The sequence below is a fragment of the Carassius gibelio genome, chromosome A4, assembly GCF_023724105.1.
Source record: "Carassius gibelio isolate Cgi1373 ecotype wild population from Czech Republic chromosome A4, carGib1.2-hapl.c, whole genome shotgun sequence".
NCBI classification, from domain to species: domain Eukaryota; kingdom Metazoa; phylum Chordata; class Actinopteri; order Cypriniformes; family Cyprinidae; genus Carassius; species Carassius gibelio.
Window position 1 is genome coordinate 9,066,559 of NC_068374.1, and position 144,179 is coordinate 9,210,737.

The window sequence follows — 144,179 nt, forward strand, 5'->3', positions numbered from 1 at the left end:
GACTTCAATACAGTTTTGTGAAATAAAAGGCTATACTAAACAAATGCATTGGTGTTATATTCCACAACTCAGAATGTGCCAACAACATCATCCCCTGAAGGTACTCAAAATATTTTGAAACAGAGCCACCTAGTGGTCAAAAGTTATAACTCAATTTACATAAAGGCTAATAACTTTTGAAAAGATCTGGCTATTGACATGACGCTGATAGTAATAGATTCCTTGGGTCAAGCCGAGAACATAGATATCAAGTTTTCCTTATTTGGCTGAACTTCCTGTCCGCCATTTTGATTAATGTTGAAAACCTACTTTTTCGAACTCCTCCTAGACCGTTAATCAGATTTTCACCAAATTGGACGTGGATCATCTTCAGACCATGCTGGCAAAATGTTATGGATTTCATGTCGATATACGAAACGGTTCTCATTTAGCGCATCAACGAATTTGCTGGAATGATGCCAACATTCATTTGAGGCTGTATCTCTGCAAAGCTTTGACATATTTGCACCAAACTTTGTATGTGTCATCGTCACCTCACACTGACCATTCCAAACTAATTTGGTAACAGCGCCACCTATTGGTTACATGTGATAAGCCAATAAATCCTATTACTAGTTGTTGTGTTCATTGTTTTTAAGCCATTTTGCCTAAAATAATCTTAAAACTGTCTTAATTACTCATTCCTGCCATTCGTCTGAAGCTTGCTTCTGTAGTGCTTGGCCCCGTGATTGCTGCTTGCAGCTATATTTAGGGGCCAAGCACCGAAGGTGCGTAGGCACCTATTGTTTTCGTTGGCGTTATTATTATTCTTCTTCTTCTTCTTCTTCCGCCGCAAGTCTATGGCAGCCCATAGAACCGTTTGCGGGAAAGTTGTATAATTTGGCACACTGATAGAGGACAGTCCCAACATTAACTATAGCAAATTTGAAGCCTCTAACTCCTACTCTCTAGCGCCACCACTTGTCCAAACTTTCAATGTTTGTATGCTAATAACTTTTGAACCGTAAGCCAGAAAATGGAAATTCTTTTTTCCTCTGAATCCTTGGCTCAGGCCAAGTCGAATGAACCCTAAAATTCAAAAATCGCAAGGTTTCGTTTTTTCGCTATTTTCAATTATTCGAAAAACCTACTTTTTCGAACTCGTCCTAGACGGTTAGTCCGATTGCCACGAAAATTGGCTCAGATCATCTTCAGACCATGCTGGCAAAAAGTTATGGAATTCAAGTTGATTCGTCCAACTGTTGTCGAATGACACGTAAACAAATTTGACGAAAAGCACGCAAACATGCACGTGAGGCTATATCCCGGCAACGGTTTGTCATATTGAGACCAAACTTGGCGTGTGTTATAACAAGCATGAACTGAGACTACCTGCTGTGTTTCGACACAGCGCCACCTAGTGGTCAGGAGATATGAAAAATGCATATTTTGGCTTATAACTACTGAATGGTTTGGCCAAAAATCACACAACTGGTCTCTTTAGATTCAGTGAGTCATGTCGAGTCGAATGATATCCAATTTTCCTGTGTCGGCCATTTTAGGCGTCGGCCATTTTGAATTATGTTTCAAAATGCTGTATTTTTTGAACGCAGCATCGTATCGTTTCGCAAATAATTACAAAAATATTTGGCTCCATGCCCTGAAGGTACTCAAAAAGTTTGGTGGCAGCGCCACCTTGTGGCCAATAGTTATAATGAAATATCACATAAATGCTAATAACTTTTGAATAAATTAGTCTATTAAAATTAAAATGGTCTCGCTATATTCTGTGGGTCATGCCGAGAGTATTGATACCAATAATGTGAAAATTGGCCTTACTTCCTGTCCGCCATTTTGCTTAATGTTGAAAACCTACTTTTTCGAACTCCTCCTAGACCGTTAGCCCAATTTTCACCAAATTTGACGTGCATCATCTTCAGACCATGCTGGCAAAAAGTTATGGATTTTGTGTCGATATACGTAACGGTTCTCATTTAGCGCATCAACGAATTTGCTGGAAGGGTGCCAAAATGCATTTGAGGCTGTATCTCTGCAACACTTTGACATATTTGCACCAAACTTTGTATGTGTCATCGCCACCTCACACTGACCATGCCACATAAATTTGGTAACAGCGCCATCTATTGGTCAAGAGTAATAAACCATTCATTAACCATGAGTAATTACACTTTTTAAAATGCTAATAACTTTTTAATGCATTAGCCTATTTGAAGGAAACTGGGCTCAAAATATTCCCTGGCTTATGCCGATAACATAGATACCAAATATACCACGGTAAGCTGAACTTCCGGTCCGCCATTTTGATTTATGTTGAAAACATACTTTTTCGAACTCCTGATCAACCGTATGTCCGATTTTCACCAAATTCGAATCAAATGATCTTCAGGCTATACTGATTCAAAGTTATGGATTTTGAGTCGATAGACAAAACCGTTTTCGCATACCACATCGACGAATTTGAGGCACAATGAGAAAATGACACTTGAGGCTGTATCCCTGGAATGCTTTGGCATATTGACACAAAACTTTGTGTGTGTCATTGAAAAGACACACAGAGTACACCAAATTGATTTTATAACAGTGTCACCTATTGGTCAAGCTTGATAAACCAAGTAATCATGCTACTAGAGGTGGTATTGGTGTTTTTTTTTTGCCATTTCAAATACAATAATTCCAAAATTGCTGTTATTGCTCATTAATGTATTTGGTGTGATGCTTTATGCGATGCTTAGCTACTACATTTGCCGTTGGAGTGCTTGGCCCCGTAATTGCTGCTTGCAGCTATATTTAGGGGCCAAGCACCGAAGGTGCGTAGGCACCTATTGTTTTCGTTGGCGTTATTATTATTATTCTTCTTCTTCTTCCGCCGCAAGTCTATGGCAGCCCATAGAACCGTTTGCGGGAAAGTTGTATAATTTGGCACACTGATAGAGGACAGTCCCAACATTAACTATAGCAAATTTGAAGCCTCTAACTCCTACTCTCTAGCGCCACCACTTGTCCAAACTTTCAATATTTGTATGCTAATAACTTTTGAACCGTAAGCCAGAAAATGGAAATTCTTTTTTCCTCTGAATCCTTGGCTCAGGCCAAGTCGAATGAACCCTAAAATTCAAAAATCGCAAGGTTTAGTTTTTTCGCTATTTTCAATTATTCGAAAAACCTACTTTTTCGAACTCGACCTAGACGGTTAGTCCGATTGCCACGAAAATTGGCTCAGATCATCTTCAGACCATGCTGGCAAAAAGTTATGGAATTCAAGTTGATTCGTCCAACTGTTGTCGAATGACACGTAAACAAATTTGACGAAAAGCACGCAAACATGCACGTGAGGCTATATCCCGGCAACGGTTTGTCATATTGAGACCAAACTTGGCGTGTGTTATAACAAGCATGAACTGAGACTACCTGCTGTGTTTCGACACAGCGCCACCTAGTGGTCAGGAGATATGAAAAATGCATATTTTGGCTTATAACTACTGAATGGTTTGGCCAAAAATCACACAACTGGTCTCTTTAGATTCAGTGAGTCATGTCGAGTCGAATGATATCCAATTTTCCTGTGTCGGCCATTTTAGGCGTCGGCCATTTTGAATTATGTTTCAAAATGCTGTATTTTTTTAACGCAGCATCGTATCGTTTCGCAAATAATTACAAAAATATTCGGCTCCATGCCCTGAAGGTACTCAAAAAGTTTGGTGGCAGCGCCACCTTGTGGCCAATAGTTATAATGAAATATCACATAAACGCTAATAACTTTTGAATAAATTAGTCTATTAAAATTAAAATGGTCTCGCTATATTCTGTGGGTCATGCCGAGAGTATTGATACCAATAATGTGAAAATTGGCCTTACTTCCTGTCCGCCATTTTGCTTAATGTTGAAAACCTACTTTTTCGAACTCCTCCTAGACCGTTAGCCCAATTTTCACCAAATTTGACGTGCATCATCTTCAGACCATGCTGGCAAAAAGTTATGGATTTTGTGTCGATATACGTAACGGTTCTCATTTAGCGCATCAACGAATTTGCTGGAAGGGTGCCAAAATGCATTTGAGGCTGTATCTCTGCAACACTTTGACATATTTGCACCAAACTTTGTATGTGTCATCGCCACCTCACACTGACCATGCCACATAAATTTGGTAACAGCGCCACCTATTGGTCAAGAGTAATAAACCATTCATTAACCATGAGTAATTACACTTTTTAAAATGCTAATAACTTTTTAGTCCATTAGCCTATTGCAACGAAACTGGGCTCAAAATATTCCCTGGCTTATGCCGATAACATAGATACCAAATATGCCAGTGTTTACTGAAGTTCCGGTCCACCATTTTGATTTATGTGGAAAACCTACTTTTTCGAACTCCTCATGAACCGTATGTCCAATTTACACCAAATTCGAATCAGATGATCTTCAGACTATGTTGACACAAAGTTATGGATTTTGTGTCGATAGACAAAACCGTTTTCGCATACCAAAGCGACGAAGTTGAAACACAATGACAAAATGACACTTGAGGCTGCATCTCTGGAATGCTGTGGCATATTAACACCAAACTTTGTGTGTGTCATTGAAAAGTCAAACAGAGTACACCAAATTGATTTCATAACAGTGCCACCTATTGGTCAAACTTTATAAGCCAAGTAATCATGCTACTAGAGGTGGTATTATGATTTTTTTTTTGCCATTTCAATTACAATAATTCCAAAATTACTGTTATTGCTCATTAATGTATTTGGTGTGATGCTTCATGCCATGCTTAGCTCCTACATTTGCCGTTGGAGTGCTTGGCCCCGTAATTGCTGCTTGCAGCTATATTTATTATTATTCTTCTTCTTCCACCCCAAGTCTATGGTAGCCCATAGAACCGATTGCGGGAAAGTTGTATAATTTGGCACACTAATAGAGGACTGTCTGAACATTAACCGTAGCAAATTTGAAGTCTCTAACTCAAACTCTCTAGCGCCACCAATTGTCTAAACTTTCAAAAACTTGATGCTAATAACTCTTGAACCGTAAGCCACAAAATGAAAATTCTTTTTTCCTGTGATTCCTTGGCTCATGCCGAGTCGAATGGACACCGAAATTCAAAAATCGCAAGGCTTAGTTTTTTCGCTATCGTCAATTGTTCATAAAACCTACTTTTTCGAACTCGTCCTAGGCCGTTGCACCGATTGTCACGAAAATTGAATCAGATAATCTTCAGACCATGCTGGCAAAAAGTTATGGAATTCAAGTTGATTTCTCAAACCGTTTCCGAATAGCTCATGAACGAATTCTTCGAAAAGCACGCAAACGTGAACGTGAGGCTATATCTCCGCAACGGTTTGGCCTATTGAGACCAATCTTGGTGGGTCTTATAATAACCATTCCCTGGGACTACCTGCAGTGTTTCGGCGCTGTGCCCCCTAGTGGTCAGGAGATATGAAAAATGCATGTTTTTGCTCATAACTTCTGAACGGTTTTGCCAAAAATCACAAAAGTGGTGTCTTTAGATTCAGTGCATCATTTCGAGTCGAATGATACCGAATTTTCCCAATTCGGCCATTTTGGGCGTCGGCCATTTTGGATTTAGTTGTAAATTGCTGTATCTTAAGAATGAAGTTCCGTATCGTTTCGCAAATAATTACAAAAATGTCCGGCTCCATGCCCTGAATGTACACAAAAAAATTGGGGGCAGCGCCACCTTGTGGTGAATAGTTATAACGATTTTTTCGAAAAATGCTAATAACTTTTGCATACATTAGCCTATTGTAACAAAGCTGATGTTGATAGATTCCTTGGGTCATGCCGAGAACACCGATACCCCATTTGTCAATTTTGGCAAAATTTCCTGTCCGCCATTTTGATTCATGTTGAAAACCTACTTTTTCGAACTCCTCCTAGACCGTTGCTCAGATTTTCACCAAATTTGATTTGGATCATCTTCAGACCATGCTGGCAAAAAGTTATGGAATTTGTGTCGATACACGTAACCGTTTTCAATTAGCGTACCAACGAATTTGCTGGAAAGATGCCAAACTGCATCTGAGGCTGTATCTCTGCAAAGGTTGGAGATATTTACACAAAACTTAATATGTGACATTGTCACATCACATTGACCACGCCACATCATTTTGGTCACAGCGCCACCTATTGGTCAAGAGTAATAAACCAATCAATAACCGCTAATTATTACATTTCCAATAATGCTAATAACTTTTGATTGCATTAGCCTATTATCATGAAACATGTCTCAAAATGTTCCTTGGGACATGCCGACAACATACATACCAATTATGTCATATTAAGCAAAACTTCCTGTCCGCCATTTTGATTCATGTTGAAAACCTTTTTTTTTAAACTCATCCTCAACCGTTTGTCTGATTTTCACCAAAATTGAATCAGATCATCTTCAGACCGTGCTGACAAAAAGTTATGGATTTCGTGTCAATAGACGAAACCGTTTTTGTACAGCGCTGCTTCAGATGTCAGGCATCTTCACAAAATGAGTCTGAGGCTATATCTCTGCAAAGCCCATTAGTGGTCTTCCAGTGACATCTAGTGGTCGTAAATGCAATTTATCATACAACACTGTCTCTTTAACCTTTATAACTGTTATATGTTGTCTTAATTTCATTCCAAAGAAGCATACGCAATTTATGTATAATTTCACAGTCTAGATAATAGTACTGCACTGATTTTAAATAACCTAGATATGGCTGACAGTAAAAGAATAGAACAGAATTACAGACACACTCAAACATGAAATGTTTAAACTAGTATATTAATACTCAATAAGCATGCTTAAACCCACACACAGATGCACACATTTTGTTATATATATATAGATAATTAAAATAAATGATGGGTGATAAAACCTATTGCAAGTCTTCTGTTTTTATGGGCTTCTATGTCATTTTTCAGGTTTCATTGCAATCATAATCTGGCATAATTATAAACATTAGATATATCTGTATGAATAAATTGGTAAACTTTGACTCAATGTGATCTGAAATGCTTGAACAGTAATATTAAATAATAGTAATATACATTTTTTCTAGATGAATCCCTCAACAAGCCCATAAACTGTAATGTTTTAGTCTTTACTGAGCTCATTAGTGGTCTTCCGGTGACATCTAGTGGTTATAATTGCAATTTTTTTATTCAACACTGGGTTTTGAAGCTTTATAAATATTACAGTGTTCTTTTTTACCTAATCTCTGTTAAATTTTGCATGATTGTTTAGAAAAAATACAGATCTAATGCATGTGTGATTATATTACCCCTTTTTTTTTGCAGTTTAATGCCATTCACAACAAAAATCTTTTGTTTTTTAGGCCTGTTTAAATGTTATCTAACCAAAGGACAAAATACAACATATTTTTTCAAAGTTATTGATCTAGAGAGTCCTGAGAATATTACTGCAGTGGTTTGATCAAGACTGAACAAAAAACCAGGTGACCCAAACATTCAAATTCGTGGACCAATTTTATGAAAAAGGCTATAACTCGGGAACAAAATGAGATATCTTCACCAAACTCAGAACTCATATGCATGAACAAAAACTTTAGTCAAATTATTTTTTTTTCCATATCTGCCACTTGGTGGCGCTACAGGATGAAAAAAAAAACTAAAATGGCTATAACTAAGCAACCGCTGATCCAATCAACTTGAAAATTGATATGGCCCAATGTGGCACAAGTGCTCTATGAGGAATTTCACTTATCTTAAAAAACATGGCCGCCATTGGCCAAACAACTTTAAGCACCTATTTGACAAGGTTAATAGAAGTCGATCGGAACGAAACTCGGTGGGCATGTTCGACTCATTGCCCTAAAGGTCTGTAAGTATTTTGAAAGAAATTGCCCACAACATTGTCACCTCCCACAGAACACAACAAAGCAATTTGATTACAGCGCCAACTATTTTCCAAAAATGATAATGCATCATTTTACTGGAGTTTTACTGGCTGTTTCAATTACACTCTTCCAATAATTGCTTTTCTTACTCGTTGCATTTGGTCTGATGCTCCATGCCATGCTTAGCTCCTCGCTGTGGAACTTTTATTAACGATTTTCAGCCATTTCAATTACAATCATGCAATTATTAATTTCATTATTCATTGTTGCATTTGGTCTGATGCTACATATGCTTAGCTCCTGATGTTGCCGCTGGAATGCTTGGCCCCGTGATTGCTGCTTGCAGCTATATTTATTAGGGGCCAAGCACCGAAGGTGCGTAGGCACCTATTGTAATCGTTGGCGTTATTATTATTCTTCTTCTTCCGCCGCAAGTCTATGGCAGCCCATAGAACCGATTGCGGGAAAGTTGTATAATTTGGCACACTGATAGAGGACAGTCCCAACATTAACTATAGCAAATTTGAAGTCTCTATCTCCTACTCTCTAGCGCCACCACTTGTCCAAACTTTCAATGTTTGTATGCTAATAACTTTTGAACCGTAAGCCAGAAAATGGAAATTCTTTTTTCCTCTGAATCCTTGGCTCATGCCAAGTCGAATGAACCCCAAAATTCAAAAATCGCAAGGTTTAGTTTTTTCGCTATTTTCAATTATTCGAAAAACCTACTTTTTCGAACTCGTCCTAGACGGTTAGTCCGATTGCCACGAAAATTGGCTCAGATCGTCTTCAGACCATGCTGGCAAAAAGTTATGGAATTCAAGTTGATTCGTCCAACTGTTGTCGAATGACACGTAAACAAATTTGACGAAAAGCATGCAAACATGCACGTGAGGCTATATCCCGGCAACGGTTTGTCATATTGAGACCAAACTTGGCGTGTGTTATAACAAGCATGAACTGAGACTACCTGCAGTGTTTCGACACAGCGCCACCTAGTGGTCAGGAGATATGAAAAATGCATATTTTGGCTTATAACTACTGAATGGTTTGGCCAAAAATCACACAACTGGTCTCTTTAGATTCAGTGAGTCATGTCGAGTCAAATGATATCCAATTTTCCTGTGTCGGCCATTTTAGGCGTCGGCCATTTTGAATTATGATTTAAAATGCTGTATTTTTTGAACGCAGCATCGTATCGTTTCGCAAATAATTACAAAAATATTCGGCTCCATGCCCTGAAGGTACTCAAAAAGTTTGGTGGCAGCGCCACCTTGTGGCCAATAGTTATAATGAAATATCACATAAATGCTAATAACTTTTGAATAAATTAGTCTATTAAAATTAAAATGGTCTCGCTATATTCTGTGGGTCATGCCGAGAGTATTGATACCAATAATGTGAAATTGGCCTTACTTCCTGTCCGCCATTTTGCTTAATGTTGAAAACCTACTTTTTCGAACTCCTCCTAGACCGTTAGCCCAATTTTCACCAAATTTGACGTGCATCATCTTCAGACCATGCTGGCAAAAAGTTATGGATTTTGTGTCGATATACGTAACGGTTCTCATTTAGCGCATCAACGAATTTGCTGGAAGGGTGCCAAAATGCATTTGAGGCTGTATCTCTGCAACACTTTGACATATTTGCACCAAACTTTGTATGTGTCATCGCCACCTCACACTGACCATGCCACATAAATTTGGTAACAGCGCCACCTATTGGTCAAGAGTAATAAACCATTCATTAACCATGAGTAATTACACTTTTTAAAATGCTAATAACTTTTTAATGCATTAGCCTATTTGAAGGAAACTGGGCTCAAAATATTCCCTGGCTTATGCCGATAACATAGATACCAAATATACCACGGTAAGCTGAACTTCCGGTCCGCCATTTTGATTTATGTTGAAAACATACTTTTTCGAACTCCTGATCAACCGTATGTCCGATTTTCACCAAATTCGAATCAAATGATCTTCAGGCTATACTGATTCAAAGTTATGGATTTTGAGTCGATAGACAAAACCGTTTTCGCATACCACATCGACGAATTTGAGGCACAATGAGAAAATGACACTTGAGGCTGTATCCCTGGAATGCTTTGGCATATTGACACCAAACTTTGTGTGTGTCATAGAAAAGTCACACAGAGTACACCAAATAGATTTCATAACAGTGTCACCTATTGGTCAAGCTTGATAAACCAAGTAATCATGCTACTAGAGGTGGTATTGGTGTTTTTTTTTTTTGCCATTTCAAATACAATAATTCCAAAATTGCTGTTATTGCTCATTAATGTATTTGGTGTGATGCTTTATGCGATGCTTAGCTACTACATTTGCCGTTGGAGTGCTTGGCCCCGTAATTGCTGCTTGCAGCTATATTTCTTCTTCTTCTTCTTCTTCTTCCGCCGCAAGTCTATGGCAGCCCATAGAACCGATTGCGGGAAAGTTGTATAATTTGGCACACTGATAGAGGACAGTCCCAACATTAACTATAGCAAATTTGAAGTCTCTATCTCCTACTCTCTAGCGCCACCACTTGTCCAAACTTTCAATGTTTGTATGCTAATAACTTTTGAACCGTAAGCCAGAAAATGGAAATTCTTTTTTCCTCTGAATCCTTGGCTCATGCCAAGTCGAATGAACCCCAAAATTCAAAAATCGCAAGGTTTAGTTTTTTCGCTATTTTCAATTATTCGAAAAACCTACTTTTTCGAACTCGTCCTAGACGGTTAGTCCGATTGCCACGAAAATTGGCTCAGATCATCTTCAGACCATGCTGGCAAAAAGTTATGGAATTCAAGTTGATTGGTCCAACTGTTGTCGAATGACACGTAAACAAATTTGACGAAAAGCACGCAAACATGCACGTGAGGCTATATCCCGGCAACGGTTTGTCATATTGAGACCAAACTTGGCGTGTGTTATAACAAGCATGAACTGAGACTACCTGCTGTGTTTCGACACAGCGCCACCTAGTGGTCAGGAGATATGAAAAATGCATATTTTGGCTTATAACTACTGAATGGTTTGGCCAAAAATCACACAACTGGTCTCTTTAGATTCAGTGAGTCATGTCGAGTCAAATGATATCCAATTTTCCTGTGTCGGCCATTTTAGGCGTCGGCCATTTTGAATTATGATTTAAAATGCTGTATTTTTTGAACGCAGCATCGTATCGTTTCGCAAATAATTACAAAAATATTCGGCTCCATGCCCTGAAGGTACTCAAAAAGTTTGGTGGCAGCGCCACCTTGTGGCCAATAGTTATAATGAAATATCACATAAATGCTAATAACTTTTGAATAAATTAGTCTATTAAAATTAAAATGGTCTCGCTATATTCTGTGGGTCATGCCGAGAGTATTGATACCAATAATGTGAAATTGGCCTTACTTCCTGTCCGCCATTTTGCTTAATGTTGAAAACCTACTTTTTCGAACTCCTCCTAGACCGTTAGCCCAATTTTCACCAAATTTGACGTGCATCATCTTCAGACCATGCTGGCAAAAAGTTATGGATTTTGTGTCGATATACGTAACGGTTCTCATTTAGCGCATCAACGAATTTGCTGGAAGGGTGCCAAAATGCATTTGAGGCTGTATCTCTGCAACACTTTGACATATTTGCACCAAACTTTGTATGTGTCATCGCCACCTCACACTGACCATGCCACATAAATTTGGTAACAGCGCCACCTATTGGTCAAGAGTAATAAACCATTCATTAACCATGAGTAATTACACTTTTTAAAATGCTAATAACTTTTTAATGCATTAGCCTATTTGAAGGAAACTGGGCTCAAAATATTCCCTGGCTTATGCCGATAACATAGATACCAAATATACCACGGTAAGCTGAACTTCCGGTCCGCCATTTTGATTTATGTTGAAAACATACTTTTTCGAACTCCTGATCAACCGTATGTCCGATTTTCACCAAATTCGAATCAAATGATCTTCAGGCTATACTGATTCAAAGTTATGGATTTTGAGTCGATAGACAAAACCGTTTTCGCATACCACATCGACGAATTTGAGGCACAATGAGAAAATGACACTTGAGGCTGTATCCCTGGAATGCTTTGGCATATTGACACCAAACTTTGTGTGTGTCATTGAAAAGTCACACAGAGTACACCAAATAGATTTCATAACAGTGTCACCTATTGGTCAAGCTTGATAAACCAAGTAATCATGCTACTAGAGGTGGTATTGGTGTTTTTTTTTTTTGCCATTTCAAATACAATAATTCCAAAATTGCTGTTATTGCTCATTAATGTATTTGGTGTGATGCTTTATGCGATGCTTAGCTACTACATTTGCCGTTGGAGTGCTTGGCCCCGTAATTGCTGCTTGCAGCTATATTTCTTCTTCTTCTTCTTCTTCTTCCGCCGCAAGTCTATGGCAGCCCATAGAACCGATTGCGGGAAAGTTGTATAATTTGGCACACTGATAGAGGACAGTCCCAACATTAACTATAGCAAATTTGAAGTCTCTATCTCCTACTCTCTAGCGCCACCACTTGTCCAAACTTTCAATGTTTGTATGCTAATAACTTTTGAACCGTAAGCCAGAAAATGGAAATTCTTTTTTCCTCTGAATCCTTGGCTCATGCCAAGTCGAATGAACCCCAAAATTCAAAAATCGCAAGGTTTAGTTTTTTCGCTATTTTCAATTATTCGAAAAACCTACTTTTTCGAACTCGTCCTAGACGGTTAGTCCGATTGCCACGAAAATTGGCTCAGATCATCTTCAGACCATGCTGGCAAAAAGTTATGGAATTCAAGTTGATTGGTCCAACTGTTGTCGAATGACACGTAAACAAATTTGACGAAAAGCACGCAAACATGCACGTGAGGCTATATCCCGGCAACGGTTTGTCATATTGAGACCAAACTTGGCGTGTGTTATAACAAGCATGAACTGAGACTACCTGCTGTGTTTCGACACAGCGCCACCTAGTGGTCAGGAGATATGAAAAATGCATATTTTGGCTTATAACTACTGAATGGTTTGGCCAAAAATCACACAACTGGTCTCTTTAGATTCAGTGAGTCATGTCGAGTCAAATGATATCCAATTTTCCTGTGTCGGCCATTTTAGGCGTCGGCCATTTTGAATAATGATTTAAAATGCTGTATTTTTTGAACGCAGCATCGTATCGTTTCGCAAATAATTACAAAAATATTCGGCTCCATGCCCTGAAGGTACTCAAAAAGTTTGGTGGCAGCGCCACCTTGTGGCCAATAGTTATAATGAAATATCACATAAATGCTAATAACTTTTGAATAAATTAGTCTATTAAAATTAAAATGGTCTCGCTATATTCTGTGGGTCATGCCGAGAGTATTGATACCAATAATGTGAAAATTGGCCTTACTTCCTGTCCGCCATTTTGCTTAATGTTGAAAACCTACTTTTTCGAACTCCTCCTAGACCGTTAGCCCAATTTTCACCAAATTTGACGTGCATCATCTTCAGACCATGCTGGCAAAAAGTTATGGATTTTGTGTCGATATACGTAACGGTTCTCATTTAGCGCATCAACGAATTTGCTGGAAGGGTGCCAAAATGCATTTGAGGCTGTATCTCTGCAAAACTTTGACATATTTGCACCAAACTTTGTATGTGTTATCGCCACCTCACACTGACCATGCCACATAAATTTGGTAACAGCGCCACCTATTGGTCAAGAGTAATAAACCATTCATTAACCATGAGTAATTACACTTTTTAAAATGCTAATAACTTTTTAGTCCATTAGCCTATTGCAACGGAACTGGGCTCAAAATATTCCCTGGCTTATGCCGATAACATAGATACCAAATATGCCAGTGTTTACTGAAGTTCCGGTCCACCATTTTGATTTATGTGGAAAACCTACTTTTTCGAACTCCTCATGAACCGTATGTCCAATTTTCACCAAATTCGAATCAGATGATCTTCAGACTATGTTGACACAAAGTTATGGATTTTGTGTCGATAGACAAAACCGTTTTCGCATACCAAAGCGACGAAGTTGAAACACAATGACAAAATGACACTTGAGGCTGCATCTCTGGAATGCTGTGGCATATTAACACCAAACTTTGTGTGTGTCATTGAAAAGTCAAACAGAGTACACCAAATTGATTTCATAACAGTGCCACCTATTGGTCAAACTTTATAAGCCAAGTAATCATGCTACTAGAGGTGGTATTATGATTTTTTTTTGCCATTTCAATTACAATAATTCCAAAATTACTGTTATTGCTCATTAATGTATTTGGTGTGATGCTTCATGCCATGCTTAGCTCCTACATTTGCCGTTGGAGTGCTTGGCCCCGTAATTGCTGCTTGCAGCTATATTTAGGGGCCAAGCACCGAAGGTGCGTAGGCACCTATTGTTTTCGTTGGCGTTATTAGGGGCCAAGCACCGAAGGTGCGTAGGCACCTATTGTAATCGTTGGCGTTATTATTATTCTGCTTCTTCTTCTTCTTCTTCTTCTTCCGCCGCAAGTCTATGGCAGCCCATAGAACCGATTGCGGGAAAGTTGTATAATTTGGCACACTGATAGAGGACAGTCCCAACATTAACTATAGCTAATTTGAAGTCTCTAACTCCTACTCTCTAGCGCCACCACTTGTCCAAACTTTCAATGTTTGTATGCTAATAACTTTTGAACCGTAAGCCAGAAAATGGAAATTCTTTTTTCCTCTGAATCCTTGGCTCATGCCAAGTCGAATGAACCCCAAAATTCAAAAATCGCAAGGTTTAGTTTTTTCGCTATTTTCAATTTTTCGAAAAACCTACTTTTTCGAACTCGTGCTAGACGGTTAGTCCGATTGCCACGAAAATTGGCTCAGATCATCTTCAGACCATGCTGGCAAAAAGTTATGGAATTCAAGTTGATTCGTCCAACCATTGTCGAATGACACGTAAACAAATTTGACGAAAAGCACGCAAAAATGCACTTGAGGCTATATCTCAGCAACGGTTTGGCATATTGAGACCAAACTTGGTGTGTGTTATAATAAGCAAGACCTGAGACTACCTGCAGTGTTTCGACACAGCGCCACCTAGTGGTCAGGAGATATGAAAAATGCATATTTTGTCTTATATCTTCTGAATGGTTTGGCCAAAAATCACACAACTGGTCTCTTTAGATTCAGTGAGTCATGTCGAGTCGTATGATATGCAAATTTCCCGTGTCAGCCATTTTAGGCGTCGGCCATTTTGAATTATGTTTTAAAATGCTGTATTTTTTCAACGCAGCATCGTATCGTTTCGCAAATAATTACAAAAATATTCGGCTCCATGCCCTGAATGTACTCAAAAAGCTTGGTGGCAGCGCCACCTTGTGGTCAAGAGTTATAATGAATTATCACAAAAATGCTAATAACTTTTGAGTAAATTAGACAATTGAAATGCAAATGGTCTCGCCGTATTCTTTGGGTCATGCCGAGAACATAGATACCAATTATGCCAAAATTGGCCATACTTCCTGTCCGCCATTTTGATTAATGTTGAAAACCTACTTTTTCGAACTCCTCCTAGACCGTTAGTCCGATTTTCACCAAATTTGACGTGAATCATCTTCAGACCATGCTGGCAAAAAGTTATGGATTTCGTGTCGATATACAAAACGGTTCTGATTTAGCGCATCAACGAATTTGCTGGAAGGGTGCCAAAATGCATTTGAGGCTGTATCTCTGCAACGCTTTGACATTTTTGCACCAAACTTTGTATGTGTCATCGCCACCTGACACTGACCATGCCACATAAATTTGGTAACAGCGCCACCTATTGGTCTAGAGTAATGAACCATTCATTAACTATGAATAATTACACTTATAAAAATGCTAGTAACTTTTTAATGCATTAGCCTATTGTAATGACACTGGCCTCAAAATATTCCCTGGCTTATGCCGACAACATAGATACCATATATGCCAGAGTAAGCCGAACTTCCTGTCCGCCATTTTGATTTATGTTGAAAACCTACTTTTTCGAACTCCTCATCAACCGTAGGTCCGATTTTCACCAAATTCGAATCAAATGATCTTCAGACTATGCTGACTCAAAGTTATGGCTTTTGAGTCGATAGACAAAACCGTTTTCGCATACCACATCGACGAATTTGAGGCACAATGAGAAAATGACACTTGAGGCTGTATCCCTGGAATGCTTTGGCATATTGACACCAAACTTTGTGTGTGTCATTGAAAAGTCACACAGAGTACACCAAATTGATTTTATAACAGTGCCACCTATTGGTCAAGCTTGATAAGCCAAGTAATCATGCTACTAGAGGTGGTATTATGATTTTTTTTTGCCATTTCAATTACAATAATTCCAAAATTGCTGTTATTGCTCATTAATGAATTTGGTGTGATGCTTCATGCGATGCTTAGCTCCTACATTTGCCGTTGGAGTGCTTGGCCCCGTAATTGCTGCTTGCAGCTATATTAGGGGCCAAGCACCGAAGGTGCGTAGGCACCTATTGTTTTCGTTGGCGTTATTATTCTTCTTCTTCTTCTTCCGCCGCAAGTCTATGGCAGCCCATAGAACCGATTGCGGGAAAGTTGTATAATTTGGCACACTGATAGAGGACAGTCCCAACATTAACTATAGCTAATTTGAAGTCTCTAACTCCTACTCTCTAGCGCCACCACTTGTCCAAACTTTCAATGTTTGTATGCTAATAACTTTTGAACCGTAAGCCAGAAAATGGAAATTCTTTTTTCCTCTGAATCCTTGGCTCATGCCAAGTCGAATGAACCCCAAAATTCAAAAATCGCAAGGTTTAGTTTTTCCGCTATTTTCGATTGTTCGAAAAACATACTTTTTCGAACTCGTCCTAGACGGTTTGTCCGATTTTCACGAAAATTGGCTCAGATCATCTTCAGACCATGTTGGCTAAAAGTTATGGAATTCAAGTTGATTCCTCCAACCGTTCTCGAATGACACGTGAAAAAATATGATGAAAAGCACGCAAAAATACACGTGAGGCTATATCTCAGCAACGGTTTGGCATATTGAGACCAAACTTGGTGTGTGTTATAATAAGCATGACCTGAGACTACCTGCAGTGTTTCAACACAGCGCCACCTAGTGGTCAGGAGATATGAAAAATGCATATTTTGGCTTATAACTTCTGATTGGTTTGGCAAAAAATCACACAACTGGTCTCTTTAGATTCAGTGAGTCATGGCGAGTCGAATGATATCCAATTTTCCTGTGTCGGCCATTTTAAGCGTCGGCCATTTTGAATTATGTTTTAAAATGCTGTATTTTTTGAACGCAGCATCATATCGTTTCGCAAATAATTACAAAAATATTCGGCTCCATGCCCTGAAGGTACTCAAAAAGTTTGGTGGCAGCGCCACCTTGTGGCCAATAGTTATAATGAAATATCACATAAATGCTAATAACTTTTGAATAAATTAGACTATTAAAATTAAAATGATCTCGCTATATTCTGTGGGTCATGCCGAGAGCATTGATAGCAATTATGTGAAAATTGGCCTTACTTCCTGTCCGCCATTTTGCTTAATGTTGAAAACCTACTTTTTCAAACTCCTCCTAGACCGTTAGTCCAATTTTCACCAAATTTGACGTGAATCATCATCAGACCATGCTGGCAAAAAGTTATGGATTTCGTGTTGATATACGTAACGGTTCTCATTTAGCGCATCAACGAATTTGCTGGAAGGGTGCCAAAATGCATTTGAGGCTGTATCTCTGCAACACTTTGACATATTTGCACCAAATTTTGTATGTGTCATCGCCACCTCACACTGACCATGCCACATAAATTTGGTAACAGCGCCACCTATTGGTCAAGAGTAATAAACCATTCATTAACCATGAGTAATTACACTTTTTAAAATGCTAATAACTTTTTATTGCATTAGCCTATTTGAATGAAACTGGGCTCAAAATATTCCCTGGCTTATGCCGATAACATAGATACCAAATATACCATAGTAAGCTGAACTTCCGGTCCGCCATTTTGATTTATGTTGAAAACATACTTTTTCAAACTCCTCATCAACCGTATGTCCGATTTTCACCAAATTCGAATCAAATGATCTTCTGACTATGCTGACTCAAAGTTATGGATTTTGTGTCGATAGACAAAACCGTTTTCGCATACCACATCGACGAATTTGAGGCACAATGAGAAAATGACACTTGAGGCTTTATCCATGGAATGCTTTCGCATATTGACACCAAACTTTGTGTGTGTCATTGAAAAGTCACACAGAGTACACCAAATTGATTTTATAACAGTGCCACCTATTGGTCAAATTTGATAAGCCAAGTAATCATGCTACTAGAGGTGGTATTATGATTGTTTTGCCATTTCAATTACAATAATCCTATAATTGCTGTTATTGCTTATAAATGTATTTGGTGTGATGCTTCATGCCATGCTTATCTCCTACATTTGCCGTTGGAGTGCTTGGCCCCGTAATTGCTGCTTGCAGCTATATTTATTATTATTCTTCTTCTTCTTCTTCTTCCGCCGCAAGTCTATGGCAGCCCATAGAACCGATTGCGGGAAAGTTGTATAATTTGGCACACTGATAGAGGACAGTCCCACCATTAACTATAGCAAATTTGAAGTCTCTAACTCCAACTCTCTAGCGCCACCACTTGTCCAAACTTTCAATGTTTATATGCTAATAACTTTTGAACCGTAAGCCAGAAAATGGAAATTCTTTTTTCCTCTGAATCCTTGGCTCAAGCCAAGTCGAATGAATCCCGAAATTCAAAAATCGCAAGGTTTAGTTTTTTCGCTATTTTCAATTATTCGAAAAACCTACTTTTTCGAACTCGTCCTAGACGGTTAGTCCGATTGCCACGAAAATTGGCTCAGATCATCTTCAGACCATGCTGGCAAAAAGTTATGGAATTCAAGTTGATTCGTCCAACTGTTTTCGAATGACACGTAAACAAATTTGACGAAAAGCACGCAAACATGCACGTGAGGCTATATCCCGGCAACGGTTTGTCATATTGAGACCAAACTTGGCGTGTGTTATAACAACCATGAACTGAGACTACCTGCTGTGTTTCGACACAGCGCCACCTAGTGGTCAGGAGATATGAAAAATGCATATTTTGGCTTATAACTACTGAATGGTTTGGCCAAAAATCACACAACTGGTCTCTTTAGATTCAGTGAGTCATGTCGAGTCGAATGATATCCAATTTTCCTGTGTCGGCCATTTTAGGCGTCGGCCATTTTGAATTATGTTTCAAAATGCTGTATTTTTTGAACGCAGCATCGTATCGTTTCGCAAATAATTACAAAAATATTCGGCTCCATGCCCTGAAGGTACTCAAAAAGTTTGGTGGCAGCGCCACCTTGTGGCCAATAGTTATAATGAAATATCACATAAACGCTAATAACTTTTGAATAAATTAGTCTATTAAAATTAAAATGGTCTCGCTATATTCTATGGGTCATGCCGAGAGTATTGATACCAATAATGTGAAAATTGGCCTTACTTCCTGTCCGCCATTTTGCTTAATGTTGAAAACCTACTTTTTCGAACTCCTCCTAGACCGTTAGCCCGATTTTCACCAAATTTGACGTGAATCATCTTCAGACCATGCTGGCAAAAAGTTATGGATTTTGTGTCGATATACGTAACGGTTCTCATTTAGCGCATCAACGAATTTGCTGGAAGGGTGCCAAAATGCATTTGAGGCTGTATCTCTGCAACACTTTGACATATTTGCACCAAACTTTGTATGTGTCATCGCCACCTCACACTGACCATGCCACATAAATTTGGTAACAGCGCCACCTATTGGTCAAGAGTAATAAACCATTCATTAACCATGAGTAATTACACTTTTTAAAATGCTAATAACTTTTTAGTCCATTAGCCTATTGCAACGAAACTGGGCTCAAAATATTCCCTGGCTTATGCCGATAACATAGATACCAAATATGCCAGTGTTTACTGAAGTTCCGGTCCACCATTTTGATTTATGTGGAAAACCTACTTTTTCGAACTCCTCATGAACCGTATGTCCAATTTTCACCAAATTCGAATCAGATGATCTTCAGACTATGTTGACACAAAGTTATGGATTTTGTGTCGATAGACAAAACCGTTTTCGCATACCAAAGCGACGAAGTTGAAACACAATGACAAAATGACACTTGAGGCTGCATCTCTGGAATGCTGTGGCATATTAACACCAAACTTTGTGTGTGTCATTGAAAAGTCAAACAGAGTACACCAAATTGATTTCATAACAGTGCCACCTATTGGTCAAACTTTATAAGCCAAGTAATCATGCTACTAGAGGTGGTATTATGATTTTTTTTTTGCCATTTCAATTACAATAATTCCAAAATTACTGTTATTGCTCATTAATGTATTTGGTGTGATGCTTCATGCCATGCTTAGCTCCTACATTTGCCGTTGGAGTGCTTGGCCCCGTAATTGCTGCTTGCAGCTATATTTAGGGGCCAAGCACCGAAGGTGCGTAGGCACCTATTGTTTTCGTTGGCGTTATTAGGGGCCAAGCACCGAAGGTGCGAGGCACCTATTGTTTTTGTTGGCGTTCTTATTATTATTATTATTATTCTTCCGACTGGGAGTCTATGGCAGCCCATAGAACCGAATGCGGGAAAGTTGTTTTGGTTTGACATTCTGATAGAGGACAGTGCCAACATTAAGTACACCAATTTTGGTGTGTCTAAGACATTCCCTATAGCGCCACCAACTGTCCAAAGTTTCACTTTTATTTTGTTAATAACTTTTTGACCGTAAGGCCAATCAACAAAATTCTTTTTTCCTCTGATTTCTGAGCTCATGCCGATTCCATTGCACCCTACGAAGTCATTTTCTTCATAAAAATTTGGCCGCCATTTTGAATTTTTTTAAAAACCTACTTTTTCGAACTCGTCCTAGACGGTTTGTCCGATTCGCACAAAAATTGAACCATATCATCCTCAGGCAGTGTTGACAAAAAGTTATGCAAATCAAATTGATTCGTCAAACCGTTTTCGATAAACGCTCTAACAAATTTTACGTAGTGCTTACAAAAACAGTCGTAAGGCTGTATCTCGGCAATGACTTATCCTATTCAGACCAAACTTGGTTCATGTCATAACAAGCATGACCTGAGGCTACATGCTGCGTTTCGGCGCAGCGCCACCTACTGGTCCGGAGATATGAAAAACTGCTATTTTTGCTTATAACTTCTGAACAGTTTGTCCAAAAATCATAAAATTGGTCTTGTTAGATTCAGGGAAACATGCCGAGTCAACTGATATCCAATTTTACCATCTCGGCCATTTTGACTGTCGGCCATTTAGAATTTTGTGCTAAAATGCTGTATTTTAAGAACGCAGCAACGGATTGTTACGAAACTTGGTATGGGTAATCAGCACAATGTCCTGAAGGAGCGTGAGAAGTTTCGAAACAGCGCCACCTAGTGGTGATCATCTTTGTTTAAACGCTTATAACTCTGGGTGTGGTTGACTTATTTTCACGAGACTCATCAAATTAGACTCCTGAAACCTTACCGAGTCCTACAATACCAAACATGCTAGGTTTCGCCTTACGGTTTGTGTAGCGTTGTGATTTAGCGCTTAAAAAACATTTGGCTATATCTTCGAAACCGCTTGTCTGATCGAGACGAAACCACCGTCAGAAGTTCGGAAACATAGGTCGATAGCTATACGCCAATGCCCAAATGCAAAAATATTGATAGTAAGGGGTAGTAATATTCAATCAAAGTCAAGAGTCAGTCGTTTTTTACGTGTTTTTTCATGTAAATGTCTATAACTCTGAAGTGAATTGAGATATTTTCACCAAAATTGACACGCATATGTATGGGCTCACTCTGATGACACATTAAAAAAATGGTGGGACTGAGCCTCTTGGTGGCGCTATAATACAACAAAACATGGAATTCCCATTGACTTCAATACACTTATGTGAAATAAAAGGCTATACTAAACAAATGCATTGGTGTTATATTCCGAAACTCAGAATGTGCCAACAACACCATCCCCTGAAGGTACTCAAAATATTTCGAAACAGTGCCACCTAGTGGTCAAAAGTTATAACTGAATTTACATAAAGGCTAATACCTTTTGAAAAGATCTGGCTATTGACATGTCACTGATCTTAATAGATTCCTTGGGTCAAGCTGAGAACATGTATACCAAGTTTTCCTTATTTGGCTGAACTTCCTGTCCGCCATTTTGATTAATGTTGAAAACCTACTTTTTCGAACTCCTCCTAGACCGTTTGTCCGATTTTAACCAAATTTGACATGGACATTCTTCAGACCATGCTGGCACAATATTATGGATTTCATGTCGATATACGAAACGGTTCTCATTTAGCACATCAACGAAGCTGCTAGAAGGGTGCCAAAATACATTTGAGGATGTATCTCTGCAAAGCTTTGACATATTTGCACCAAACTTTGTATGTGTCATCGTCACCTCACACTGACCATTCAAAACTAATTTGGTAACAGCGCCACCTATTGGTTACACGTGAAAAGCAAATAAATCCTATTACTAGTTGTTGTGTTTATTGTTTTCAAGCCATTTTGCCTAAAATAATCTTAAAACTTTCTTAATTACTCATTCCTGCCATTCGTCTGAAGCTTGCTTCTGTAGTGCTTGGCCCCGTTATTGCTGCTTGCAGCTATATTTATTATTATTCTTCTTCTTCTTCCGCCGCAAGTCTATGGCAGCCCATAGAACCGATTGCGGGAAAGTTGTATAATTTGGCACACTGATAGAGGACAGTCCCAACATTAACTATAGCAAATTTGAAGCCTCTAACTCCTACTCTCTAGCGCCACCACTTGTCCAAACTTTAAATGTTTGTATGCTAATAACTTTTGAACCGTAAGCCAGAAAATGGAAATTCTTTTTTCCTCTGAATCCTTGGCTCAGGCCAAGTCGAATGAACCCTAAAATTCAAAAATCGCAAGGTTTAGTTTTTTCGCTATTTTCGATTATTCGAAAAACCTACTTTTTCGAACTCGTCCTAGACGGTTAGTCCGATTGCCACGAAAATTGGCTCAGATCATCTTCAGACCATGCTGGCAAAAAGTTATGGAATTCAAGTTGATTCGTCCAACTGTTGTCGAATGACACGTAAACAAATTTGACGAAAAGCACGCAAACATGCACGTGAGGCTATATCCCGGCAACGGTTTGTCATATTGAGACCAAACTTGGTGTGTGTTATAACAAGCATGAACTGAGACTACCTGCTGTGTTTCGACACAGCGCCACCTAGTGGTCAGGAGATATGAAAAATGCATATTTTGGCTTATAACTACTGAATGGTTTGGCCAAAAATCACACAACTGGTCTCTTTAGATTCAGTGAGTCATGTCGAGTCGAATGATATCCAATTTTCCTGTGTCGGCCATTTTAGGCGTCGGCCATTTTGAATTATGTTTCAAAATGCTGTATTTTTTGAACGCAGCATCGTATCGTTTCGCAAATAATTACAAAAATATTCGGCTCCATGCCCTGAAGGTACTCAAAAAGTTTGGTGGCAGCGCCACCTTGTGGCCAATAGTTATAATGAAATATCACATAAACGCTAATAACTTTTGAATAAATTAGTCTATTAAAATTAAAATGGTCTCGCTATATTCTGTGGGTCATGCCGAGAGTATTGATACCAATAATGTGAAAATTGGCCTTACTTCCTGTCCGCCATTTTGCTTAATGTTGAAAACCTACTTTTTCGAACTCCTCCTAGACCGTTAGCCCAATTTTCACCAAATTTGACGTGAATCATCTTCAGACCATGCTGGCAAAAAGTAATGGATTTTGTGTCGATATACGTAACGGTTCTCATTTAGCGCATCAACGAATTTGCTGGAAGGGTGCCAAAATGCATTTGAGGCTGTATCTCTGCAACACTTTGACATATTTGCACCAAACTTTGTATGTGTCATCGCCACCTCACACTGACCATGCCACATAAATTTGGTAACAGCGCCACCTATTGGTCAAGAGTAATAAACCATTCATTAACCATGAGTAATTACACTTTTTAAAATGCTAATAACTTTTTAGTCCATTAGCCTATTGCAACGAAACTTGGCTCAAAATATTCCCTGGCTTATGCCGATAACATAGATACCAAATATGCCAGTGTTTACTGAAGTTCCGGTCCACCATTTTGATTTATGTGGAAAACCTACTTTTTCGAACTCCTCATGAACCGTATGTCCAATTTTCACCAAATTCGAATCAGATGATCTTCAGACTATGTTGACACAAAGTTATGGATTTTGTGTCGATAGACAAAACCGTTTTCGCATACCAAAGCGACGAAGTTGAAACACAATGACAAAATGACACTTGAGGCTGCATCTCTGGAATGCTGTGGCATATTAACACCAAACTTTGTGTGTGTCATTGAAAAGTCAAACAGAGTACACCAAATTGATTTCATAACAGTGCCACCTATTGGTCAAACTTTATAAGCCAAGTAATCATGCTACTAGAGGTGGTATTATGATTTTTTTTTTGCCATTTCAATTACAATAATCCTAAAATTGCTGTTATTGCTCATTAATGCATTTGGTGTGATGCTCCATGCCATGCTTAGCTCCTACATTTGCCGTTGGAGTGCTTGGCCCCGTAATTGCTGCTTGCAGCTATATTTATTATTCTTCTTCTTCTTCTTCTTCTTCCGCCGCAAGTCTATGGCAGCCCATAGAACCGTTTGCGGGAAAGTTGTATAATTTGGCACACTGATAGAGGACAGTCCCAACATTAACTATAGCAAATTTGAAGCCTCTAACTCCTACTCTCTAGCGCCACCACTTGTCCAAACTTTCAATGTTTGTATGCTAATAACTTTTGAACCGTAAGCCAGAAAATGGAAATTCTTTTTTCCTCTGAATCCTTGGCTCAGGCCAAGTCGAATGAACCCTAAAATTCAAAAATCGCAAGGTTTAGTTTTTTCGCTATTTTCAATTATTCGAAAAACCTACTTTTTCGAACTCGTCCTAGACGGTTAGTCCGATTGCCACGAAAATTGGCTCAGATCATCTTCAGACCATGCTGGCAAAAAGTTATGGAATTCAAGTTGATTCGTCCAACTGTTGTCGAATGACACGTAAACAAATTTGAAGAAAAGCACGCAAACATGCACGTGAGGCTATATCCCGGCAACGGTTTGTCATATTGAGACCAAACTTGGCGTGTGTTATAACAAGCATGAACTGAGACTACCTGCAGTGTTTCGACACAGCGCCACCTAGTGGTCAGGAGATATGAAAAATGCATATTTTGGCTTATAACTACTGAATGGTTTGGCCAAAAATCACACAACTGGTCTCTTTAAATTCAGTGAGTCATGTCGAGTCGAATGATATCCAATTTTCCTGTGTCGGCCATTTTAGGCGTCGGCCATTTTGAATTATGTTTCAAAATGCTGTATTTTTTGAACGCAGCATCGTATCGTTTCGCAAATAATTACAAAAATATTCGGCTCCATGCCCTGAAGGTACTCAAAAAGTTTGGTGGCAGCGCCACCTTGTGGCCAATAGTTATAATGAAATATCACATAAACGCTAATAACTTTTGAATAAATTAGTCTATTAAAATTAAAATGGTCTCGCTATATTCTGTGGGTCATGCCGAGAGTATTGATACCAATAATGTGAAAATTGGCCTTACTACCTGTCCGCCATTTTGCTTAATGTTGAAAACCTACTTTTTCAAACTCCTCCTAGACCGTTAGCCCAATTTTCACCAAATTTGACGTGAATCATCTTCAGACCATGCTGGCAAAAAGTTATGGATTTTGTGTCGATATACGTAACGGTTCTCATTTAGCGCATCAACGAATTTGCTGGAAGGGTGCCAAAATGCATTTGAGGCTGTATCTCTGCAACACTTTGACATATTTGCACCAAACTTTGTATGTGTCATCGCCACCTCACACTGACCATGCCACATAAATTTGGTAACAGCGCCACCTATTGGTCAAGAGTAATAAACCATTCATTAACCATGAATAATTACACTTGTAAAAATGCTAATAACTTTTTATTGCATTAGCCCATTCGAATGGAACTGGGCTCAAAATATTCCCTGGTTTATGCCGATAACATAGATACCAAATATACCATAGTAAGCTGAACTTCCGGTCCGCCATTTTGATTTATGTTGAAAACCTACTTTGTCGAACTCCTCATCAACCGTAGGTCCGATTTTCACCAAATTCGAATCAAATGATCTTCAGACTATGCTGACTCAAAGTTATGGCTTTTGAGTCGATAGACAAAACCGTTTTCGCATACCACATCGACGAATTTGAGGCACAATGAGAAAATGACACTTGAGGCTGCATCCCTGGAATGCTTTGGCATATTGACACCAAACTTTGTGTGTGTCATTGAAAAGTCACACAGAGTACACCAAATTGATTTTATAACAGTGCCACCTATTGGTCAAGCTTGATAAGCCAAGTAATCATGCTACTAGAGGTGGTATTATAATTTTTTTTGCCATTTCAATTACAATAATTCCAAAATTGCTGTTATTGCTCATTAATGAATTTGGTGTGATGCTTCATGCGATGCTTAGCTCCTACATTTGCCGTTGGAGTGCTTGGCCCCGTAATTGCTGCTTGCAGCTATATTTCTTCTTCTTCTTCTTCCGCCGCAAGTCTATGGCAGCCCATAGAACCGATTGCGGGAAAGTTGTATAATTTGGCACACTGATAGAGGACAGTCCCAACATTAACTATAGCAAATTTGAAGTCTCTATCTCCTACTCTCTAGCGCCACCACTTGTCCAAACTTTCAATGTTTGTATGCTAATAACTTTTGAACCGTAAGCCAGAAAATGGAAATTCTTTTTTCCTCTGAATCCTTGGCTCATGCCAAGTCGAATGAACCCCAAAATTCAAAAATCGCAAGGTTTAGTTTTTTCGCTATTTTCAATTATTCGAAAAACCTACTTTTTCGAACTCGTCCTAGACGGTTAGTCCGATTGCCACGAAAATTGGCTCAGATCATCTTCAGACCATGCTGACAAAAAGTTATGGAATTCAAGTTGATTCGTCCAACTGTTGTCGAATGACACGTAAACAAATTTGACGAAAAGCACGCAAACATGCACGTGAGGCTATATCCCGGCAACGGTTTGTCATATTGAGACCAAACTTGGCGTGTGTTATAACAAGCATGAACTGAGACTACCTGCAGTGTTTCGACACAGCGCCACCTAGTGGTCAGGAGATATGAAAAATGCATATTTTGGCTTATAACTACTGAATGGTTTGGCCAAAAATCACACAACTGGTCTCTTTAGATTCAGTGAGTCATGTCGAGTCAAATGATATCCAATTTTCCTGTGTCGGCCATTTTAGGCGTCGGCCATTTTGAATTATGATTTAAAATGCTGTATTTTTTGAACGCAGCATCGTATCGTTTCGCAAATAATTAGAAAAATATTCGGCTCCATGCCCTGAAGGTACTCAAAAAGTTTGGTGGCAGCGCCACCTTGTGGCCAATAGTTATAATGAAATATCACATAAATGCTAATAACTTTTGAATAAATTAGTCTATTAAAATTAAAATGATCTCGCTATATTCTGTGGGTCATGCCGAGAGTATTGATACCAATAATGTGAAAATTGGCCTTACTTCCTGTCCGCCATTTTGCTTAATGTTGAAAACCTACTTTTTCGAACTCCTCCTAGACCGTTAGCCCAATTTTCACCAAATTTGACGTGCATCATCTTCAGACCATGCTGGCAAAAAGTTATGGATTTTGTGTCGATATACGTAACGGTTCTCATTTAGCGCATCAACGAATTTGCTGGAAGGGTGCCAAAATGCATTTGAGGCTGTATCTCTGCAACACTTTGACATATTTGCACCAAACTTTGTATGTGTCATCGCCACCTCACACTGACCATGCCACATAAATTTGGTAACAGCGCCACCTATTGGTCAAGAGTAATAAACCATTCATTAACCATGAGTAATTACACTTTTTATAATGCTAATAACTTTTTAATGCATTAGCCTATTTGAAGGTAACTGGGCTCAAAATATTCCCTGGCTTATGCCAATAACATAGATACCAAATATACCACAGTAAGCTGAACTTCCGGTCCGCCATTTTGATTTATGTTGAAAACATACTTTTTCGAACTCCTGATCAACCGTATGTCCGATTTTCACCAAATTCGAATCAAATGATCTTCAGGCTATACTGATTCAAAGTTATGGATTTTGAGTCGATAGACAAAACCGTTTTCGCATACCACATCGACGAATTTGAGGCACAATGAGAAAATGACACTTGAGGCTGTATCCCTGGAATGCTTTGGCATATTGACACCAAACTTTGTGTGTGTCATTGAAAAGTCACACAGAGTACACCAAATTGATTTTATAACAGTGTCACCTATTGGTCAAGCTTGATAAACCAAGTAATCATGCTACTAGAGGTGGTATTGGTGTTTTTTTTTTTTTTGCCATTTCAAATACAATAATTCCAAAATTGCTGTTATTGCTCATTAATGTATTTGGTGTGATGCTTTATGCAATGCTTAGCTACTACATTTGTCGTTGGAGTGCTTGGCCCCGTAATTGCTGCTTGCAGCTATATTTAGGGGCCAAGCACCGAAGGTGCGAGGCACCTATTGTTTCTGTTGGCGTTATTATTATTCTGCTTCTTCTTCTTCTTCTTCTTCCGCCGCAAGTCTATGGCAGCCCATAGAACCGATTGCGGGAAAGTTGTATAATTTGGCACACTAATAGAGGACAGTCCTAACATTAACTATAGCAAATTTGAAGTCTCTAACTCCAACTCTCTAGCGCCACCACTTGTCCAAACTTTCAATGTTTATATGCTAATAGCTTTTGAACCATAAGCCAGAAAATGGAAAAAAATTTTTCCTCTGAATCCTTGGCTCAAGCCAAGTCGAATGAATTCCGAAATTCAAAAATCGCAAGGTTTAGTTTTTTTGCTATTTTCAATTTTTCGAAAAACCTACTTTTTCGAACTCTTCCTAGACGGTTAGTTCGATTTTCACGAAAATTGGCTCAGATCATCTTCAGACCATGCTGCCAAAAAGTTATGGAATTCAAGTTGATTCGTCCAACCGTTGTCAAATGACACGTGTACAAATTTGATGAAAAGCACGCAAAAATACACGTGAGGTAATATCTCCGCAACGGTTTGGCATATTGAGACCAAACTTGGTGTGTGTTATAATAAGCATGACCTGATACTACCTGCAGTGTTTCGACACAGCGCCACCTAGTGGTCAGGAGATATGAAAAATGCATATTTTGGCTTATAACTTCTGAATGGTTTGGCCAAAAATTACAAAACTGGTCTCTGTAGATTCAGTGCGTCATGTCAAGTCGAATGATATCCAATTTTCCCGTGTCGGCATTTTAGGCGTCGGCCATTTTGAATTATGTTTCAAAATGCTGTATTTTTTGAACGGAGCATCGTATCGTTTCGCAAATAATTACAAAAATATTCGGCTCCATGCCCTGAAGGTACTCAAAAAGTTTGGTGGCAGCGCCACCTTGTGGCCAATAGTTATAACGAAATATAACATAAACGCTAATAACTTTTGAATAAATTAGACAATTAAAATTAAAATGATCTCACTCTATTCTGTCGGTCATGCCGAGAGCATTGATACCAATTATGCGAAAATTGGACCTACTTCCTGTCCGCCATTTTGCTTAATGTTGAAAACCTACTTTTTCGAACTCCTCCTAGACCGTTAGTACTATTTTCACCAAATTTGTCGTGAATCATCTTCAGACCATGCTGGCAAAAAGTTATGGATTTCATGTCGATATACGAAACGGTTCTCATTTAGCGCATCAACGAATTTGCTGGAAGTATGCCAAAATGCATCTGAGGCTGTATCTCTTCAACACTTTGACATATTTGCACCAAACTTTGTATGTGTCATCGCCACCTCACACTGACCATGCCACATAAATTTGGTAACAGCGCCCCCTATTGGTCAAGAGTAATAAACCATTCATTAACTATGAATAAATACACTTATTAAAATGCTAATAACTTTTTAATGCATTAGCCTATTTCAACGAAACTGGTCTCAAAATATTCCCTGGCTTATTCCGACAACATAGATACCAAATATGCCAGAGTAAGCTGAACTTCCGGTCCGCCATTTTTATTTATGTTGAAAACCTACTTTTTCGAACTCCTCATCAACTGTAGTTCTGATTTTGACCAAATTCGAATCAGATGATCTTCAGACTATGCTGACACAAACGTATGGATTTTGTGTCGATAGACAAAACCGTTTTCACATAACACAGCGACGAATTTGAGCCACTGTGACAAAATGACACTTGAGGCTGTATCTCTGGAATGCTTTGACATATTAACACCAAACTTTGTGTGTGTCATTGAAAAGTCACACAGAGTACACCAAATTGATTTTATAACAGTGCCACCTATTGGTCAAACGTGATAAGCCAAGTAATCATGCTACTAGAGGTGGTATTTATGATTTTTGTTAGCCATTTCAATTACAGTAATTCCAAAATTGCTGTTATTGCTATATAATGTATTTGGTGTAATGCTACATGCCATGCTTAGTTGCTACATTTGACGTTGGAGTGCTTGGCCCCGTAATTGCTGCTTGCAGCTATATTTAGAGGCCAAGCACCGAAGGTGCGAGGCACCTATTGTTTCTGTTGGCGTTATTATTATTCTGCTTCTTCTTCTTCTTCTTCTTCTTCTTCTTCTTCTTCTTCTTCTTCTTCTTCTTCCGCCGCAAGTCTATGGCAGCCCATAGAACCGATTGCGGGAAAGTTGTATAATTTGGCACACTGATAGAGGACAGTCCCAACATTAACTATAGCAAATTTGAAGTCTCTAACTCCAACTCTCTAGCGCCACCACTTGTCCAAACTTTCAATGTTTATATGCTAATAACTTTTGAACCGTAAGCCAGAAAATGGAAATTATTTTTTCCTCTGAATCCTTGGCTTAAGCCAAGTCGAATGAATCCCGAAATTCAAAAATCGCAAGGTTTAGTTTTTTCGTTATTTTCAATTATTCGAAAAACCTACTTTTTCAAACTCGTCCTAGACGGTTAGTCCGATTGCCACGAAAATTGTCTCAGATCATCTTCAGACCAGGCCGGCAAAAAGTTATGGAATTCAAGTTGATTCGTCCAACCGTTGTCGAATGACACGTAAACAAATTTGACGAAAAGCACGCAAAAATGCACGTGAGGCTATATCTCGGCAACGGTTTGGCATATTGAGGCCAAACTTGGTGTGTGTTATAACAAGCATGAACTGAGACGACCTGCAGTGTTTCGACACAGCGCCACCTAGTGGTCAGGAGATATGAAAAATGCATATTTTGGCTTATAACTTCTGAATGGTTTGGCCAAAAATCACACAACTGGTCTCTTTAGATTCAGTGAGTCATGTCGAGTCGAATGATATCCAATTTTCCTGTGTCGGCCATTTTAGGCGTCGGCCATTTTGAATTATATTTTAAAATGCTGTATTTTTTGAACGCAGCATCGTATCGTTTCACAAATAATTACAAAAATATTCGGCTCCATGCCCTGAAGGTACTCAAAAAGTTAGGTGGCAGCGCCACCTTGTGGCCAATAGTTATAACGAAATATCACATAAATGCTAATAACTTTTGAATAAATTAGACTATTAAAATTAAAATGGTCTCACTACATTCTGTTGTTCAAGCCGAGAGCGTTGATACAAATTATGCGAAAATTGGCCATACTTCCTGTCCGCCATTTTGCTTAATGTTGAAAACCTACTTTTTCGAACTCCTCCTAGACCGTTAGCCCAATTTTCACCAAATTTGACGTGAAACATCTTCAAACCATGCTGGCAAAAAGTTATGGATTTCGTGTCGATATACGTAACGGTTCTCATTTAGCGCATCAACGAATTTGCTGGAAGGGTGCCAAAGTGCATTTGAGGCTGTATCTCTGCAACACTTTGACATATTTGCACCAAACTTTGTATGTGTCATCGCCACCTCACACTGACCATGCCACATAAATTTGGTAACAGCGCCACCTATTGGTCAAGAGTAATAAACCATTCATTAACCATGAGTAATTACACTTTTTAAAATGCTAATAACTTTTTATTGCATTAGCCTATTTGAAGGAAACTGGGCTCAAAATATTCCCTGGCTTATGCCGATAACATAGATACCAAATATACCACGGTAAGCTGAACTTCCGGTCCGCCATTTTGATTTATGTTGAAAACATACTTTTTCGAACTCCTCATCAACCGTATGTCCGATTTTCACCAAATTCGAATCAAATGATCTTCAGACTATACTGATTCAAAGTTATGGATTTTGAGTCGATAGACAAAACCGTTTTCGCATACCACATCGACGAATTTGAGGCACAATGAGAAAATGACACTTGAGGCTGTATCCCTGGAATGCTTTGGCATATTGACACCAAACTTTGTGTGTGTCATTGAAAAGTCACACAGAGTACACCAAATTGATTTTATAACAGTGCCACCTATTGGTCAAGCTTGATAAGCCAAGTTATCATGCTACTAGAGGTGGTATTGTTTTTTTTGCCATTTCAAATACAATAATTCCAAAATTGCAGTTATTGCTCATTAATGTATTTGGTGTGATGCTTCATGCGATGCATAGCTCCTACATTTGCCGTTGGAATGCTTGGCCCCGTAATTGCTGCTTGCAGCTATATTTATTCTTCCTCTTCTTCTTCCACCCCAAGTCTATGGTAGCCCATAGAACCGATTGCGGGAAAGTTGTATAATTTGGCACACTAATAGAGGACTGTCTGAACATTAACCGTAGCAAATTTGAAGTCTCTAACTCAAACTCTCTAGCGCCACCAATTGTCTAAACTTTCAAAAACTTGATGCTAATAACTCTTGAACCGTAAGCCACAAAATGAAAATTCTTTTTTCCTGTGATTCCTTGGCTCATGCCGAGTCGAATGGACACCGAAATTCAAAAATCGCAAGGCTTAGTTTTTTCGCTATCGTCAATAGGAATTAATTACATTTTAAAGTATAGTAATATTATTTTACAATATTATTGCTTTTGCTGTTAAATGCAGTTAATGCAGGCTTGGTTAGCAGAAGATAATTATTTGAAAGTCATTAGCAATCTGTTGAAAACATTCTGAGTGATATACTATAGTATTATACTATTGCCATACACTTGCTTTTTAAATGAGAAACAGGTATGTCATCAGCTAGAGAGAAAAACACAGAAAAATCTGACTACACCCAAATGACACTCCGAAGCTCTTATTGTTAAAAATTAACACATTTAAATATGCATCTTATATTGTAATAATACTATTGTCCTGTTAAACTAATAGAATTGTGGTAATTAAAGTTCATGCTAAGTTTGAAAACATTAGTTATTAATGATGTTGATCTCTTTTGGTCATTAAGGCTGTATTTATTAGATCAAAATAAAGTAAAAGCTATAATATTATTACATATATTAAAGATATATATATATATATATATATATATATATATATATATATATATATTTATATATTAAAGTGTCATAAAATATATCACTTGATCTTACAGACATCATTACAATAATTTGATGCTCAAGAAACAATTCTGATTATTATAAATGTTGAAAAGAGTCGTGCTGCTTCATATTTTATTATTCAGAATTCTTTGATAAATAAAAAAGTTTAATAAACAGCATTTTTTTCCATTTACCAAATATATTTATTAAAATTGTTAAAGCATTTATTTAATAGAAATATTTGAAAAAAAAATGTCTTCATCTTTGTTTCAACAAAAATGTTAAGCAGTAAAAAAATGTTTTTAACATTGATAATAAATGGTAAATGTTAAGCAGTAAATCAGCCTATTAGAATGATTTCTGAAGCATCATGGATCACTGAAATTTCTTTTTGAAAACAAATGTTGCGTTTCCAAATGTAAATTAAAGCAACTGTGCCGCAGCTAGCATTTACAGTTAGTCGACTCTGAAAACATAGCACTATTATAGCAAACAAGAATCGCGTCAGACTATAGCCTGCATTTATATAATTACATTACAACCATTGTGTATTTCATTACAGTAGTAAGCAATCTCATATTCTCTGAAGTATTTATAAAAAAGTTACCTTCAGCGCTGATTCTGTCCTGTGGTGCTTTGAACCATTTCAACCTGCAGGTGGCGCCGCGAGCCGGTATAGTGCTCTCGGCACTCATTTCCCTCGTTTTATCCTTTTGACAGTTTCTTTAAAAGGCATTTGCGAGATTTCAATCATCATGCAGTAACCAATAACCAATTCCCAACCGTTTTACATTTAATTTCATTTAATACTTCTGTTGTTGTTACAACATTGTTTTACAACAAATTGATTTTGAAATCAAAAGATCAATGGCAAAACCACAGTAAATACAAACCTTTTTATAAATTATATAAAAAATAAATTTTTTGGAATTTATTGACATCAAGTAGTATTTTTTTATTAAAGAAATGTTAAAATAATTAAATCAGAATAATAAAGAACATACATACAATTTTATAATTAATCTGCAATGATTAATTTGGCATTAGGTAAAGTGTTTCTAAAAACAAAACAAATAAAAAAAGTTTTATATTTTTAAAACTTCACATTGTATAAACTGTAAGTTTATGTTTTAAAGTAAAATTATTAAATAATACAAAGTTTAAGGTACAAAACACCTGTATGCAGCCCTTCTTAAATGCTTTGCTCAAGCATATTGTAATATTTATGTCAGCTAGGGAAGCATAGGTTTGGTAAACACTTCTTTTATTAATCCAGTATATAGAAGATGAATGAAAGCCCAGGCAATAGAAACCAACCAACCAAACAAACAAAAAACCAACAAGAACTAAATAGCTTAGGAAAGCTAAGACACTAATATTGAACTGCAAAAAATAGTATAAATACACAGAAATAACCATAAATTAACCAAACACAGGTCAGCATAATGGATAACTGATTAAACAAATCTGAACACAGTATAAATACATATATAGGCACAAAAAAGAATCCAATAACAGTCCTACAGCAGAAACAGAACATTACAGTACCCTTCCAGAAGGCTATTACTGATGATTATGACTGATCTTTATTAACTATGATACTGCATTGTGGAACGTCAGACTGTGCAGACTCAGAAAGGCTGTATACCAAAATGAATGGAGGCAGGCGGATGAAGATCCACGGTGATGCAGCGGGACTGAAGGGCCAAGGTTGACGTAGATGATCTACAGACCAAGGTAGAGCCAGAGGGAGTGATGAAGATGCTGCAGCTGAAGACATGGAGTACAGCAGATCCAAATGATTGGAGAGTGCAGGCGAAGTCATTTGTTTTAAAGTAGAAGTTGTTGCATAATGTGTACTGCGCTATAGTCCAAAAACACAATACATATTTCTTTATTGCACATTTATACATTCTTAAGATAATTAAGAAATAATATGCATGTGCAAAACATTATTTTTCAGTAGCATACTTACAGCATATTTCTATAAAGATATCTTGCTTGGCAATACTGGAAGCTTCTTTGATCGAGCCGGAGAGATGGAGACCCACTGTAGAGCCTTAGATGATGCAAACCAGGACGTAGCTGGGTAGGTGGAAGACCAAGGCAAAATCAGGAAGGCTGAAGTTCAAGATATTGACAAAGTGCTTGAGAACCAGCGTAATGGTACTGGACTGTAGGGCCAAGGTGGAGAAGGAAAATCAGCAAACCGAGGTGTAGCCGGTGGGAATGATGAAAAAGCCGGAGCTGGTGGAATAGAGAACCTATGTGGAGCTGAAGAATTGGAGGGTGATATGATTTCATTTCCTCATAGTCTTAGTCAAAGTATTGTTGTTTATTGTATAGTTTTATGCAACAATTAAATCTATTCATGAATAATTTACATATAAATAACATTTATAAATAATATTTTAAAGTTTTTGTGAATAGTAAATATGCTTACATGCAGTCCTTGTGAAGATGTTTTTGTTGAGTAAGAAGGGAGGGATGTCTTCATGAAGCTAGATGACTGGAGATCTCTGTTGGAGTCTGGAGCAAAAAGAATGAATAATCAGGGTGATTCCATTGGACTTGAGGGACAAAGTGGAGATGGAAGATCTGTGGACAAAGTGGAGCCAGTGGGATTTTTAAATTATAAATAATAAAAACACACAGCAAGTCTTCATGAAGATGATATTTTTGTTCAGCAAGAGTTACCTTGATGGAGCCAAACAGATGAGGTGCCGTGGTGGAGCCAGAGAGACAGAAGACCAAGTCAGAGTCAGAAAGGCTGGGCACTAACATGGAGATAGAGGGCTAGAAAACAACAAGGATGCTGTTGAACCACAGGGCCAAGGTGGAGTCAGAAAATGTGCAGACCGATGTGGAGCCGATGGGAATGAGGATCATGGTGGAGCAAGAGAGATGAAGGATGTCAGTGGAACTGAAGGATCTGAGGCTGCAGTTATATCCATAGGCCTGGAAGTCTATTGTGAACCCAGTGGATGACAAACCAGGGTGGAGTCAGAAGGATGAGGGAGTCCGGTGAAACAGAGGCATGACTGGCCACAGTAGAGCCAGAGAAAGAAGAAGCCATGGTCGCCAATGACAATGAAACACAACTAAACATCTTAGCAAACTGAGACAATAGTAATAAACTAAAGAAACTAATGAGCTGGAATACACTGAGATAAAGATGAACTGAAATAAAGAATCTTGAACCACCAAGTTTTCAATCCAGCACTTGAACTTTGGTTATTATGCAAAACCACAACAATGGGAGTTGACATTATGTGGTTAGATATAACTGTAATGTACACATAAAAAACCAAATGGCATATACAATTGTAAATGCAATATCATTTTTTTTTTAAACAGGAGAAGATCACTTAAGCAGACAAAGGATCAGATGCTTAAATATTTTTTACAAAGATTGAGAAGTTCAGTTTTCCGTAAACTCCAGATTTTGGGGCTTGAGAAAGATTTCTGCTGGGAAATGTGAAAGTAAATCCACACTTTTTAGGCATCTTACATTTTGTTTTTAAAATTTACTGAAATGTATAAATAAAATCAGCACTACATAAAATTAATAAAGACATTACATCATAGATAAATAAAACAGTGCTGTAAGTAGAACTACATAGCTGCAAAGTATTAAGCATTAAATGTTCTGTACAATGGCAATTTTGAATAAAGAAACCAGACTTTAGCAAATTCAGGAAAATCAAAGTATAATGTTCCTACTTTACAATACATTTATTTTTTATGTAAATTCATCTAAGAAAACATTAATTTTAAAAGATGGTTCTACTTACACACTGACATAATTTTCACCAAATGCAACTACTTTACAGCATGAATTTAGCTTGTGGGTCACCATATATATAAATATACTATATATATATATATATATATATATATATATATATATATATATAGTAGACTGTTATTTAAAACTGTCAAGTAAATAAATGTATTCAATTTGACCTACCTAAACCTAGAATCTGACGACCCAATATAATAGTCTGGTACCATTCAAATGTCAAGCTATGGCCATGCTATAAAGTCATTGCACTAATGGGTGTGGTTTTGCATAATAACCAAAACTTGCAGATTCAAGCTTTAAAAAAAAAAAAAGAAACAAAAATGAGACCTGGGTTGGCTGATTCAAAAAAAAAAAAAAAACGTAATCACACAAAATAAATAAGTCAATAAATAAAAAATAACAGTCAAAAGATGGGGGAAAATAAATAACCTACAGCATTATGTTATCGTTTACTGGTAAGAATAGAATAGAAAAATTACCCATTGTTAGGGTTTAACAACAAAAGTCACAAAAATAAAAATTGTGAAATGGACAATAATTCATTGCAGTTTTGGAACATTGGAAGTGCTGGACAGTTTTGATAATTGCCTTTAAGTGCAGACTTATAATTCATAATTAATTAGCTTGGTAAAGTCTGTATATATCTATTTCTATAAATATTATTTGCACTTATTAACATGATGTCATTCATCAATTTCAGCAACATTGGCAGTGGCAGGCGGAATCTTCACACACATATCCTCATACATGACTTTGATTACAACAGTGAAATGAGTATTTCCTGACGAAAATTTTGCCAGAAAGTTTGCACAACATTGACACTTATACCTTCCTTATTATGTTCCCTTTTCTATGGTTTGATTTTCAACATCACAACAGTGAAACAAGTATTGCCTCATGAAAACTATAGTACGTTTGCACAACAATGACACTTATACCTTCCATATCTTTCGTATAAACATGGTCTATTAATGTTCCCTTCTCTGTGGTTGGACTTTGAACGTGTTGATTGTATCCATGTTCTTCCATGAATTTCAGAACTGTAGATGAAGTAAAAATGTCTTCGTTAAAGTCTCCCATGATTATTTTCTGTCCCGGATGCTTTTCCATCTCTTCAATAACATGTATTAGCTGCTGTCGAAACATGTCAGTTTTATATGAACTGGGCCTATACAAAAGCGCAGCAGTCAAATTGACATGTGGAACTATAAAGTATAAACATTCTAAGTTCCAGCGCTCAGGAGTGAAAACATTACACTCGACTTTCTCAGAACAATACATTCCAACTCCACCACCTTTCTGATGTTTTAATTGGGTAAAAAGAGCTGTACTGTTGTCATAACACTTAGCTCTTGGGTTGTGCTTGAACACAAATTCTGGTATTTGTGGTTCCTGTGCTTTCTCGTCAGCATTTAGCCATGTTTCTGTCAAACAAATACAGTCAGTGTTCATCAGAACTGTATGCGCAAGAACATCTTGAAAGTGAGCTTTCAGACTTTGTACATTAAGCAGGGCTATTTTGAATGTACCATGGGACTCAGTGGAACTGTCCTTTTCCAACAGAAATTTTGTCATATCTTTCATAGCCAACTCAATTTTGTCATTACAAAATATAGCAGACTCTTTAAAGTCCTCAATGATTAATCCACTAAGAGATCTTACTCGGCTCAAAGCAACATATGCTTGCCCTGCTGTAAAGATTTTCTTAAGTGACACAACTGCTCTGTCTACTGTGAGTCCTTGCACTTTGTGAACTGTACATGCCCAAGCCAATCTGAAAGGAAACTGACGTCTTATACCACCATCGTTTGTGACATGGTCTTCTTGTACTTCAATAACTGTTGAATTTTGGGAAAATCTCTTTCTTGTTTTAGATCTTTGAATTTTACCAACGTTTGCATTATCAAACTCCACATGTATAGCTGATGGGAAATCATCATTATCATTTTGACTTTCACTTACGTGGACAACTGTACCAAACGCTCCATTGACAAGACCATCAGCAACATCAATATTTTTTTTTAACATAACCCTTGCTCCAATACCCAGCGAAACAGATTTAGACAAACACGAGTTGAAAACTTTACTATGAAATCCAACTTTACGTTCCATTCGTCCAGTTTTTGAGTTTTTGACATAATCTTGAGCATGTATACTGATTGCCTCTGGGCAACATTCATGTAGTCTTTCGATGTTATATTTATCAACTTCAGCATTTGTAGCAAATATGTGAATATCATTACACTTCTTCCCTGTTTCACATTTTTTCAACATAGCAATGTCATTAGACAAAAGGGATTCCCCTTTCTTGTGTACTCTCAGTCGATTTAACATTTCAGCAAAACTCGGATCTTGTTGTCTAACAACTTTAGTTAATTCTGTAACTTGAAAGTTATTCTCCCAGAGGTTCACTCCTTTTGTATCAGCATACAGAGCAGTTCCTTTTACTGGAGGAAGTTGATAGAAATCCCCAACACAAAGAATACTGACTTTTCCAAAGAGAGAGTAGTCACCAGTTTGTTTTATCTGTCGTAGTCTTCCATGAATGTATGACAAAAGACGATGGTCAACCATAGACACTTCATCAATAATCAAAATATGCAACGAACCCAATTTTGTACGTAATGAGTTTATTTTATTATCGCTAAGAGGTTGATATGGCAGTCTGACATTTGCACCAATTGCGAAATTATTATGAACAGTTCCGCCTCCGATTCCAAAGCTGGCAACACCCGTCGATGCGGTCAAAAGTACAGTAATATCATCAGGATTCTCAGAAAGCTGAGACAACAGTCTAGTAGATTCATATTGTATTGCTTTAATTAGATGACTTTTTCCTGTGCCTGCTCCACCAGTAAGAAATAATCGAAATGGTTCAGGATTTTGTCCAAGTATTTTCTGTAGACACCACTTCTGCACTTTGTAGAACACAGCAGATTGTTCCTCGTTTAACGACCTTAGTAAATGCAACGCCTCATCTCTAGGCATTGTAGTGTGATTCGTTTCAATGGTGCACACAGTTTGAGGGTTTGCTGTAAGATCTGGAATAAGTTCTTGACTGTCATCTTCATCAAGCAGTAGTTTATCCTTCATCAGGTCTATGCATTCATCACGCTGTTTCTCAGTTTCAGGACATATCTCAGCCCAGGCATCTTCTAAATCAAGATTTTGCTCCAAAAGCTGTTTAGCTTCATCTATTTTGTCACTTTCCTTTTCAAATAATGCTCTGTTGCCATCAACAACTGATTTCACTTGTTTCACTTCACAACCACTTTTTATGACACCAGTGTTGTAGAATTCCTCATATGTGGTATAGGTGCTCGGCTTCAGATCAGAGTCATCGTAATATGGTAAGAAAAGCTGCAACAATGAATGATAATATGTTTCTGTATCTTTAGTGGGTGAAAACCTTGGGTACCTTACTATGGCAGGTTCAGTTCGTGTCCTTCGTTTGATATGGCCATTGTTGTTATTCAGTTTAATTATTTCATTTTCTGCTGTTTTTTTTTTTGTGAGGAAACTTCTGATTTTGCCAGAACTCTGTACTCAGAACAAAAACTGGCGAGACATAGATTTTCTAGTGGTTCTTTCTCTGGTCTGTTCTTATATCTGTCAGTGATACTTGTCATCCAAAAATTATTATACCTTTATTTAACCAGGAGGTCCCATTGAGATTCAGAATCTCTTTTACAAGAGAGACCTGGCCAAGGTAGCAGCCAAATCACAACAAATGCATACATAACAAACACTAAAGTACATTTTAACAATAAAAGAAGTACAAAATATTAAAAATAAAAATATAAAACACAATGAGACTCTTAAGAAAAACAAGAACATGTCTCCATCACAACACTCTTTATAGTAGTTTTAAATTCATTTAAGGACATAAGGGTTTCTAACTTTAGCTCTTTTTGTAGATTATTCCACCCCCAAGGTGCTAAATAAGAAAAGGCAGTTTTTCCCAATTCGGTTATAACTCGTGGCACATTAAAAAGCAACCACTTTGAGGAGCGTAGCTGATAGGTACCAGAGCAAACAGAGAGGAGGTTACAGAGGTACAGTGGAAATTTGCCAAGTATAGCTTTATAAATAAAGATATACCAGTGCTGTTGTCTACGAATTTTAAGTGATGTCCAACCAACTAAATCATAAAGAATGCAGTGATGGGTAAGGGACTTTGTATTTGTTATGAATCGTAGTGATGCATGGTAAACTGAATCTACATGACGCAGGATGGAAAATGCAGCATGCATGTACAATATATCTCCATAATCAATTACAGGCAGAAAAGTAGCTTCCACAAGTTTCTTCCTAGCACTAAAAGTAAAGCAAGATTTGTTTCTGTAATAGAAGCCAAGCTTGACTTTAAGTTTCTTAACTAAAGCAGTAATATGTTCATTGAAGGAAAGCTTATCATCTATCCATATCCCCAAGTACTTATATGAAGACACTCTTTCAATTGATTTCCCATCTAATGACAAAATGCCACAATTGTCGAGTAGCTGTGCTCGAGCTTTTGAGAAGACCATAAACTTTGTTTTCTGTGTATTTAAAACCAATTTTAGACTCAATAATGTGTATTGCAATGCCTGAAATGCAGTCTGAAGTTCCTGCACTGCTACTGAAATGGTGGAAGCCTGGGTGTAAACCACTGTATCATCAGCGTATAAATGTAATTTGGCTTGAACATCTCTATCCAAATCATTTATAAAAATTGAAAACAAAATGGGTCCTAAGATTGATCCTTGAGGGACACCTTTAGTTATCTCAAGAAAATCAGATTTATAACCCTCAGCATAAACACATTGAATACGATCTACCAAATAATTCTGGAACCATGCAACAGCCTTCTCACTTAAACCAATTGAACGTAGTTTGGTCAATAACAATCCATGATCAACCGAATCAAATGCCTTAGAAAGATCAACAAATAATGCAGCAGAATGTTGCTTCTTATCTAAGGCCCCAATAATATCATTTGTCACTAATGTAGCAGCAGTGATAGTGCTATGGCCACTTCTGAACCCTGACTGAAAATTATTTAAAATATTTTTGTCAGTCAAATACTGTTTTAACTGTACATTCACAAATGATTCCAAGATCTTTGACAAAACAGAAAGTTTTGATATTGGACGGTAATTATTCAATTCTGATGGGTCTCCACCTTTATGTAAAGGGAGAACATAGGCTGCCTTCCAACTTTTAGGAATGGAGTTAGAAAGAAGACTCAAATTAAAAATATGCGCTATGGGCTCAGCAATAATATCAGCTGCCACTTTTAACAGAAAGGGATCCAGATTATCTGTACCTGCTGACTTTTTGTGATCAATGTCTCTGAGGGCTTTATGAACTTCTGAAACTGAAATCGGTTTAAAATTAAACAATTCCCGATTTACATTTTCAGATGCTGACATGGCTGGACATGGGACAGATTTATTTACGGTTTGATTAAATATGAATCCAGCCTGAATAAAGTGTTTATTAAACTGATTGACTATGACTGCTTTATCTTTTATTTCATCTGAACCAATAAGAATCTGATCTGGGAGGTTTGAGGTCACACGTGCACCCGATAAAGATTTAATTGATTTCCAAAACTTTAAAGGATTGTTTAAGTTTTCTGTGGTTGACTTCAAAAAAAACTCAGATTTGGACTTTCTAATCATCAAAGTACACTTGTTTCTTACAGTTCTAAATGCAGTCCAATCAGCAGAAGAGTCGGAAAATCTGGCTTGTGCCCACATTTTATTTCTCAAACAGATTAGCTCTGATAGGCTGTCTGAAAACCAATGATTGTCCTTACCACTGATCCTAAACTTTTTGATTGGTACATATTTATTTACAATGGAAATAAAATTTGAATGAAAAAAATCCCATGCCATTTCAGCATCCGAAAACAAAGACACCCTGCTGAGTTCACTATGATACAGATCATGCAGAAAAGCTTGTTGTTCAAAACTTTTGAAATGTCTTTTTAGGATCATGCGTGGTTTTAACTTAGGGATTTTTGTATTTCTTACACAAGCGACTGCACAATGGTCACTGACATCATTACAAAATACGGCAGTTGAGGTGTATTTATGAACTGAGTTTGTTACGATTAGATCTAGGAGAGTAGATTTTATTTCTGCTTTGGGATTTATTCTTGTCGGTTCATTAATAAGTTGCACTAAATTTAAGTCATTACATAAGTCTTTAAAACAATCAGAGTTCCCAGACAGCCAGTCCCAATTCATATCACCCATAAGAATAAATTCAGAGTCATTAATTTTATGTAATATTTCGGATATAGATTGGAAAGCATCCTTTGAAGCAGATGGAGGTCTATAGCACCCAACTACTGTAATATCAGCGTCTTTTGAAATATTCACTTTCACTGTCAGAATTTCAAACTGTTTAGCTTTAGTTAGTGACAGGGTTACCGAGCTTAAAAACTTGGATTTCACATATATGGCAACCCCACCTCCTTTGCCAACCCGATCAGTTCTATAAACTTTAAAACCTTCAATAGAAATAAATTCATCAGATACAGATTTTTTAAGCCAGGTTTCAGAGATAATAATGATATCAGCATTGGTTGTATTAGCCCAGATCCTAATCATATCCATTTTAGGGACTAGGCTTCTAACGTTTAAATGTATAAACCCAAGGCCATGTCTGCTTTTGAAATCTGAAGGAGTGGCTAAGGATTGCAAAGTATTAAGAAGACCAAGAACAGGACCAGGATTGGGCTGAACATTACCAGATAACATCAATAAAAGCATAATCAAACAACGTAGTTTTTGTTTAGCTGGGTAATATTTATCATTACCACTGTCCTCTATGAACTGAGAAAAAGAGTAATCTGAGACAGTAAAATGATCATTTAACAACAATAAGTTCTGGAGATACAGGGTGTTATTAATTTGTGAACAATTATTTCGGTAACACAGGTTGATTTTCTGGCTGTACATCTCATAATAACTTGTAGATGAAATTGAGAAATGACCGTAATTTAACTGTATCAGTATACTACTCATTTTGGGCATATTAAATTCATCTAGTATAGGGCTGGACTGTAAAAGTATGAAGAGTATAAAAAAATGCATGATGTCAAGTTACCAGGTTTAGTTGAAGACAGCCTTAACAGGGGTGAACAGTAGCTTGGAGTCAAAAAGTCAGGGCTATAGGATGGAGGCTAGCAGGGAAGCTTCCAAGTGATAGCTCGCAAGCAAGGCTAATAGTAGCAGGCTAGGAGTAGGGTTATCAGCAACAAAGCTAGCAGCAGGGCATCCAGGTGGTGGCTAGCTAGTGGGGCCAGCAACAAGGCATCCGAAAGGTGGCTAGCAAGTGGAGCTAGTAGCAGAATCCTGGTGGTAGCTAGCAAGGGCAGCTAGCAGCAAGGCATCCAGGTGGTAGCTACCAGCAACAGGCTAACAACAGAGCATCCAGGTGATGGCTAGCAGACAAAGCCACCAGCAGCAGGCTATGAAGCAAGGCCACCAACAGCAGGCTAGCAGCAGAGCTACCAGTAGCAGGGTAGCAGCAGGGCATCCAAGAACCGGCTAGCAAGCAAGCAGCAGTAATTCCAGCAGCAAGGTAGCAATAGATCATGCAGGTGGTAACTAGCTGCAGGGCTAGTTGCAGCAGGCTAACAAGCAGGGCTACCTGTAGCAGGCTGCTAGCAGGGCATCCAGGTGGTGGCTAGCAAACAGGGCTACCAGGTGGTCAATGTCCAGGTTTTAAGTTCAAAATTCAGCCTTATCCGCTATTAAAATAATCCCAGTATGGAAGAGAATGTCCTGTTTCTCAAGAGTATACTCATTTGAGTTTAAAAGACATAAAAAAGACATAAAACATCACAAAAAAAACTAAAACCTTGAGATCTCAAACACTGAGGTCAACACATAGGTGTGGCTCGGCTGCCATCTTGGATGGTTGTTCTTGGAATGTGATGATGAAATTGCTTTCATCATCACACTGGTCATTTTCCACTTTATTTTGAAGCACATGCAAAGGCAAACTCATCTTTACAGGATTTTGTCCTATTGGAATAAACTGTACTTTGCGGGAACATTCCTTCAAATGCATGCCTGTCAGCCTGTACACCGCCTCTTGAGCAGAAATTTCTCTGTTGTGCAGATACATGCTTCCCAACTGTTTTAATGATGCTTTAGCTTCAAGATTTCCATTCATTGCTTCATTTTGTGCACGCTGAAGCAGAAGTCCCATTTCTTGTTCTGCTTTTGTGATATAACTAAGTATATAGACCACTACAGAAAAGGCATCTGTGACATACTGAATGTCCATATTTCCTTGCCAAGCACGCAGCAAATCTCTGTTATATTGATTTACCTAAACATCTTTTGGGTTTCTTTTCAAGACAATGCTTTTCTTTTTGGAACATTCGTTGTATGCTTTTTCAAACATAGTTTGATTAATCCCAATAGATGAAAAAAAGGCATCAACAGAATCAAAATTCACATCAGAATTTAAAGCAGCTTTGACTTTCTTTATAATTTCACTGGCTGTGGTATCTTCACCCTTGCCTTTCGAGTCATCTGCATTTCTTTCTCTTGTAATGAAGGTCCGACTAGTTGGCGGTCTTGGAAAATTAAATCTACAAACTGTATTTTTCTTCCGGCATGTTTTTGAATGTCTTGTACTGTGCTTCTGAACACTGTTCACTGTCTCATAAAGTACAGTGTCATTTTCTGGTGGTGTCTCACAAGTGATGTACGTGTCAATAAAGTCAGCAACCAGAGCATCATTGTCTGCATCATGATCATTGAGCTTCGGAGCATCTTCCACCCAAAACAGACAGTGAACATGAGGAGAACCACGTTGTTGGAATTCAACACGATAAAAGTAGTCTTTTATCTTGCCAATAGGCTTGGCTGGTGACATTATGACATCTTTTAGAAAACAATGCCATCTGTGATCAAACATCCTCTCAGCAGTGACAGGATTTCGTCTTATGAGTCCACATTTTTCAGACCAGTCGAGCTCATCAACATTTATTTGTTTACCCTCTTGTTTAATGATGGTGTTGAGCATTTCAGGCCATCTCATATCAGCAGAACTGAAAAAGATGCAAAAAATGTCGGTATGCCTAGTTGTCTAATAAGAGCAAACAGATCTTTTTGCGTAGACATCCAATAGGGAGGCGTCCCTCTTACTGGTCTTAAGAACTTATATCCTTCATCATAATTGAGTATTCTTTGCAAAGAGTCTGAGTTTGTTAGCATATCTGGTGTGATCTTTAGACAGTTTTTCTCTGAACCTTTCCTCAGTGCAATTGAGACATTTGATATAATTTGATCAACTTCTGATATATATTGAGCATAAAAAAGAAAGTCTGTGCTCTGTGCAAAACGTCCATCTGCATTTAGTATTCTTGCTTTTAAGTATCGTGTCAATGTGATTTTTTCCTGTCTTTCATCATGAAATGTTGGAGCACCAGTAGGGTAGAGAACAGGGAAACACTTTGCCTCATTGGATTTATCAGACAGCAGCCTAATAGGACTGTTACCTTCAGCTGGAGCTACGTTTAGTACATCTTGAAAATGTTGATCAATTATTTCTGAACCAATGTCAACAGGTTGCAGTGATGTGTCTGACAAAAGACCACTTTGTTCTTTAATATATGTTATATCTTCCTCTGGATCATCTGCAGCTTCTTCCTCATCTTCATTTTTATCTGTTAAATCTTGTTTCTCCATTTCAAAATCATCAGCCTCATTCTCTACTTCATCGTCTGCATTTAAAGAGTTTACCCACTGCTCATTAAACTCCACATCATTATACCACTTATTATGTCTCACCAAATAAGACAGCGCATGTCTGACACGATCAGTGCTGACACATTTATATTCATAGTGGCCCTTATACGTTAATTTTCGTTTCAGTTTTATTCTTATCATGTGGTCATCACATTCATTACGTGGAAGAATATTTGAGACATCTGCGATATTAACAGGGACCGAGACAACCGGGCCGTGGCAGCCTTTCTGATTTCCACGAGGAAGACAAAGCAGCTTCATAAAAGGAATATTGCGTGCGATAAGATGTTCCTCCAACGAGTTTAGACCTTTTAGCTCTTTGGGAATGTCCACCAAATGCATGTTGTTTGCGGCACTCTCTTCAGGCAATTTTCCACCAAGAATTTTACGATGGCATGTGTAGCAAATCCACAATTTACGAGCTTCATTACCTGATAAATGGCATCTATTCTCACATTCATTATTGCATGTGTGTAAATACTTTTCTGTGATGCATCTTTCAGCCAAATCTGTGATTTGTTGACCTCTGATTTTATAGCAATCCCTTTTACATTCAATAACCTGTTTTCTAAACAACAAACGATGACAAACAGAGCAAACAAATTCTGGACCTGTACTGACTTCTTGATGGAACTGATTAATAGTGAAATCGATATCTTTCTGTCTTTCCCTCTGTTTTGCAGAAATTTCAGATCTTTTTTGTATGACACTCATTCGAAAGTTTGCATTGCCGTGATATTTCGTTTTAGAGTATTCACATACATTTGCTTTAAAGGTTGGGTTTTTGCAATATTTATTCTTTGATTTTTCACGTTTTGACTGCTGTACATTAGTATTTTTCTTATATTTATCTCGAAGATTATAAATTTTTTTCTGCTTAAAATCACTATCTTCACAGTATTTCTTTCTAATGTTCTCATTCTTTTTCTGCCGGTAATCGCTGTCTTCACAGTATTTCTTTCTAATGTTCTCAATCTTTTTATTCCTGTAATGACTGTCTTCACAGTATTTTGATCTTAAGCTGCCTATTTTTTTCTGTCTGAAGTCGGAGTCGGTGTGGTATCGGTCCCGTTGTCTTTTACTCTTAGAATAGTCTGCAGTGTCATCTAATTTTCTTTTTCGCAAATTGCGACTTTTGCTCTGATCATCCACTTCAGTATTGCATGCTTCTGCACAGACATTTTCTTGATTTTTATGTTTAACACACGTAACAACTTCATAGTGATTTCCATCGCAGTGCTTCAAATAGATTGCGTTATCTGTAAATAACTGTTCGGTAGGTATGTGTGTATTCCATCTGTCATCATTAAAGGTCATTACATTTATTTTTAAAAGGTCAGCTGCACAAAATATTTCAACATGACTGCCCCACGTTCCAGAAAAATACATTTTAGACCGAGTCACATAATCTTTCACTGATCTGTATTCTTCTGATAGATATCTCACGAATCTAGAACTGTTAGCTTCCAGATGTTTGACAAACTGCGCGTCTAATTGTCAGGTGTTTCTCTTGGTTTCCGCAAACAGCTTCGGCTATTGACCTAAACAAGCAATTACCATCTCCTTTAATACACTTTGTTTTGCACGGTACTCCTAAAGAAGAAGAATGTGTATCTAGAACACCAACGCTTTCATTAGTCAGTCGTAAACGTGCACACAGAGCGTCCTTATCTGCTTTATTTAATGGTTTGAAACTGAATTCAGCATTCACTGTATCTCCGATGATGATGACATCATCCAATGATAAATTCGCTTCCTGATCTGCAGAGTTTAAACTCAACTCGGTATTCACTGGGTCTGCAATAATGACATCATTCAACGTGCTAACATTTGCAAGTTTTGACTCAGTTTGCACTCGTCTCTTTTTCTTACTTGAATCCAAGTATGTCTGATCCAGTTTGTGCGCACTTGCTTGCTTTTCTCCACGTCTGCGTTTACCGTTGTCTTTGATACACTTACAGTGCTCCGCTGTGCTTGTAGCTAAATCATGCGCGACACCTACTTTCTCTTTTTGTTTACCATGTTCTCGCACACACTCGTGATCCTCCACTGTGCTTCTGGGTGAAACATGACTGGCACTGGCTTCCTGATCAGACTCAGAACTTGTCTCAATAGTTGTGGTCTTACCAATTACCGTTGCTTTCACAGACGTCACTTCAAAATCTGTTCCCTGGGCATTCAGTGACATGGCAAGATTAGTAACATGATCAAACAACATGTATATGTCATCACAATAGACTACAATGCTTCTTCCATTACCTTCAGGCATACCTTTACCATTACGTGAATGGGGATCGACTACAGCAAATGTTGACCCTGCCTTTATCACTGCACAGATGTACTCTTTAATGTTTAACAAACATGCACCACACTGAAGCAGAGCCCTCTGTAGAGCTTCTTCTATAGTCATGGACACATCTCGCAATGATTCATCATAAAAATCAACACCAAAAACACCTGAGAAAGATTCTCCATGCTTTATTAAAAATGTTGTGTTATCAAGTGTGTGTAGTCGTGGCAGTTCTGCAACAGAAATATGACCTAGCCCTGTTCGATTGTTGATCTGCCCCTGCAGTCGCATTGATGTGTACAGCTCATCTCCATGGAACAGCACAGCATTCAGGTCCTCTGTTGTCCACGTCAGCACATCCTTCAGCACACTCACCATGACTGCTGTGATACTGTTCACTGCACACTGACGGTTTCTGTTCCAGCCAAACCGAGCATCACCCTGATGGAAGGAACCACGTACGACTTTCTGAGGGAAATAATCAGAGTTGGTCACAAGTGAAGCTCTAGTAACATCACTCCAGCGTTTCTTAGAAGATTTCTCAGAAGAATTTTCACAAGTTTTGGGAGCCTTACGGCAGTAATTTGGACAAGTATTTGCATCAGAGGAATTTTCACAAGTTTTCTCAGAGGAATTTTCACAAGTTTTCTCAGAGGAATTTTCACAAGTTTTCTCAGGGGAATTTTCACAAGTTTTCTCAGGGGAATTTTCACAAGTATTTGCATCAGAGTTTTCAGTAGGTGCCTTTTTTGGTAGAGGACAGATATCCTCTACCAAGTCTATGAAGGAGCTGAGCGTGTGACGCTCAGCATTCCTCTTCTTGGCTGCCTGGGAGCGACGGAAACCCTTTCCACGTGGCATCTGCAATGACATAAAAACACAACAGAGAATATTATTATATTATTACACACCATTACTCTGTGTGTTGCATTGATGGCTACTATGAGACATATTGCAATAAGCTAAATTGATATTAAAATATCACATTAAAAACTGTGAAATGTGCTAAATTACATGCAATTAATTTTGTAAATGCAATGCATGTTGGAGAACATATTATTGTTACTACAAGTAAACCTATTTCTGTTTATGCTATTTTAACCAGTTGGCAATACAGTCTCTGAAGCATGACACAAACCTATTACTCACCAAAAAAAACAAAAAACAAAACCTGACACTTTCGTCAGGTAAACATGTCTAAACACTTGCTCATATATCTAATACAACACATAGGCTTAATTTCACAGAGAAGCCTTACAGTTTGCATTAACTGAAGTAAGGCCTAATCTAATTTTTATGTAGCTCACCAGATATTACGGTCTAAACTGCTTTCACTTAAAACCACTCGCACATAAATTTTACTATAGTACCAACTTAGCCCTTATCTTTGAAACAAAGCATAGCATAAAATATCTGACATGTTTCTATGCATTCTACACCAGAGAAATCAAGGTATGACATGATTAACACACAATACAATAACAGTGGTTAAAATGCTGATTTATATGGATTTAAATATTCTGGGAAACATTTGGAATCATGTAATCATGTATGTTAAAATCTACTGATTTAGGATATTTTAATCTAAAAATGATACATTTGTTTTTATTAATTTTTATATTTAACAATGAGAGATAAATAAATACAAAATAAACTAATTTTAACACACAAAATTCCATCCTACAAAACATACATTTCAACTTTGTGACAAGTTGCATTGACACTAAACAGTACACCGCATGTCAGATTTCACTTACCTCAGCACTGCTCCATTCATTCCCCATTTCACATAAAAGACAACAAACATAAATTAGTCAATACTGCTGCATTCCATCATAAATTGCAATCCATTATGTTACTTTTCACACATTGCAATATGTTAGACTGATATCAGATTATCATATTAAGATATAACATTAGATTAAAAGCTGTGATTTCTGTTGCTAAATGACATTAAATTAATTTTTCAAACATTGTATGGTAAAGAAAATGTATTACAGTTACTACAAACAAACCTATTTCTGAATATGCTATGTTAGCCACTTGATATTGTAGTGTTATGTCTGAAGCATTGCGCAAACATGTTATGCACAATAAATCACGATAACTAGACAGTAAGACTAACCATGTTAAACTAACAATCATTTGTTTTCTGTCAATAAATGTATCTAAATAGTTTTCTACCTGTATAATATATAGTTGTTTTTTTAGAAAGCTTACATTTTACCTTAATCTAACTAAAGCCTAACTTTTAAAATTTTCTACACTACTGTGCAAATCTTTTAGTCATATTATATGAGACATTTCAACTCAATCTGACCAATATTGTACGTACTTAGTCTGTTGCATGTATAATTTAACTTACCTCAGAACTGCTCCATTCGTTCCCCATTGCACATAAAAAGACAACAAACATAAATTAGCCAACAGTGCTACATTCCATTAAATCATTCAATTAAATACATCTCATATTCCCTTAACCAATCTAATTTAACTTCTATAATCTTTAGCATTTATTTTATCAAGCACATTCATAGTCATTGTCCAAAATCAGCCTCGTTTAATTAACAGGGACATTGTAACATATATCTGTGACATATTGTTTGAATAAACAAATACAGAATTACAAATAATATTATAAACTTTGCCGTAATGCAATACAAATTAATTGTACTTAAATTAAAATGCAGCATTGGAACAACCGCGATTACTTTATACTTTACAAACATCAAAAGTATCACCCGCAATGTGATAAATACATACAAATTTGCACGTATTACAAATAGCTAAATCTCACCAGTCCTCTATTGGTTTACAGCAGTGAAAACGAACCGTCCGGAAACAACTGACTAAACTGAACTGACTGTTCCTATTCTCTATTAGTAAACACGATGACGTTTTTCTGGCGGCGGAAAGATTCCTCTGACCGCTTCTCTAACGCTAGCTATAATTACAGATGATTAACGTTATATTAATCGTCAGTTTGTTGTTTACACACATGCACATAGACATTTCATGCACGTCATAGTCGTGAGATGTATAAAAAAATAGATGCATAACACAAACCATAATTCATAACAAAAACAATACTTTATTTATGCAAACGCGAGCAGTTTTGACGATAATTTCTGTCTAGTCTGCGCATTGTATAGCGTTTATCCACAGCTGTCGTCGGGGTTTTTGTCTGCCAGTGGCAGCACGTGTTAAAATATCACATTTGAGCCTGCACTACGTAGATTCTGGCACACAGCAACACAATAAAATAATATTTTAAGCTCCTCATGCAGTCGCATCTGTGCTACTTTGAATATGGCCGCCTCCACTTTTTCATTAGTTTAGCTCGACATAGTCATAATCAGCCATCCATACAATTAAACTAGCACAGGATTACAAAAAACAAGATTAATACTTTCAGTTAGTAATAAAATACATAACATTAGTTTCTGTACTTCGCCGAATCCGATCGGATACTTTCACTACGTCTGAAGTACATAACACACGCCACATAGGATAATTTTACGATAACACGTTTTTAATACAACGAGGCCATACAGCGATAGCTGCCTCAGAAACTGTACATCTCTTATTCAATAAAAAAAGAATGCCTAATTAACAAAAATAACCATACAAACGGACAAACAAACATCAAATTACTTAAAACATTAGCATTAATATTATGGATGACCAAAAATAAAGAACTAATTAACCAGATTAAAATCAAACCACGAGAGCACATTTCTTACCTTCGAAGGTACAACACAAAATGGCGGCCCCTAAAAGCGACGTCACTTCCTTCTTCTTCTTCTTCGTCTATGTATTTTAATGGCGGATGGCATACAGCTTGGTGGTGCATTACCGCCACCTATTTATTATTCGTTAATCAATTAAACGAATCTGTAGCGTCAATTTTATTGAATAACAGTTCTTATCGGTTGGTGACTCTTGTAATATGCGGAGAAAATAAACCTAATACAATCTACAATCTGTTTAAATCTAAATATTTTCTCGGATTTTTATGCAAAAATTTAGTTTTAATATGACATAAATACTTATCTGTAAAGAAATTTGTGGAATGTTTTTAGCTTTAGCGTTTTGACTTTGTTCAGTACGCCGAGTATGAATGCAATTTCCACAGATATTGCATAAATTATGTTTACATTAAAGCATGTAAATTATAGTTTGATATGACTTAATTAATTAAACTAGCCTTGGCAATAAATGAGATACAAGTAAAAGTTAATAGTTGCTTTCACAGAACTCGTTATTTAAACGATGTGCTGCAGACATCACAGTAACTCAACTCCCTCTACTGACTTTTCAGAAAATGCACTGCAAACCCATTACAACACACTCAAGTAGTCTAAATAAAACACACACACACACACACACACACACACATATACATTATATATATATATATATATATATATATATATATATATATATATATATATAATTTTTTTTTTTTTTTTTTTCTGGACATGATTTAAACTTGGTCAATCATGCACATTCCTTGTGTATACTTCTATGAATCATCTACACCATTTAGTCCACATCAGTGATTTCAGAAACATATAGGTATTTTATAAACATTAAAAATAGACGTGAGAAAATGGCTGTTAAGTATTGATTTTTTTTTTATTATATTTGTACTGATTATAATAATCATGGTTCTACATTACAATATAATTTCAAAACTTGGTGTTAGGTTGTTTAATGACACAATCATATAACAGAATTATGTGGGAAAAAAGCTACTTTACCCTTTCAACTTCCATTCCAAAAAAACAAACAAAAAAAAAAACCTGTCTTCGACAATTTATATAGCAGCATTTCAAGAAAAAAAAAAATCAACTGCTCTCATCCAAATGTAAACTCTACCATATTTAGTTGCCAGACTACTGGAACCTCAAATGCAACTGGGTTCTACAGTCTACAGTCAGTAAAAAATCTAAACTTAAATGCTGTTAGAAATGTTATAACAGGCCAGTATTACCTCGTATATCAATGAACCAAAGCAAAAATCATAATCAATACACACACACACATACAAAAAAAAAAGGATAACTAAGCACAAAATAATGGATTTGCCATAGCCATTCCTGTCCACAGACCTGAACCCTATATGGAAAACATAAGAAGAGAGTTCATCAACATGAAGCTGGGAATCTGAAGTGTCTGCAGTGATTCTGTAAAAGGGAATGTCCTCAGGTCTCTAACTGTCCCTAGGCATCCATGCAAAAGAAGACAAGTCAGTGTGTTCTATTGGTCATAAAACTGTCCAGGCCAACATCCCAATGCACCAATGTCTTCAACTGGGGATCTCATAAAACCTGCAATAAAAATAGTACAATTTAAATTCCATGGTACATAACCAATATAACAAAGCTGCCCAATCCTGTTTCTAAAGATCTACCTCCCAGTAGAGCCTATGTCTAACTCTAATTCAACACACTCCTGTATAATTATCAGCTGCTCCTAAAAATGTTTATTACCTGCTTTGAGTATGGAGCTGAACTTTGCAAGAAGGTATACCTATAAGATTAGGATTGGTAACACCTGCATGATATACTATCTCAACTGGTATCTGTTATTACAAAGTATTATTCCAAGTTTAATTTCACTTCAGCTTAAAAGAAAACAAATACAACGATGGACAACTAAAATCCATGTTTGTTACATAGGAACACCTTTCACTAATGTGCTATGAACTAGATTTGTCCACAAATTCCTCTGTGATAGTAAAAGAAAACACATTAATAACAATAAAATGGTATATCCCCATGCGGTTTTTTAATAATCTGACTATAGTACTTTTTAAAACGTATCATCTTTAAATTGGCTTAATAATAATAGCCTTTGCTATCTGGCAAGACCTTACGAGAAAGGCATAAAAGTAGCTTTTTATGTTAATTTACAGTCATTTACTTTGCTTACAACTGCTTATTTATTGTTTGAAATTTGAATTAAAACTTACAGAAACTGAAAGCTTACACTTTGTTTCGTATCACAAGCAGAGTTGCCATTTTTGCGTGAAATTTACACGGGCAACGTCAAAGCCTGAGACACAGCGTCAAAGCTTTTCTCTGGCAACCCTGTTTGATCAGATGACCAAATACAGTGCACACCTTATTAATAAAACACACATACAGACAACAGCCCAAAATATGAACATATTGCTACCTTAAAAAGCATTCGGGTAAACAACTTCTGGTTTATGGTATGTTCCGAAATGCATGATCAACTTGGATCACATGTGCATTAATAACAAATCACATTACAGCTTTGACGTCATTGAACTGCCGTAAGCTGAATTTGACCTGTCGCAAAGGTCGCAGAGTACATTGCAAATGTTAGAAACGGCAGATATCTGAAAGCGTGCAAGATGTTCAGCGTAAGACCCACACCGTTCAATATTTTAACCTCCGCTATGTTTTAGTTAGTTCATGAAACATAAAATAAGTATAATGTATATCTGTATACACATAAACCCAATAGGCCTTACACCTTCATGCTACTACTAGCCATGTAGCCAATCTTGATTTCTTTTTTTTTAAAAAATAATACTTTAATATACCAATTTCATTTTCAATTTATATTTTAAATTACGTCTACTTTAAGCGCTGTACCATACTTATTAACATATTAACTTACTGCAACGCTTAACTAATTTTGTATTTAAATTATATCTACCTATTAAAGTTACTATTAATATTTTATTTATACAATTCATAAACAACTGTCAGATTAAACTGAAAACGTATAAATCCACAGAATACAGAAATAACGTTAGATGAAACCTCATTTATTACAAACTTAAAATGAGTACTTATTGGCAGTTCACATACAGCTTTGGCACATGGAACATTCAATGAAAACCATTAACATCAGTCCGGTAGCGTTTCAAACAAAACAAATACTGAGAACAAAGACTAACACTAACAGTGCACTATGAAATAATTTGTACTAGAAACAGTAATTTTTTGTGCATATTACCAGTTGCCTCGCTGAACGTGCTAAACAAGAGCGGCAGCTTCCCAATCTTCCACAACTTGCGCAGCTTCACCATCCGTCACTGTGCTGCCGTCGTTAGCAGCGACCAAGGATTAGTCCACACGATTTTGTGAAAGGGGCTGAATTAACGAGGTAATTAAGGAATTGTTATTAACGCAGATTTCTACCTCTGGCAAATTAAGGAAATGCTCCTCAATGGTTTCCACGTCATTTTCTGAATAGGCGACGCGGTATCTGGCCAGGTAAGCGTTGATGCAGGAATCGGTCACCGTCAGCGAATGTTCCTGCTGGTCAGCGGTGAGAACTATCGTTCCTCCGTATGTTAAGCCGTAGACCGATGACCGCTGCAGCAGGTTGCAGGCATCACACCTGTGAGTAATGAAGTTGGCAGAAATTTGATTTTGAAGACCGTGGCACCTCGGACAACGATGTCTGGCTCGGATTTGAACCCCGGAGACCACACCGCGCAAAGACGTAGAAGCAGCGCCGTCATCGGGATCATCCCTGCCCTCATCAGGTACGTCCAGTTGGGTTATCTCCACGACTCGAGTAGATGGAGTTGTGGTTAAACGAATAACCCCTTGCATCTCTCTCGTTGCCAGGTTGGAAAAGCAGTAGGATTTGGAGACGTCGACCTGGGATATTAGGCTATCCCACAAGGTAAGCTTGATTTCCCCCGTAGTGTCAGCGACCCATATCTCCTTCAGCTCACATTCCTCCCGGTTAACCAAGACGATTTTACTAAGTGCAGCACGGGACAGGACCTTAGCTTCCAGCTCGCCTACCTGTAAGCATAAAAATTATAATTTAGCTGCTGAGTAGATCTAATAGCCTAACGTAGACTTTTTTTTTAATATAAGATATGCTATAGTGTACTCACATTTTGTCTCGGTCCTAGCGCTTTGACGGCCGCTACATCCATCCTCCTGCTGCCCGAAGGTGCTATCCGGGAGAACGGTACGGTCACTACGTCAAGGCTTGTTGTTTTAGAACAGATCACGTCGAATCCGTCTGGATCGGAGAAACCTGCAGGACGAAATATCTGGTTAAGTTTATAATTAAATTGAATAACTTGAACATCCAAATTGAAAAGCACCATCATTTTTACTGTGCATTAGAGTCTACTTTTACACATTTTCGTAAAGTCTAAACTTTAACACTTTAACTGTACACAACAATTATAAAATAGATACGAAAAAATCCTTAATACAGTAGTCAATAATGTGTTTTTTTCTTTAGACATGTTCTAGGCTGTGACACTTACTGAGGCTGCGGCGAACATTCTTCAGCTTCACTGCCGTCCCGTTCTTAGAGGCTTGCGAAAACGCGGTTAATTTCTCCAATGAAAAACTAACAACTCTGTATCATAGCAGTAAAATACTTGCTGTTTTTTTTTGAGCTTTTTGCTGGAGACACGCTATGAAGATAGCCTTCTACGGCAGAATCCTCCACTTTGCGCACTTTTGCGGGGCTGGCCATGGTCAACTTGCTTCTCCGGCGTCCGTGGAGCAATGGTAAGAAATCCGGAGCCGACGACGTGTATATGACCATGTATTATTACTAAATTACTTTGAACTTGCATGATATCAAAGCAATGTTTTTATTTTACCTAAATAACAAAGCTCCGACCAAGACCCAAACATCGTCTTAGCTCTGACACCTGTGAATGTTGAAGTATTTGGCATTAAATGTAGGCTCTTATTGCAGAACGTGCAGACTTGTTATGTCTAGTTCCAGTCGCTTTGATGTCAGATTTTAAACCTATATAGCCTAACGTTAGATTTGAGGCCTGTGTTAAAGAAATAATCTGCCCTTTCAAAATTGCAAACTTTTATAGGCTAAGTGTCTAATAAATTGCAATTACAAATCTAATGCTTAAATGTGTAATAGGCTACGTACAAAATAAATAGCTTAAATTGCTTTGTCAAATGTCTATTTAGGCGACATGCTAAAATCATTCTCTGCAAGAAAATAGAAAATCAAATTTAATAATAATAATAATAATTAAAAAAAAATACATTTAGGGGTATAAAATTAACATTATTCGATAATCATAGCCTCCGTGTCTGCGCCGAATGACAAGTGTTTCCGCTGATTGATCTACCGAACATCAAAACGTGCCGGCATCAATTGTTTTTCATTACACGCAACACAATAGTTACCCGCTTTCAGCTGTTTACGGATTTTTAAATGTTAAACTGTCTGCTTCTCATGAACCAATCTCATAGTCGCCGTTGAAAACACGCGTGCAAAGCCAGTGATTTTCAATTCTGTTTCTCGAGTCCCACTGCTCTGCACATTTTGCATGTCTCCCTTATCTGAGGTAGGCGCTAAACATTTGAGTCCATGGAGCTCTTTCCTAGTTAGCTGATGATCTGAATCAGGTGTGTGAATTATTGACGCATACAAAATGTGCAGAGCTGTTGTTGTCCCCAGCAACAACTTTGAAAACCACTGTACAAATCCAAAACGCGCTTATTACATTTATTTACATTTTACATTAAATGCAATAGTCGTCCATTAATTCCAGTGAGTGTAGGAATTGCACAGAACTTAATCTTAACCCTTAAACTTTTTTTTCTTTTTTTATTAACGCTGTCAAATAACAAAAGTAATTAAAAGAGAAAATGAAATGAATTTGTTGTTTTTAATAAAGTGTTTTTTTATTTTTTTATTTATTTATTTTTTATTATTATTATTTGACGTCATAGTGCTTGACAGTAGGGTTCATTGAAATCTGCTTAAAACTGATAATCGGTGATCCCCGCGAAATTCATACTGGTTAGAAAAGTGTCCGAGTTATGTCCGTCTCGCTCTGATTTCATGCTGACAGTGACATGTGCCAAAACACTCTCGCAACCTCGAAGCGGCTGTGTCGGATTGTGCAGTCCAGCGCGGTTGCTCTCCACCGACTGCGCTGATCAAAACCGTAATGAGGAACAATTGACTGACAGCACAGTTTCATCTTTATTGGTTAAGACAACCATGACAGCGCGATCTCTTCTAAAATATTTAATGTATCTGATATTATGCTAATATACGCTATTTAATCTATGTATTTAAATTATGCAGAGATGTTCCCAGACAGTGTAGTCTTTATATAATTGATCTCTTATTTCTATACAAATCTAAAATACCCTACATATTTTTATTAAAGTAAAATGTATGATTAAATATGCATAAATCTGTAAGAATAATCAGCTTATGTTATAGTTCAAAATTAATTTACAAATAATAATGTAAATCTTATGAATTGATTGTGCAAATTGTATTAAAGACTAAACAACTAAAAAGTCTGTACCTTTTTTTTTGTACACTATTTCTAAAATACTTTTAGTAAGAAGAGATTGCACAGACATAAATTTAATATTTATAAAACTATTTTTTTAAAGACATCAAACCTTTTAAAATATAAAGTGTGTGTGTGTGTGTATATATATATATATATATATATATATATATATATATATATATATATATATATATTTCTTGCAGGCTGCGTTGTCAAATGAATCCTGTCAAACCTAAAACTTTTATAGTCAAGCTGCAAAAATGAAAAACAGTGTGTACACACACACACACACAAAATATATAATATATTGTCTTTGTTTTATAGATGCACCAATGAAGAGGACACACTGCTGCGAAGGCTCTGCTAATTTCTGAAATAGACTCTCACTGCAGACCACAACATCCAGGGGGCGTTGTTAGATCCAGATCCAACCAATCCCTCGTTATATTTACCTAAACCTACTCCTAATCCCTAAACTCACCCTTCACTCCTAAACCCACCCTTCTCCAGTCCCTTCTCCACTCCTAAACCCACCCATCTCCACTCCTAAACCCAACCATCTCCACTCCTAAACCCACCCATCTCCACTCCTAAACCCAACCATCTCCACTCCTAAACCCACCCATCTCCACTTCTAAACCCACCCTTCTCCAGTCCCTTCTCCACTCCTAAACCCACCCTTCTCCAGTCCCTTCTCCACTCCTAAACCCACCCATCTCCACTCCTAAACCCACCCTTCTCCAGTCCCTTCTCCACTCCTAAACCCACCCTTCTCCACTCCATACAACCACACCCCTTTTATGTTGTGGTCTGCAGCAAGTCTTACTTGGATATTTCAGAACTTATCAGAGCTGACTGCTGCAGAAAGTCTCTGACCGATGGGTGGTCTCACCATCTGTCTGTAAGTTACAACTTGCAAAATACTAAATATTATTTGCACCATTACATTACATAAGGTTATAATGAGAGACTGAATTTCATAACATTTAAACAACTTTTGGTATTGTATTTTAAGACCGCTACTGGATCATGTTATTCAACTTCCCTTTACTTCACAGACAGCTTATGTCCCACCAGCTATCTTCTGAACAAATGCTATCATTCAGCCATCAGATGGCACTTGCAATCATATGACATTCACAATATGTTTTTCTTTGCAGCATCTGCAGTCAAAGAAAAGAGTCCCATGGAGCCAGCTGTGGTTCAAAAACCATCCTTGAGGTATTTTTATATTTCAGTTTGACATCTAAATACCCACATCTTCAATATTAAGCATCTTGTATTCTGCCTTCTTTCCTGTATGTTTTTTTTTTACACTTCCAGGATTTGTGGAATATACAGTATTTTGTATTTGTATGTCAATGTGTTTGTAAATATCGTAAATATTTTAAATATATTGTAAATATCATTTATTATGTAAATTGTTTTAATTCTCAAAGTTGATATCATTTTAAAACCATTTTTGTACATCAAGCTGTTGTTGGTAAATCATTTTTCTCCCCACAAAACAGTCCTGCATACTATGTATGAATACAATAACAATATCCAAAATGTAATTGTTTTTATTTATTATTCTTATAAATTGTTGTGATATTAACACAATACATTTAACATCTATAAAATTACACTCTTCTCCTATAGTAATGCCTGCATAATATTCCGGTCCATACGTACAGTGTCTTAAACACAACTAAATTACAAATAAGTTTCATTATCACACAGATGAAGCTATCCCTCAATTTATGACAAGGCTCCTTATGATCCAGCACATATAAAATTAGGAAAGTAGATCTTACATGAAAATGTATTCCTATACAAAACAAAGAGTTAAACAATACTGTACATAAAATATAAGAACAACATATGGGCAAAATGTATACATTCACAGAATTTTTGAAGAAAATGTGAACAATTGTCCAAGGTGAGACAAACATGGTACAAATAGGGTGTCAATATCCAGTAAAACACTTCAGAAGAATGGAGCAAACATGTCACAAATTTCTTTGCAATTAATTATTTTACATTTTTTGATTAACTGATGTTTATTCAAATTATCACCAGCAGACATACCTAATAAATCAACCAGGGGGTGGGTGTGTGTGTGTGTGTGTGTGTGCGTGCGTGCATGCCCACACATTTTGTTTTATATAGATATTTAAAATAAATGATAGGTGATACACAACTTGCAACAAGACTTCTTTTCTTAAATTTCTATGTCATTTTTTTTTCAGGTTTCATTGCAATCATAATCTGGCATAATAGTAAACATTATATATGTATGAATAAATTGTTAAACTTCCACTCAATGTGATCTTAAATGCTTGAACAGTAATATTAAATAATAGTAATATACATTTTTGTAGATGAATCCATCATCGAGACAATGAACTGTAATGTTTTAGTCTTTAGTGAGCCCATTAGTGGTCTTCCGGTGACATCTAGTGGTCGTAAATGCAATTTATCATACAACACTGTCTCTTTAACCTTTATAACTGTTATATGTTGTTGTTTTTTGCCCAATTTGTCTTAAATTGTGTATGCTTCTTTGGAATGAAATTATGCATAATTTTACTATCTAGATAATAGTACTGCACTGATTTTAAATAACCTAGATATGGCTGACAGTAAAAGAATAGAACAGGATTACAGACACACACAAACATGAAATGTTTAAACTAGTATATTAATACTCAATAAGCATGCTTAAACCCACACACAGATGCACACATTTTGTTATATATATATATATATATATATATATATATATATATATATATATATATATATATAGATAGATAGATAGATAGATAGATATTTGAAATAAATGATGGGTGATAAAACCTATTGCAAGTCTTCTGTTTTTATGGGCTTCTATGTCATTTTTCAGGTTACATTGCAAAAATAATCTGGCATAATAATAAACATTAGATATATCTGTATGAATAAATTTGTAAACTTTGACTCAGTGTGATTTTAAATGTTTGAACAGTAATATTAAATAATAGTTATATACATATTTCAAGATAAATCCACAGCAAATCCATAAACTGTAATGTTTTAGTCTTAAGTGAGCCCATTAGTGGTCTTCCACTGCCATCTAGTGGTTATAATTGCAAGTTTTTATTCAACACTGTGCTTTATAAATATTAGTGTTCTTTTTTACCTAATCTCTCTTAAATTTTGCATGATTGTTTAGAAAAAATACAGATCTAATGCATGTGTGATTATATTACCCCTTTTATTTTTTTGCAGTTCATTCACAACAGCCATTCACAACAGAAATCTTTTGTTTTTTAGGCCATTTTAACTGTTATAGCACCAGCTATTTTCTGATCTTAATGAAACTTTGCATGCTTGGTGGGTCATCTTTCACATGTTATAACCAAGTTTCATAAAGTTTTGAGTTTTTGTTTCAGTTTTATAGGCTTTAGGTTACATGTGGCCACGGCCCTTTCCTAAATGACCTCTTATAGCTAACCAAAGGACAAAATGCAACATATTTTTGAAAATTATTGATCTAGAGAGTCCAGAGAATATTATTGCAGTGGTTTGATCAAGACTGAACAAAAAACCAGGTGACCCAAAACATTCAAATTCGTGGACCAATTTTACGAAAAAGGCTATAACTCGGGAACAAAATGAGATATCTTCACCAAACTCAGGACTCATATGCATGAACAAAAACTTTAGTCAAATTATAATTTTTTTTCCATATCTGCCACTTAGTGGCGCTACAGGATTAAAAAAAATCAAATGGCTATAACTAAGCAACCGTTGATCCAATCAACTTGAAAATTGATATGGCCCAATGTGGCACAAGTGCTCTATGAGGAATTTCACTTATCTTAAAAAACATGGCCGCCATTGGCCAAACAACTTTAAGCACCTATTTGACAAGGTTAATGGAAGTCGATCGGAACGAAACTCGGTGGGCATGTTCGACTCATTGCCCTAAAGGTCTGTAAGTATTTTGAAAGAAATTGCCCACAACATTGTCACCTCCCACAGAACACAACAAACCAATTTGATTACAGCGCCAACTATTTTCCAAAAATGATAATGCATCATTTTACTGGAGTTTTACTGGCTGTTTCAATTACACTCTTCCAATAATTGCTTTTCTTACTCGTTGCATTTGGACTGATGCTCCATGCCATGCTTAGCTCCTCGCTGTGGAACTTTTATTAACGATTTTCAGCCATTTCAATTACAATCATGCAATTATTAATTTCATTATTCATTGTTGCATTTGGTCTGATGCTACATATGCTTAGCTCCTGATGTTGCCGCTGGAATGCTTGGCCCGTGATTGCTGCTTTCAGCTATATTTAGGGGCCAAGCACCGAAGGTGCGAGGCACCTATTGTTTTTGTTGGCGTTCTTATTAGGGGCCAAGCACCGAAGGTGCGAGGCACCTATTGTTTTTGTTGGCGTTCTTATTATTAGGGGCCAAGCACCGAAGGTGCGAGGCACCTATTGTTTCCGTTGGCGTTATTAGGGGCCAAGCACCGAAGGTGCGAAGGCACCTATTGTGTTTGTTGGCGTTATTATTAGGGGCCAAGCACCGAAGGTGCGAGGCACCTATTGTTTCTGTTGGTGTTATTATTATTCTGCTTCTTCTTCTTCTTCTTCTTCTTCTTCTTCTTCTTCTTCTTCCGCCGCAAGTCTATGGCAGCCCATAGAACCGATTGCGGGAAAGTTGTATAATTTGGCACACTGATAGAGGACAGTCCCAACATTAACTATAGCAAATTTGAAGTCTCTATCTCCTACTCTCTAGCGCCACCACTTGTCCAAACTTTCAATGTTTGTATGCTAATAACTTTTGAACCGTAAGCCAGAACATGGAAATTCTTTTTTCCTCTGAATCCTTGGCTCATGCCAAGTCGAATGAACCCCAAAATTCAAAAATCGCAAGGTTTAGTTTTTTCGCTATTTTCAATTATTCAAAAAACCTACTTTTTCGAACTCGTCCTAGACGGTTAGTCCGATTGCCACGAAAATTGGCTCAGATCATCTTCAGACCATGCTGGCAAAAAGTAATGGAATTCAAGTTGATTCGTCCAACTGTTGTCGAATGACACGTAAACAAATTTGACGAAAAGCACGCAAACATGCACGTGAGGCTATATCCCCGCTACGGTTTGTCATATTGCGACCAAACTTGGCGTGTGTTATAACAAGCATGAACTGAGACTACCTGCAGTGTTTCGACACAGCGCCACCTAGTGGTCAGGAGATATGAAAAATGCATATTTTGGCTTATAACTACTGAATGGTTTGGCCAAAAATCACACAACTGGTCTCTTTAGATTCAGTGAGTCATGTCGAGTCAAATGATATCCAATTTTCCTGTGTCGGCCATTTTAGGCGTCGGCCATTTTGAATTATGATTTAAAATGCTGTATTTTTTGAACGCAGCATCGTATCGTTTCGCAAATAATTACAAAAATATTCGGCTCCATGCCCTGAAGGTACTCAAAAAGTTTGGTGGCAGCGCCACCTTGTGGCCAATAGTTATAACGAAATATCACATAAATGCTAATAACTTTTGAATAAATTAGTCTATTAAAATTAAAATGGTCTCGCTATATTCTGTGGGTCATGCCGAGAGTATTGATACCAATAATGTGGAAATTGGCCTTACTTCCTGTCCGCCATTTTGCTTAATGTTGAAAACCTACTTTTTCGAACTCCTCCTAGACCGTTAGCCCAATTTTCACCAAATTTGACGTGAATCATCTTCAGACCATGCTGGCAAAAAGTTATGGATTTTGTGTCGATATACGTAACGGTTCTCATTTAGCGCATCAACGAATTTGCTGGAAGGGTGCCAAAATGCATTTGAGGCTGTATCTCTGCAACACTTTGACATATTTGCACCAAACTTTGTATGTGTCATCGCCACCTCACACTGACCATGCCACATAAATTTGGTAACAGCGCCACCTATTGGTCAAGAGTAATAAACCATTCATTAACCATGAGTAATTACACTTTTTAAAATGCTAATAACTTTTTATTGCATTAGCCTATTTGAAGGAAACTGGGCTCAAAATATTCCCTGGCTTATGCCGATAACATAGATACCAAATATACCACAGTAAGCTGAACTTCCGGTCCGCCATTTTGATTTATGTTGAAAACATACTTTTTCGAACTCCTCATCAACCGTATGTCCGATTTTCACCAAATTCGAATCAAATGATCTTCAGACTATACTGATTCAAAGTTATGGATTTTGAGTCGATAGACAAAACCGTTTTCGCATACCACATCGACGAATTTGAGGCACAATGAGAAAATGACACTTGAGGCTGTATCACTGGAATGCTTTGGCATATTGACACCAAACTTTGTGTGTGTCATTGAAAAGTCACACAGAGTACACCAAATTGATTTTATAACAGTGTCACCTATTGGTCAAGCTTGATAAGCCAAGTAATCATGCTACTAGAGGTGGTATTGGTCTTTTTTTTTTGCCATTTCAAATACAATAATTCCAAAATTGCAGTTATTGCTCATTAATGTATTTGGTGTGATGCTTCATGCGATGCTTAGCTCCTACATTTGCCGTTGGAATGCTTGGCCCCGTAATTGCTGCTTGCAGCTATATTTATTAGGGGCCAAGCACCGAAGGTGCGAAGGCACCTATTGTGTTTGTTGGCGTTATTATTCTTCCTCTTCTTCTTCCACCCCAAGTCTATGGTAGCCCATAGAACCGATTGCGGGAAAGTTGTATAATTTTGCACACTAATAGAGGACTGTCTGAACATTAACCGTAGCAAATTTGAAGTCTCTAACTCAAACTCTCTAGCGCCACCAATTGTCTAAACTTTCAAAAACTTGATGCTAATAACTCTTGAACCGTAAGCCACAAAATGAAAATTCTTTTTTCCTGTGATTCCTTGGCTCATGCCGAGTCGAATGGACACCGAAATTCAAAAATCGCAAGGTTTAGTTTTTTCGCTATCGTCAATTGTTCGTAAAACCTACTTTTTCGAACTCGTCCTAGGCCGTTGCACCGATTGTCACGAAAATTGAACCAGATAATCTTCAGACCATGCTGGCAAAAAGTTATGGAATTCAAGTTGATTTCTCAAACCGTTTCCGAATAGCTCATGAACGAATTCTTCAAAAAGCACGCAAACGTGAACGTGAGGCTATATCTCCGCAACGGTTTGGCCTATTGAGACCAATCTTGGTGGGTCTTATAACAACCATTCCCTGGGACTACCTGCAGTGTTTCGGCGCTGAGCCCCCTAGTGGTCAGGAGATATGAAAAATGCATGTTTTTGCTCATAACTTCTGAACGGTTTTGCCAAAAATCACAAAAGTGGTGTCTTTAGATTCAGTGTATCATTCCGAGTCGAATGATACTGAATTTTCCCAATTCGGCCATTTTGGGCGTCGGCCATTTTGAATTTAGTTGTAAATTGCTGTATCTTAAGAATGAAGTTCCGTATCGTTTCGCAAATAATTACAAAAATGTCCGGCTCCATGCCCTGAATGTACACAAAAAAATTGGGGGCAGCGCCACCTTGTGGTCAATAGTTATAACGATTTTTCGAAAAATGCGAATAACTTTTGCATACATTAGCCTATTGTAACAAAACTGATGTTGATAGATTCCTTGGGTCATGCCGAGAACACTGATACCCCATTTGTCAATTTTGGCAAAATTTCCTGTCCGCCATTTTGATTCATGTTGAAAACCTACTTTTTCGAACTCCTCCTAGACCGTTGCTCAGATTTTCACCAAATTTGATTTGGATCATCTTCAGACCATGCTGGCAAAAAGTTATGGAATTTGTGTCGATACACGTAACCGTTTTCAATTAGCGTACCAACGAATTTGCTGGAAAGATGCCAAACTGCATCTGAGGCTGTATCTCTGCAAAGGTTGGAGATATTTACACAAAACTTAATATGTGACATTGTCACATCACATTGACCACGCCACATCATTTTGGTCACAGCGCCACCTATTGGTCAAGAGTAATAAACCAATCAATAACCGCTAATTATTACATTTCCAATAATGCTAATAACTTTTGATTGCATTAGCCTATTATCATGAAACATGTCTCAAAATGTTCCTTGGGACATGCCGACAACATACATACCAATTATGTCATATTAAGCAAAACTTCCTGTCCGCCATTTTGATTCATGTTGAAAACCTTTTTTTTTAAACTCATCCTCAACCGTTTGTCTGATTTTCACCAAAATTGAATCAGATCATCTTCAGACCGTGCTGACAAAAAGTTATGGATTTCGTGTCAATAGACGAAACCGTTTTTGTACAGCGCTGCTTCAGATGTCAGGCATCTTCACAAAATGAGTCTGAGGCTATATCTCTGCAAAGCTTTGTTGTAATTAAGCCAAACTTGTGTGTGCCATTGTCTAACATGGAGAATAGGCTCACAGACACTCACACACAGAAATGAAATGGTTCAACTATTATATGAATAATCAATAAGCATGATTACACACACACACACACACACAGAGAGAGAAGTACATGCCCACACATTTTGTTGTATGTAGATATTTGAAATAAATTATAGGTGACACACAACTCACAGAAAGACTTCTTTTCTTACATTTCTATGTCAGGTTTCATTGCATTCATATTCTGACATAATAGTAAACATTTGATATACATGTATGAATAAATTGTTGAACTTTCACTCAATGTGATCTTAAATGCTTGAACAGTAATATTAAATAATAGTAATATATATTTTTCAAGATGAATCAATCATCGAGACAATGAACTGTAATGTTTTAGTCTTTAGTGAGCCCATTAGTGGTCTTCCAGTGACATCTAGTGGTCGTAAATGCAATTTATCATACAACACTGTCTCTTTAACCTTTATAACTGTTATGTTGTTGTCTTAATTTCATTCCAAAGAAGCATACGCAATTTATGTATAATTTCACAGTCTAGATAATAGTACTGCACTGATTTTAAATAACCTAGATATGGCTGACAGTAAAAGAATAGAACAGAATTACAGACACACACAAACCTGAAATGTTTAAACTATTATATTAATACTCAATAAGCATGCTTAAACCCACACACAGATGCACACATTTTGTTATATATATAGATAATTAAAATAAATGATGGGTGATAAAACCTATTGCAAGTCTTCTGTTTTTATGGGCTTCTATGTCATTTTTCAGGTTTCATTGCAATCATAATCTGGCATAATTATAAACATTAGATATATCTGTATGAATAAATTGGTAAACTTTGACTCAATGTGATCTGAAATGCTTGAACAGTAATATTAAATAATAGTAATATACATTTTTTCTAGATGAATCCCTCAACAAGCCCATAAACTGTAATGTTTTAGTCTTTAGTGAGCTCATTAGTGGTCTTCCGGTGACATCTAGTGGTTATAATTGCAATTTTTTATTCAACACTGGGTTTTGAAGCTTTATAAATATTACAGTGTTCTTTTTTACCTAATCTCTGTTAAATTTTGCATGATTGTTTAGAAAAAATACAGATCTAATGCATGTGTGATTATATTACCCCTTTTTTTTTGCAGTTTAATGCCATTCACAACAGAAATCTTTTGTTTTTTAGGCCTGTTTAAATGTTATCTAACCAAAGGACAAAATACAACATATTTTTTCAAAGTTATTGATCTAGAGAGTCCTGAGAATATTACTGCAGTGGTTTGATCAAGACTGAACAAAAAACCAGGTGACCCAAAACATTCAAATTCGTGGACCAATTTTATGAAAAAGGCTATAACTCGGGAACAAAATGAGATATCTTCACCAAACTCAGAACTCATATGCATGAACAAAAACTTTAGTAAAATTATTTTTTTTCCATATCTGCCACTTGGTGGCACTACAGGATGAAAAAAACCTAAAATGGCTATAACTAAGCAACCGCTGATCCAATCAACTTGAAAATTGGTATGGCCCAATGTGGCATAAGTGCTCTATGAGAAATTTCACTTATCTTAAAAAACATGGCCGCCATTGGCCAAACAACTTTAAGCACCTATTTGACAAGGTTAATAGAAGTCGATTGGAACGAAACTCGGTGGGCATGTTCGACTCATTGCCCTAAAGGTCTGTAAGTATTTTGAAAGAAATTGCCCACAACATTGTCACCTCCCACAGAACACAACAAAGCAATTTGATTACAGCGCCAACTATTTTCCAAAAATGATAATGCATCATTTTACTGGAGTTTTACTGGCTGTTTCAATTACACTCTTCCAATAATTGCTTTTCTTACTCGTTGCATTTGGTCTGAGGCTCCATGCCATGCTTAGCTCCTCGCTGTGGAACTTTTATTAACGATTTTCAGCCATTTCAATTACAATCATGCAATTATTAATTTCATTATTCATTGTTGCATTTGGTCTGATGCTACATATGCTTAGCTCCTGATGTTGCCGCTGGAATGCTTGGCCCCGTGATTGCTGCTTGCAGCTATATTTAGGGGCCAAGCACCGAAGGTGCGTAGGACCCTCTTGTTTTTGTTGGCGTTCTTCTTCTTCTTATTATTATTATTCTTCCGACTGGGGGTCTATGGCAGCCCATAGAACCGAATGCGGGAAAGTTGTAATGGTTTGACATTCTTATAGAGGACAGTGCCAACATTAAGTACACCAATTTTGGTGTGTCTAAGACATTCCCTCTAGCGCCACCAACTGTCCAAAATTTCACTTTAATTTTGTTAATAACTTTTTGACCGTAAGGCCAATCATCAAAATTCTTTTTTCATCTGATTTCTGAGCTCATGCCGATTCGATTGCACCATAGCAAATCATTTTCCGTCATAGAAATGTGGCCGCCATTTAGAATTTTTTTAAAAACCTACTTTTTCGAACTCGTCCTAGACGGTTTGTCCGATTCACACGAAAATTGAACCAGATCATCTTCAGTCAGTGCTGACCAAAAGTTATGCAAATCAAATTGATTCGTCAAACCGTTTTCGATAAACGCTCAAACAAATTTTACGTAACGCTTGCAAAAACAGTCGTAAGGCTGTATCTCGGCAACGATTTATTCTATTCTGACCAAACTTGGTACATGTCATAACAAGCATGACCTAAGGCTACATGCTGTGTTTCGGCGCAGCGCCACTTACTGGTCCAGAGATATGAAAAATTGCTATTTTTGCTTATAACTTTTGAACAGTTTGTCCAAAAATCATAACATTTGTCTTGTTAGATTCAGGGCTACATGCCAAGTCGACTGATATCCAATTTTACCATTTTGGCCATTTTGACTGTCGGCCATTTTGAATTTTGTGCTAAAATGCTGTATTTTAAGAACACATCAACGGATTGTTACGAAACTTGGTATGGGTCATCAGCACAATGTCCTGAAGGAGCGTGAGAAGTTTCGAAACAGCGCCAACTAGTGGTGATCTTTTTTTAAATGCTTATAACTTTGGGTGTGGTCGACTTATTTTCACCAGACTCATTAAATTGGACTCCTGAAACCTTACCGAGTCCTACGATACCAAACATGCTAGGTTTCGCCTTACGGTTTGTGTAGCGTTGTGATTTAGCGCTTAAAAAACATTTGGCTATATCTTCGAAACCGCTTGTCTGATCGAGACGAAACCACCATCAGAAGTTCGGAAACATAGGTCGATAGCTATATGCCAATGCCCAAATGCCAAAATATTGATAGTAAGGGGTAGTAATATTCAATCAAAGTCAAGAGTCAGTCATTTTTTACATGCTTTTTCATGTAAATGTCTATAACTCTGAAGTGAATTGAGATATTTTCACCAAAATTGACACACATATGTATGGGCTCACTCTGAGGACACATAAAACAAATGGTTGGACTGAGCCTCTTGGTGGCGCTATAATAGAACAAAACATGAAATTCCCATTGACTTCAATACAGTTTTGTGAAATAAAATGCTATACTAAACAAATGCATTTGTGTAATATTACGAAACTCAGAATGTGCCAACAACAACATCCCCTGAAGGTACTCAAAATATTTTGAAACACCTAGTGGTCAAGTTATAACTCAATTTACATAAAGGCTAATAACTTTTGAAAAGATCTGGCTATTGACATGACGCTGATCTTAATAGATTCCTTGGGTCAGGCCGAGAACATAGATACCAAGTTTTCCTTATTTGGCTGAACTTCCTGTCCGCCATTTTGATTAATGTTGAAAACCTACTTTTTCGAACTCCTCCTAGACCGTTAGTCCGATTTTCACCAAATTTGACATGGATCATCTTCAGACCATTCTGGCAAAATGTTATGGATTTCGTGTCAATATACGAAACGGTTCTCATTTAGCGCATCAACGAATCAGCTGGAAGGGTTCCAAAATGCATTTGAGGCTGTATCTCTGCAAAGCTTTGACATATTTGCAAAAAACTTTGTATGTGTCATCGTCACCTCACACTGACCATTTCAAACTAATTTGGTAACAGCGCCACCTATTGGTTACACGTGATAAGCCAATAAATCCTATTACTAGTTGTTGTGTTTATTGTTTTCAAGCCATTTTGCCTAAAATAATCTTAAAACTGTCTTAATTACTCATTCCTGCCGTTCATCTGAAGCTTGCTTCTGTAGTGCTTGGCCCCGTTATTGCTGCTTGCAGCTATATTTAGGGGCCAAGCACCGAAGGTGCGAAGGCACCTATTGTGTTTGTTGGCGTTATTATTCTTCCTCTTCTTCCACCCCAAGTCTATGGTAGCCCATAGAACCGATTGCGGGAAAGCTGTATAATTTGGCACACTAATAGAGGACTGTCTGAACATTAACCGTTGCAAATTTGAAGTCTCTAACTCAAACTCTCTAGCGCCACCAATTGTCTAAACTTTCAAAAACTTGATGCTAATAACTCTTGAACCGTAAGCCACAAAATGAAAATTCTTTTTTCCTGTGATTCCTTGGCTCATGCCGAGTCGAATGGACACCGAAATTCAAAAATCGCAAGGCTTAGTTTTTTCGCTATCGTCAATTGTTCGTAAAACCTACTTTTTCTAACTCGTCCTAGGCCGTTGCACCGATTGTCACGAAAATTGAATCAAATAATCTTCAGACCATGCTGGCAAAAAGTTATGGAATTCAAGTTGATTTCTCAAACCGTTTCCGAATAGCTCATGAACGAATTCTTCGAAAAGCACGCAAACGTGAACGTGAGGCTATATCTCCGCAACGGTTTGGCCTATTGAGACCAATCTTGGTGGGTCTTATAACAACCATTCCCTGGGACTACCTGCAGTGTTTCGGCGCTGTGCCCCCTAGTGGTCAGGAGATATGAAAAATGCATGTTTTTGCTCATAACTTCTGAACGGTTTTGCCAAAAATCACAAAAGTGGTGTCTTTAGATTCAGTGCATCATTCCGAGTCGAATGATACCGAATTTTCCCAATTCGGCCATTTTGGGCGTCGGCCATTTTGGATTTAGTTGTAAATTGCTGTATCTTAAGAATGAAGTTCCGTATCGTTTTGCAAATAATTACAAAAATGTCCGGCTCCATGCCCTGAATGTACACAAAAAAATTGGGGGCAGCGCCACCTTGTGGTCAATAGTTATAACGATTTTTTCGAAAAATGCTAATAACTTTTGCATACATTAGCCTATTGTAACAAAGCTGATGTTGATAGATTCCTTGGGTCATGCCGAGAACACCGATACCCCATTTGTCAATTTTGGCAAAATTTCCTGTCCGCCATTTTGATTCATGTTGAAAACCTACTTTTTCGAACTCCTCCTAGACCGTTGCTCAGATTTTCACCAAATTTGATTTGGATCATCTTCAGACCATGCTGGCAAAAAGTTAATTTGGAAAAAGGAATTTGTGTCGATACACGTAACCGTTTTCAATTAGCGTACCAACGAATTTGCTGGAAAGATGCCAAACTGCATCTGAGGCTGTATCTCTGCAAAGGTTGGAGATATTTACACAAAACTTAATATGTGACATTGTCACATCACATTGACCACGCCACATCATTTTGGTCACAGCGCCACCTATTGGTCAAGAGTAATAAACCAATCAATAACCGCTAATTATTACATTTCCAATAATGCTAATAACTTTTGATTGCATTAGCCTATTATCATGAAACATGTCTCAAAATGTTCCTTGGGACATGCCGACAACATGCATACCAATTATGTCATATTAAGCAAAACTTCCTGTCCGCCATTTTGATTCATGTTGAAAACCTTTTTTTTTAAACTCATCCTCAACCGTTTGTCCGATTTTCACCAAAATTGAATCAGATCATCTTCAGACCGTGCTGACAAAAAGTTATGGATTTCGTGTCAATAGACGAAACCGTTTTTGTACAGCGCTGCTTCAGATGTCAGGCATCTTCACAAAATGAGTCTGAGGCTATATCTCTGCAAAGCCCATTAGTGGTCTTCCAGTGACATCTAGTGGTCGTAAATGCAATTTATCATACAACACTGTCTCTTTAACCTTTATAACTGTTATATGTTGTCTTAATTTCATTCCAAAGAAGCATACGCAATTTATGTATAATTTCACAGTCTAGATAATAGTACTGCACTGATTTTAAATAACCTAGATATGGCTGACAGTAAAAGAATAGAACAGAATTACAGACACACACAAACATGAAATGTTTAAACTAGTATATTAATACTCAATAAGCATGCTTAAACCCACACACAGATGCACACATTTTGTTATATATATAGATAATTAAAATAAATGATGGGTGATAAAACCTATTGCAAGTCTTCTGTTTTTATGGGCTTCTATGTCATTTTTCAGGTTTCATTGCAATCATAATCTGGCATAATTATAAACATTAGATATATCTGTATGAATAAATTGGTAAACTTTGACTCAATGTGATCTGAAATGCTTGAACAGTAATATTAAATAATAGTAATATACATTTTTTCTAGATGAATCCCTCAACAAGCCCATAAACTGTAATGTTTTAGTCTTTAGTGAGCTCATTAGTGGTCTTCCGGTGACATCTAGTGGTTATAATTGCAATTTTTTATTCAACACTGGGTTTTGAAGCTTTATAAATATTACAGTGTTCTTTTTTACCTAATCTCTGTTAAATTTTGCATGATTGTTTAGAAAAAATACAGATCTAATGCATGTGTGATTATATTACCCCCTTTTTTTTTGCAGTTTAATGCCATTCACAACAGAAATCTTTTGTTTTTTAGGCCTGTTTAAATGTTATCTAACCAAAGGACAAAATACAACATATTTTTTCAAAGTTATTGATCTAGAGAGTCCTGAGAATATTACTGCAGTGGTTTGATCAAGACTGAACAAAAAACCAGGTGACCCAAAACATTCAAATTCGCGGACCAATTTTATGAAAAAGGCTATAACTCGGGAACAAAATGAGATATATTCATATGCATGAACAAAAACTTAGTCAAATTATTATTTTTTCCATATCTGCCACTTGGTGGCGCTACAGGATGAAAAAAAAACTAAAATGGCTATAACTAAGCAACCGCTGATCCAATCAACTTGAAAATTGGTATGGCCCAATGTGGCATAAGTGCTCTATGAGGAATTTCACTTATCTTAAAAAACATGGCCGCCATTGGCCAAACAACTTTAAGCATCTATTTGACAAGGTTAATGGAAGTCGATCGGAACGAAACTCGGTGGGCATGTTCGACTCATTGCCCTAAAGGTCTGTAAGTATTTTGAAAGAAATTGCCCACAACATTGTCACCTCCCACAGAACACAACAAAGCGATTTGATTACAGCGCCAACTATTTTCCAAAAATGATAATGCATCATTTTACTGGAGTTTTACTGGCTGTTTCAGTTACACTCTTCCAATAATTGCTTTTCTCACTCGTTGCATTTGGTCTGATGCTCCATGCCATGCTTAGCTCCTTGCTGTGGAACTTTTATTAACGATTTTCAGCCATTTCAATTACAATCATGCAATTATTAATTTCATTATTCATTGTTGCATTTGGTCTGATGCTACATATGCTTAGCTCCTGATGTTGCCGCTGGAATGCTTGGCCCCGTGATTGCTGCTTGCAGCTATATTTAGGGGCCAAGCACCGAAGGTGCGTAGGCACCTATTGTAATCGTTGGCGTTATTAGGGGCCAAGCACCGAAGGTGCGAAGGCACCTATTGTGTTTGTTGGCGTTATTATTATTATTCTTCCTCTTCTTCTTCCACCCCAAGTCTATGGTAGCCCATAGAACCGATTGCAGGAAAGTTGTATAATTTGGCACACTAATAGAGGACTGTCTGAACATTAACCGTAGCAAATTTGAAGTCTCTAACTCAAACTCTCTAGCGCCACCAATTGTCTAAACTTTCAAAAACTTGATGCTAATAACTCTTGAACCGTAAGCCACAAAATGAAAATTCTTTTTTCCTGTGATTCCTTGGCTCATGCCGAGTCGAATGGACACCGAAATTCAAAAATCGCAAGGCTTAGTTTTTTCGCTATCGTCAATTGTTCGTAAAACCTACTTTTTCGAACTCGTCCTAGGCCGTTGCACCGATTGTCACGAAAATTGAATCAGATAATCTTCAGACCATGCTGGCAAAAAGTTATGGAATTCAAGTTGATTTCTCAAACCGTTTCCGAATAGCTCATGAACGAATTCTTCGAAAAGCACGCAAACGTGAATGTGAGGCTATATCTCCGCAACGGTTTGGCCTATTGAGACCAATCTTGGTGGGTCTTATAACAACCATTCCCTGGGACTACCTGCAGTGTTTCGGCGCTGTGCCCCCTAGTGGTCAGGAGATATGAAAAATGCATGTTTTTGATCATAACTTCTGAACGGTTTTGCCAAAAATCACAAAAGTGGTGTCTTTAGATTCAGTGCATCATTCCGAGTCGAATGATACCGAATTTTCCCAATTCGGCCATTTTGGGCGTCGGCCATTTTGAATTTAGTTGTAAATTGCTGTATCTTAAGAATGAAGTTCCGTATCGTTTCGCAAATAATTACAAAAATGTCCGGCTCCATGCCCTGAATGTACACGAAAAAATTGGGGGCAGCGCCACCTTGTGGTCAATAGTTATAACGATTTTTCGAAAAATGCTAATAACTTTTGCATACATTAGCCTATTGTAACAAAACTGATGTTGATAGATTCCTTGGGTCATGCCGAGAACACTGATACCCCATTTGTCAATTTTGGCAAAATTTCCTGTCCGCCATTTTGATTCATGTTGAAAACCTACTTTTTCGAACTCCTCCTAGACCGTTGCTCAGATTTTCACCAAATTTGATTTGGATCATCTTCAGACCATGCTGGCAAAAAGTTATGGAATTTGTGTCGATACACGTAACCGTTTTCAATTAGCGTACCAACGAATTTGCTGGAAAGATGCCAAACTGCATCTGAGGCTGTATCTCTGCAAAGGTTGGAGATATTTACACAAAACTTAATATGTGACATTGTCACATCACATTGACCACGCCACATCATTTTGGTCACAGCGCCACCTATTGGTCAAGAGTAATAAACCAATCAATAACCGCTAATTATTACATTTCCAATAATGCTAATAACTTTTGATTGCATTAGCCTATTATCATGAAACATGTCTCAAATATTCCTTGGGACATGCCGACGACATACATACCAATTATGTCATATTAAGCAAAACTTCCTGTCCGCCATTTTGATTCATGTTGAAAACCTTTTTTTTTAAACTCATCCTCAACCGTTTGTCTGATTTTCACCAAAATTGAATCAGATCATCTTCAGACCGTGCTGACAAAAAGTTATGGATTTCGTGTCAATAGACGAAACCGTTTTTGTACAGCGCTGCTTCAGATGTCAGGCATCTTCACAAAATGAGTCTGAGGCTATATCTCTGCAAAGCTTTGTTGTAATTAAGCCAAACTTGTGTGTGCCATTGTCTAACATGGAGAATAGGCTCACAGACACTCACACACAGAAATGAAATGGTTCAACTATTATATGAATAATCAATAAGCATGAGTACACACACACACACACACACAGAGAGAGAAGTACATGCCCACACATTTTGTTGTATGTATATATTTGAAATAAATTATAGGTGACACACAACTCACAGAAAGACTTCTTTTCTTACATTTCTATGTCAGGTTTCATTGCATTCATATTCTGACATAATAGTAAACATTTGATATACATGTATGAATAAATTGTTGAACTTTCACTCAATGTGATCTTAAATGCTTGAACAGTAATATTAAATAATAGTAATATATATTTTTCTAGATGAATCAATCATCGAGACAATGAACTGTAATGTTTTAGTCTTTAGTGAGCCCATTAGTGGTCTTCCAGTGACATCTAGTGGTCGTAAATGCAATTTATCATACAACACTGTCTCTTTAACCTTTATAACTGTTATATGTTGTCTTAATTTCATTCCAAAGAAGCATACGCAATTTATGTATAATTTCACAGTCTAGATAATAGTACTGCACTGATTTTAAATAACCTAGATATGGCTGACAGTAAAAGAATAGAACAGAATTACAGACACACACAAACATGAAATGTTTAAACTACTATATTAATACTCAATAAGCATGCTTAAACCCACACACAGATGCACACATTTTGTTATATATATAGATAATTAAAATAAATGATGGGTGATAAAACCTATTGCAAGTCTTCTGTTTTTATGGGCTTCTATGTCATTTTTCAGGTTTCATTGCAATCATAATCTGGCATAATTATAAACATTAGATATATCTGTATGAATAAATTGGTAAACTTTGACTCAATGTGATCTGAAATGCTTGAACAGTAATATTAAATAATAGTAATATACATTTTTTCTAGATGAATCCCTCAACAAGCCCATAAACTGTAATGTTTTAGTCTTTAGTGAGCTCATTAGTGGTCTTCCGGTGACATCTAGTGGTTATAATTGCAATTTTTTATTCAACACTGGGTTTTGAAGCTTTATAAATATTACAGTGTTCTTTTTTACCTAATCTCTGTTAAATTTTGCATGATTGTTTAGAAAAAATACAGATCTAATGCATGTGTGATTATATTACCCCTTTTTTTTGCAGTTTAATGCCATTCACAACAGAAATATTTTGTTTTTTAGGCCATTTTAACTGTTATAGCACCAGCTATTTTCTGATCTTAATGAAACTTTGCATGCTTGGTGGGTCATCTTTCACATGTTATAACCAAGTTTCATAAAGTTTTGAGTTTTTTTTTCAGTTTTATAGGCTTTAGGTTACATGTGGCCACGGCCCTTTCCTAAATGACCTCTTATAGCTAACCAAAGGACAAAATGCAACATATTTTTGAAAATTATTGATCTAGAGAGTCCAGAGAATATTATTGCAGTGGTTTGATCAAGACTGAACAAAAAACCAGGTGACCCAAAACATTCAAATTCGTGGACCAATTTTACGAAAAAGGCTATAACTCGGGAACAAAATGAGATATCTTCAACAAACTCAGAACTCATATGCATGAACAAAAACTTTAGTCAAATTATTATTTTTTTTCCATATCTGCCACTTGGTGGCGCTACAGGATGAAAAAAAATCAAATGGCTATAACTAAGCAACCGTTGATCCAATCAACTTGAAAATTGATATGGCCCAATGTGGCACAAGTGCTCTATGAGGAATTTCACTTATCTTAAAAAACATGGCCGCCATTGGCCAAACAACTTTAAGCACCTATTTGACAAGGTTAATGGAAGTCGATCGGAACGAAACTCGGTGGGCATGTTCGACTCATTGCCCTAAAGGTCTGTAAGTATTTTGAAAGAAATTGCCCACAACATTGTCACCTCCCACAGAACACAACAAAGCGATTTGATTACAGCGCCACCTATTTTCCAAAAATGATAATGCATCATTTTACTGGAGTTTTACTGGCTGTTTCAATTACACTCTTCCAATAATTGCTTTTCTTACTCGTTGCATTTGGTCTGATGCTCCATGCCATGCTTAGCTCCTCGCTGTGGAACTTTTATTAACGATTTTCAGCCATTTCAATTACAATCATGCAATTATTAATTTCATTATTCATTGTTGCATTTGGTCTGCTTAGCTCCTGATGTTGCCGCTGGAATGCTTGGCCCCGTGATTGCTGCTTGCAGCTATATTTATTATTCTTCTTCTTCCGCCGCAAGTCTATGGCAGCCCATAGAACCGATTGCGGGAAAGTTGTATAATTTGGCACACTGATAGAGGACAGTCCCAACATTAACTATAGCAAATTTGAAGTCTCTAACTCCAACTCTCTAGCGCCACCACTTGTCCAAACGTTCAATGTTTGTATGCTAATAACTTTTGAACCGTAAGCCAGAAAATGGAAATTCTTTTTTCCTCTGAATCCTTGGCTCATGCCAAGTCGAATGAACCCCAAAATTCAAAAATCGCAAGGTTTAGTTTTTTCGTTATTTTCAATTATTAGAAAAACCTACTTTTTCGAACTCGTCCTAGACGGTAAGCCCGATTGCCACGAAAATTGTCTCAGATCATCTTCAGACCATGCTGGCAAAAAGTTATGGAATTCAAGTTGATTCGTCCAACTGTTGTCGAATGACACGTAAACAAATTTGACGAAAAGCACGCAAACATGCACGTGAGGCTATATCCCGGCAACGGTTTGTCATATTGAGACCAAACTTGGCGTGTGTTATAACAAGCATGAACTGAGACTACCTGCAGTGTTTCGACACAGCGCCACCTAGTGGTCAGGAGATATGAAAAATGCATATTTTGGCTTATAACTACTGAATGGTTTGGCCAAAAATCACACAACTGGTCTCTTTAGATTCAGTGAGTCATGTCGAGTCAAATGATATCCAATTTTCCTGTGTCGGCCATTTTAGGCGTCGGCCATTTTGAATTATGATTTAAAATGCTGTATTTTTTGAACGCAGCATCGTATCGTTTCGCAAATAATTACAAAAATATTCGGCTCCATGCCCTGAAGGTACTCAAAGAGTTTGGTGGCAGCGCCACCTTGTGGCCAATAGTTATAATGAAATATCACATAAATGCTAATAACTTTTGAATAAATTAGTCTATTAAAATTAAAATGGTCTCACTATATTCTGTGGGTCATGCCGAGAGTATTGATACCAATAATGTTTAAATTGGCCTTACTTCCTGTCCGCCATTTTGCTTAATGTTGAAAACCTACTTTTTCGAACTCCTCCTAGACCGTTAGCCCAATTTTCACCAAATTTGACGTGCATCATCTTCAGACCATGCTGGCAAAAAGTTATGGATTTTGTGTCGATATACGAAACGGTTCTCATTTAGCGCATCAACGAATTTGCTGGAAGGGTGCCAAAATGCATTTGAGGCTGTATCTCTGCAACACTTTGACATATTTGCACCAAACTTTGTATGTGTCATCGCCACCTCACACTGACCATGCCACATAAATTTGGTAACAGCGCCACCTATTGGTCAAGAGTAATAAACCATTCATTAACCATGAGTAATTACACTTTTTAAAATGCTAATAACTTTTTAATGCATTAGCCTATTTGAAGGAAACTGGGCTCAAAATATTCCCTGGCTTATGCCGATAACATAGATACCAAATATACCACGGTAAGCTGAACTTCCGGTCCGTCATTTTGATTTATGTTGAAAACATACTTTTTCGAACTCCTCATCAACCGTATGTCCGATTTTCACCAAATTCGAATCAAATGATCTTCAGGCTATACTGATTCAAAGTTATGGATTTTGAGTCGATAGACAAAACCGTTTTCGCATACCACATCGACGAATTTGAGGCACAATGAGAAAATGACACTTGAGGCTGTATCCCTGGAATGCTTTGGCATATTGACACCAAACTTTGTGTGTGTCATTGAAAAGTCACACAGAGTACACCAAATTGATTTTATAACAGTGTCACCTATTGGTCAAGCTTGATAAACCAAGTAATCATGCTACTAGAGGTGGTATTGGTGTTTTTTTTTTTTGCCATTTCAAATAAAATAATTCCAAAATTGCTGTTATTGCTCATTAATGTATTTGGTGTGATGCTTTATGCGATGCTTAGCTACTACATTTGCCGTTGGAGTGCTTGGCCCCGTAATTGCTGCTTGCAGCTATATTTATTATTATTATTCTTCCGACTGGGAGTCTATGGCAGCCCATAGAACCGAATGCGGGAAAGTTGTAATGGTTTGACATTCTGATAGAAGACAGTGCCAACATTAAGTACACCAATTTTGGTGTGTCTAAGTCAATCCCTCTAGCGCCACCAACTGTCCAAAATTTCACTTTAATTTTGTTAATAACCTTTTAACCCTAAGGCCAATCAACAAAAAGATTTTTTCCTCTAATTTCTGAGCTCATGCCGATTCAATTGCACCCTATGAAGTCATTTTCAATCATAGAAATATGGCCGCCAGTTTGAATCATTTGAAAAACCTACTTTTTCGAACTCATCCTAGACGGTTTGTCCGATTCACACAAAAATTGCACCATATCATCCTCAGGCAGTGCCGATCAAAAGTTATGCAAATCAAATTGATTCGTCAAACCGTTTTCGATAAACGCTCTAACAAATTTTACGTAGTGCTTACAAAAACAGTCGTAAGGCTGTATCTCGGCAACGATTTATCGTATTCAGACCAAACCTGGTACATGTCATAACAAGCATGACCTGTGGCTACTTGCTGCTTATTGCTGCTTGCAGCTATATTTCTGCTTCTTCTTCTTCTTCTTCCGCCGCAAGTCTATGGCAGCCCATAGAACCGATTGCGGTAAAGTTGTATAATTTGGCACACTGATAGAGGACAGTCCTAACATTAACTATAGCAAATTTGAAGTCTCTAACTCCAACTCTCTAGCGCCACCACTTGTCCAAACTTTCAATGTTTATATGCTAATATTTTTGAACCGTAAGCCAGAAAATGGAAATTCTTTTTTCCTCTGAATCCTTGGCTCAAGCCAAGTCGAATGAATCCCGAAATTCAAAAATCGCAGGTTTAGTTTTTTCACTATTTTCAATTTTTCGAAAAAAACCTACTTTTTCAAACTCGTCCTAGACGGTTAGTCCGATTTTCACGAAAATTGGCTCAGATCATCTTCAGACCATGCTGACAAAAAGTTATGGAATTCAAGTTGATTCGTCCAACCGTTGTCGAATGACACGTGTACAAATTTTATGAAAAGCACGCAAAAATGCATGTAAGGCTATATCTCAGCAACGGTTTGGCATATTGAGACCAAACTTAGTGTGTGTTATAATCAGCATGACCTGAGACTACCTGCAGTGTTTCGACACAGCGCCACCTAGTGGTCAGGAGATATGAAAAATGCATATTTTGGCTTATAACTTCTGAATGGTTTGGCCAAAAATCACACAACTGGTCTCTTTAGATTCGTTGAGTCATGTCGAGTCGAACGATATCCAATTTTCCTGTGTCGGCCATTTTAGGCGTCGGACATTTTGAATTATGTTTTAAAATGCTGTATTTTTTGAACGCAGCATCGTATCGTTTCGCAAATAATTACAAAAATATTCGGCTCCATGCCCTGAAGGTACTCAAAAAGTTTGGTGGCAACGCCACCTTGTGGCCAATAGTTATAATGAAATATCACATAAATGCTAATAACTTTACAATAAATTAGTTTATTAAAATTAAAATGGTTTCGCTATATTCTGTGGGTCATGCCGAGAGTATTGATACCAATAATTTGAACATTGGCCTTACTTCCTGTCCGCCATTTTGCTTAATGTTGAAAACCTACTTTTTTTAACTCCTCCTAGACCGCTAGCCCAATTTTCACCAAATTTGCCGTGAATCATCTTCAGACCATGCTGGCAAAAAGTTATGGATTTCGTGTTGATATACGTAACGGTTCTCATTTAGCGCATCAACGAATTTGCTGGAAGGGTGCCAAAATGCATTTGAGGCTGTATTTCTGCAACGCTTTGACATATTTGCACCAAACTTTGTATGTGTCATCGCCACCTCACACTGACCACGCTTACAAAAACAGTCGTAAGCCTGTATCTCTGCAACGACTTATCCTATTCAGACCAAACTTGGTACATGTCATATCAAGCATGACCTGAGGCTACATGCTGTGTTTGGGCGCAGCACCACCAACTGCTATTTTTGCTTATAACTTCTGAACGGTTTGTCCAAAAATCATAACATTGGTCTTGTTAGATTCAGGGCAACATGCTGAGTTGACTGATATCCAATTTTACCATCTCGGCCATTTTGACTGTCGGCCATTTTTAATTTTGTGCTGAAATGCTTTATTTTAAGAACGCATCAATGGATTGTTACGAATCTTGGTATGGGTCATCAGCACAATGTCCTGAAGGAGCTTGAGAAGTTTCGAAACAGCGCCACCTAGTGGTGATCATCTTTTTTTAAACGCTTATAACTCTGGGTGTGGTCGACTTATTTTCAAGAGACTCATCAAACTAGACTCCTGAAACCTTACCGAGTCCTATAATACCAAACATGCTAGGTTTCGCCTTACGGTTTGTGTAGCGTTGTGATTTAGCGCTTAAGAAACATTTGGCTATATCTTCAAAACCGCTTGTCTGATCGAGACGAAACCACCGTCAGAAGTTCGGAAACATAGGTCGATAGCTAGACGCCAATGCCCAAATGCGAAAATATTGATAGTAAGGGGTAGTAAGATTCAATCAAAGTCAAGAGTCAGTCATTTTTTACGTGTTTTCTCATTTAAATGTCTATAACTCTGAAGTGAATTGAGATATTTTAACCAAAATTTACACACATATGTATGGGCTCACTCTGAGCACACATAAAAAAATGGTGGGACTGAGCCTGTTGGTGGCGCTATAATAGAACAAAACATGAAACTCTCATTGACTTAAATACAGTTTTATAAAATAAAACACTGTATTTAACAAATGCATTGGTGTAATATTACGAAACTCAGAATGTGCGAACAACACCATCCCCTGAAGGTACTCAAAATATTTTGAAACAGCGCCACCAAGTGGTTAAAAGTTATAACTCAATTTACATAAAGGCTAATAACTTTTAAATAAATCTGGCTATTGACATGATGCTGGTCTTCATAGATTCCTTGCTTTAAGCTGATAACATAGATACAAAGTTTTTCTTATTTGGCTGAACTTCCTTTCCGCCATTTTGATTAATGTTGAAAACCTACTTTTTCGAACTCCTCCTAGACCGTTAGTCCGATTTTCACCAAATTTGACGTGGATCATCTTCAGACCATGCTGGCAAAAAGTTATGGATTTCGTATCGATATACAAAACGGTTCTTATTTTGCGCATCAACGAATTTGCTGGAAGGTTGCCAAAATGCATTTGAGGCTGTATTTCTGCAACGCTTTGACATATTTGCACCAAACTTTGTATGTGTCATCGCCACCTCACACTGACCACATCACAAAAATTTGGTGACAGCGCCACCTATTGGTCAAGAGTAATAAACCATTTATTAACAATGAATATTTACACTTAAAAATGCTAATAACTTTTTATTGCATTAGCCTATTGCATTGAAATTGTGCTCAAAATATTCCCTGGCTTATGCCGATAACATAGATACCAAATATGCCATAGTAAGCTGAACTTCCGGTCCGCCATTTTGATTTATGTTGAAAACATACTTTTTCGAACTCCTCATCAACCGTAGGTCCAATTTTCACCAAGTTCGAATCAGATGATCTTCAGACTATGCTGACACAAAGTTATGGATTTTGTGTCGATAGACAAAACCGTTTTTGCATACCACAGTGACGAAGTTGAAGCACAATGAGAAAATGACACTTGAGGCTGTATCCCTGGAATGCTTTGGCATATTGACACCAAACTTTGTGTGTGTGTCATTGAAAAGTCACACAGAGTACACCACATTGATCTTATAACATTGCCACCTATTTGTCAAGCTTGATAAGCGAAGTAATCATGATACTAGAGTTATAAATAAAAAGGTTTCTGCTCATGATTCTTTCTGACTAGATACATATTCAACATATGTTCACAAAGCTGACACTTTAACCCTCTGGAGTCTAAGGGTATTTTTGGGGCCTTGAGAAGTTTTGTCATGCCCTGACATTTGTGCTTTTTTCAGTTTCTTATAAATATCTAAATGGGTAAAGTCTAATATCACTGTAATCAGCACAAACTGGGCTATAATAATATGTGAAACCCATGCATGTACATGATTGTATTTTTGAGAAAAAAAATTTTATGCATGGTTAGTGAAAAACTAAAAATGTTAAATCACTTGAATAAGGCAATAAAACACATACATAAAATTGGTTGCCGGAAAAGTTGAGAACTGGAGCTTGTAGCCTAGAATTTTTCTTTCTGAATGATGTGAAAATCATCTTGTTTACTCACTCACAGAAAACAATATATTGATTTAAATTTTCTAAAACACTTTTTGTTGGTAAAAGTCATATGCGAGTAGGCGTCAACTATCATGAATATCATTGTGATTTACACCTGAGAAGACAAAGGCCCGCATAATGAGCTGCATAATGAGCCTCTCATTCAACTGTGCCACTGAGGGAGGGCTTACAAGAAAGAATGTGAGAACAAAATAAATCTATATAATTTTATGTTTGTAGTTTATTAAGAATATATTTAATTATCCCACAACATAATTTAATATCCACTTGGGGGAGCAGTTAAACAGTTTATTAGGAACAATCAAAGCTGACTTTCAAATTTTTTGGCATCCTTTCTCTAGTCACACAATCCTTCAGAAATCCTTTTAACAATCTTATTTTCTACCAAATAAACCCCATTTATTATCATCATCATTATTATTATTAATGTTGAAAAGAGCTGATAATATTTTTCAGTTTTTTTTAGGGGGAATAAATCGAAAGAACTGCATTGTTTTTACATTTGTTAGAGTTATCTCTATTTGTCACATTTATATTATTTACATCAAGCTTTTGAATGGTATAGTATTGTATATTGTTATTGAAACTTCATAATGTTTCACTTGATTATACATTTAGTCAGGAATTATAGTTTGGAAAAAGTATTTGGAAAAAGTCTAACTAGTAAAATGTTTACACGTTATGTGAAAACTAGTACAAATAAATAAAAAGAGACTTACTCATGTTTATGATCTCTGCTGAATAAAGTGCTTCATTCTTTTTTCTGAGGAAATCCATTTCTCAAATCCTCAACCACATCACATCTTTTTGGGGTGAATTATGTCTTAGTCCTCTCATCGCGAAGCAAACAGTAAAATAAAATAAAAACTTGAAGAATAGTCTGGCTGCTTTTTCTTCTGTGTGGGCGTATTCAAGCCGCGCGCTTCAGTTTGAATCTGAATAGCGCGTTAAGCGCGGGGGCGTGGTCACATTAGATATAATGAGCGGAGATATGAAAAACAGACATTGCGTTGTTTTCATATGGATTACTTTATCTCAGAATATTTGTTTTCGGCAGCACTTTAGTTTAAAAGTAGACATTCCAGGCTTTCTATAGATATCTCTCTCATGTCTCTTCGTTGAGTATTCACGGAGTTACAGTTCATTTTAATGAAATGTTTGTACATGACGATCAGCGGAGACAAAGACTGTAGACAGCGCACCTTGTTTGTTATCTTTATTTTATAAGTGCACAAAGGTTTTTTGTTATTATGTCTGTATCCAAAAAAATCTAGACCCTTTACAGATTCGATTGATGTATTGCTTTTATCTGTACGATTAAAACTGAGAGTGTAATTTAAGTTCTTTTCGGGGTTATCAGGTGAAAATGACTCAAAACGCATATATGCGTTAATCGACTCGAAAGGGTTAAAGTTTACTGTTCAGGAATCAGAATCACTCAGACTGTTATGATAATAGAGATATATAAGCTCAAACATAAAAACAAAAATAAATATATTAAAAACATATTTTTAAAATGTATTTAAAAAATGTGTTGATGTAAGATATGAGTTTAGAAATAGAGTGTAGCTAAAGCCACAAGTCTTTCAAACTTCATTAGAAATTTCATAATCTAATCTGTAAAACTGTGAATTTTATGAAATATTTTCTAAGGCCATGTCATGTGTGTTTTTTAAAGAAGGCAAATCAGATTGATTTATGGCCCTTGTCATCCCTGTAAGATCTCACATGTAAACTCTTCTGTGAATTTTGTATGTGTGTTGGCTTTGCAAAACTCCCCATTCATGATTGTATTGTTCTTACCAAACGAGTCTTTCACACCTCCACCAGGTACGACACATTATCCGCATTATTCTTTTATCATTATTCTTTTGTTTTTATTCCACCTTTATTAGCATTGATTGTGGTTTTTCAGGCTTTACAAAGCAACAAAGCAGTGATCTCACTTCAGTCTCTCTTTGCATTTAGCCCTTATTTATCAAAAGTCTTAATATAAAAATACAACAAAACATTTTCTTACGACATTGACGTGAATTATTGAGACAAAAATGCATTATGAAGAAGAAAAGCACCTTCTATTAGTAGCATCGGAGCTAACGTTAGCATCAAGCTACATCAGACAATTTATGAAATTATTAGTACACTTTTATACAAAACTCACTTTAAACCCCGATCGAGTGTTTATAATAACTTCCTTTAGCGATCAGGGGTGGAATTTGGTCGTTTACTATTGTAAAAATATGCTATTTGTAGCCTTTTTCATCGCTGCACAAGTTAGCATTTCCCATGTACATTTTTTTGTATATTTTATAAAATGCCCCAGATCTCAAGAAAATCTCATACCAAGCTTTTCTATCGTAATCGCAGGTTTATTTTTCGGATATTTCGTGTATACAGAGGTGTTTCAGTGTTGTTGTGAGCAGATATGAACCAGGAACTGTTCACGAACCATGTGACACGATCTGACGCTGTCTGGTTTTGGGACTGTCAGATTGACAACCCAAACGTCCAATCAGAGTCTTTCTGGGTCACAGCTCGAGTACACGGAAGCAAACAAACAGAGACGGCTCTGGCAGAGGCTATTTATCATCAGATCGCGTAAATCAGTGGAAAATGAATAGAAATGACGATTCTGTCTGAAGAAATATGAAGTAAACATCAGTAAATATATCCATATATCTCCGCAGATATGCATCTTTGGTCTATAAATCCTTATTGACGCTGTTCAGTGAGTCTATGTGAACACAAATAAACCACAAAAGAAACCAGTGACACAAGTCGGCAGCACAACTTTCAAGCAAAATGAGAAAGAAGCGTTTTTTTCAAAATTGGTGATTTTCGTTTTTTTGCAGAATCTGTTAGTTGATATCACAAAGAAGCCTCTCCGTGTTTGAGATAGCAGTATTGGTATATTTAAAAGCGTACATTTTGAGGTTGAAATCAGCTAGTTTGTCGGACATTCTAGCACGCAGTAGGGGCGTTTCATTGTCTGTCTGTATTTCCATACTGGATAAGCCGTATTTTGTTTCTTTTGTTATTGCCCCCGCCCTCCGAGGGAAGCGTGGCTACTTAGTATGCAGCGCTCTGGCCGGCTCTAGCTGATATCAAAATTCGATGCAGATGTATGCCGCAAAGATGAACGCAGACGAGCTGAACCGTGGCCGTTACACCGAAAATGCTTTGAAGTACTTCTTCGACAAGCAGATGCTTATAAACAACCGTTCACTGATTCTGAAGACGATCTGAGCGACGATGAAAGCGGCATAATAAGACTGTATAATATCCCTAATCTACAACTGAGCGAAGATGACGACGAGGAAGAATGTATTGGACTGGCGTCAGACGAGTTGGACCGTAAGATATCAGAGGCTAGCAGTGAGAACTGCACAATCTTCATAGGCTATTTCTGCTTTTTGAGCTTTTTTGAGTGCCTACCTTCAAATGGCCACAACTCCTCCAAATATTATCAGATTTCCATGTGTTACACATCGTTGGAAAGCTTGGAGACTACACTTTCAGAATCTGTGAATAACTCAAAATGCCCCAGAACCGACTTGTGTCCCTACTTTCCGTGATTGGTCACATATATGTGTGTATTGTGTATAATTATTTTGTATATATAAATACACATATGCATGTATATATTTAATATTTGTATTTATTTATATTAGACTATTTATATATAATATCAATTATGTATAAATGTATATACATGCAAAAAAAATTAATTAATACATGCATATGTGTGTATTTAAATATAAAACAATTATACACAGTTCACACACATATATTATGCAAACACAAACTTTTATTTTGGATGCAATTAATTTTTTTCCTATCACTAATGTATATATATATAGGGGTATAACGGTTCACAAAATTCACGGTTCGGTTCGATATGATACACTTGTGTCACGGTACGGTTCGGTACGTTTTTGATACATCAAAAAGAAAGAAATGCCAGAAAAATTTCCTTGATTTCTTTTTTTTATATTAAAACTAACATAATAAAGTGTGATATTTTTTACTTTGAGTAATTCTGGAGCTATAATTGAATGAGCATATAAAACAAAACAGCTTCTTGGAAAAAATGAAATATTGTAGTAGTTATAAACCAAGGTTTATTTTATTTCAGATTAACATTTGAGGGCAGCAACTGTTTCAAAATAAAACCAACGTAATGTTACTTGAAGGCATTATAGCCCACTATTCCTGCCAAACTTTCATGGTTGCAGTTAGTGTTACTACATTAAATCCATGGTGAATGTTGCAGATCTGGACACTGGATAGTTAATTCATTTACATTTACATTTACATTTAATCATTTAGCAGACGCTTTTATCCAAAGCGACTTACAAATGAGAACAATAGAAGCAGTCAGGTCAACAAGAGAACAACAACAGTATACAAGTGCCATGACAAGTCTCAGTTAGTCTAGTATAGAACGCATAGCCAGGTTTTTATTATTTTTATTAAAAGACAAGAAAAGGAAAAACGTGCTTGTGTTAATTGGTTAAGTGCAGGCGAAAAAGATGAGTCTTTAGATGTTTCTTGAAAATGAGTAAAGTCTCGGCTGTACGAATTGAGATTGGGAGGTCATTCCACCAGCTGGGCACGGTCCAGGATTCATGGCACAATGTTTCTTCCTGGTTTCCACACGTTGTTTGATCCGTTAATAACGGACAAATGTGAATGTTTCTCTAGATCTCGCAGCGATGTTATTACTTCTGTGGCAAATTCAAATGCTTTCTTTGCTGGATCTCTTATTAGCGCTGTGTAGTAACAGCGTCGCATGATCACGATTGGCTTGCGCTGCACTGGTCCAAACTGATAAACGGTCCGTCAACCTCACAATAACGAGCAGTTTTGTTCCGCTTGCATTATGTTTGCCATTTGATGTTGGGCACTGTTGTGCATTATGAGTGCGATTGCCACACGCAACATTTGAAATAACGAAATTGTAATTGAAATTGGCATTGTTAGCATGTGATTTTTTAAAAACTTTGAAAAAATATTTTTATATCAAATTATTAGTAGAACATTTTATGCATCTTTTATGCATTTTATGCCCCCCCCCCCCCCCCAACCCGGGGACTCTGGTGCCCCAATGGGATCCAATGCTCTAGACATCTCTGTTTTAAAGCATTTTATACGAGTATACATACAATTCTGCTTTCAGAACAGTTCAAAATGGAGAGATACCTTAACACAGATTTTTCCTCTGAAACACAAAAACGAAAATTGAAATTGCTTCTGGTTTGTGTATTGTACAGCACAGAAAGTCTGCAAAATATATTGTCTCCCAAAACTGGTGTTTTTTTGTGACGTCTGTAACGCATGTGTATTTCCCAAATCTGAAATAGCCTATAAACCATGTTCATAGACGGATACTTTACTGATGTCTGGACTCTGTTTGGGATTTAGAAAAACATAAAGAGATGGTTCAATATATTGGTAATGACTAGGCTACATTCTGTGAGAATTTATATTTCAAACTTTAAAAAATATATTGTATGGACGCAACAGAATAAAAAATCCTTTCTTCAAAGTGGTCCTAAAACCAGAATAAGGCATTTGTCCTATCTAAACCGGCTCTGCAAGTTTGAAATCCTCATAAGACATTGTCCATATGAAAGAGCAAGATATTCACACCTTTATCTCGACCCCCACAAGCCATACATAATTACCCCCAAAAAACCCAACTCCCTTCAGCTGAACTGAATTCAGTCTGTTTTTTGGCTGTGAGTAACGATGTGTTGTCATGTTATTGGATTGAAACATGCCTGCACATGAAACATGCCCTACTCTTTTTTGTCATTATTTTCTCGCAGCCCATATTATTATTTTCACCAGACCATAATAATTACAAATTATCAATTGATAATTAATCATTATTTTTGCGACAAATTTTATTGTAAGTTAATGCTGTTAAATAGAGATAAAAAAAAAAAAACTAGTGTAGTCTATTCTTAAACTTGGAGCTCATTATACTGAAGTACAAATCCAAACACCAGAAGCAACCTACACTGTCTAAGTGTTCTTATTTTAATAAGTATGCATTGTATTTATTCATAGACAATTTGGTTGAAATAATATTTTAGTTGAAAAAGATTCTTTGTTGACCAACATTTCATAGACCTTCTGTTGTTATGCTTTAAAATTCCATGCCATTTGTAATTTCTCATTTTTTTCACCTCCTAAATTAGTACCGCAGTTCTATAATGGTAAAATTTACTCAGGCCGATGGCATTTTTTATGACATTATATTTTACTTTTTTTTTTATTTAGCAAAACCAATATGTTAACTTTTTAACTGTAGGCAGATATAGGACTATTTTATTTAAAACATATTATCATTGCATATATTTGGATTGTCTCTTATTCTGTACCTTATCTTCTTAAAGAATAAACACTTATTTTCTACAAGAATAAGCAAATAAATAATAAAAGGAAGAATATAAATTAGCGCTTATATTCCATTTCTGAAAATAACTGGCACCTCTAATAATTATCTTTTGACTCCCCTGAAAGTGGCACCTTCCTCATTTTTTTTTTTTTTATCCTCAGTTTAGGAGATATGCGAGCGAAAAATAGATTCAAAAAAGAAAAAAGTGGGTGCCTGTCTTAGAAAATTTAAATCAATATATTGTTTTCTGTAAGTGAGTAAACAGGATGATTTTCACATAATTTAGAAAGAAAAAATCTAGGCTCCAAGCTCCAGTTCTCAAAAATCCCGGGAACCATTGTTCTGTATGTGTTTTATGGCCTTATTCAAGTGTTTTAACATTTTTAGTTTTTCACTAACCACACATAACATTTTTCTCTCTAAAACACAATCATGTACATACATGCTGCTCAGATATTATTATAGCCCAGTTTGTGCTGATTACAGTGAGATTAGACTTTAGCCATTTAGATGTTTATAAGAAAGTGAAAAAAGCACAAATGTCAGGGCATGACAGAACTTCTCCAGGCCCCAAAAATACCCTTAGACTCCAGAGGGTTCAACTGACTTTAAAACCTCAAGGAGTTTATAAGTTGAAACCGGTTAAATGTCACAGTGCATGTTAAATAGCCTAAGTTAAATTGTATCTTATATAGTGATGTGTGTCGTGACATTCAGCCAAGTATGGTGACCCATACTCAGAGTTTGTTCTCTGCATTTAACCCATCAAAAGTGAACAAACACACTGTGAACACACCCTGAGCAGTGGACAGCCATTTATGCTGCGGTGCCCGGGGAGCAGTTGGGGGTTCGATGCCTTGCTCAAGGGCACCTAAGTCGTAGTATTGCCGGCCCAAGATTCAAACCCACAACCCTGGGGTTATGAGTCAAACTCTCTAACCACTAGGCCTCGACTTCCCCGAAGTCCGAAGACCTTGATAGCATGTTAGCATAAAATGAACAATATAATTATATATTTTTTTAAATTAACAATTCCTGTATAAAATGTGACAGCAACCTTTATACCAAACATTCTGAAATCATCCACAGCTGAGCAACGCAGGAGGAAGGTTCGGTTGTTCTGATAACATTTTGGCCCATTTCTGTTCAGCCATGCCATATCTAAGCCACATGTGGCCCAAAAGATTTGCTATTTTGGAATCATCTAGCATCCCTGTCTCTGGTAAACCTTGGTCATCTTTTTTTAACAGTGTTTATGTATGTCATATATGCATTTTTTGCTTCTTTTTTGCTTCGAACACCTTGATTAGTTGGTTGAAATGGGTTTGATTTGTTTGGGAACCTATACTCTGCAAGATTTTTTTGAAACCCTATTGTTTTATAATATCATGGATTTGTACATTGATGCAGGTTTCTGCATCTCTAAATGAGCAAACAAACATGTATCAACAACATAAAATGTTAATCATATTTTATTTTGACAATTAGCTTAATGTTTTTTGACTCATTTTCAACTCATTTCCATTCTTCAGAATCTCTTTCAAGGACATCTGTGGAATGTGTTCTCTCCAACACTATTAAAAAAAACAAAGGAAATATTAGTCCACACAGGCAAAGTAGCACATCACCATCACCATTGTGAAATTTACACTGCTAGGTTTAAATGTGAAAATCACCTACAGGTAGAGCTGTAATCGGGCCATAAAAGTAAGGCCCGACAGGACCCGGGCCTGACAGGTTTCGGCCCAATTCCGACAAGTACATTTTGATTGACAGCTTTTTAAATCCCCAACCCGTTTACAGCCCGACATTATTCAAATATGGGCGCACACACAGCTCTTTTGCCTTTTGTCAAGAATGCGTCACATATACATGTTTTAACATAATTTATTCATAACTAACGTAAACTAGAGCACTTGGAAGTTGGAATAAAGAAATAAAAGAAGTCCTCTGTAACCTCTTAACATCTCAGCACTCCAAATAGACATAGGCTCATTAGCCTATAAATAGACCTACGCACCAATGAAAAAGAGTCTTTTTTAACAAATTAAATTAAGATACATTTTAAATTAAGATGGGTATTTGGCCATAACGAAATCATACCCCATTTATTGCATCAAAGTTTGTCAACCATTTTATAATCTCCTTTTAAAGGGCAGAATACCCCTCTGTATTACTGCATTACCTTTTTTAATAATGGAGTAATTTAATGTGTAATAATAAAAAAAAAAGTAATTCAAGTATAGTTACGAGATGATGTGTCTATACGTTACTGCTACATTACATTGTTGACAGAATGCAGGGTTTTATAATCTAGATATTGTATAAAGGATGTAGCACACGCACTGTTGAGTCAAGTGCCAGTGGATTAGACACCTGTTCCTGTGAGACACGATGCAACAAAGTTCAGTGCAACATGGGCAAGTGCTCGTGTGTGTGTTTGTGTGGGTGGGGTGTGCGTGAATAAAATGATTCACATGACTCCCACAAAATAGAAATATCTAAACATAAAATATCTAAAACAAAGTAACAAATGATTATAAAATATAAAGATTGACAGCTGGAAGTGTATGCAAAGTTTCCATTTAGGCTGTAACACATCTTCGCAGCGATGAGCAATGGCGTGCTGAAATTTGTGTGCTCACGAATCTTCATTATAACAAATGAATTGTAGAAAATATGAAATAATCATTATGCATATATTTATTGTGATATAACAAATTTTTGAGATTCTGATTAACTAATATGATATATTTGCTTAGCGGCAAAAAAAAAAAAAAAAAAAATACAAATAATAAAATCAAGAGCAAGATCGCGTAAACTGTTAATACCGGCTATTGTAATATCATCATCAGGTAAGATTACTCACATTCATTTATGTACTCAGTTACATTAAAAAAAAAAAAAAAAAAAAAAAAAAGGAAAACAAGTTAAACTAAAAGGAACCACACAATAACAAGGTTTGCTATACTAGCCATTTAGTATTTATTGTGTAATAATACTAATGGCAATCATTTTGAATGAATGCAATGCACGCATACAGAGCGCGTGATCTCTGTGACGCCCAGATGCACAAATCAGACCCTCCCACCTCTGTAATAAACACGGAGATACTAGTCCATCGAAACTCAAACGTAGTTTAGAAAACTAGTCCCGTCTGAATAGTGCTTAAGATGTCTTTTAGAGATTATAAATGCAGTGCTGTTTGCTGGCATTCTGCCAAACCACGCACACAGCAGCCACTTTTAGTTAAAAATAAAAGCGTTCTGTGAATGTTAATGCTTTTAATAACAAATATTTATCTGGAGCGTGAATGTTGGGATTTCATACATTTCATGAAGAAAAAAGTAACAGAACTAGTAATGTAACTAGCTACTAATTACTTTTGAAATAAAGTAATCAGAACAGTAATGTGATTATTTTAAAAGTAGTAGTAATCTGTAATGTTACTAATTTTCAGAGTAACTTGCCCAACACTGCTTCTGAGTGCACCACTTAAATGGGCCAGGGCATGGAACAGAGTGATCACACGAATTAAACAAATCAGAATTTGGGGGTCAAATATGCTTGTCACAGTTCACAAAACCTTCTGTGAGTATACCCTACAATAAACATCTAACCATGTTGCTTCCCAGTTGTCTTGGAGACCATCCACAGGTGAATGTAGAATCCAGGTGGTCTTTATTACATCCTTGGTGCATCCATCTTTGTTATCCTGGAAGATTTGGCCAGTGAATGCACTACACGAGCCTATGCAAAATAAATAAATAAATAAATAAATAAATAAATGTTTCAAACATTTTAATTGTCAGTTAAGTGATCTAAGCATCCTTTAAACAAGACGTGTATTTGATAAAGCTTCATAACTTTTACACTTTTCAGAGTAGATTTTTTGAATAATATACTTTTTTTTTTCTTAATGCACTGAAGCAATAATTGGCTAAACCAGGGGTGTCCTATCCTGCTCAGGGAGGTCCACTGTCCTGCAGATTTTAGCTTCAACCTCAATTAAACATACCAAAACCAGGTAATCAAGGGTTTACTACTCAGGTTAAAGCAAAAAATAAAAAAAATCCTTAGCCTGAAAAAATTTTTCCCTGAGGTTGTAGGGGTGGACACATACACAGGGTTATTTGGCAAACAAAAGAATTACAGATTATGGTGGGATATTTGAAGCACGAATAACAAGAAAGTTTACTCAGTACTATCTGGTGCAAACACAGGTTTCATGAATTCACACTTACATATAATTAGTTGAAGTAAGGGGCTGATATTTAGAAAGTCAGCTGGTTGGCAGGTTGGAAGAGCCCATCTACTCCAGTGGGCGCAACTTTACCTATTTGGAGAGTTAGGCCCTACTGGCTGCTTGAGATTTGAGATTTGGGGCGCCCGGTCGGGAGGGCTTGAGCCATTGCACAACCGGAGCACCTCACTACATTGGAACGGATGAGCCCTACCGGCCGATAGCGGAGGAGCCACGTGATTGGATAGCCCGACCAGGAGGGCCCGAGTTGCCTCGACTGGAATAGGTCACGTTGTTGACGTATGGGCCCTACTGGCTGATGAGCCCCACTGGCTGATGAGCCCCTGCTAGTCAGTGGGCAACCAGGGCAGATAACTGACTGAGAGGACCCATGAAGCCTCTGACTTGAAGGTCCTCTCAGTTGAGCAGATAAACAGGCTTTGGGCCACCGACAAAGAGCAATCAATACTCCCACAAGCACAATACTCAATGGCATCAGATGGGTAAGCCTCGCTGGCCGGGGAGCGGGTAGAAAGGAAGACCCGACTGCGCAGGCTCTCGCAGCATTCGATGGGAGATCAGGACTCAGAACATCGAACGGGTAAGCCTCACCAGGCGGGGGGAAAAGATTTGGACAGAGTTTGACAGGAGGTGGAGACTCTTGTCGTCGTACAGTGAGCACCGTCACCTGTCAAACAGGAACGAAAAGTTAGGTGGCCGCGAGACTCTCGCCGACGTCCGGTGGGAGCTCAATACTCAAGGCACCGAACGGGTAAGCCTCGCCGACCGTAGAAAGGGAAAGGTTAGGTTGTCTAGCCGGGAGGCTCTCGCTGACGTCGGATGGGAGTTCAATACTCAAGGCATCGAACGGGTAAGCCTCTCCGGACGTAAGACAGAAAGGGTAAAGTTGTGTTGCCAGGAGGCTCTCATCGGTGTCCGATGGGCAAGGCAAAGGTTGGCTCAAACGGGAGCACTCTTGCAGAGCCTGACAGGGGTTCAATACTAAGAACAATGTGTTTCTCTAAAGGATATTAATTGCATAATTGTTTAACAAATCCAATGAGCTGCTTCCAATAACAAGTCAGAAAATCTTGGTGCAGTCATTGTATTTGAAAAATTGAGTGTACAAAAAATAAATTGAATTTCCTGTGCCAGTGTATCGCCAAGGAATCAGCGATATGGTCATTGTCAATCGTCATCTTGTCAGTGCGTGAGATCGACGATACGCATCGACGATGTAATCGTGCTTGGGTGGAGTAAGAGAGAGACTCTGTTCTTGTCATGGCATGACTATTTGCTGTTTCAAACCATGCAGGTGAAAGAAAGAGAGCCTATGGAATCACCGATAGTCTAAAAGAATATATACTTTCAGATGTACTAATAAACTGATGTTAAATATAAAATTACTATATTTAAAACAGCTAGTTCATGTTATCGGGTACTACTGTCATGTTGCTTGTCTTGTGAAAAATTTGCTGCATCTGCACATGGAAGTTATCTATCTAAATGATCTGCAAATCGGTCATTGGTGAAAACAATAGTGGATTTAATTTAAAGTTCAACAATTAAACCCTAATATGGACGTAAACTAACGTGTTAAATATAGTATTCAAAACAGGTAAGTTCATATATTTGGAGTAAAGTTTAGTTGAAACTGATGCATTGGTCGTATGCGCTCAGGACCACACGCCTCATGATGAGACAGACACACCACCACAGAAACAAGAATGAGATGCATTCTAACATAACTATGGCATTAAACTCAGTTAGTGAGGCTTGTTTAAAATATTGCGCATACCAGATTACTTGATAAAGCACAATGAAATACCTTGTATCTGCAGACGATGTACGTCTGTTTGTGGATTGAGACTTCTTCACCACCTACGGGCTCAAATCATCCTTGCAAGCATGGGCAAGCGTGAAATGGAATAACGGAGAAGTTTGGTAGCCGAATTATATTAGGCCACCTTATAATGATAATAAAATACGTAATACTATTAGGTATCGATTAAAATCAAGACGATATTAGGGTCATTCTCCTATCATCACCAGTTAGGATGAATAGGCATAACTATGAAGCGGAGGTGATGTTGACTTTTGTCAGAAGAGAACCACATCCCATGGAATGATGATTTTTTTTTTCAGGCGATTATGTTTGAAAACAGCGAGTTATGCAGAGCTGAAAGGAATCGATTAGGAGTTCTGACCCCGGAATTATCCAAGTAGCTGCTCCATGGCTCCTGTAGTTGCTGAAAGTGAAACAAACTAAAAAAAATGAACGTAACATGACATTCAGCCAAGTATGGTTACCCATACTCAATTCGTGCTTTGCATTTAACCCATCCAAAGTGGACACACACAGCAGTGAACACACACACACACAGTAAACACACACCTGGAGCAGTGGGCAACCCCCCATGCTGTGGCGCCCAGGGAGCAGTTGGGGGTTCGGTCCCTTGCTCAAGGACACCTCGTTCATGGTATTGCCGGCCCGAGATTCGAACCCACAACCCTAGTGTTAGGGGTCAAACTCTCTAACCACTTGGCCACGACTCCCCCCCCCCTCCTTGGCTGTGGGAAGAGTAGACAGGTTGGTAACATTTGATGGGGCAACCTAAAAAATGAATGCGTAGCCTACTGTGTTGCCAGCTTAGCAATTGGTTGCCTAATTTGACAATTCCTTAAGCCTTGTCCACATTGGTACGTTCCTTTTGGAAAAGCCTAATTCCTCTTGTTTTGGCCTTCCAGCCTTTTAAAACAGCCTCCAAAATGGATACATTTGGAACACTGGTTTCACATTGTAGTTTAGCCTGTGGAAACAGAGGCTTCTGAAAACTATGAATATCATTTAGTCTTGTAAAACATACCAATAGACATGATTATGGCAATAACATTAATTGCAGTTATGTGCTATTCACTTCCAAGCAGTTTCTAAAGATATTTACTTGCATGCTTTTCATATTACAGTCCTAGAAAGACAACAGAATTTTACTCACACTTGCTGTCCTGCGGCAAAATGAGGGTAGTTGTGTATTAGATAAATTCTAAGTGATCACGCCAGTAAATGGTGAAATATGTCCCTAAATAAATTAGTCTTGCCAGAATAATTGCATGAAATTTATGTCTGTATAACTTCAGTGAGGTTTAAACATGCACAGTAAGACAGATAATATCGTTGGACATTTCAGTGTGGATAACGACTCTGGAAAAAAATGCCTTGGCTTTGTGGTAAAAATGGCATTGTCATCCGACTATGTCATAACCTCATTTAACAAACTTTAAGCCACCTTCCACGGTACACGACATTTGGACACAATTATCGCATTTCTCCCTCTAGCGGCAGTCGTGCAGAACTTTCAAACTGGTCGTGCAGCAACTGTTACCTTGGCATGTTCACCATGGTAAAGTTAATAATTTTAATGAATAAAATGTATAATGTATGAATACATCGTCACAAATCAGATGACCCCCAAAATAAAAACAGTAGGTTTTATGGAGCTAATCACGTAAATAATGGTTTAATAATTATTTCTCCAATAATTATTATAAACCACCATATTACATTAATTGTGTTTGAAGAATAATGTTAAAGTTAACAAAATATTGGTAATTCTGACCTCGCACCGATAGATTTGATTAGAATACATCACATCCGTTTGGGCGTTTGCACACAGTCTAGTCGCAGAAGTTCAAATATTTTAACGCATCAGAGGCTCAAATCGGATCTGAAATTTCCGCATACGTATGTGATCGGAACTCCACGTGGCTCCCGCACTACTTTCTAGCCACGAACCTCTATTTAGCGTCTTCACCTGAAAATGTATTGATTTATGACACACGGTCTGCACCGCTAGAGGAGACAGCCTCAAACTGCACCTCGGCCGGAAAGGCTGCGGTGAAAGGAGTCGCGGCAGGAAGTGGGAGAGGCTTGCTGCAGTAAGAACTGAGGTGCGGGCTGTTTGAATGCCTGCTGCTGCTGCGATACCAGCGCTCGAGGAGAGCCCGGTCTTGATCGGATCAATCGTGGTGTCAAGCGAAGCGAGCTTGGACTTTGCACGGTCTATTGGCCGCGACTTGTGGCTTGGGAAGAGCAGCTGTCACGATGACATTTGATGGTGCTCAACTGCCGTGTTTAATGATCATGGATATCAGCAAAAGTAGCAGATCTGAAAAATCCCCGGTATGGATCTCCTTGCTGGAAGGAAAATTGGGTCTGTGATAAGATGACAGACAGAGCGAACCTGGATGCTGATAGACTGTCAGTGGAGACAGGTAGGCTAATTCAGCTGTATTTATACCCTAAGGTTGATTAACTTAAGTGGCTCCACCTGTGCTAATTAGGATAAGTATCTGACGTGCTCCTCCCGAACCTTGTTATGTAGCTTTTCAACTTTTTTTAACAAGCTTTTGATATCAAGTTTTGCTGGTTATCTTTGACCTTGACAGAGTACAAGATGGCCTACAATCTAAAACATAAAATTTCTGAAATTGTTTTGTTCAAAAGAAATAATGATAAATTAAATACTAGGAAATTAATATAAAATAGGAAATATACAAAGACATTTAATATGGTTAAACATTAAAATAGTCCGAGAACTGGTAACTAAATGCCACGAATGCACACACGAAACGAGATCCAATAGCAGTGTTTATTGGGAAATCCAAAATCAGGCAGGAGGTCAAAACACAAAATAAGTCCCAACAAGAAAAACACAAGGGAACACGAGAAAGACGGGTGACGGAAAACAAGGACTCCATGAAACAGATAGAAACAAACCGGTTTAAATAGACAGGTGCAAAATGATGAAAGTGGAGACAGCTGAGTGCAATTAACAGGTGTGCAATTAACAGTGATGAATGTGACAAAGGCTTGTGGGAAACGTAATGCCTGCAGTGGGGTGACTATGGGGAAGTGAGACCACTAGTGGACACCCAGGGAAACACAGACCAGACACTGTGACACTTAAACAGGGTTCGTAGAGATAAAATAAAATTCTAATAAATAAACATAATACAAAATGGTACAAATAAACTGCAGCACATAAAAATAATGCAATGACTGTGACAACTTTGAATTTGAAAAGGTACTATGGCAAAGTTTTCGCTGTCCTTATTCAAACTGTTATTTTTTCTTCATGAATATGTGACCCGTCACGGAAACCAGTGACACAAGTCGGCAGCACAACTTTCAAGCAAAATGAGAAAGAAGCATTTTTTCTTTTTCAAAATTGGTGATTTTCGTTTTTTTTTTTGCAGAATCTGTTAGTTGAGATCACAAAGAAGCCTCTCCGTGTTTGAGATAGCAGTATTGGTATATTTAACTCTGGAGTCTAAGGGTATTTTGGGGCCTGGAGAAGTTTTGTCATGCCCTGATATTTGTGCTTTTTTCAGTTTCTTATAAATATCTAAATGGGTAAAGTCTAATATCACTGTAATCAGCACAAACTGGGCTATAATAATATGTGAAATGCATGTATATACATGATTGTATTTTTGAGAAAAAAAAATGTTATGCATGGTTAGTGAAAAACTAAAAATGTTAAATCACCTGAACCAAAATTATGTGAAAATCATCTTGTTTACTCACTCACACAAAACAATATATTGATTTAAATTTTCTAAGACACTTTTTGTTGGTAAAAGTCATATGTGAGTAGGCGTCAACTATCATGAATATCATTGTGATTTACACCAGAGAAGACAAAGGCCCACATAATGAGCTGCATAATGAGCCTCTCATTCAACTGTGCCACTCTGAGGGAGGAGTTACAAGAAAGAATGTGAGAACAAAATAAAAGTATATAATTTTATGTTTGTAGTCTATTAAGAATATATTTAATTATCCCACAACATAATTTAATATCCACTTGGGGGAGCAGTTAAACAGTTTATTAGGGACAATCAAAGCTTACTTTCAAACATATTTTTTGGCATCCTTACTCCAGTCACACAATCCTTCAGAAATCCTTTTAACAATCTTATTTTCTACCAAAAAAAAAAAAACATGTATTATTATCATCATTATTATTTTTTATCATAATTAATGTTGAAAAGAGCTGAGAATATTTTTCAGTTTTTTTTAGGGGGAATAAATTGAAAGAACTGCATTGTTTTTACATTTGTTAGAGTTATCTCTATTTGTTACATTTATATTATTTACATCAAGGTTTTGAATGGTGTAGTATTGTATATTGTTATTGAAACTTCATAATGTTTCACTTGATTATACATTTAGTCAGGAATTATAGTTTGGAAAAAGTATTGGGAAAAAGTCTAACTAGTAAAATGTTTACACTTTATGTGAAAACTAGTACAAATAAATAAAAAGAGACGACGAGGAAGAATGTATTGGACTGGCGTCAGACGAGTTGGACCGTAAGATATCAGAGGCTATATTGATAGTAACATTTGATGGAGATAAAGACAGAGAAATGGGGAAAATCCGTAACATTTAGAGGCAAACAGACCCACAGTGCAAACTTCGGAGATGGTTACATCCACAAAGAAGACCCCGACAAAGAGAAAGTGTGCCCGAACGACTTATTTCATTGGAGGCATCGAGATCTGCAAGAATACTTTTGTTTCTTATGGGGTGAGTTTCCATAAACATCAAAGTTTGTCGTTTTGTGTTCATTCTAAGAACACGTACACGTTATCTCATGTTTAGTTCATGTTTAGACCTTCCCATATCTACCTATTGTTATTAGCTAGCTCATCTGTTATCACAGAATCCTGTTAAAAAAGTAAATTCACCAAGTTTTATGTAGAAAACCAGCAAATAACAAATAAAATTAGCATCAATATGTACTTTTTGTTTACATAAACATTAAAATAATAACATTAAAAATGATGGCCACATTTTAAAGATTTTTTATAAAAAGATAAAACTCATATATTTCAGCCTCTAAATCATTTTTATAAAAGTCAAAAAAGATAAATTACTGACATTTACAATGCACATTCTCCTTTATTATTAATAGTATGCGGTCCGATTTTTCCCGTTGTGTCTGTCGTTGCTATGCAGGGGGTATGGCTTATCTAAATGAGATGTAAATGAGCCCCATTGTCACTCGCAGCAGTGAGAACTGCACAATGTTTAAAGGCTAGTTTCTACTTTTTGAGCTTTTTTGAGTGCCTACCTTCAAATGGCCACAACTTCTCCAAATATTATCATATTTCCATGTGTTACACATTGTTGGAAAGCTTGGAGACTACACTTTCAGAATCTGTGAATAACTCAAAATGCTCCAGAACCGACTTGTGTCCCTACTTTCCGTGATTGGTCACATATATGCTTGACCCAAAGAATGAAAGCTGTGTCATACACTTGGAAAATGTTGAGCTTTATTATGCTCACGGACACTAGGGGTTTGACAATACTCTTAACTCACAAGGTGAGACAAAATTCCAATACTTGGTTCACTAGAACGAGATATGCTTTAAGAAATTTTAAAATTGAAAAATATTTGTCTTCCAATCACAAAAAGTAAAACAATGCAGTTTTTTATGTTTGAACTAATCTAGTACTTAACAAGTGATTATTTTGCTAATCATGTAACCTTATTTTGATGAGTAATCTGATATTTTGTTAGTAATACAAATTGAACTAAATGCAAAAACAGGTTTAATATGACTATATTTATATATAAAGTAACAATGAGGCAATAATCATTGGCCTCAAATAAAGTATCAAAACCAAATACATGGTTTTGTTGAACAACACTGTTTAATACATAATGTAATATGCCAATATTACAACAACAACCTGGTCTCACAGAATTCCGTGAAATGTCCACGGGTCCTTAACTCAAAATCCGTGAAGCCATCACGGAATTGCCCCAAATTCCGTGACCCGGCCACGGATATTTCTCCAACGCAAGTCAATGACACTGACCTCCCGTGATCCACACACGGATACCCGTTTCAATGACGGAGTACAGAACTCGCTGAACGGACGTGCTTTCTCATTTGGAAACGCAACATTTGAAGTATTTGTTTCTTTTCCAAAATCAAATGCCATAATGACATTAACCAGACAGCTGTTGTAGTTATTGCATTGTCCTGTCATCATAAAAATTACGTTTGTTTCAGTTACAAAAGTCCCGTGATGGCACGGACCTCCACAACCTGACCTCACTCACTTGTTTAGGAACTTACAAGCTTTTCGTCGACACTGTTGCAATGGCATGTAATTAACTTGGCATTTTTTCTCGTCCTGTCATCATAAAATCCAGTTTGATGGTGTTTTACACACATTTTGGCTATAGTCAGAACTAAAATCTGTGATAGGAGCACGGAGTGAGTCTGTGCTTAGATCACGGATAACTCTAACGCAAGTCAATGACACTCATCTTCCGTGGTCCGTACACGGATCGTTTCAGTGATGGAGTACAGACCTCACTCAATGGACGTGCTATCTCATCTGGAAAAGCAACATTTTAAGTATTTATTTTTTTCAACACCAAATACCATGACCAACCTGACTGTTATTGTAACTATTGCATTGTCCTGCCATCATACAGATTCACTTTGATTCTGTTAGCCTAACTAAAATCTGTGATACGAGCACGGAGTGAGTCTGTGCTGAGATCACGGATAACTCTAACGCAAGTCAATGACACTCATCTTCCGTGGTCCACACACGGAAACCCAGTCTCACGGCAGTTCGTGATTTTGTCACGTAATTTAATCTATTTATTCGTAGCAGGCACACGTTTATTTCCTTATTTTCATGATTGCAGCACGTTTTTTTAAACTAATGCATTTCAACTGGAGGCATCTTTCGTGCATCAGCACAATATTTTCTGATTAATTATTATTATTATTATTTAATTTTTCACAGGACAACAGAAGAAACTCACTGAAACTTGAAAAAAAAATCGGAGCTTAACTTACTGTACAAAACTGAGCAACATACTGTATTGCTGGTGACTAAAACACATTAAAACTTTTTTAGCAGTAAAATGCGCAATGGTTCTTTTTTTACTTTTTCATTGATTTTTATTTTTTTCATAGGCCTAGATTTAATTTTTTTTTATTACAGAATTCAATATCAAGTCCTTGACACATAACTGTAACACATTTTCACATTAAGAAACAATTTAGTTTAAATAAAAAGAACAAGAAATATCTAAAAATAAATAAATTATTTATTAGCGATAGGCCTACAGATTTATTTTTTTTTATTTATTTTTTATTTTTTTACTTTAGACTCTAAAGTTAAAAGTTTTTATTAAGGCTATTGTAAAGGCTTCTTAAAAATGATGTCGCTGATGAGCCTCTGATCGCTGTCAGATTCTGTGATATGAATGTCCGCTAATGGGTTTAGAATGAGCCCCGCTCGGCCCGTGTTCTGGCTTACTGTAATATTTCACCTGTAATAAGACCGAAATAATATAATTAAAATAAAGAAATGAATGAATACATGATAACATCTAAATAAATGTTGATAGATTTAGCGTTATAGTTTTAAAAATATTAATAAACAGCAAATCAACACAGAAAGACCTAAATAATAATAATACATAATTAATAAACAGCGCCGCCCCTCCCACTACGCGCATCACGCGCTGTGCGTCAACCCCAAAGCGTCAAAAACTGAAGCGTGGTCAAGCGCCTCTAGCGTCATTGACATGAGATGTTTATCGCTTTGAAATCACGTTCAAGAAGTCTCATTCAGCACACATCGCGATACTTTCCATCAGTTTGCAAGAGCCGCAGGTTGGGTGAGTTATACAGTCTATGGTGAGTAGTAGTAAATATGCTATTTTAATGCCTGTCCTAAAACGTATTCTGTCTTCTTTATTAATCAGATGAGCGCCTTATGTTTACTCTCTGTATTACATCGGTCATCCGAGGCTGTCTTTGAGTTTCATTGTGTTTAACTAAATGAACACAGCTGCTAACTGGTTAAACTCTATCGGTCACGTGACGTGACGTGACGTGCCACAGACCTGGGATCCGTTTTATATTCATTTCAGGTTCAAAGATGTAAGTTGTATTTGTAGTAAAATCATGGTAACCATGACACCTACAAAAGTAGGTAAAACCCAGTAAACAAGACATTTACCATGTTTTTTTTTGTTGTTTTTTTTTTTTACCACAGTAACTGTAGCTTTACTGTAGTATAGTAATAGCACATTAATCACCAAATTAACTATAGTTGTACCACTGTAATGGTAGTGTTTTAATGTGCTTTTATATGACTTATTTCACAGTAATCACATTTACTGTACCATGCTTGTAATACCTTTTTAATGTAAAAAAAAAAAAAAAAACATTTTCCCCATCTTGCAGTTCAATTCATATTTGTTTATATCTTAAATATTTTGCTCACAGATCACTATTAACATTCTGTATATAATTCTGTTTTATTTTCTTTCCCCTTGTATTAATTTTTTAGCTGAAAAGACGTAAAGTAAGCAGTCACCCCAGTGGTGTTTGTGGAGAGGTATTCCTTCAGAAATGGAGAAGACAGAAAGCTGCAGAGGCAGGTTGGTCTGTGATAGTTTGTCCCTTTTATCAAACATTCCTGTTGTTATCATTTGCACAGCATTTTGTTGTTTCTTAAACTGTTGTACGGTCCAAATACCCACACTTGCCATCTTTGCACATTTCCTTTATTTGGCCCAAGTGAGCATGAAGATCACAATGTGTGTCGATCTTAACATGACAAAGTTCGTTTCAACTTTGTATTTTAAAAGAAACTTCTAAATGTCTTTTCAATAGTCCCTAATAATACATTTTAATGCGCTTTTCTAGAACCCAAAGCGCTAAAATTAGCGCCCTATTAACCCTATTAAAGATGACAATTTATTTTGTGGTGCTTCTAATTAAGTGATAAAAAGAAGTTACAAATGATGTACAAAATAAATATACTTTTCTGTGCACCAAGAAAACATGCAACACTTTGTTTTACTACTAAATTAGTCTCAATTTCTAATTATTATAATTAATATTTCACAAACATTGGAAAGTTGCGTGACCTCTTGTTAAACCCCTGCAAAAAGTCTCACATTAATTCCAAAACATGATGCATGATGGGATACACTAAGCGTTGTATAGCGCTCCGGAGCAGTATTGGAGAGGTTTAGTGTGTGTTAAGGACACCGTGCTTTGGCATTATTAAGACCGGGGACAGTCTCATAGTCACGTACACACACTCTCAAGTGAATAAGACCTCAAGTGTGGGTATCTGGAAAGGGGAAAAGTCTTTAAAATGATCCCTAAATACAGTCGCACATCAAAGTCTTAATAATTCACTAATGCTTTCATGGTCTAAAAAATAATGTATGTAAGTAATGTATAAGTTAAAGTATATAGTAATGTATAAGTTGCATGTAATGAAATAATATTTCCTTTCTTTCTGTCTTACAGGATTGTTTGCAGATAATGCTGTTCTTCTTTTTCAGAAGTTTTTGGGGAGCCAACCCTCACAAACCTTCCTAAAAACTAAAAGAGCTATTACTGAGTCTCAGCGACTCTTGCCACGATCAGCTCTTCCCAGGTACATTTGTTTACTCATCAAATGCTCTGGTCTGAATCTTACTTTAAATTAACTTAATTATATGTTTAATGAGAAATATTGCTCATTGCACACAGAGTAAGATTATCTTGTTTCACAGAAGAGAAGGAAGACCAAGGAAATGATTTGCTCAGGATGAGGAATGAAGATGGTCATCTTGTGCTCAAGCCTCTGTTTTGTGTGTGTTGAAGCAATGCTGTGTTACAGGACTTTATGATGATCTCTCACAGGACTGGTCATGTCAGCCGTAATTATTCTTTCCAATGTTTTTATATTTATTTTATTTTATTTGATACAGCTATAATAATTATAGCATGTTAGCAAAGTTTGACTGGAACATTTTTAATCTAAAGTTTTTAAAAAACACCACCTGTTATTCTTAAAAGCATACAAGTGTCATAAAAGTGGTTTAATTGATATAAACACCAATTGACATTATCTCACTGTTTTGTGAATGTTGTGTTATAAATTGTGAATTGATAGTTGATTGGTTTGAGCAAAGCCTTACACTGCACAGACTAAAACACATTTGTGAGAGAAGTCATTAGCTCTGGAGAAAGATTCTAGAGGAAGAAAACACATTTACTGCAACAATAGATGATTTCTAGAGTCTCTGAGAACTACACATGCTAATGGAGTCTCATGAGCAAGTCCTTTGCCTCTGTAACTTTTTCTAAATTCTTGCATAATGAAATTGTTTATTGCAGTATTTTAACAATTTTACTTTGTACAGATGATCTCATCAACCAAATGAGGGGTTTTGACCAAGTGATGCTCTTGAAAGGAGTGAAAGAAGAGGATGTGGTAAATTGTCTTCAGAGAAAAAGCTTCTCAAAAGATCTTAAAACAGCTTGAAGAATGGTAAGTGTACAGTACTACAAGGGTCATAGTTACTCACCCTGCTAAAATCACACAGAACATAAGATGAGCTCTATGTCCATTAAACAACTTCATCTGGATTGTTTGTTTCACTTTGACCAGGTCTGGGATCTTAGGACTGGGAGATCTCACTTGCACCCAGTTAACCACCATAGAGAACATTTATCAGAAGCGCTGTCTGGGTAGGGCAAGAAACATCATCAAGGATGCCTCTCACCCTAACCATGGACTTTTCACCCTCCTTCCATCCGGCAGGCGTTACAGGAGCCTACGCTCTCGAACTAGTACCTGCTCTTTTACTGCACTGGTCACAGTACTTTACATACATGTATTGCACTACTCATATTTTGCACAGACTGCACATGGTTAAATCCATTACACTATAAACTGTCTAAAGCTGTTACTGTACAAGCACAGTAAACTATTTCTACAATAAATATAATTGCACTACTATTATTTTGCATATAATAAATTGTTAAACTATACTTTTGCACACTCATTCAACTGTATTTATTACCACTGTTCTCAAGTTCCTGCTATTCATAATGTATATATAATTCTTCTTTGCTCTGTTCATAATGTACATACAATCCCTACATTAAATTCATATTTATATTCTGTATATACTCTGATCAATATTGTATATAGCAACTCCACTGTAAATTCTGTATATCATAGCTTTACTTACTCTGCACTTTTATGTATATAAAACACTATATTCTTGCACTTCTGGTTAGATGCTAACTGCATTTCATTAGCTCTGTACTTGTACTCTGCATAATGACAATAAAGTTGAATCTAATCTAATATAATCTAATCTAATCTTCTGGCTGAGAACAAGCTACACCACATCAGTGCTGGATATCAACCAAAAGCTTTTTCCAGACACGAGAGAAGATCACGATGAAACCAGTTTAGATGTGTTGATAAGGAATCATTATTTTCTGAAACAGTATCAAATGTCTTATATGTATCACATGATCTGTATCACAGTTGACTGGATGGGACTGTGACTTTTAAGGACATTTCATCACTCATCTGTGTGAACTGATTAATATATGAGGTTAATGTATTTTTGATTATGAATAATTATTTTCCTTGAATCTTATTTGTCTTGATGCTACTTTATCATCTTTATAGTCTATGCTTCAATAAAATGAATATGACGAATATTGTGTTCTGAAGATTCTTGTTAAATACATCATTTTAGGTAGGCTCATATGTGTTTATTTTAGACTTGGAAAAACTACATAATCATTATTGGGATTATTTTTTACTTAAGACATAAAAATATTTGATCAGATTAATGACATCTGGGACATCAGTACACCTGAAAGTTATTATTGTTTATATTTAGTAACAAATGCCAATTGTTTTGTGAAAGAAAGGGAGTTACGAGATTAATTATTTTGCATTACAAGATGGTGCCATGGGCTTTATAGTTACAAACACTTGAGGGATAACTGAGAATGTAGCAGGAATGATCAACGTGGATCTTGTACTGCATTAAAACCAAGAGCACACACATTACCGATGTCCAGCACATGAGGAGCAAGAGACAGGGGTGAGAGGACATTTTTACACTGATTTTTGCTAATTAGTTATTAGTAATATATATATATATATATATATATATATATATATATATATATATGTATATATATATATATATATATGAATGAATTTGTCCTTGTGTAATAGTGAAGTATCACAATGTGTATACATTGTCCTTGATTACGGCTTAACAGTGGGGAATAGATAATGGCATGTTGTTGCAGGTTCATCCATTATATTTATTGATGTTTACTTCAAAAATCAAATAAATAATCTATTATTTTTATTATCAAAACATTTCTTTATAATTTTTCCATGTTTCATCAGATGGCCTCACAATGTCCTGTCAAAAGGTATAATAGCAATGATGTAAGAATTAGAAAACAGAGGACTGTGAAAACTGTCAGATACAAATGTGACTCAGCTCAGTTTGTTGTCCATGATGTGGAGAATACATATATGTAGGTTTTACTGCCCTTCTACCCCCAGGGGCCCAGTAGCACCCCCCGGAAGAGCCAAAAACTGTACATTTCAAAAGGCTGTAAATCAGAGTCCAATTAACATATCAAAGCGAAAATCAGCATGATTACTACTTATGCTATGCTGATAAAATAATGTTGGGCACAGTTTTCAGAAATGAATGGAAAGGTGGCATAAAGGCATTTTACATATTGCATACTCTAAAATACTAAATTTCACCATGCCTCTCAAATATATCATAGTGGTTTACACAGTGAACATATTTATATGTCTAGTTTACCATTCAATATATTATTTATTTCATTTCGTTAATAAAACTTTTTAAACTACATTACCCATAAGCCTCCATCGTTCTATCTATGGAAAGGGAATACTAGGCGCTGTTTTTTGTAGTTCATTGAAGTTATTCTTAGGGTTAGTGTTAGGATCTCGGTAAAAAGGTGATTTTTCTCAACATAGAAACACCCAATGTTGACTTAATATATTTACTAATGTGATAAAAGCAGCAAAACATACTTTTGTAACATGATCCGCTGTTTAATATGGGTTAAAAGATAATCCAACCACAGACAGTCCTGCGATGACAAGGGACATTCACAGCCAATGACATCAAAGCTGAGCAGCGTCATCACACTTCCTTAACCATTTATTGTCATTCATGAACGCTGTTTTCCGTTTTTCGGCTAAAGGGATAGATTGGTTAACAATAAATTAAATTTGCCACCTATTAGATAGTGTTTTATTAACGTCTACACCTTCTTCCAACAATAATGCAAATACAGAAATTATTGTTATTCAGCTTGACAACAATTTGGCAATATCGATGTGTACATGTGTGTGTACAACACGTGATGTGAACTGCACAGTCACAGTTGTATCTTATCTAACCAATAGATTCATTTCATTCAATTTAAAAGATAATTTTTTTCCTGACCAAAGACAAGAGCATTTACTAATAAAAAGTAAAGAGTGAAATTATTAAGTTATTAAATTATTTAAATTTGTTTCTGTGATTTGCCTTGCTTTACCAATTAATCTCTAGTTATAAAAACTGAAATAAAGCATAATGAACATACATAATTTTGTAAGAGTTTTCCAGTATTTATAGATATGTCAAACTCATTTAAAGACAAAGTGCGCATATTACTGCACTGTCACCAAGCTCGTTTTTAAAGAATAAAACTATGAAGAAAAAAAAGGCAGTTATGTTGTAAACGTTAACATTTTTCAGTGTGCAAATTATTTTATTAAAAAACAAAACATTATAAATATGGTATATATCTTTCAGAGAACACCGTAAAACTATACATTTTCTTAAAAGATTCTATTGACCAAAAAGTGATACAACACTTAATGTTTCAAACTCACAAAAAAACATCATGAAGACATGCATGTCAAGTGTGCAATATCATCTATAAAACTCAATCAGCAGAGCATCACGTAAACACTGATTGTCCGAACAATGGAAGAAAGATAAAGTGTTCAGGAAAACAAACACCTGCTACATAAAAATGCAGAAATATAACTTTAACAATAACATCATTCACTTCATGACTGGAACTAGGGGATTGCTGTGCATGAATATGTGCTTTACTTAAACTCCTGATGAGAACTGAAGCTTTTTTATTATAAAAGCACCAGAAGTAAAGTTTACTGTATGAAGCTTGACAAAGAGAACACAATGCTTTATCAATATGATAAATGCTATTTTTTAACTATTGTTGTCATCACTGGTTCTGTATACAGTACAGTATATGGGTTGCTGGAAGGTCACAATGTATTCATTATAAGCTTAATTAAAACAAAGTTACATTTTCTGCAGAAATCAAACCACTGCAAAGTCTTGAGTCACTGATCCAGGAACCATTTCTCTGTGTGTGTGTGTGTGGGGGGGGGGGGGGGGGGGGGGGTTAAAGAGGTGAATCCTTGTGCATGACGGAGAACTACAGTGTTATCTGGAAACAATCCTGTAAGACAGAAAGGATAGAAATATTATGTAATTAAATGCAACATTACTGTGTTTTTTTTAGACCATGAAAGCATAATCGGCAAAGATGCTGTATAATTAAATGTTAAATGCATCCATTATTAAAAGCAAGTCATTAATAGCAATATCTAGTCATGGAGATCACGTATAGTGGGAACATGAACTGATGGGGCTTATTTGAAGTAATTTAATGAGAAGCCAATGAACAATATAAACTTTCTGACTGTGTGGGGCAACTGATTTTCCAATATTGTGATAGTGTCAGATGAGATTGTCCAGGGGCTTGTACAATATCATACAAGTGTTAAATTGAATTAGTGAATTATTAAGACTTTGACGTGCGACTGTATTTAGGGATCATATTTTAAAGACTTTTCCCCTTTCCAGTTACCCACACTTGAGGTCTTATTCACTTGAGAGTGTGTGTACGTGACTATGAGACTGTCCCCGGTCTTAATAATGCCAAAGCACGGTGTCCTTAACACACACTAAACCTCTCCAATACTGCTCCGGAGCGCTATACAACGCTTAGTGTATCCCATCATGCATCATGTTTTGGAATTAATGTGAGACTTTTTGCAGAGATCTCACAGGAGGTCACGCAACTTTCCAATGTTTGTGAAATATTAATTATAATAATTAGAAATTGAGACTAATTTAGTAGTAAAACAAAGTGTTGCATGTTTTCTTGGTGCACAGAAAAGTATATTTATTTTGTACATCATTTGTAACTTCTTTTTATCACTTAATTAGAAGCACCACAAAATAAATTGTCATCTTTAATAGGGACTATTGAAAAGACATTTAGAAGTTTCTTTTAAAATACAAAGTTGAAACGAACTTTGTCATGTTAAGATCGACACACATTGTGATCTTCATGCTCACTTGGGCCAAATAAAGGAAATGTGCAAAGATGGCAAGTGTGGGTATTTGGACCGTACAACAGTTTAAGAAACAACAAAATGCTGTGCAAATGATAACAACAGGAATGTTTGATAAAAGGGACAAACTATCACAGACCAACCTGCCTCTGCAGCTTTCTGTCTTCTCCATTTCTGAAGGAATACCTCTCCACAAACACCACTGGGGTGACTGCTTACTTTACGTCTTTTCAGCTAAAAAATTAATACAAGGGGAAAGAAAATAAAACAGAATTATATACAGAATGTTAATAGTGATCTGTGAGCAAAATATTTAAGATATAAACAAATATGAATTGAACTGCAAGATGGGGAAAATGTTTTTTTTTTTTTTTTTACATTAAAAAGGTATTACAAGCATGGTACAGTAAATGTGATTACTGTGAAATAAGTCATATAAAAGCACATTAAAACACTACCATTACAGTGGTACAACTATAGTTAATTTGGTGATTAATGTGCTATTACTATACTACAGTAAAGCTACAGTTACTGTGGTAAAAAAAAAAAAAAAAAAAAAAAAAAAAAAAACATGGTAAATGTCTTGTTTACTGGGTTTTACCTACTTTTGTAGGTGTCATGGTTACCATGATTTTACTACAAATACAACTTACATCTTTGAACCTGAAATGAATATAAAACGGATCCCAGGTCTGTGGCACGTCACGTCACGTCACGTGACCGATAGAGTTTAACCAGTCAGCAGCTGTGTTCATTTAGTTAAACACAATGAAACTCAAAGACAGCCTCGGATGACCGATGTAATACAGAGAGTAAACATAAGGCGCTCATCTGATTAATAAAGAAGACGGAATACGTTTTAGGACAGGCATTAAAATAGCATATTTACTACTACTCACCATAGACTGTATAACTCACCCAACCTGCGGCTCTTGCAAACTGATGGAAAGTATCGCGATGTGTGCTGAATGAGACTTCTTGAACGTGATTTCAAAGCGATAAACATCTCATGTCAATGACGCTAGAGGCGCTTGACCACGCTTCAGTTTTTGACGCTTTGGGGTTGACGCACAGCGCGTGATGCGCGTAGTGGGAGGGGCGGCGCTGTTTATTAATTATGTATTATTATTATTTAGGTCTTTCTGTGTTGATTTGCTGTTTATTAATATTTTTAAAACTATAACGCTAAATCTATCAACATTTATTTAGATGTTATCATGTTATCATGTTTCTTTATTTTAATTATATTATTTCGGTCTTATTACAGGTGAAATATTACAGTAAGCCAGAACACGGGCCGAGCGGGTCTCATTCTAAACCCATTAGCGGACATTCATATCACAGAATCTGACAGCGATCAGAGGCTCATCAGCGACATCATTTTAAGAAGCCTTTAATAGCCTTAATAAAAACTTTTAACTTTAGAGTCTAAAGTAAAAAAATAAAAAATAAATAAAAATAAATAAATCTGTAGGCCTATCGCTAATAAATAATTTATTTATTTTTAGATATTTTTTGTTCTTTTTATTTAAACTAAATTGTTTCTTAATGTGAAAATGTGTTACAGTTATGTGTCAAGGACTTGATATTGAATTCTGTAATAAAAAAAAATTAAATCTAGGCCTATGAAAAAAATTAAAATCAATGAAAAGTAAAAAAAGAACCATTGCACATTTTACAGCTAAAAAAGTTTTAATGTGTTTTTGTCACCAGCAATACAGTATGTTGCTCAGTTTTGTACAGTAAGTTAAGCTCCGATTTTTTGTTCAAGTTTCAGTGAGTTTCTTCTGTTGTCCTGTGAAAAATTAAATAATAATAATAATAATTAATCAGAAAATATTGTGCTGATGCACGAAAGATGCCTCCAGTTGAAATGCATTAGTTTAAAAAAACGTGCTGCAATCATGAAAATAAGGAAATAAACGTGTGCCTGCTACGAATAAATAGATTAAATTACGTGACAAAATCACGAACTGCCGTGAGACTGGGTTTCCGTGTGTGGACCACGGAAGATGAGTGTCATTGACTTGCGTTAGAGTTATCCGTGATCTCAGCACAGACTCACTCCGTGCTCGTATCACAGATTTTAGTTAGGCTAACAGAATCAAAGTGAATCTGTATGATGGCAGGACAATGCAATAGTTACAATAACAGTCAGGTTGGTCATGGTATTTGGTGTTGAAAAAAATAAATACTTAAAATGTTGCGTTTCCAGATGAGATAGCACGTCCATTGAGTGAGGTCTGTACTCCATCACTGAAACGATCCGTGTACGGACCACGGAAGATGAGTGTCATTGACTTGCGTTAGAGTTATCCGTGATCTAAGCACAGACTCACTCCGTGCTCCTATCACAGATTTTAGTTCTGACTATAGCCAAAATGTGTGTAAAACGCCATCAAACTGGATTTTATGATGACAGGACGAGAAAAAATGCCAAGTTAATTACATGCCATTGCAACAGTGTCGACGAAAAGCTTGTAAGTTCCTAAACAAGTGAGTGAGGTCAGGTTGTGGAGGTCCGTGCCATCACGGGACTTTTGTAACTGAAACAAACGTAATTTTTATGCTGACAGGACAATGCAATAACTACAACAGCTGTCTGGTTAATGTCATTATGGCATTTGATATTGGAAAAGAAACAAATACGTCAAATGTTGCGTTTCCAAATGGGAAAGCACGTCCGTTCAGCGAGTTCTGTACTCCTTCATTGAAACGGGTATCCGTGTGTGGATCACGGGAGGTCAGTGTCATTGACTTGCGTTGGAGAAATATCCGTGGCCGGGTCACGGAATTTGGGGCAATTCCGTGATGGCTTCACGGATTTTGAGTTAAGGACCCGTGGACATTTCACGGAATTCTGTGAGACCAGGTTGTACAACAAATACCAGCAGAAGGCACCAACAGACTGGTGATGTTTCATGTGATTCAATGAAGTTTGAATCCATTAAATTTTAATTTTTGGCCACATGCAAAGTCAGAAATGTTTATTTTGACATTTTGATGTACAATAAACCGAATATTTAGAAATATGTTGATATGTTGATTCTCAAGTGTTGGCATAGGTTTAAATTATTTAGATTTCCCAGCAATCAAATAATTCTTTTGGCGAAGATGGGATTACTCTGAGCAAGTTGGAGCTATATTCTGCAAGACAGTGACTGAGTTTGGACAACTCTGGGCTAGACCCACCTTCTATCTTCCAGGCCATGCAGAAGGCAATAGTAGTGGTCTGTTTAGTCTGGTCTGTATTGATGTATCCCACAAGGTCAGCAGTTTCTTCAGTGTGGCTTGACTCTTTTGAAGTAACAGCTGTGTGATACGTCCCAGTAATCTGTCCAATCTCATTCTCCTTCAACTCCATCACAGAACCGAGTTCGTTTTTCCACTTTCCAGACACTATTGAACTTCTGACTTTCTAGATAAACGCAAAAGTGAGAAAGGCTTATTTAATTTAAAAAATATTAAAATTATTACCACATTAACAATAAATAGAATATATCTTGTCAATACATTTTCCAGCTTGCATTTATTTCTTATCAACATTTAGTAATAACTAATAGTGTAAATTGTGTTATTTACCACAATCTTAAAAATGTTGAAAAAAATTACACAAATTATGTGTAGCACTCTAGTTAACATAATTTTGGTCAAAATGGAATGAAACTATTGGAGGAATTCAGCTGTTTATACATTATTATGTGTAGTTTAAAATAAACAGTCTATAAACTACAGGTAAATATTATTAAACTGCTTTACAGAGAGATAGTTATGACTTGTTGAAGCATGACTATTAACTAAATAGGTACATGTGCGTTAATGTATTTAGTGCATACGTATTGTAAAGTTTTTTACCTCCATGTTTCAAGTTCCAAAGTGTACTTGAGAGAGCAAGATAGTGAAGAAAAAGAACAAATACAATTACTTAATAAATTAGATGTTTCAGGTAGTTAATGAAACAGAATACAATTGAAAAATTTAATAAAAAAAAGTTATAGAATTGCAAAATATTTATCATTGACTAATTTATGGTGTATGAAAGCATTTTAAAATAAATTACCTGAGTAAAGTAATGAGATGCCAGAACACTCTGGGAGTGAAATGGAGAGCAAGTGTTTGTTTTGCAAGTAATAAAGAAAATGAAATACACATGGAATGGGAGGTAGATACATGTGTAGTGTGACTAGTCAAACTAGTCTGCCAAGAAAGGTGGGTCCTCAAACAAATGAAAAAGTAAGCTCCTTCCTCTATATGTTTTACAGATAAAAGTACACATGGTTCTTTGGAAGGTGAGTAACAGTTATGATAAGATAAAATACAAATGTACTGAATATACACAAGCCATCTCAACTTTAAATGTAATTTTGTTGTGTAGCATTACGCAGCTGAGTAATTCCACTTTTTGAACTTTTTAATCATTAAAACAAATTAAGACATTCATATCTTTATCTCAGCTATGAATTTTAAAATGTAAAAAACATTGACTTGGTTCTAAATTAATATAAATCTGTCATCAGTATACAAGTCATTAAAGTGAAGTGATATCTGTAGTTGACCATGCTAGAATGTAAAGAGCTCAAAACCGAGCCCTGGGGGACACCAGTTTGTATTGACTCAACCTTGGACCTGTGACCATCCATAAATACAAAGTGACTTTAATCAGCAAAGTAGGATCTAAACCAATCAGGTCAATCTCACATAAGACACATAAGACATATTTGAGATGTTCAAGTAATAAAAAGTAACTAGCCGCATCTCCACTGAGTGCTAGTGCATGTCAGGGCTAGTCACATTTCCACTGCCATTTCCAAAGCCTTGTCATGGATTCCTCTAGGTAAACCACACAATGCAGAACAACTGGGATTTGGGAGGAGTTTCTCGGAGTTTGGAGATGGACATCACTGCTGCTCATTTTCCATGTTTTCAAATAAAGCTCTCAGCTAACATCTACATTTGTAACAATAAAAGCAATTTTAATGGCAAAAGTTATTTTCAGACACCAGCAAGTTTAAAGGCTGTGTATGCTAACATCCCTGCAGTAAATAAGTTATGCTGATGGAAATACCAGAGACTGCTTGAAGAACAAATCATATATGATTATAATCATGTATTTATTTGGTATTTGTTCTGTCTCTTCCCCATGTCTTGGTAGATGCCATACCTCTGCATCTGCATATGTAATTAATTTCATTTACTCAATTGAACTCGTGTAATTCATATTAACAGTACAATGAGACATGAGACAGCGCTCAAAACTCCTCAGATTAAATTATTAATCTTGTGAAAAATGGATATAAATGCCAATTGACTCTGAAGCTATTTAGCGTGTATGAGGATCTATCCAAAATTTTCTAGTGTGTTATATGTGTACACCTTTGGACTTGAATGGACCTTTTCTTATGTGCATTCCTGTGGTCACACTACAAAGTTTGCAACAAACAATTATTTTTAAAATCAATTAATCTAATGATTATTGAACCGATTTATTGACTAACCTTTGATTATATCACTGATTAATCAGTAGATTTTTATTTGCCTTTAAGCAAAGATAGCTCCAGGGCTTCATTTTTTTTTTTTAGATCGGTTTTGATTAAGGTATCCGGTACATTATTATTTTCCAACAACAAATATGTGCCTAATTACATAAGCATTGTCCTATAAAAAGTAACATTATCCTTATTTATGCACAATTTCTTTCTCAGTATAGCCTTTAACTCTGAATTTATGATTTCCCCCCTTTGATTTAGTGCCTTTCAAGTACTTGACTTGATGCACATTTTGTAAAGTTGTTGAGATCTCCTCTAAAGCATTTCAGGAGACATATATGAGACCCCCAGATTATTTAGCTATAGAGAAAAGTCTAAGCACAGTGTGTGATGTTGAGATATCTAATCTAAACTTTTATGGAGACAAATGTCAAGTCACCATTATTTATATAGCACTTTAAACAAAAAAGATTGTGTCAAAGCCACTGAACAACATTATTATATAAATCTGAGAGATCCAGAGTCTCTAGCTAAGGAGAAAAATCTGAGCACAGTGTGTGATGTTGTTGAGAACTCTGTTAAAACTTTAAAGGAGACCACTGTGAGATTGTTACAGTTTTTGTCTCAGGAGACAAGTATGAGAAGCAGGAGACTCAAGCAAAAATCTGTCTAGGAGAAATTTGAGATGTTAAAAGAGATTTTTCTTTACTATGGGGTAGAGTTGGGTCCGAGTCCATCTTTGTCGAGTAAGAGTCAAGACCAAGTCCGAGTCCGAGTCCAAAAGGGGCCGAGTTGGACTCAAGCCCGAGTCCTTAAAGCCCGAGTCCGAGTCGAGTCCGCCCGAGTCCAGAAAGTAATTAAATTAAAAAAGATTATAAATTGGTATTATACATTTTTACATTCTATTAATATTTTAACCTTTCAACCCATTAAAACCAATGGCAATATAAAAATGTAATAAAAAAAATACCACTGTTACATCTAGTCATTGCCATTGAACATTTTTATTTTATGTCAACAGAACTAGTTTCCTATCAAAAAAGGTTTCAAAGGTTTTATTGTATTACAAGTGCATGAAATACAAATGAACCTGTTTTATTATTGTATCACACTATATTGTCCTTCAGTTAAAGCTGACATTTCAATTATTTAATGCCTCTCCCCCACAGACAGAGGTAAAGTGCAGCCAATGAGGAGATCATTAATGATGACAGTATGAATTTCTTGTTGTCTTGGAGAACATCATAAACATCATAAAACATCATAAAGTTACACTGCTTGTTTGGTCAATTCTGGTCTTGCAAATCCTGCAATGCTGAGCTGTGCAGCATCTGTTGGTTGCTGCCGCTGTCTTTGGTACTCGGTTGCATCGGTTTTCGGATCACCAGTACACTAAACCGAAAACCTTTTTTTTTTTCGGACGTGTCCGATTTGAATATATATATATATATATATATATATATATATATATATATATATATATATATATATATATATATATATATATATATAAAGGTTTTTTTTTTTTTTTAAGATGCATGTTTCTAACCTGTATATTGTAGATTATGTATGGGCCAAAGGGGTTTTCAGGGAAGTTGGACAATAATTAAGATTCTAAAGACTCCATGTTTAATAGGAATAAGGGATGATTTATGAAATATCTTTACTGTTTTTATAGTTAATGATGACACATTCACAAATTGAGTTTGTAGTAAACAGAACATGAACACGAGTAGAGCAGCTGATGATACTGAACTGCATCATTTGCCGGTTTGAGCGATTCCCGTTCTCGAGTCAAGAACCGGTTGTATCGGTTTTCGGATCATCAGTAAACTGAACCGAAAACCGTTTCTTGCAGATGCGTCCGATTCGAGAACCGAGGAGCTGATGATACAGCGCATTCGTGATTTAGCGTGAAGCCGACTGACTCACAGCGTCTGAACTTAACTGAATCTTTTGGTGATTGATTCTGAACTGATTCTGTGCTAATGTTATGAGTTCGGGTAAACCGAGGGCTTGAATGAAGGGCAATCTGACGAAACGTACAGTATTGTTCAAAATAATAGCAGTACAATGTGACTAACCAGAATAATCAAGGTTTTTAGTATATTTTTTATTGCTACGTGGCAAACAAGTTACCAGTAGGTTCAGTAGATTCTCAGAAAACAAATGAGACCCAGCATTCATGATATGCACGCTCTTAAGGCTGTGCAATTGGGCAATTAGTTGAAAGGGGTGTGTTCAAAAAAATAGCAGTGTCTACCTTTGACTGTACAAACTCAAAACTATTTTGTACAAACATTTTTTTTTTCTGGGATTTAGCAATCCTGTGAATCACTAAACTAATATTTAGTTGTATGACCACAGTTTTTTAAAACTGCTTGACATCTGTGTGGCATGGAGTCAACCAACTTGTGGCACCTCTCAGCTGTTATTCCACTCCATGATTCTTTAACAACATTCCACAATTCATTCACATTTCTTGGTTTTGCTTCAGAAACAGCATTTTTGATATCACCCCACAAGTTCTCAATTGGATTAAGGTCTGGAGATTGGGCTGGCCACTCCATAACATTAATTTTGTTGGTTTGGAACCAAGACTTTGCCCGTTTACTAGTGTGTTTTGGGTCATTTTCTTGTTGAAACAACCATTTCAAGGGCATGTCCTCTTCAGCATAGGGCAACATGACCTCTTCAAGTATTTTAACATATGCAAACTGATCCATGATCCCTGGTATGCGATAAATAGGCCCAACACCATAGTAGGAGAAACATGCCCATATCATGATGCTTGCACCTCCATGCTTCACTGTCTTCACTGTGTACTGTGGCTTGAATTCAGAGTTTGGGGGTCGTCTCACAAACTGCCTGTGGCCCTTGGACCCAAAAAGAACAATTTTACTCTCATCAGTCCACAAAATGTTCCTCCATTTCTCTTTAGGCCAGTTGATGTGTTCTTTGGCAAATTGTAACCTCTTCTGCACATGCCTTTTTTTTAACAGAGGGACTTTGCGGGGGATTCTTGAAAATAGATTAGCTTCACACAGACGTCTTCTAACTGTCACAGTACTTACAGGTAACTCCAGACTGTCTTTGATCATCCTGGAGGTGATCATTGGCTGAGCCTTTGCCATTCTGGTTATTCTTCTATCCATTTTGATGGTTGTCCTCCGTTTTCTTCCACGTCTCTCTGGTTTTGCTCTCCATTTTAAGGCATTGGAGATCATTTTAGCTGAACAGCCTATCATTTTTTGCACCTCTTTATAGGTTTTCCCCTCTCTAATCAACTTTTTAATCAAAGTACGCTGTTCTTCTGAACAATGTCTTGAACGACCCATTTTCCTCAGCTTTCAAATGCATGTTCAACAAGTGTTGGCTTCATCCTTAAATAGGGGCCACCTGATTCACACCTGTTTCTTCACAAAATTGATGACCTCAGTGATTGAATGCCACACTGCTATTTTTTTGAACACACCCCTTTCAACTAATTCAACTAATTGCCCAATTGCACAGCCTTAAGAGCGTGCATATCATGAATGCTGGGTCTCATTTGTTTTCTGAGAATCTACTGAACCTACTGGTAACTTGTTTGCCACGTATCAATAAAAAAATATATGAAAAACCTTGATTATTCTGGTTAGTCACTTTGTACTGCTATTATTTTGAACAATACTGTAAGTTCATTTAATAACAAATACATCGTAATGGATTATGTATAGTAAGTGGATCATGGTTTCTGCGCTGATGACACCTAATTTACTTTATATCTTCAATACTTAAATCCTCATATGCACATTATTGCTGTTACTGTATTTGGGTGTGTTGTTGCAAAACTTAATTGTAAACTTTTCATGATTATGAGGTTTTTAACTAACTGAAACTGTTCGAAAGAACCGGTTCGCGGAAAAAAAATCGAACTTCCCATCACTAATCCACATTGATATCCAGTGAGTGATGCGTGTGTTTCATCTGCAAGCATGAAATGATATGCTACTGCTGCCTGCCGGTGTGGTGCAGTAAAATGACAGAAGGGGAGACATTCATTAATTTATCATCTCAATTTTATGCTGGTTTTATTGTTACACATGACGCAGACTCGACTGTACTCTGAATATGTCCAAAGTCCAAAATGTTCAAGTCGGGGTCAAGTCCGAGTACAAAGAAAAAACTAAAAGTGATATAGAAAGTGGCATAACATTAGAAGTAAACAACATACAGAGACAAATGAACACATTTTCCCATACAATTGTGACCTCAGGAATTTAATGGAATGGTTATTTTTGACATTTGACAACATATTGACCTTATTTCTGGACAAAAATAGCAAAAAATGTCCAAAGATGTGTAGAGGATCAACTATTTTTTTGTTTTCTCAAGCGCATAGGGTGATTTTTTTTCCACAACATATTATTTCTTTATCATTCAAGTGTCTATTTTAAGATTAAATTGGGTACCAAGCTGAAATAATCTCCAAAATGCTTGTTTTTAACCCTTTGCACCAAACCCGAAAAATCTAAATATGATTTAAAGTGGCATAACTTTTGATGTAAACAACTCACAGAGACAAATGGACACATTTTTAAATACAATTCTGACCCCAGAAATTGTTATCTGTCATGTTTTATAACATCTTGACCATCTGTGATCAAAAAGAGCAAATAAGTTCATTTGAGAGTGTTTTAATTATACTTAGCAGCCTGAAATAGGGTTATTTGAACCTTTTACTTCACCTATCCTGAACCTGAAGATATTTAAAATAGTTTTACTTTTGAAGTTAACAAAACATTAAATAAATAAAATTAATTAATTAAAAAATAAAAATAAAATACTAAATACAAAAAGGTCCAAAAAGTTGACTGAGCATAAACTGCAAGTTTTAGATTTTTGGGGCTTTGCAGTTGGTGGTCGTAGGTTCATACCTGCAGATCGCCATCTCCCACTGCTCTCTCTTTTGGAAATATTTCAGTAAGAATTTGAAACTATAATTAAGATATACCTTTGTAGTCATAACTTAAAGTGATTTTTCAACAGTTTTTACTATTATCAAAGGCTTTCGGAAATCGAATCTGTATTCTTGACCAGCAGTGTTGGTAGCTTAGTTGGTAGCTACTAGCTAAAGTTTTTTTTTTTTTTTCAGGCTCACTAATTCATACATACTCACCAAGGGGGAAATTATACAATGTAACACAGCTGAAGTGCCTCCAAAGAGGATTCGATCCCTAACACGTATTTTACATATCTCAACTCTTTCTGAGTATGGTAATTTTACAACACTCAACACATGCAGGGGGGAGGGCAAGTAAGAAGCTATCATATCTACAAAGTATATGAGATATGAGACTCTGTAAAGACGTCAGTTCACCAGACCACATGAGGGATATTTGTGAACAGGTTCCATTGAAATTAGAGGACTTGTCTTTGGATAGAATTGGCTATCACCAATACTGCTATAAAAGCTTTACAGGGAAAATACACTCACCTAAAGGATTATTAGGAACAGCAGACTAATATTGTGTTTGACCCCCTTTCACGTTCAGAACTGCCTTAATTATATGTGGCATTGATTCAACAAGGTGCTGAAAGCAGTCTTTTGAGATGTTGGCCCATATTGATAGGATCGCATCTTGCATTTGATGGAGATTTGTGGGATGCACATCCAGGGCATGAAGCTCCAGTTCCACCACATCCCAAAGATGCTCTATTGGGTTGAGATCTGGTGACTGTGGAGGCCATTTTAGTACAGTGAACTCATTGTCATGTTCAAGAAACCAATTTGAAATGATTCGAGCTTTGTGACATGGTGCATTATCCTGTTGGAAGTAGGCATCGGAGGATGGGTACATGGTGGTCATAAAGGGATGGACATGGTCACAAACAATGCTCAGGTAGGCCGTGGCATTTAAACTATACCCTATTGGCACTAAGGGACCTAAAGTGTGCCAAGAAAACATCCCCCACACCATTACACCATCACCAGCAGCCTGCACAGTGGAAACAAGGCATGATGGATCAAGGTTCTCATTCTGTTTACGCCAAATTCTGACTCTACGCTCTGAATGTCTCAACAGAAATCGACACTCATCAGACCAGGCAACATGTTTCCAGTCTTCAGCTGTTCAATTTTGGTGAGCTCATGCAAATTGTAGCCTCTTTTTCCTATTTGTAGTGGAGATGAGTGGTGGGGTCTTCTGCTGTTGTAGCCCATCCACCTCAAGGTTGTGTATGTTGTGGCTTCACAAATGCTTTGCTGCATACCTCGGTTGTAACAAGTGGTTATTTCAGGTCAAAGTTGCTCTTCTATCAGCTTGAATCAGTCGGCCCATTTTCCTCTGACCTCTAGCATTTTCGCCCACAAGGACTGCCGCATACTGGATGTTTTTCACTTTTCACACCATTCTTTGTAAAACCCTAGAAATGGTTGCCTGTGAAAATCCCAGTAACTGAGCAGATTGTGAAATACTCAGACCGGCCCGTCTGGCACCAACAACCATGCCACGCTCAAAATTGCTTAAATCACCTTTCTTTTCCATTCTGACATTCAGTTTGTAGTTCAGGCGATTGTCTTGACCAGGACCACACCCATAAATACGTTGAAGCAACTGCCTTGTGATTGGTTGATTAGATAATTGCATTAATGAGAAATTGAACAGGTGTACCTAATAATCCTTTAGATGCAGTGTTGTCTGCTTCTTGAAGTTTGTCAGTTGTTCCAAGTTTGTATGCACATCCAACTGCTTCATCTACAGTAATGCTGAGCTGTATATGAGGTTCGACTTAATACACTCATGTTGTTGCACCTTGGAGAATGTGAGTTCATGAGAGATGTCTTTTTCTCCCTGTAACCGTCTTGCCAATTTCTCACTGTGCTATTCAGGATTAGGAAAACCTTGATTTTCCAATGTCTTCATGTACAAGTTGCAGATGGATCTTAGCTGGACAACCTCTTGGCATTCAATCACATTCCTCAGAATTTAATCCTTTATAACACAATATGACTTGTTATGTGCTGCTATCTTCTGGGCCTGCAGGCCGTCAGTGTTATCTGCTGCCTTTTCTACTCTCTTCCTTCCACGCTCATGGGTTTGGTACTCTGTGTTGAAGTTGTTTCTGCATGATGGATAATACTTAGCTTCCATTGCAAAAAGGTCCTTGCTCTGCACCTTGCGATAAAGAGCCTCTTTCTTTAATTCCTGTGCCCTAGGTTCAATAACTTTCCAGCCTGGCTCCTTGTGTTTCCAACTTTGAAACTTTGTAAGCTCTTCAGTCTTGCCCTTGAAATTGGATTTTGCTTTGACAAAGAAAATGCACCGATTGGGAAACAAGCAGGAACACCTTCTTGGAGCTCCTTCAGATTGAACTGACAGTGATTTGACATGGAGCAGAGAGTCCCTTTTCAATGATAATGATTCACCAGATATAGAAGCCTTCGACACTTGTAATTGTAAAAGCTTTTATAGCAGTATTGGTGATAGCAAATTGTATCCAAAGACAAGTCCACTAATTTCAATGGAATCTGTTCACAAATATCCCTCATGTGGTATGGTGAACTGATGTCTTCACAGAGTCTCGTATCTCATGTCTCCCACCCAACTAAGCTACCAACACTGCTGGTCAAGAATACAGATTTGATTTCTGAAAGCCTGTGATAATGGTTAAACCTGTTGAAAAATCACTTTAAGTTATGACTACAAAGGTATATCTTAATTATAGTTTCAAATACTTACTGAAATGTTTCCAAAAGAGAGAGCAGTGTGAGATTGCGATCTGCAGGTATGAACCGACGGCCGCCAACTGCAAAGCCCCAAAAATCTAAAACTTGCAGTTTATGCTCAATCAACGTTTTGGACCTTTTTGTATTTATTTATTTTTTTTATCTATTTATTTATTTTATTTATTTATTTAAGCTAATTTGCTTTGTTTTGTTAACTTCAAAAGTAAAACTATTTTAAATATCTTCAGGTTCAGGATAGGTGAAGTAAAAGGTTCAAATAAACCCTATTTCAGGCTGTTAAGTATAATAAAAACACTGTCAAATGAACTTTTTTTGCTCTTTTTGATCACAGATGGTCAAGATGTTATAAAACATGACAAATAACAATTTCTGTGGTGAGAATTGTATTGAAAAATGTGTCCATTTGTCTCTGTGAGTTGTTAACATCAAAAGTTATGCCACTTTAAATCAAATTTAGATTGCGCTTGAGAAAACGAAAAAAATAGTTGATCCTCTACACATCTTTGGCCATTTTTTGCTACTTTTTTCCAGAAATAAGGTCAATATGTTGTCAAATGTCAAAAATAACCATTCCATTAAATTCCTGGGGTCAGAATTGTATGGGAAAATGTGTTCATTTGTCTCTGTATGTTTTTTTTACTTCTAATGTTATGCCACTTTCTATTTCACTTTTAGATTTTTCGGGTTCTGGTCGGGTGCAGCAAAGGGTTCAAAAAGAACCCTTTGGGACATTATTTCAGCTTGGCACCTGACAGATTATGAAAATAGACACTTTAAGGATTTTAAAAAATCAGGTGGCATAAAAAAGCCAGGGGGTGCGCGTGGACCCCTATTTCCATCTAGACCATCTTCTCTTGAATTGCATCCAGGAGAGCTGAATTGCAGTCTTGCGCCACAGTGCCACACTGGTCATTATTGCAGGCTCTTACATTAGGTCAAATAACATCAAATGACTACTCGACGACAACAACAACAAAAATTTTTGTAAATGCTGTCGATAATGTCGACTAACTAGCTTGCACTTGCCAGTCAATGGAATAGTTGCTTGTGTCAAGAAGTTAGTTAAGATTCAAAAGAATAAGAATAGGCAGAGAGCGGGTCAGTGGCTTATAACAAGTCATAGGTGTGTAAAACTAAAATGGGAAACGAACAAGTCTGTGAAAAAACAAGAAAAGCCTGAAAGATGTCTTGACTATTTCCTGGTGGCAACACATTTTTGTCTTCTTTTATCTCCAAACTTGGAATTGCAAAAATCCACTTCCTCATTTCAACATATTTGAGTAATTAGTACTTTCAGTTGTATTTACAGCACGTAAATGTATCAGTTTCTCCGGAAATACATGTAAGTGGCTGGTGAACCGGGAGAAGAATAGAGTGAACTATATAGTTACTTGCATTATGTGTATCTGATATTAATAAAACATGTTGGCAAGTTATATTTGAATGGACTTTTATTGCTGTTTCCATAAACATACGCAGATTGTGTCAATATATAAACTGGGTTAATGTAAGTCTGAGGTAGGCTTGCTGTGGTAGTTGGTGTAAATGGTGTTAAACAGTGGTACAGCTGTAGACAGGTTACACTACTTGTCCACCGTTGCAATGCCCCCAGTGTCATTTTGCTTCTTATTTTGTTCAGTTGGACAGATTACACTTATCATGTGACAAGAGTAATAGGGCAGCCACACTACACTTTTTGTTTCTTTCAATTAGTGATAACTAAAAAGGCATATGAAATTCAATTCTTTGCCATTAAAACTGACATGCATAATTTTGATAATGCTGTCAAAAGCATCGACAGACCAACAAACTTTTGCATCACATCCCTGATAACAGCAGATGGTCAAACACTTCTGAAAGACCAGAATACTATCCTGTTGATGTGGGTTGAACATTTTGACACCTTGATTAATCAGGGCACCAATGAAGACCCCACCATCTTTGACGAACTGCCTAAATTTCCTACCATTCTAATCTCTGTCTACCACAAACCTTCGAGGATGTTCTATCATCTGTTCTATCATACACATATGTATGTAAACATTTGGAAACATTGTTGTCATTTATAAGAATAAGGGCAATGTCACATGTATGTTTTTGTTTGTCCTTATTTGGTCCTTCCAGTTCCTTTTCCCATTATTAGTATCACCTGTTCCTTGTTATTAGTTATCCTCACATACCATCAGCCTATGGAGCTCCCAGACACCACCAACCTCGACTGGAAGCAGGTAGTCATCCAGTGTCTGGAGAGCCTCCGATCCTGAACCCCCTAGCCAGAAATCCCAGAGTCTAGTCAGCCATCCGCAACTGACCCACGCCCACAGGCTGTCCGCTGCTCACCCAAGTTCAGAAGCTGTTAATAAATTGAAAAAAGTTAGAGAAAAACGTACTGTACCATGGTATAACAGTAATACTCACTCTCTCAAGAAATTAACTCGTAGTCTTGAACGCAAATGGAGAAAAACTAACTTAGAAGTTTTTAGAATTGCATGGAAAAACAGTATGTCCAGCTATAGACAGGCTCTAAAAACTGCTAGGGCAGACCATATACACAAACTCATTGAAAATAACCAAAACAATCCAAGGTTTTTATTTAGCACAGTGGCTAAGTTAACAAATTACCAGATGCCACCTGATTCAAATATTCCACCAACGTTAAATAGTAATGACTTTATGAATTTCTTCACTGATAAAATAGATAACATTAGAAATACAATAGCGAATGTAGATTCTACAGCGTCTAACACTTCAGTTTCATCCATCGCACCCAAAGATAAACTGCAGCGCTTTACAACCATAGGACAGGAAGAGCTAAATAAACTTATCACTGTATCTAAACCAACAACATGTTTATTAGATCCTGTACCCACTAAATTACTGAAAGAGCTGTTACCTGTAGCAGAAGAAACGCTTCTCAATATCATAAACTCGTCGTTAACTTTAGGACACGTCCCAAAACCATTCAAGCTGGCGGTTATCAAGCCTCTTATTAAGAAACCAAAACTAGATCCTAGTGTACTGACAAATTATAGGCCTATTTCAAATCTTCCATTTATGTCTAAAATTTTAGAGAAAGTTGTGTCTGCTCAATTGAGCACCTTCCTGCATAAAAATGATATGTATGAAGAATTTCAGTCAGGTTTTAGGCCCCACCATAGCACAGAAACTGCACTTGTTAAAATTACAAATGACCTGCTCCTTGCGTCAGACCAAGGCTGCATCTCATTTCTAGTCTTACTTGATCTTAGTGCTGCGTTCGACACCATAGATCATGACATACTCATAGATCGATTACAAAACTATACAGGTATTCAAGGGCAGGCTCTAAGATGGTTTAGATCCTACCTGTCCGATCGCTACCATTTTGTTTACTTAAATGGGGAGTCATCTCATTTATCATCAGTAAAATATGGAGTGCCACAAGGATCCGTCCTAGGTCCCCTTCTATTTTCAATATATATGTTGCCCCTTGGTAATATTATTAGAAAATACGGAATTAGCTTCCACTGTTATGCTGATGATACTCAGCTATATATCTCAACGAGACCAGATGAAACTTCCCAATTATCTAAGCTAACAGAGTGTGTTAAAAATGTAAAAGATTGGATGACACACAATTTTCTCCAATTAAATTCGGATAAGACAGAGATATTAATTATTGGACCAAAAAACACTACACAGAATCTTGTTGATTACAATCTGCAACTAGACGGATGTACTGTTACTTCCTCTACAGTCAGAAATCTGGGTGTTATATTAGACAGCAATTTGTCTTTTGAAAATCATATTTCCAATGTTACAAAAACTGCATTCTTCCATCTTAGAAACATTGCCAAGCTACGAAACATGTTATCGGTTTCTGATGCAGAAAAGCTAGTTCATGCATTCATGACCTCTAGACTGGACTATTGTAATGCACTTCTAGGTGGTTGTCCTGCTTCGTCAATAAACAAGCTACAGGTAGTCCAAAATGCAGCAGCTAGAGTCCTTATGAGGTCAAGAAAATATGATCATATTACCCCAATTTTACAGTCTCTGCACTGGCTACCTATTAAGTTCCGTATCAGTTACAAATTATCATTACTTACCTATAAGGCCCTAAATGGTTTAGCTCCAGCGTACCTAACTAGCCTTCTACCACGCTACAACCCATCACGCACCCTAAGGTCACAAAACGCTGGACTTTTGGTCGTTCCTAGGATAGCAAAGCCCACTAAAGGAGGTAGAGCTTTCTCACATTTGGCTCCCAAACTCTGGAATAGCCTTCCTGATAATGTTCGGGGTTCAGACACACTCTCTCTGTTTAAATCTAGATTAAAAACACATCTCTTTCGCCAAGCATTCGAATAATGTTTCTTTTTAATTGTGAGTGTAGTTGCATCTGTTCAAAGTTGCATTTCTATTCATTAGCTTGGGTTAAACTAATTTTACTTTGTTGGATCAGCAGCTATGCTAATGATGTCTGTATTTTGTTTCTATGTTTCGCCACGGGATTTATATCCCGTGGTAACTAGGATTTAAACAAGCTCCAGTCTGGATCCAGAACACCTGGGAGGAGATGATGCTGACCCTCAGAGGACCCCAGATGATGCTAACCTTGAATCAACAAACAGAACTAACAATTATTGCTAAATGTGTGACTGAATCATATAATAACTTAATAATATTGATAGTTCATCGTCTAGCTGACTACGTCTTGTATTATTATTATTATTTTTTCTAAAATCCTGTCAAATGTGCACAAACTACTAGCTACTACTAAATATTGTAGAAACATAATTTTCTGTAAAGTTGCTTTGTAACGATTTATTTTGTAAAAAGCGCTATACAAATAAACTTGAATTGAATTGAATTGAATTAATATGGAAAGCCAAACAAACATTAATTTGGCAAGCCCAATGAACATTGACGTGTGCCTGCTCCTCAAATGCTTTCCATAGAACCCTCCAGTTCCTTCTCTTCGTAAGAGCCTTCCAGAGCGCCCTCCAGTGCCCGACCCTCGTAGGCGCCTTCTTCAGTTTGCTTGAGTGTCGGCCCAGGTCCCAGAGTTTGCTCCAGTGTCGCCCCAGACCACACCTTTTCTCCCAATCCAGAAGAGGATACTAGGGGTGGAGGAGAAGGGTGTTGGCCTAGCCCCAGAGCATGTCATGTCAATTCCCGGGAGGGCTCCATATCCTCGTGTGTGCCCATCGAAAGCTCCTGTACCAGAGCTCGCTCCAGTGTCTGCCTAGTTTTCCCCAATAATTATAATTATTTATTATGGCACAGGACGCTCCTTCTGGGAAGGGGGGATAATTAATGTCACATGTATGTTCCTATTTGTCCTTATTTGGTCATTCCAGTTCCTTTTCCCATTATTAGTATCACCTGTTCCTTGTTATTAGGTACCCTCATCTGTCTGGCCCTCGTTACTGCCCTATGTGAGTTTTACCCCCGTCTGTCCTCCCATGTCTGGCATTGTTCATGGTCATCCCTTGCCACGTGTGTTTTCCTGTTTCCTTGTACATTATCAAAGACTTTAAGTTTGCATTTGAATCTGCGTCTCCTTGCTCTATGCTCCTCACCGTAGCAGAGACCATGACGGGAGAAAAGGCCCTCTGCAGCTATAGTAGGGGGCATATCACTCCTTTTTGTTGGTGGAAAATTCTGGCAAGGTGCTACTTCAGAAACTCATTATTTTTTTTATAATTGAAGTCTTTATTTATTTTTAACATTTTTTAACAAAATAAAACCAAAACACCCATAACAAAAAAAAAAAAAAAAAAAAAAAAAAAAAAACAGCTTCCAAACACATGAATAATTCAGATTTACATTTTGGGCCTGATATCAATAATCCCTACAGATCCCTACATGTGTGGACATACACACATGTAAAAATAAGAAGGTACACTAAAATCAATTTATAAAGTGCCTATACATGTAACACCACAAAAATAATAGACTTAACAAAAGAGAAGCGCACTAAACAATAAAAATTCCATCAATCTCAGTCAAAAACCCGTCCCCAAGATTTGTCAAAACCCTCCAAACCCACCAAGAATTTTTCATATGACACAATTTTCAGCATATTTTCCTTCCACCTGTTAAACTCTGGAGGAGATGGATCCTTCCACACACTGAGAATCACTCGAGCAGCTGTAATCACCCCCACCTTTATAACCACAAAATCATATTTCAAAACTCCTGGTAACACAGACTGATCCTCTAATAAGCACAATCTTGGTGACATGGGTATTGTCAAGCCGATCCACCTTCCTATACTGTCCAGTACTCTTTGCCAAAAGGGGTAAACTGTCCTACATTCCCAAATAGTATGCAGAAATGTCCCTAGATCTGAGCTGCATTTCCAGCATATATTATTAGGCATAATTCCCATTCTGTGAAGTTTAGAAGGAGTGAAGTACCATCTATGTATTAATTTGTACTGAGTAAATTTACCCCTGGCCTCTCTTATATATTTAGTGGAATGTGACAGAACTTTGCACCAATCTTTTGCAATGACACAACTCAGATTTATCTGCCAGATGGTCACATATCTCTTTTTTTAAATTGTTAAATAATTTGTAGAAAACAGCTGCTCTGTGCTGTACCACACAATTTTAAAAAACTCCACCACTGCATTTGTGCTTTGAGTAAAGTTCCCTTTGGTAATACAATCCCTTATTTGTAAATATTTCCAAAAATTATTTTCCCTAGTCAGACCATATTTTTGGGTTATTTCAACAAAGGACATAAACACTCACTCTGAATAAAGATCACTTATCCTGTGTATGCCTTTGACCAGCCATTCATTCCAATATACAGTTTTTTTCCCAATCTGTGCAGCAGAGTTGTTCCATAACGAGGCATATGGCTGTCTTAAATGAGATGCTCCACAAATCCTGTGTACCTCTACCCATACAGCTTTAGAATACATGAGTACCGGGTTATGATGGAAGTCCAGTCCATTATTAGCTGATCCCTGTGAGAGAACATCCATGGGCGTAAAAGGACTCACTAATTCCTCTTCAATCTTGATCCAGCTCAATTCTGAGTCCAACCCTGTCCAGTGTTTGACCAGTCTTGACATTTCAAATGCTAAATTATACAGTTTCACATTTGGAAGAGCCATTCCCCCAATGTCTCTAGAGGCCCACATTTTCTTTATATTAACTCTTGGCTTCTTCTTGTTCCACAGAAAATCTTTAATTATCTTCTTAAATTGACTAAATATATGTGAGGGAATTCTTACAGGTAACAACATGGAAACATAATTGAAATGGAAGCTTTAGCCTAAGTTCTGCCAGGAAGACTCAATCACTTCGTCACTAATTACCTTCATCATTATCCAATCACGTCTTTTATACTCCTGTATAAAACATCGTACTTACACATGTTTGAGTTCGCAGATGCCGACGCGATAACAACCTCCACCCTCCCCACCACCACCAGGATGGTCCTGTCCTTACCTTCCACACTGTAAACCCAGATTTTGTTTCTAATTAAACTTGCGAGTGATCATTACTTATTCTTTTAAGTTTAGTAAAAACCGGCTATCATTACTAAACAACATTAGTTGTTTCTACTATTTAGCTGAAAAATTCATTTCACTAATCAGGTTTAGCAGAGATTACTTGATATGTTTAATTTTATAAGGAAGGGGAGGGGGCTAATTCAAAAACCTGCCTGGTCACGTGAATAGACCACCGTCTAACGTGCGTACTACACCTGGCGGGACGAGCACAGGCCTCGGCAGCAGACGGTACCCCCTGACTGGAAGCAACCTTACTCCAAGTGGAATGGTTAGTATGTAAAATAACTATTGTAGCCTAGTTATCTTTGTTGGACTTTTTAAACCCTAAAGCTTGCAGATAATTTGTTGACGCAGCTTTTTTCCGCCTAATGTTACTATTTGAACTTGTGCATGGTGTTAATACACTAACAATAGCTAACTAACATTACTCAAAAAAGTGTCAGCTGAATGGCTCACATACTGGCGAGTTTGCTCGACTGTATCATTTAATATAAATGTAATTTTACACAATAGAAAAGCGATTCAACCGCTGTCGGGGCAAAGGAGTCTAGTACTCGCTCTCTCTCACTCACTCTCAGGCCGGCTACACACTGGCTGCGTCGCGTGAGCGTTTATATTTAGGCTCACATGTTAACAGGTTAGAGTTTACTGCCTGCTAGAAATAGAACCGACGCCAATTTTTCACTACACGCAAGCGTGTTGGAAGCGTTTCCAGGAAAAATACAAAAGGAAAAGATTTTATGTAATTTTGACACAAATACATATTAATAAATGGCATACTGATGTTTGAAAGTCTCTAGGTTTTGTCCTAAATACAGATAATATTAATATTAAATAATTATTTTCAAATATTGCACCTGTGAATACAGAATGGAACTGAGTCGTTGAGCTAAAATTTTTCCTGTTTCTATTTTTACAGATCCTTGTGGTGTGAGGATGCTGTGGAAGTGTCAGTACTGTGAGTTTATGTGTGAGAAAAGTGGTTACCTTTTGAAACGTTATCGGTTAAAACACGGAAACTATGGTAGAACTGTCCCATTTCCCTGCTTAAACCAAAAATGTGTGTGCACATTCAAATCCATTAATGCACTTATGGTCCACTTAGCAAAGATTCACCAGAAAACCCAGGCTGCACAACTGAGTGAAACTCCTGAAGTAACCTTTCATTGTCAGTCATGTGATTTTTCTGCACCCTGCACAGAAACAGTATTTCTCACTCACCTGCGCAGTACACATTTAAAGGTAAATCACAGAGTCCAGTGTCCATATAATAGCTGTAACTTTCACACAAATGTGTATTCTACATTTAATGCACATTCATGGATGTTTTTCAGCACTACTTTGCAGATGGTTTAGTTGCCTTGTATAGTTCAGTTGATCTTAGTTCAGTTTTTTGTTCAGCAGGATTGTGGGCAAGAACCTCAAGCAGGAATTTTATGAGAGCATCGATCGACACAGTCCTCCTCTCCTTGAGTTATTTCGATCCAAGAGAGGGAATGTCGGACACAGATTTCACAACAGACCAATGTAAGTCCATACATATTTTATACTTGGCTTTGTTTTTCTCAGGGTTTGTATAAACATCATATCAAAATGCTACTCTATTAGTTGTATAATTCAATCCAAACATTGCTTGGTTTTTTTAAGCTTTCTTATAGATCACTTATTTGTTTTTCATTTTAGCTAGCTAACTTGTGGTACTGTGTTTAATTCCCAAAAGACTACAGAGCCAACTGCAATCCGGACACAGGTGCTCAGAGGGCTTCCTATCATCCTTGGGGACCACCCCACAAACTTCTTCAAAGCAGGCTTTGAAAGTAAGCTCTTGCTTTCTTATAATTTTTCCATTTTTTTTTCACCATGACACTCTTATATTGATTAAAGTTGTTTTTCAAATGAGAAATATAATGTAATGATTGTGCTCTTCTCTTATTCTTTATTTAGGAATCAGATGATGATGATTCTTTTCGTGACCTCGACATTGGGATACTTCTTATTGAGCATGAAGGTGATGTGCTCACATCTTCCCAGCATCTCAGTCCAGCCTCCCTGAAAATCATCGAGAGAGAAGTCGTGATGGACAACATTCCAGATCTGCCAAAAGCAATGTGCATTCTGTTTGGACTCACGTATGCACTCCATCTTAACTACCCCAAGACTATGAAGCTCACATTTCAGTTCATCCAACAGGTATTGCTCTTGTTAGGCCACACTGACCTAAAGCCAAAGCTACAGAGTTTGAAAAATCATCTCGCAATGTAAAGAGATGTCAAGTCTACTGTACTAAGCTGTTGACTTTTTTTTTTTTTACTTCCTTACCTGTGGTGTAAATCTTTTTATTTTCTGTAAAACAAGCGAACCAACAGACACGCTTAAAACGCAGACACACACACAAACAACAGACACATTCAGTACCCACACGCTATACACATACAATACAGACAAGTACAAAACCCATAAACAACACTGACACACTTACACACACTTGAAAGCTGAAGGAAGCATGCTGAAGGATTTGACTTGTGTGATAATTAAAACTGAGAGGAGTTTTAGTAGAAAGACATAGACAATGTTGTTTAAGTTCTTCACGTTTATGTAGATGGAATTAGTTATTGTTCTGATATATTGTTGGTTCATGCTCTGTTCTCCCTTCATTTAGGCAGATGAAACATCCTGTTTGTTTGTATTTTTTGTACATTTGAGTGGGTGTTTCTTGTCAATTTTGTTTTATGGATTTACCACTTCAATCTCAGGGGACATCAATGTTTTTTTCTTGTAAATTTGTGACACATTCAACACGCACACACTGCCAACACAGACACGGACAACACACACGGACAACGCCCAAACACACAGCAAAACACAGACATCAATGTTTTTTTTCTTGTAAATTTGTGACACATTTAACACCCACACACACAACACACACAGCAACACAGACACGGACAACACCCACACACACAGCAACACAGTAGGCTTGGGCGGTATCCAAATTTTGATACCGTCAAACCTCCTCCCTATTTTACCTCGGTATACGGTACTACCGTGAATAATTAAAAAAATATGACGTAAGGCTGAGACAGCATCACCAAACTGTTGGCTTGTGCCTAAACCATTCAGAAACTGAATACCAAACACTAATACTGAAACAATAACAAAATGACATGCACAACAATATTAACAACTTTTATTAGCAACAATTAGCAATAGTCAAACATAATTAAATTAATATAAACATACAGAACAGTTTTTGCGCAGAGATGCGCACACAAATCAATAAAATCACTAGGGGTGTGCCCAGATATTATTATTATAATATTCGTTCGGCTCTAATTATTCGATAAATAAAAATGATATTCGAATTTCGACATATTTTTGCTTGCCATAAAGAAAAGAAAAAAGGGAAAAAAGTCCACAATAAAACCTAATTCGGTCACTTTCTGTGATTCTCCACGGGATATTTGAAGATGTTTGAAAGCAAAAAATTATTAATGAATGAATAAGAACTGCGGTTTTCTACAGTACTTCAAATATGCCGTGGAGAATCACAGAAAGTGACCGCATTCAAGAACATTGTTCCGGCGTCTCTCAAGCAACGATTAAACACCGCTAACTTGGAAAATGCAGTGAAAACTCCTCTTCTCGCTTCTGCCCTAGACCCTCGGCCGAAAGATCTCAGGTTTCTCGATGAAAACATGAGACAAGTAAGAAAAAAAAACTTTTTTGAACATTATCAGAACATTTTCCTTGATGCGAGACGAGTGGTGCGTCACCAACGACGAAGAGGATGCAATGCCCACTCGTCAGAAAAGATCTTCTTCTTCTCCAGTTCTTCAGCGATGATTACAGAGAGTCCAGCCGAGACGAGTGGGAACAGTTCTTGCTGGAGCCATGTATTCCACCAGATGAGGATCCCATTCAGTGGTGAAACGAAAACACGAAGCGCTTCACAAAACTTATTCGCTTAGCACACCGTTATTTGTGAGTCCCGCCAACATCTGTGCCGTCAGTGCGCGTTTTCTCCGCGGCCGGCCTTATTTTTAACAGACTAAGAGCCGACTTTCCCCCGATCATGTTTACAATGCCCGTGTTTCTTAACAAGAACATGTAGTAAAACAATAGAAAAAAAGATTTGCAGACAGTTTCAAAGTTAAGTGTAAGCTACATTCCTGTACAATGGCATAATTGCTGCAGGCTGCTTTACGTTTTTTCTTTGTTCATTTTTTATTTTTATTTTATTTTTTGCTTTTAATCTGTAGGCTACTTTTGTTTGTTTGCGTTGTTAATGTTTCTCAGCTACAAAACACGATGTGTAATGTTCAAGCTTATTGTGTTTAAGCTTGTTCCAAAATGACAGAAACAATAAATGTTGCTGAAAAATAACGTCTGTCTCATTAAACTGAATATTCGTTTTTTGTGAGCTCAAAATTATTTGAATGTGATATTTGCCGAATAACGAACATCCATAAAAATCACACTGCACCAACAACTTAATAACAAAGAGCAGCTTATAAAAAAAGAGCGAATAGACCCACAACACTCAACCGTAGTTGAATTAAAATATATATACGCTATATAATTAAAAAAATATTGAAAAGCAATATGTTTAAATAAAAACAACTTCTTTCCAGTCTTATTTCCAAAATAGTTTTTAATGAAAACCAAAATAAAAATACCCGAATCCATTAAATAAATAAAAAATAAACAGTGCCAATAGGAACGATGGCAAGTGGCATACAATCTAGTCAAGATTTTTCGCTAGGGCACGTTGTGGACCAACAACTTTGCCTGCGGTGCTGAAAACCTGCTCCGATGGTGTGCTTGTGGCACAGACGCACAAAACAACCAGAAAACACCAGTCAGCATTTTCCATGAATGAAGTGGGTCCTCGTCTCCTTGACTAACTGGCTCTAAACAGTAGGCTGTTATTTCAGCTCCGATTCGGTCCTCTACGTTGCCGATGCCGACAGGACCTGCCATTGCATAGGCTTTTTTTTTTTTTTTTTTTTTCAGCATATTCCCAGAGTCATCTTTTTTCATGAGGGCACAATTTGCAAATAGCCTCGTCCTTATTTACCACCTCTCCCTTCTCGCTCGGTCAAAACCCGAAATACTGGCAAACTGCAGAATTTATGTTCTTTTTTTTTGAGACCAGGTCACTCGGTGCGCAACTCGCCATCTTTTCCCCTCCTCTCTCTTTCTCCTAGTCTCGTTGTCACGCGATGACAACCACGTATACAAATTTTTAGCCATTAAATAAATTATATTTAATATTTAAGCCTTGTCTCCTATATAAGTGCATTAGTATTTTTTTTATTAACGGTATGACGGTATTGGAACTGATACCGTTGCTATTTTTAGATCCCGCGGTATACCATATTACCGTATTACCGCCCACAGACACAACACCGACACGGACAACACCCACACACACAGCAACACAGACACGGACAACACAGACACAACACCGACAAGGACAACACCCACACACACAGCAACACAGACACAACACCGACACGGACAACACCCACACACACAGCAACACAGACACGGACAACACACAGCAACACAGACATGGACAACACAGACACAACTCCGACACGGACAACACCCACACACACAGCAACACAGACACGGACAACACAGACACAACACACACAGCAACACCGACACGGAAAACACCCACACACACAACACACACAGCAACACAGACACGGACAACACAGACACAACACCGACACGGACAACACCCACACACACAGCAACACAGACACGGACAACACAGACACAACACCGACACGGACAACACCCACACACTCAGCAACGCAGACACGGACAACACAGACACAACACACACAGCAACACAGACACGGACAACACAGACACAACACAGACAACACCCACACACAGCAACACAGACACAACACCGACACGGACGACACCCACAACACCGACACGGACGACACCCACACACACAGCAACACAGACACAACACCGACACGGACAACAGCCACACACACAACAAACACAACACCGACACGGACAACACCCACACAGAGATCAATGTTTTTTTCTTGTAAATTTGTGACACATTCAACACGCACACACTGCCAACACGGACAACACACACGGACAACGCCCATACACACAGCAAAACACAGACATCAATGTTTTTTTCTTGTAAATTTGTGACACATTCAACACCCACACACACAACACACACAGCAACACAGACACGGACAACACAGACACAACACCGACACGGACAACACCCACACACACACAACACACACAGCAACAAGGACAACACAGACACAACACCGATACGGACAACACACAAACAAACATATATGACACCCTCACACAATTGTTTCAATGATTTGAAATGACCCTTTTCAGATTCATCCTTTTAGATTGAACGTGTTGATGTTGACCTGATGTTAAGTTTGTCATAAGATTGGCTGTTTTACCATTTTTCTTACAAATAAAATGCATGCAGCATTTAGAGGTGTTTCTTTTTTTTTTCATCCTATGTAATTGAAACAATGTTTTTTAACATATTAAAAAAAAATCAAAAACTAATTGAATTAGAGGAAAATACAGTAATTGTGTTAAATGTTGAGTAGCAATAAGTCATAAATATAAATACTAAACTTAGGGATCCATGTTAATACAACTCGACATGTTTAGTTTCAGCTTGTGTAAAAGTTAGGGCTCCATGTTAATACAACTAAACATGTTTAGTTTTAGCTTGTGTAAAAGTTAGGGTTTCATGTTAATACAACTCGACATGTTTAGTTTCAGCTTGTGTAGAAACTAAAGTGGTATAAGGCAACGGGTTTCCTCGAGATTTGCGAGTAAAGTCAACTAATTCGGGTTAAGAGTGCAGGGGGGTCGGCTGCGCCCCTGCCTTCGTCTTCAGGCAGGAAATGCAGATTCGCTACCCTCGGATTACGAACCATGGACGGGGCCTTCCGCCAAAGAAATTTATAATTGTGCTTGCTGAGCTGTCAATAAATGTATGCTCCGTACATCATTTTATCTCCCGAGTCTTTCTGGTAGAACTGCGGGGCCACCACCATTTTAATCACATTAATTTTACCCCATAATGTAAGATTCAATTTTCCCCATTTATCCAGATTTGTTTTTATTTTTAGGAGGAGAGGTTCCATATTTGAAAGCATGATGTCTTCTAAGTTTGGGTTTAATAATATTCCTAAATACTTCATACCTGAAGGTAAACACTTGAAATTTAATGTAGTAATATACCTAGAATGGCTTGATGCTGAAAGCGGCATGCCTTCCGATTTGTATCAATTTATTTTATAACCTGACAACCTTGAAAATGACTCAACACATGAGAGCAATGCCGGTAAAGATTTCATGGGATCAGTTAACACTGCTAAGATGTCGTCGGCATACAGAAACAACTTATGTTCCGTACCCCCTGCTTGAACACCTCTAATATCTGTATTAGCGCGAATAGCTAGAGCCAGTGGTTCCAGAAATATCGTGAAGAGCAGTGGGGACAAAGAAAACCCTTGACCGGTCCCGCGTGAGAGATGGAAAAAGTCTGACACCAATCCATTTGTCAAAACTGATGCCCTCGGACAGGAATATATAGTTTTCACCCAGCTACAAAATCCAGGCCCAATCCCGAACCTTAAAAGGGCTGCCATAAGAAAGCCCCATTCTACCCGGTCAAAGGCCTTCTCCGCATCACCGGATCTAGACTAGTTTTACTTTTGTGTATAAGATGGATAAGTCTTCTCATATTATCACCCGAACACCTATTCTTAATAAAACCAACTTGATCCACGTTGATAATGTCTGGCAATATCTTATCCAAGCGGAAGGCTAAAACCTTAGTCAGAATCTTACAATCAACTCCTAAAAGGCTTACTGGTCGGTAATTCGCTGGATCTGAAATAACCCTATCCTTTTTAGGAATAAGGGAGATTAGTGCATCATTAAATGTACCTGGTAAGGAGCCTATTTCTAGTGCCTCAAGATAAACTTTATGCAAGACTGGAGCCAAAATATCTATACATTTCTTATAATATTCAATCGGGAAGCCGTCCAAACCTGGGGACCTCCCATTTTTCATTGATGAAATAGCCGCTCTGACCTCTTCTTCCGTTATAGGTGCATCCAGCTTTATTTTTTGTTCCCCAGAGAGAGTTGGTAATTGTAGACCTGAGAAAAATGTCTCCATCTCCTCCTCATTAAGCGCACTAGCAGAAGTATACAAATCTTGATAGAATGATTTGAAAATTTAATTTATTTCCTTTGATGAGGTTACCACTTGGTTATCTTTTTTAATCATTGATATATTGTTTAGGTTATCTTGCTGCTTCAATTGTCTCGCTAATAATCTACCATCCTTTAACCCCCTTCATAAAATTTTGTTCTAAGCCTAAATAAGGCATATTCAGCTTTTTTATTATAAACATCATTTAACTGATATTTTAGTTTACAAATAATCTGGTATTTATCATTTGAATATTGTCTCGCCAAATCCTTCTCCAATTCACGTATTTATTTTTCCAACGTTTTTTCTCTTTCTAAATTACTTTTTTTTAAATTTTGTCACATATGCAATTATCTTTCTTCTTATATATGCTTTGGATGCTTCCCAAACTGTGGCTACTTTATCTGTGGAACCCATATTTATTTCAAAGAAAAATTTCAGATCCTTTGTTAACTCCTCACTAAACATTTTATTTTGCAACAACATAGTTTTGAGCCTCCAGTGACCCCTTTCTGTTTAATCCGTGTTCAAATCGATTTGTAACTCTACTGTGGCATGATCGCTAATGGCAATGGTTCCAATCTCACAACCTACAACTGCATCAACCAAAGACTTTGATATTAAGACAAAATCTATCCATGAATATGTTTTATGACAATTAGAATAAAATGTATATTGCCTTGAACTAGGATTAACTAATCTCCAAATGTCTACTAGACTCAGATCCTCCGTCAGCAAATGAATAGCCTCTCTGTCCCTTGGTGAAGACCTACCCCTGGGGTTGCTCTTGTCAATTATTCCATCCATCACCTGTTTGAAATCTCCGGCCAATATAACCTGCCCTTCATGATCACCTATTATCTTATCTTATTATTCCATGAAAAAAATCTGGCTCCTCTTTATTAGGTGCATAAATATTACACAAAATTGTTCGAACCCCGTTAATTAAAGCTTCCAAACATATAATGCGCCCTTCCTTATCATTATATTTTTTCAGCAACGCAAAGCTTAAATTTTTATTAACCCCTTTGCGTGCAAACATCGCTGACGGCCCCAGTTTATTATTGTTTCACTTTCACAGCACATTAAACATCACTGTCTTACTTCATCTGGACAAACTGTGAATCAATGGAAAGTTTAAAGACTCAAGCTTCGATATTTGACCAATATTTTGATAAAACATTGTTGCAGTGACAGATATTTAGTGATTTATGTCAGGAGTGCAAAATAATAAATCCGTATTATGCCACATTTTGAATAGAAATTCACAACTCACTCATATAAAGTCACGTCAAGA

The 144,179-nt window shown here is 37.1% G+C and overlaps 1 protein-coding gene and 5 long non-coding RNA genes across 6 annotated transcripts; 4 read left to right on the forward strand and 2 right to left on the reverse strand.

Moving 5' to 3' along the window:
• Positions 1-7,415: 7,415 nt before the first annotated feature.
• LOC127971310 (uncharacterized) lies at positions 7,416-27,299 on the reverse strand. The gene is made up of 3 exons (XR_008156783.1): positions 25,545-27,299; positions 23,105-23,554; positions 7,416-8,817 (listed from the first exon to the last, which is right to left on the reverse strand). It is a non-coding gene; the product is annotated as an uncharacterized LOC127971310 (long non-coding RNA).
• LOC127971319 (uncharacterized) lies at positions 24,391-64,158 on the forward strand. Its single transcript, XR_008156785.1, has 3 exons — positions 24,391-25,368; positions 27,345-28,510; positions 64,098-64,158. It is a non-coding gene; the product is annotated as an uncharacterized LOC127971319 (long non-coding RNA).
• LOC127971314 (uncharacterized) lies at positions 55,386-57,314 on the forward strand. The gene is made up of 5 exons (XR_008156784.1): positions 55,386-55,672; positions 56,278-56,424; positions 56,515-56,809; positions 56,895-57,079; positions 57,191-57,314. It is a non-coding gene; the product is annotated as an uncharacterized LOC127971314 (long non-coding RNA).
• LOC127971279 (uncharacterized) lies at positions 56,358-57,394 on the reverse strand. The gene is made up of 2 exons (XM_052574175.1): positions 57,173-57,394; positions 56,358-57,077 (listed from the first exon to the last, which is right to left on the reverse strand). The coding sequence occupies exons 1-2, from the start codon at positions 57,392-57,394 to the stop codon at positions 56,385-56,387; spliced, it is 915 nt and encodes a 304-aa protein (XP_052430135.1). The 3' UTR covers positions 56,358-56,384.
• Positions 64,159-106,229: 42,071 nt separating the features above from the next.
• Positions 106,230-108,287, forward strand: LOC127970210 (uncharacterized). Its single transcript, XR_008156555.1, has 4 exons — positions 106,230-106,585; positions 106,998-107,088; positions 107,972-108,101; positions 108,220-108,287. It is a non-coding gene; the product is annotated as an uncharacterized LOC127970210 (long non-coding RNA).
• A 480-nt stretch (positions 108,288-108,767) lies between these two features.
• LOC127970211 (uncharacterized) lies at positions 108,768-110,168 on the forward strand. Its single transcript, XR_008156556.1, has 2 exons — positions 108,768-108,980; positions 109,101-110,168. It is a non-coding gene; the product is annotated as an uncharacterized LOC127970211 (long non-coding RNA).
• Positions 110,169-144,179: the final 34,011 nt, after the last annotated feature.

Coding starts and splice junctions, on each gene's coding strand:
- LOC127971279 (XM_052574175.1), bottom strand. CDS start 57,394: ATGATGGTGCTTTTCAATTTGGATGTTCAAGTTATTCAATTTAATTAT. Junction 57,078..57,172: donor CGCTAGGACCGAGACAAAAT/GTGAGTACACTA, acceptor TTATGCTTACAG/GTAGGCGAGCTGGAAGCTAA.